Here is a 103860-nt window from a genome sequence, read left to right on the forward strand (position 1 = left end):
TTGATACAGTGACTGGCCAACAAGCTTATACTTAAACAAAATACCAAACAAAACACAATATTTGACTTAGTTTTGTACAGTTTATTATAATAAACAAATACAATTATTACAAAAATTAATTAAAAAAATAAATCAAACAAATTTAATTCATCTTTTTATATTTATAAACTGACCTGCATTTGTATGCTTTATAATTTAATTAGTTACAAAAAATCACACTTTTTGTTAATGAAAACAATGAAACATTGTTGAACTGTTGATCTAGCGTAACTTGGGTTTGCATGACCCGACCCCAACAAATGAGGTGTCAAATTGAATGTCTCCAAGAGACCTATCCAGCTATGAAAAAAATAATCTATAATCAGATGTTGTTTTAAAGTTAAGTGAATCTCCCCTTTTTGAGCTTTTTAAGTTTTTAATTTCATAATCAAATTATGTTTGAATGAACGAGAAACACATAATATAAACCTTTATCATTTTCTGATTGTCTAATTCTAGTATACACATTTTAATTTTAATTTTCTGGTCCAATACAGAACACTTCTTAGATGTTCATCTTACACGGAACAAAATTATCAGATGTTGTTTTAAAATTTAGTCTGTATGCTTTATAATCAAATTATGTTTGAACAAGAAACACTCAAAAGGACCTTCATCATTTCCTAGTTGTCTGAACATACACTTTTTAATTTTAATTTTTATCTGGTCCAATACAGAAAACTTCTTAGATGTTCATTTTACAAAATAACCACACCACCTTTTTACAAAAACAAAATACCGCCACGGTGATTTAAAGTGCGCCCTCTTCAACCTTGGCAGCCTGAAAAACTTTAATCAATGAGACACAAAATAAATAGTTTTCACTCTTCTAATACACCTTCTGCAAAGCATTTTTTGCAACTTCATTAACAAACATTATATGAGAATACGTACCTTGTCAAAATAAGTGCTGGTGGAAACAGATTAGGGTCCTCATAAAGTGAGTTTTAAGCACTTTTCCATGGCGTCATTTCTGCACTTCTCGAGTTTTTCTTTCGGCCATGCTGGAAATTATGACGTAGTGTCACATGACACCGAGGGCGCTGTTCACTCGAATAAAACACAATATTTTAAGATATTGAGACTTGGTGAGGCATATGTAAACTGAAAATTAATACAATACGGAGTATGTTTTTTTTAGTTGACCTTTCGTGTTACAAAAACTCTTGATTTCGAAGAGCTTTCAAAAGTAGCTGGAGTGCTGGACGCCCCCAAAGGAAAACCAAGAAACCCAAACACACACGCCCACTTCCCCTAGTAATGCAAACAGCGCCACCAATCGTCAGTCCATGAAACTAGACATGAAAATGAAAACATGGCTGACAGAGTAACTCAATTACAAGACGCTGTCAATCAGGTATTTCTTTGCTATTTTATAATACTTGGGAGAGATATTGTATTCATACACTAACATTAAATGGTTTCTTATATTGTGTTGACTTGTATTGCATTTCCCAGAGACCGTTTTCCCAAAACACCGGAGAAAATAAACGATAAAATTGTTGCCCAATTTTCGGACATTACTTTTTTGTATTTTTTTGTGTTTAATTTGTTGGCTGATGATTGACAACAACACTGCTGCCTGTAGTGTGGGGTGGTTCGATTGCAATCTAAATCAGTGCAAGTAATACAAAAAGCAAAGTTTGCAGGATTGGAGGAAAGATTTATGTATCTTTCCACCACTTTCCTACTAAATTCTACCGAATGGTATGTCTCGTTTTGATTAATTTGAATTTGATTAATTATAAATAATAAATTAATTTATTTCATGTATAACAAATCATTGAGGCCACACTCTAGTTCATACATGTAGCTGCCAAACTTCCTCGTTTGTAAATGGTATACAATTATTACAGTCATGAAATAAGGAAAGTAGTTCTTCATAAAAAATCATAAAGCATTCTAAACCATATTTCTAATTTCCTGTTCTTACCATGTTTATAGCTTGCAGAACACTTCTGTAACAGCATTGGTGTCCTTCAACAAAGCGCCACACCAGCCAAGTTTCCTGGCTTTGAGAAGCAAGGAGTAACACTTCAGCAGGAGCCTGGACATGGTCCGCAAGAGGACTACACCCAGCTGTTTGCTCAACTCATTGCTAGGACGGCCAAAGATATTGATGTTCTAATTGACTCGCTGCCGAGTGAAGAATCAACGGTTGAACTTCAGGTCAGAAAGAAATTTCAGAGTTTGATTTGGAATATTGACCATTTATTTCGACCCATATTTGATAAAGATGTAAGCTTTTAAAGGTGACAAGTGAAATATCAACTTTGTGCTGTATGTAGTTAACAACTTACCGGTAAAAACATCATGATTAGTTTACTTTTGATTCCTCTGCAGCAAATTTTGTTTAGATGTCAAGTACAAATACTGCAATGTTGTTTCCAATAACCCAAGCAACAGGGTTGCCTAAAATGACTTAATTCTTGAGGAAACAATAAGCTTGTTGTTAGTGTGCAATTGTGCTTGATCAGTTTTGTTTCAACTTGAAAGGTTCTGACATTGTTGATCAAGCATTATGAGATCATGTTAATTAGATAATGTATATGATACATGATTTTTTAATGCTGCTTACAATAACTGGACAATAATTGTTGCTTTCTTAACGCCACTTATCTTACAAAATAAAGTGTTACAGTTACATTATGCAGGATTTGTGGTGTTTGCGTTAATTGATATTTTAAGCATCAAATGATTGAACTTTGTGCCTTAACCATTTATTTGACTTTGTGCTTTTCTTCAATTACAGCAAGCATCCTTGAAGCACCTTGAGGTTGAGAATCAGGAGGCAGCCCATAAGCTCGGTGAGGTAGTACAGAGAGGCGAGGCACTCCTTGTGAGGATACAGGAGGCACTTGGTGATATCGCTGAGGCTCAACTCAGAACACAGAGTGCAAAGACGGCTAAACAGACACAAGAAGCAACAGCCATTAAGCAGGAAGAAGAAACGGTTGACACTGTACAAAGATGAAACGTAGCGAGTATAAAGAGATCATTCAGTGCTTTGAGACACAACAGTGTGATGGCACAACAGAATCTTTGGCAGAGGTCAATAAAGTGTTTCCGACAGTGTCCCACAACACACTAATCAGTATTTACTCTCAGTATGTCCAACTAAAGACCAAGAAGAACTATAGCGTCTACAGCTCCCCATACAAAGCGCAGAAGTATTATGCTCAGTACAAGCAGCGTAGCGCAGATTCCTCCAACACCCAAGGCATGATATTAGTGCAGTTTGCCAACGAGCTTGATCTGAGCCCTGCGCTTCTCGCACGTGTTATAGTGGAGAGATATCTCTTTCATCTTTCTGGCGGTGAGGCACCAGTCTCTAAGAACAGACTGACTAAAATGCTACGTGATCCTTGTCTGATAATGGACCCAGCACTCTCTCTTGAGGTACAACAGTGTTCATTAGTGGATTCCAGTTATGGACCAGTAGTGGACAGTATTAAGCATTCCATTGGAGAAGAACTGGAAGTCCACTTGAAAAAGACCCTCCAGGATCATCATCTGGCGTTTCTAGACGAAGACGATATGAGAAAGAAAGGTTATGACAAGACGCCGGATATTAAACTCCAAGTGCCAATAGCTGTTGGAGGAAGGATTGTAAATTGGATTGAAAGTAAAGCACTGTTTGGTGACGACCACAGTCATGAGAATTACATGAAAGACCAATTATGGAGCTATGTAAATCGTTTTGGCTCTGGTCTGGTCATTTATTGGTTTGGTTTTATTGAGGAGCTCGCAACAAGTTCGGAGCAAGGCATTATCATAGCTAATGACTTCCCCAAAACATTCTCAATATTGACTCCAGCATAATCTGAAACAGAACAACAAATTCTCATAAACAATTCTTCAAAGCAATGTCCTGTTGCAAGTTTCAAACAAATTTGGTTTTTGATTGGACTGGATAAGTTAAGTTTATTTCTTGGCCAACATGTTAAACAATGTAAGTTGTAGTCGATTGATGCAGACCTGGAACTTCGTTTGTCAGAGGGCAAGGGCCATTTTAATTTTGTAAAGGGCACTTCCATCAGAAAATCTTAGTCTGTGTGAAACTTTTGAAAGGGCATCAAGGACAAGACCAGGGCAACAGAGGTCGTGACCTCTGTGTAATTCCAGGCCTGTGATGATGGTTTAAGGTTTTAATTACTTGTAATAAAGACATTACCACACACATATTTCTTTCACCATTATATGTGCATTTTTTATTTAATACCTTGGTTGGTTTAAGAGTCTTCATAAAGACACTTGAAATTTAACACTTGAAAAAATAGAATCAATTTTCTTAATTACGTCATGTTTTTTCACATGAGAAAGTTAGCGAAAAATAGTTGTTTATAATCCTTCACCTGTATTTGATATATAAATTTTACATTTCTGTCCCTTTTTTGAGTTAAAAAAACATGTTTGCTTTCCTTTTCTGAATCATGCTTTAAACAAAAAACGCTGCCAGCAAAAAAAAAGTGTGGCAAATTTACAAAAAAGCTTGTCTCTACACTGCGTGGTTGAATAACCAAATTTACACTTGTTTTGCTTTACTTTTCTAAGCATAAACTAAACTCTCTTATTAAAGCCTAAACTGTCATGTGTATTGGATGTACATTTCCTATAACTGGTCAAAGGTAAATTTTCTGCAGTGAGATAAACTTGATGACACTGTACATTTTCTTTTGCAAATCCAAGACAATAAAATCCCTAGTTCATGCTGCTGTAAGGTCAACTGGTCAAAGGAAAAACGGATTTTTTTCGTAAAATATTTTCAAGTTTTCATTTTTAAATAAGAAAGATTTACTTGATATCTTTTGAATGTAAACACTTGGGATTTTAAGTAGGAACACAGTGGTATACATGTACATAAGCATTATTTCAGATTAATGCTTGATCAAATTTAAACATACATTGTTAATAACTACACACAAAACGAGATGAGCTTGAGAATTACTTTGTAGATATTAAACAGTGGACGTAACCTGTTGAGCATCAGTGCACAAATACATGGAAGGACTGTTCTGTTTCCTTAATAAAACAAATGTGTACAAAATTGCTTTACCCCCATTCTTATTATTCAGAAATGGATCTTTGGCTAGCGATTAATTTTAAAAACAAAACTAAATTTTGTCTTACATATGTTCAATTCTTCAGCACACATTTTTGGGGGCAGCTACATGCCAATTAATTGGCCTACTCACTTGGCTGTGACAAAAATGAGCTTAGATGTTGATCATACATTTTTTGTACATTGAGGTTTGCGACCAACATACACTTCAGTGTTCACATTCATGTAGCCACATGTTCCATCGTGCGGTTCTTTTTTTGAAACCGTTAGGAATAAATACATTCGTAGAAACACCTGCCTGAATAGAAAGCCCTGTGTTGCAGTCTCTGTTCTGTACACTAGGAAAATAGCACTGTGTGGTTGTATGTAAGTCCACACAATGTTTCAAGTCCTTATGTAGACTTCTTTTGTTCTCAGGTCCACACTTTGTAATGTAGTGTTACAACACAGTGTTCGAGTTCAGATAATGATCAGCAAATGTGTGTTGCAGGGAGAAATTACCCGGCAAAAAAATCCTACATGTGTTTCTACTCAAGCTAATAATTATTTGTTAAGTGTGTACAGTTATAAATAATTTAAATAAAAGCAGCTCTATTGTCCCTCTTCATTTCTTCACAGACCACAAAATTCACTTCTGTCTCAAAAATATCAGGTACACAGTTATCATTAGCACTTATGAATTATTGCAACTTGTCAGGTTTTGTTACTTTTACATACAATATGACAGTTTTCTTCCAATAAAACACTTCAAGGACATAATAAAATTGCTTCCCCTTAATAAAGTAAATGTAATACTTCATATAGAAACTCAGAACAGACTGGACAACGGCCTTAAAACCGATATGATATAGAAACACCCTAGAAGTCATATTCCTTTAAACACTTTTGTTTTCAATAAATCTGTTGAAATTACTGAAAAATAAAACTTCCTTTTTTACAAAGAACAATTTTGGTCGGAGCACACTTCCAGCATTGGCTTATGCTTCATCAGCCATTCAGAAAACGTCATGCTTAGAGTAAACAGTAATGATGTGGCTACTGGAAAAAAATAGCCAGAGCCAGGTTATAACAAAATCTTCACGTTCCAACTAAGAATTCGAATTTCAAAGTAGTAGTTTCTTTACGCTAACCAGTTGGGAATCCATCCCAATTAAGAAATTTTGAGCACTTGATGAGATGATATTAATTATTTCACAGTTCAATATAAATATAACATTATTTACATATGTACTTTCATGGTTGACCCGGACAATAGAGTAAAAAAAAACAATATTTTGGTCCAAAGCTTGGTATGTCCAACATTTTACATGAAGGTTAATATATAGGAGGCTATTAAAATAATTTATATACCACACACAGATTCTTGTCATTTGATTCATGGAATACATGTGTAGCATCATGTTCCATTTTTTGTATACATATTTTTTTGCCATGTTTACTGCCACGAGTCCTATATGGATAATTATTGTACAGCACCCATTAATCCACACAACCCAGGGTTGTGTCATGGTAAACAAGGTTGGTGTCTAGATGGAGACGTCCCCGTTGTTTGGAATATATTTTTTTTTTTTGGCCAAATAGAGCCAACAGATTGTGGGATGTGGAGAAATCTCCATGCCTATTTCTGTGTTTCTTGAAAAAAAAAAATATCACATGACAAAGATCTCTATGTGAGTTATATAAAACAAATACTGATACCATTTCATTCATGCATTGTTCCAGAATACAATCACTTTTTAAATCTAGTTTTTCTATTTCACTCGGGTTCACCCTGTAAAAAGGAATAGCTCTGATTCGCCTCATTTATATTCTGTGACAAGGCATCGTGCAATGAATATTTGACGATGGCTTCAGTGGAAAGACTGTGGCTCTACCATCACAGCTTACTGTTAAACCTTAAATTGGCAACAGAATTGTTACTTGATCATGGCCATACATACATCAACAATCATAACATAAAATAATCCTGATAAAGGTAATTGATACAAGTAACCCAATAGTGAAGAAATTATATTGTTGCAATCCATCTGGATTTTGGAACCGATATTTGCATTCCCAGCAGAACAGATCCTCCAAATAGGTAAAAATGAATCTCTACGAATCAACATATAAAACAAAACAGAACGTATTTTGTGATTTGTTTTTGTTCCCCTGGCACATAAACTCATCCAGAAAACGTATATGAAGGTCTTCGTAAAATATTGATGTTTTTTAATGGCCATTTAAAGGGTAAGTGAACAAAGGTAAGGTATGGCAGAAAAAGTGGTAAAAATTGATGAGCATAATATGAAGTGTTTTGTCTCATTTTTAGTTAAATCAAGATATTTAATAGACACACGACCACTGAGCTGAGTTAACATTGCCATATCAAATCAATACCATTGATAACCCAAAGAAGATAGTTATGACATAAGATTTTCCATTCCACACCTATTGAAAATAAAATTAAAAATAATATTCTAAGGAAAACTAACAATTTCTAAATGAACACTTATTAAAGAATTTGCAATAAATTAAACAAGCATGCCTGAATTGCCACATCATATTTATCACGCTTTCTTTTGTTCTATGCAATAATAACAATTACAATGCCAGCATCAATTAAAACCTGCAGCAATTTTGTAGTATTAATAAAAATCAGCGGATCACTGAAAAGGAAAAAGCTTCCAACTATGGGAGGAGATATCCTTGTATTAAAAATTTAGCCCGGCTCCGACTGCTCTCTCAAATGATACATAGATTGCAAGATGTTAGTACACGTTGCCTTGGAGTTGGTCTTTAAAAGGAACACATGCCTTGGAGTTGGTCTTTAAAAAGCATTTGTAACCGTTTGTTATAAAATGCATATGATTGGAAAGATGTTTTAAAAGTAGAATATAATAATCCACACAAATTAGCCTCGAAATTGCATGGTTTTCCTTTTGCTTTGCGAACTAACACGGTCGGCCATTTATGGAAGTCAAAAATTTAAGTCCCATGAGTGGCCGAGCATGCTAGTTGACGATGTAAAAGAAAAATCTTGCTTTTTCGAGACATGTATGTGTGGATCATTGTATTCTACTTTTACAACGTCTTCCTACCCATATGCATTTTATAACAAACGCTTTTTATAGACCAACACGACCGATTCAAACCAACTTGTTCCTTAAACAGACATGGCTGTACAAAGCTTAAGTCTCGTTCTTTTATTTAATTTTGCTTGTCTTTCTTCTCTGGTTGCCTTGCCAGTACTTTAGACTCTTTACATATGTATAGGTAGGGTTAGAGATGTATATCAATAGCTCTCCATTGCTTGTTACCAAGTAAGTTTTTATGCTAACAATTATCTTGAGTACACTGTAATAACCAAAAGTTTCCAATGCCTTTAACGTAGGTTGTAAATGTACTTCAATTTCCACCTTATCTTTCTGATGGGCAATTCCATGGCAACTCATGTTACTTTCAGTGTCCAAAGCTCTTTCGCAAAAAACACATTTTCATTTACTTTTAAGTAAAACTGAACAATGCACTGGGTGCAATTTCAACAAGGTAAGAGTAGCACTTGCTACTCCTTTGTAGGACCACAAATCTCCATGTTGCTACAACATATCGCTGCCTCAGTGCTATAAGGTCTTACTTGCAATTTCATACTCATAATGGTCAATAAATGAAAATGAAAATTTATGTTTCCTTTTGCGTAACAAATACTCTTAAGACCACTCTTGATCAATAAACTTCATTAAGCTCAAAAAGCTCCAAAATATGTAAAAGCAAATTTATGAAATCATGTAAATTACAAATGGCCTTATGGTCCTGAACATACGTATGTAAATAAGTTTTCCAACTTGATGTCTGATGTACATTGCTTTAACCAGAAACTCATACATCCAAGGAAATGCAAGTATTTTAAGGAATGTTTAAGACCATTCATGTTGGTTTAAAAGAGTACCTACCGAGAAAATCTCTCAGTAATTCTGGACCCAAAACATTGAGAGTTCATGTTTAGTATCAAAATCTGTACAAAGACCTCAACAGTTTGATCCAAAGAACATATTTTTTGTAGAAATCCCTCAGAGAAAGCATTATCTTCTTGTGTATAAAAATGAGCGATCCGCACTCATAAACATCAAGTAACAAAACAAAATACTTTTAAAATTCAATATCTTTTAAGATTGCAAGGAAAATCAAATTAATATTTGGTATCGCAGTGTTTCTGTTCTTCATTTACAGCAACAACAAAATAGGAATGTCACATCTAAAGATTCTTTTTGTTACCTTCCACACTCCAATTCTTTTTCTACGTATACTACATGTAACATCTCCATTAATTACAAAATGTAACTGATATACATCTTCCCATCAAAAAAGGAACAGGCACTTAATTGGGTGGGGCGTAATGGCCCATGGTGGGACACCATAATATCATTTTTAAACAGCATTATGATGCAACATGCCTTTTTTACATGAGCTGTCCATTCTTCTGCTGTTCCTCCCACTGATTTCGTTTGTAATTGGTCAAGTCTACTATGGTTGGGCGTTTTGGTCAAACAGAAATTTGATTTTTATGTTCTGAATAGACAGGACCCAGACAAGATTAATAGGTGTAAACAAAAAGCTTGAAATGTAAGGCTTGTATGAACGTACATTCATTCACTGTATGGTACATGTACATGTACATGTACTTGATGTCAGGAGTTACGTTGATGGAAAGCTCCTTTAAAGAACTTTTGAGATTGGCCACAATAATTCAGAAAGTATACATCCTTTTAAAAGAGTGGGTGTGCTGACATTAAATTACTTTGGCCATTAAACTTAATGGATGAACAGTGAATCTGCCTTGGGCAGTCAGCAGCCCAACTGGTTTGTGTATGATCTGAATCAGTCCACTGTTTGGAACATGAATTACATGGAGATAACAGGTGTAAGTCGTCAGATAAAAAAGGATGTTTCACTTTAGCCTCTTTCTTTAATGGAGCTTTTCCATAATGATTTAATCCAACTTCAAAGTACCTGATTAGGTCTGAGCAACACTGGGTACCGGTGACATAATTTGGTCAGGGTATGAACAAGCGATTCTATAAAACAGAATCATAATCGAGAAAAAAAGAGGTTACAATCCTTTAATGTAACCAAACTGCTAATGGCGCAACAAGCTGATGATGGAATTTAAATCTCACGGCTTGACCTTTATCATGGTACGGCCATCTTGCTTTTCTTCTGTTTGACTCAATGTAACCAAACTGAGGCTTGAAGGAAAAGATAGTCTGGTTCCTTTCATGGTGTGAGAATAGAACTGCCACTATTGTATGCAGGGTTCATGACACAAGAGATTACAGCATGATAACGGTCTTTACTATGCAAAGATACTAGCCAAGTTTAATCCGATGCACCTGGAAAACGCTTATTGTTGATCAACATTTATTACACCAGGAATTCCCCCAAGAGGGCGCTCTTTCAACCTGAGATGCATTATCAAACTGCTGTCAAGTTTGCACATCAATTGCTTGAAAAAACCACATGGCTAGGCTGAAGTCAATGCACACTCCAGACGCAGTTCAGCTGCAAGGCCTGCATAGCTCATTTTACAGAAACCAAAGAGACTGGAACTAATGAGCTCCCTTCTACAGTGGCATTCAGATCATTGGCGAATCTCCAACCTCCCATGACCATGATGACAATCATGGTAGATCTGTCGATGAATGCCTGCAACAACGAGAAGAAATACACACAAAAAATTGTTTCAGACCCAGGGTTATTTTTCATATCTAACTCACTATGAAGCTTTGCTTAAGGAAAAAACATGTACACTGTAAATGTAGATAACTTGAATACACATGGACCATTTCGAGACTTCAGATTTAGAATTTGAGGTCTCGAAATCTGAAAGCAATACAACATCTGAAAGCACACAACTTCGTGTGACCATGGTGCGACAATGGTGTGTTTTCTTCATTAATATCGCACAACTTCGACGACTGATTGAGCTAAAAAATTGTATAGGTTTGTTATTTTATGCATATGTTGAGATAAACAAGATTGTGAAGACTAGACTTTGAGATTGAGATTGTGAAGACTAGACTTTGACAATTACCAATAGTGTCCAGTGGCTTTAAAGGTTACAGGGGCCATGACTTCCAAGCAACTCCAAACTTGTTTTCGTCTCAAACTCACCTCGATAAACTAGAAGCCTTAACTTGGCTGTCGATTGGCTCCAATAAGACTCGCCCTGTTTTTGCGCTGCTGTGTCTTGATCTACTCTTGTAGGGGTTGGCGAAAGACTTGGTCTTCAACATATTTTTGACTAATATCTGAAACAAAATGAAATACATAACAAAATGAAATACTCAATCAATACATAATCAACTTAGATGATTGGTTCGATTTAAAATGTTAAATGATGGAGATCCAAACAGGTAAGATTTAAAGCAACACCATGAACATGAAATCTCTTTCTATGAAGATGATGAAGACAACCATAGCGTACTGATCGAAATGTCAAGTTGTTACATCACTGGCTCTTTACAGAACCACCACAACTTCATGGGCCAAGTCACACAAGGCGAACTACAGGCAATCAGTTCCCAGCAATCTCCAAGAAAAAAATGCATTCACATTTCATTGTTCACATTTTTTTTCAAGGCGCAAGACATTGTTCAGTAACTACTCAGGTGCTACCAAAGTGAAGCTTGCACTGCGGTTGGTTGCCTCCAAGTTGTCTGTAAAAATTGCATCAAGTTACAAGGCCTGCGAAGAGAGATTTTCATTTACAGTGTGCATTAGACGATGTTACAAGAATTCAGATGATTGAAAATAGCTCCTTGATAAATATATGTGTGAACCAGTGATGATATGTACTCACAAGTGTCCTAAGCTTAGGCAGAGTTGTGACACATGTATCCACTTCATCCTGGGATACTTCAACCAGGGTGCAGTTCTCCTCCTCTGTCAGTAGAGGCTCCTCTCCATGTCTGGTCACCCATGGGTGTACCTGAGGGGTAAACAGGGGTTAACGGGCGTTGGTTTAAATGGGTACAAGTAAAGCATCTTGAAGAAATGTGTCGTATGCTTAGGTGTCTAGGACACAGCCCCTCCCAAGACTTAGTTTAGTTTAGTTTATGTACACGTAGGTCTGTAATTATACAGCCTTCATTGCCCAGGGGTCATTTTCACAAAGAGTTAAGACTAGTCTTATCTCGAGTTAGGGCGAGTTACTCGTCCTAATATCTCCTAGGACTAGCCCCAAGTTAGGACTAGTATTGTATTGTATGTATTAGGACTAGTCCTAACTCTTTGTGACATCGACCCCTGGTCTTGGCCTTGGTGCCCCTCATAAGATGCTCATATACTTGCGGATTTTCCAATGGAAGTTCCCTTTTAAAAATGAAACTCCTGGCCTGTTTAGCTTAGTTTAACTTATTACCTTTACAAATGTATTATACAGAATACCATGTACGACGAGTGGTGCAAAGGAAAACTGGACAGGCACATACATGTAGGCAAACAGACACAGCCCCATTAAATGACAACCCCTTGTTCAAACATGTTAAAAAAGAGGACTCACTCACAGGACTTGGGAAAGTACTGAGTATACAGTGCTTTTACACACATGGGTGCAAGTGTAAAACCAAATACAATACTCTTTAGCCCCAATGCAAATTTTAACAGCTTACAAACATACATACTGTTCAAGTGTGAAGCAAACACATTCAGGATTTTGTTTTACAAAATGTCAATAATTTTATCAAATTTGAAGTGCCAAAGTTAAGTAAGTGGCACATTACAAATTTACTAACAAACAAATGAAATAAACAAAAATGAAAATCTTGCTACGTCTCTCTACATGAGTGCCCTTAGACAACAAACTTGGGAAACCATTTAAATTTCAAAATGCTTTCGAAAAAAGGTCAAGAGTTTTTCCCGCAGTTCTTGGAGCCCTGTTTTGAATATAAATCTCTGCCAGGCTGCTACTTTATTCAGTCTGCATTCATTGCAACGGAAAGTTCCATTATTTAGTTTCTTTTTTCGGCCACATGAACATGAAGGAAGAAACGTGCATAGCGTAAGCACAGAGACACTGTGGTCCAAGACAGGGAATACTGATCAGCAGACGCTTTAATAAAGTAGTTGCCAATCATACTACATTTCAATATTCAGAGATAGCAATGACAATTACGACTGAGAAAAAAAGGCAGTACATTCTTCCATTTCAAAAGAGATTATCTTTAACCTGAAAAGGTTGTATTCAACACATGATACTCGGTACTTGATGGAGTAATCCCTTTACAGCTGGTAAGAGCTAACACTAAGGGGCCATTCAGAAAAGTCAATGTTCAAAATCATTGATGTTGTTTTCTACACAAAAATCTGGTCCAGAAAACAATTTGAGATTTCAGTCTTGTAGTCTTGCGGGCCCCCCCCCCAAAAAAAAAAATAAATAAAAAAATATTTGATCCTGCATACAAAATAAATTATAACTAATTCTGAAAATGGGACAAAATAACATACATGCAGTGCACAGAAAAACAAAAGAAAATATTTGGAAGTACATTTGAAAATGTTCTAGTAGAAATTGATATTTCTCCCATTGATGTGCCATTCATTAAGGAAACAATTACTTTTACAACACAAGGCCAAAGTATCAGGCCAAAGCAGGCATGATATTTGATCCTCGGAAAAAAAGTAGGAAATTTTCTTGAGCACCAGGGCTGACCTACTTGTGAAGGGTTAGGTAGACAAAACTAGGGCAAACTAATTAGAAATCAGAGGAATATCATCATGATCATGCCTAACTATTAATATGACCTGGAAAAGATCTTGACCATTTACCTTTATCTCAGGAAGTTTAATTCTCTTATCTGGATCCTTCTCCAGCATTTTTAAAATGAGATCCTTTATGCCATCTGGAATCGGTTTACTGCAATGAAAAAAATATCAACGATATATAATTAGAAATGAAATGCATAGCGTTAACGAACGGCGTTTACAGATGGTTTCAAATGATAACCCACATAGGAAGTGTGCATTAAAGCTTCCCTGAAGACCAATAAGTACAAGGCAAAAGGGGAAACACACACAGCTACATTCAAGTCATTTATGTTCATGCCCAGAGTGTTTACGCTTCATAGTTAATATACATGTACTAGTAATAATGTATACGTATGGGAATACTATCTGTTAACACAATCATGCCACCATATTATTTGGAACTGTTGAAAAGCTCTGTCATTATTTCGTTACTTCATGGCACTGAACGTAATTGAAAACTTTCCAAGTACGGTACATACATGTACATGTATCATACTCAAAACTGAGCAGGAATTTTGTCACTCTGAATCAAACATTGCTATCTGAGATACTAAATGTAGCAAATGAGAAATATTACATTCATTTTTGTCAAGTAATAAACCACAAGGGAGATGTATTTGGCAGATTAAAAGTCCAGATGTCTATTCTGTTTTATGAAAATGGAGGATTGAAAGGAATTTAGTGCTCCGAAAAGTTTCAACTTAAAGGACGAGTTGGTCAAAACAAAAGCGTTTGTAACCGTTTTTTATAAAATGCATATGGTTGGAAAGATGTTTTAAAAGTAGAATACAATGATCCACACAAGTTTGCCTCGAAACTGCGTGGTTTTCCTTCTACTGTGCGAACTAACATGGTCGGCCATTTATGGGAGTCACCACGCATTTTCGAGGCATGTTTGTGTGGATCATTGTATTCTACTTTTACAACATCTTTCTACCCATATGCATTTGATAAAAAAACGGTTACAAACGCTTTTCAAAGACCAGCTCGACCGATCCAAGGCAACGTGTTCCTTTAAGGTGACTGAAAACATGATAATATCTACCGGTACAACATTATAATCTTCATCCAGGAAAAAAAAATCCATGGAAACAAAAATTAAACACAAGAGAAAAAAAATTCCTGATGTCTATTCTTTTTGGTCGTTGAATAATGAAGGCCAAAGTAAATATCAAGTACTCGCTAATTCCTCGTGACATTTAGGCTGGTATTTGCCCGAGGCAAACGCAAAAGCACATTCCGTCAACATGTTGCTGGTCATGTGACCCAAGGGTTTGCAGTGAAAAGGAAGTATTTGCAGGACTCAAATAACACATCACTAGAGTCAAATAATTTCCTGGGACAATGAACAAATAAGTTTTTTTTTTTTTTGTACAGTACAAACGTTTTAAACTTTCAAATTGTGGAAACATGGATGCTGTCACTACTGGTATTCCAGCACTACACATTGGTTTATCATGTCGTTGATCGTTGGTCATGTGACCCAAGGGTTAGCAGAGAATAGGAAGTCTTTGTGGAACTTCGTACTACTCGAAAAACACATGTGTTTTTTATTTTATTTTTTTACTTTGGAAACAAGAGATGCTTCCAACATTGTTTTTTGAAATCATTTACATAATTGAGTCAAAATTTCGTTGATCATGTGACCCAAGGGTTAGCAGCACAAAGGAAGTCTTTGTGGGACTTTGTGCTACTCGAAAAACACACCACTACAGAAAGTGCAAATAATTTCCTGGCACAATGAACAAATAAATTGTTTTTTTTTCTTCTTGCACAGTACAGCGCTCGGATAACTGATTTAGACTTTTAAATTGTGAAACACGAGATACGTCCGCTATTGGTATTCTAGCACTACATAATTGACTCAATTTACCACTGGCAGGCTTATTGAGCGTCTACATACACCTTGTCTTTGCTGATATTAACCGTGTTGTACTGTTCATCCCAAGTTAATCCTTCAAAATCCAGCCTTTGATTTTGATTGATCGCTGCAAATCTGAACAACGATGCATGGTATGTGTACTAATCCAGGCCTTAAACCTTTTTTTTAAAGAAAGACGCAGGATTTTTGTTCATGGTTGATGGGCACTTCTTTTAAGGCAGTGGACACTATTGGACTTGGTAATTACTCAAGATAATTATTCGCATAAAACCTTACTTGGTAACAAGTAATGGGGAGGTGTTGATAGTATAAAACATTATGAGAAACGTCTCCCTCTGAAGTAGCGTAGTCTTTGAGTAAGAAGTAATTTTCCACAAACTTGATTTCGAGACCTCAGAATTAGATTTTCGGGTCTAGATATCAAGCATCTGAACGCACACAACTTCATGTGACAAGGGTGTTTTCATTATTGTTTCGCAACCTCTACGACCAATTGAGCTAAAAAAAAATCACAGGTTTGTTATTTTATGTATATGTTGAGACACACCAAGTGAGAAGACTGGTCTTTGATAATTACCAATGGTGTCCAGTGTCTTTAAAGCAAATGTAAGTTGTATAAAAATTATTATTTGGATTGTGTAAGCACCAAGTGTATACTTGCTGGGTTGATTATGTTCTTTTGAGAGCTTCTTGCCGGTTATTCTACTACCACAGAATAAATAGATTAGATACATGTATGAATAGATTTTCGAACACAGCAGACTATATTACTGAACTCTTGGGTTGTAAAGAAGTCTCCAGAACTCCGCGATAGTAGAATTATAAAACATAACCTTCCCAGCAAGTAGATATACATGTACACATGGTGTCACCGCAAACCAAATATACATTGATACCTCACAATGCAATGACTCAAATCCCATAATGCTAATTTTTCAATTAAACTTTACCAGGACATGGGCATCCATGGTATTTGCCATCCCCCCAGTCTGTGTTTTTCAAATCTGTTGCACGGTTCACCTTATTTCAATCCGTTTTCTGAGTTCCAGTCAGCTTTTTAACATTCAGTACAGACAGCCTGAGTTTGTTTGCTTTGTACTTCAAAGCGCTGGGAAAATGACCCAATGGTGAACTGTCAACAAGTCTGGAAACTGCTTTCAGCAAAATATAAAGGAGCAGTGCAACTTCGAAAAAGTCTACAGACAAAAATATGTTTTAGCGGACTCTACAAAGGAACAACAATTGTAGCAACAACAAAGAAGTATTTGTTTATGCTCATATGTTGTGATGAGTCGTGTTCTCTGATTCATTTCAGCGCAATAATTTTAAAAATATAACTTTTTTTACAACTTGTGGAATACAAATGGCACTTATTATACACATTTATTAATACTAAACAGTACATTATAAACATTAAAACAATTCCTCTTCGATAGACATAGTATGATTAAAGAGCAAAGTCTTCAGTTCTACATGTATATTGAAAGTCTCTAGATAAACAATGTTCTAGATCGAATTGAGTAGTTTACTCCAGAGTATATGACCAATGTGTGAGAAGGCCCGGTCACCACAATGAACTGTCCTGGGTCAATTTCATTAAAGAGTCTTAGAAGTTTACTCGCCTTAACTCAAGATAATAATAATATAATAATATCGAAGTCTTATATAGCACACGTATCTACCAAACAAGGTACTCAAGGCGCTTAGTATATATACAAACTTTCAGAAAGATAGGTTATTGCAGTGATGAATTCTGAGACCCAATTAAGTAGCACCTAAGGGTCTACAAGGTGCTACGGCGCATTTAGTAGCCACAGCCAGGAGCACCGGGGCGAACCCCTTGCGTTACATTGGACCAACAACTTTACGTCCCATCAGAGATAAGACTCTGAACTCCTTGTTAATCCACCCCTGGGTCAAGGAACAACTAGGATGGGCAAGGAGCCGGTGTGAAGGGAGTAGGTGTACATGGTGTATGAGGAGATGGGAGAGGGGGAGAAAGAGGTAGACAATTGGGAGGGTACTTACTTTTCTGGGAAAGGCAGCGGTAGGTTCCTGATCTTGCTATGAAGACCCAGTATAAAATCATCTTGGAATGGTACCTTGATTGGAAAAATGAAAGAGATTTTGTTGACTACGTATGAGCAAGGATTCTGCTAAATCACTCAAGGGAATAAGAGTATACAGATGTCACTAAATTAAACTAAGCACAACCAACACGCTGTGAAATTTGTAATATAATCAGTAGACAAAAAATCATGAATAGCTCCTTCATTACCAATGGTGCGATGTCTTTAATTGAGTAATCTTTCACCATCCTTTACAATATCAGAAAAGATTAGCGAGTGATTCCCGTCTAACAAAAACATGTCATTTGCTGTGTCCTTCTGTGTCCAGCTTTTTCTTTGCCACGGAACTACCTGAAGTAATTGGCTGAGGAGTTTTTGCACTATTATGCCGAGGGCACACGCTGTATGAAGATTGCGTTAAAGTTTTCTGTGCGAAAAGGGAGCCCCCTGAGCCAGCCTTGGTGTCAAGAAATCATGAGATTACACCTGCCTAATGCCGCACAGGTGTGACTTTCATCGACGTGCATTTTACCGGGTCACATTTAAATTATGTCTGCTACATTAATTCAGTGTAGCTGGTCTACATACATGTACATGTAGGTTGGGCATCTCAGCAGAAACTCAAGTCTACACTTTGATTCTTTATAATAATAACAATTGACTCATTGTGCTTTAATTATTGTTATCTCTGGTCACTGTGCCATGTATTCTATTCCTTTAAATGTAAAGTATACCTTGATTTTTGGAAATGTTTGGTTCTTAAAGGCAGTGGACACTATTGGTAACTACTCAAAAAAATGATTAGCATATAACCTTACTTTGTAACCAGTTACAGGGAGAGGTTGATAGTATAACACACTGTGAGAAACAGCTCCCTCTGAAGTGACGTAGTTTTCGAGAAAGAAGCAAATCCACGACTTTGATTTCAAGACCTCAGGTTTAGAATTTGAGGTCTCGTTATCAAGCATCTGAAAGCACACAACTTCGTGTGACAAGGGTGTTTTTTATTTTGTTATTATCTGGCAACTTTGACGACTAATTGAATTCAAATGTTCACAGGTTTGTTATTTTATGCATATGTTGAGATACACCAAGTTGGAAGACTGGTCTTTGACAATTACCAATAGTGTCCAGTGTCTTTAATCCAAATGGTAGATACATACAATGAAACTCGTATGTGGAATTTTCATTTCAAAAGGTGGTAGTGTTTTTGGAGATGATGCAGAAAATCTGTCCACGCACGATGAATAATCCATAATTGGACTACACAATCTGAGAAAAGTAAAATGCAGAAATAGAATACATGTACATGTACATGTGTAGGTCCATAGAATACATGCTTTACAGGGCACCGTACACGCAAAATACGTTGGCATCCACCGCCATGAAATTGCTAAGCAGGAAATATTGTGTAACAAATTTGCCAACCAAGAATTTGCCATGAGCATACACATTGCATGGTATTTTGGTTAATAATCCAGTTGTGCTCAGTAAGTTTTCCCGTGCTTAGCATTATTTAAAAGCTTATATGAAAAGGTCTAGATTTAAGGTTTCTCACCTGACCAAACATGAAACAGTAGAGTGTTATCCCGATTGCCCAGACGTCTAAAGCTCGGCCGCCATATTTATTAGAATCCTCATGTAGCGTCTCAGGAGCCATGAATGCTGGCGTGCCAACTGTATCAGACAGAAGGGCGTCTATCCCTTCAAACCGGTCACTCACACCAAAATCTGCAATCTGAAGAGAGAAAAAATGGGGGGAAAAAAGAGTCTGAGACATTGTACAGTTCAAGGCAGTGGACACTATTGGGAAGGGAAATAGTTAATTTTGAATCGAAGAAAGGCTTCAGGCATCAAAGAAAATACCTAAAAATAAAAATGATAATGTATATATATTTTTCAATCAAATGTTGGAGTGGGTGGATAACAAAATAAGTGTATAGATAATAATAATAATAAAATAAATTGATCCAAAGTAATAAACAACGGGGGAAACTGACAGGTTAATGTAAATCAATTCTGAGCAGAATGAAAAAAAAAAATTTAAAGAATGAAAAGAAATATAAAAAAAAAATAATAGTAATAATAATAATAATAATAATATTCTTTATCCCGGATGCAAATTTAACATCTCTTATACAAAATGAAAGCATTTACTACAGCAGGATTTAGATGAGACAAATTAAACATGCTTGAATGAATATTCTTTTTTTCTATGTAAGTATTAAATTATACAATCTTCCAGTACGAGCTAATCCACCAATCAGATGCTTAAAGAGGGGGGATAACCTATATACTACTTCCTCTGTTTCTATTGCACAGTGCGTATTGTGAATGTCAATGCGTCATGCTACGTATACGGACAGTGCAAAAATTACATTCTAATTTTTGTGCGCTTCGTCGCGGAACAATGTTCTGAAATCTTTAACTTTGTGCGTTGACGTGAAACTGGAAGATAAAGTCGTTATAACACGCCTTCGGCCTCGTTGGATATGGGACGCAGAAGTGCTATACTTTTCCGTAATCCACTCGCGCTTGTGTAATAACTTATTATATTGGCAAGGGATTTATGGGAGAAAATTAAATGCATACCTTGACATGATTGTCTTCACCAAGAAGTAGATTGGATGGTTTAATATCACGATGAACAATCTTCTGGTAGTGTACTGTTAAAAAAACAAAAAAACAGAAAGACGATATCATGAATTAAACAGCTACCTGAGTGGAATGTTTTTAACGGAAATTGTATTTTAACTTGTTTATAATGCACTTGTTCACCATTTTAATGTAATTTTGATATGTGTACACTTCTGAATTTTTCATAATTATCGATTAAAAAATCAGGCCCCAACCTAAAGGTTTTGAAAAACTAAAAACACGTTGACGACGTGCGTCAGAGGACAATGTCGCTAACGTCATTTGTGGGAGTTTGCTTTGTTATACCTCCACGCTGCAACAAAGCGGCTTTACAAATTGGAGCTCCCAACTATGACGTTTTGAAAGTGATTACGTAATGGAGCTTATTGCAAATCTCTCAGAAAAGCGCTTGAGAAGGGTATTCGAAATGATTGTTTTTTTACACAATTAAAATCTATTTATAATCATACGACTCGATTTCCTTATTTATTGAAAACATTTTGAATGAAATTCAGCAAAGTTCACGACTTGACATTTTCGTTCAAGTAGGTCTTTAACGATCATAAAATGAGGTCAGCAATGTACAGCCTGGTTCATAATTTTTTGCGAATGCAGTATGAATTTTGACCTCACACAAATTCGCAACTATGAATTCACAACAGTTGAAATGTGCTCAACTCCTGCGAAACATTCGGTGCGAAAACAGCAATGTGACGCCAAAATTTGTATCGCATTCGCAGGAAGTATGACTTGGGCTCGAGTGTGCAAAAAAAACATGAGCAAAAATTAAAGGGAAGGTATCTGTTTGGTAATCAATCTTACAATTAATGGTAAAACGCTTGCTTAGAAGCCTACAGCAGCTTTCGATAAGAAAGCATTTAAAGAAACATTTAAAGGAACACGTTGCCTTGGATCGGACGAGTTGGTCTATTAAAAGTGTTGAAACCGTTTGTTATGAAATGCATATGGTTAGAAAGATGTTTTAAAAGTAGAATATAATGATCCACACAAGTATCACTCGAAATTGCGCGGTTTTCCTTTTACAACGCGAACTATCACGGTCGGCCATTTATGGGAGTCAAAATTTTGACTCCCATAAATGGCCGACCGTGTTAGTCGACAGGGTAAAAGGAAAACCGTGCAATTTCGAGGCATGTTTGTGTGGATCATTGTATTCTACTTTTACAACATCTTTCTACCCATATGCATTTTACAATAAACGGTTAAAAACGCTTGTCAAAGACCAACTCGACCGATCCAAGGCAACGTGTTCCTTTAACTTCGAAGTAATGTGGTTTTGTGAGAAAAGAAAAATTAAGTTTTTATACCCCAAATTTTGAATCTGAGACAGATTGTACAATGTATATTCCCATTGTATCTGTATTCATCATTTTGCCTGTAAATGACCATTATGTTGACAAAAACTATTCTTCTTTGTGAAATGGAAAAGCCAGATTTCACCAAGTTATCTAATTCTGCAAAATGCACAATTGAAATGCATTCAATACTTGATTTGTATAACTCACACAAAGCTTTTTGTCATTAAAATTCACAAACACGACACAGAAATGGAAACTCATCCACCCTAACAATCATTTAAAAAAAAACCTTTGAGAAGCGAACAGGTAATGATCATTAGGGAAAAGATGATGTAAAGTTTCCTAAAAAAAAACTACTATCAATATAGGACTCCTATATTAAATTTTGGAGTATCATGGCAGTAAAAATGCAAAATAATGGATGAAACATGATGCATGCTCCACCAATCAAATTACAAGAATCTCTGTGTACGGTAATTAATGATTCTCATCTGAAATTGAAAATATCATTCCAGCTAGGAAACGTAAAAAAGGAAAAATTTGATTAAAAAAATACAAATACTATCTTTTTGATAGATGTTCTTATGTGATAACACTCAGACAATGGACTGTGGACCCTTATGGTCCGAACTATTTAGCAAACAAGCTACACTGTAGTAGTGTAGGCTTTGGATGGTTCAATATCTCATGTTGAGTGGAATAGCTGGTTTGACATTTAAAAATTTTAAGGGTTAAATGGGGAAAAATTGTGTGTTGGTTAATAGTACTGGCTTCTTATACATTTGCATAGCGCCCAATCGCCCTCGCAGGTACCCATTTATGACCCTGGGTGAAGAGAAGCAATTAAAGAAACACGTTGCCTTGGATCGGTCGAGTTGGTCTTTGAAAAGCGTTTGTAATTGTTTTTTATAAAATGCATACATGTATGGTTGGAAAGATGTTGTAAAAGTAGAATACAATGATCCACACAAACATGCCTCGAAATTGCACGGTTTTCCTTTTACCTCGTCGACTAACACGGTCGGCCATTTATGGGAGTCAAATTTTTGACTCCCATAAATGGCCGACCGTTTTAGTTCGCACAGTAAAAGGAAAACCACGCAATTTCGAGGCAAACTTGTGTGGATCATTGTGTTCTACTTTTAAAACATCTTTCCAACCATATGCATTTTATAAAAAACAGTTACAAATGCTTTAAATAGACCAACTCGTCCGATCCAAGGCAACGTGTTCCTTTAAAGTAATGCATCTTGCTCAAGGACACAGGTGTCATGGCTGGGATTCGAACCCACTCTGATGGCTTAAACAGCTTTCTTGAAATTTGATTGCAATGTGCCTGTTATACATGTACAATGGCTCAATTTAAAAAATATTGCCTAAACAATAGTCTGCTAAGCAGAAATACGCAGATACCTGTCACAATTTGTAGACGTGACATGGAACATGTAGATTGGATGGTAACGCCATTCTGGTGAGCATTATTTTGTTGTGCTGAAATAAGCAGCTCTATGAAACTGTGCCCAATTCTTTAGTGTATTATTTGTGGTACATTGGAGTTGTAAGATAACACTCCCTTTAAAATTAAATGAGCTCCCTTGGCAACCTAAGTTGTCTTATAGTCTGCGTCTTAACTACGGGCAAGTAACAGCAAGGCCATAATGGCCAGTTAGTTTGCTTATAGCAGTATAGTGAGATATTCAGTTTGGCAAATGGGGCATTAATGACAAAGTGTGACTGCTCTAGATACATATAACCCGTCATGCACCGTTTGTAAAGCCGTTCACATAATGTTCTTGCCAGGGGCATTGAATGAAACATCCTACATTTGTGTCGAGTGGGCTTAGTGCACAGACTGGGAATTTAATGTCAGAGTTCCATCCTGTTTTTGCATTACATTGTTTATCAAATCTTGCAGTGGAAATATCATTGTAAGAAATGGTACATTGATTTTGCTGTCGGTCAAATTCAAGTACAATGGTTAACTAATATGTACAGATAGGCTTTGGAAACTTTTCAGTCTACTGTATTTATAATCACAATGGTTTTGAACTGATTTTTCAAAGCGTCAACCAATCAGAAATGAAGACTAAAGTAGGAAAAATATTATGCCTCATTTCGTAAGCAATTTATCTTAGCAAGATCTTATCAAACAATTAGTATATTTATTGTTTTCCTCAAAATTTTCCTAAAGGTTCTATAAAAAACAAGTAAGTTTGTATTCAATTAATTCTCCTCATTTAATGAGAACACAGTTCATTGAAAACTTAGCAACATCCAAAGACCAACTCACACCGTGGGCGATCTTTTGTTGAAAATGCAAACCATAAAAATAGCTATAATGCACAGCTACAGTCATCTGTACACATTATTTTGTTCCCATTTTATGAACAACAAATTGAAAACCACTGATGCAGCAGTTAACTCAATATTATAATCTCAATTAACAATTGCCGGGTAAAATAAAATATGCTTGAGTTCGTTGAATACAACATCTGCAAAAAATTACTCAATACTAATCTGATGTTCATTTGGTGTCTCGTAGGCATTAAGCACAGAACACAAACCAGTCCTCGAAAGAAAATAACCTGGTTTGACCCTAGAGTCTGTATCTACTCACAGTATTCAATGCCAAGAATGATGTCTCGGAAGTAAGTCCAGGCTAGCTCTTCATTCAATGCACAATCAGTAGGCACTTCCATTACGGCACTGAAAAGAGACAAACATACATGTACATGTAGCGTACACTATAGATAGTTCCCACATGACGTAAATCGGCCATCTTTACGGGCAATTTGGAACACATAGCTATATGTTTTGCGCGAGAACGGCGTGCAGCACGCGCAGAATTCACAAAACTCGTTGCCTGATTAGTTAGTAAACAGCGTGGTTGCGTTAATAAACTGAGCGCTTGACGCGCCTGCAAGCTTAAATGCAATTTGCCCGTAAAGATGGCATCTATTGCAACTTATCTATAAAAAAAACATCGTTTCTAGGGTAGACATCCATTAACAAAAGCTTATCTTCACACTAAACAAAAGCCGTCTCAAACATGTCTGGTTTAAAGGAACGTTACAGAATTGGTAAAAAAAAGTCATGAAGATCACAGATGTACATTAACTTACAAGGTCTAATCATGATGATAGTATAAAAAAACATCCCTTGAAGTATTTCTCTCTGAAATATCATATTTGATGAGAAATAAATAAAACTACTTTTCCGTTTGGAGTTAATCGCTATGTGATTGTTTATTCTTTTTTCTTTTTGCATTGATGTCATGCAAAATGTGTAATCGTTTTTTTACTATTTTCTTGTGACCCAGATGGCCGATCAAGTTCAAACTTCTGCAGACTTGTCAGCTTATGTATGGTGGATTACACTGCCCGCAATTGTTTTGTTTTTAGCAAAAACCAATTCTGTAAAATTCCTTTAGCCTAAAATTTAAAGCATTTCCCTGGGAGAATGTACCTTAATTTGTGCTTTTTATACTCTTTGCAATCTGGCTTCGGCATCTCTCCTGCGCAAGGAGTGTCTTTTAGACAGACATGGCGCATTATAAATTGCCACTATTATTATTATTATTATTTATTTATTAATCAAGTTACAGCTAACCTGACCTACATTTATTTCTCTAATTTGAGATGTCATTAATCTTCCCTTTGTTTTCATTGTTCTTAAAGTTTCCAATAATTGTCTGTTTGATCTTGTTCTTAAATACCTGCAGAAATGTCAGTACATGTATATCTCAAATACAAGGATATATCAAATTATAAGATTAAAGAACAAGTATATGTAAAATGATATTAAATTTTATGTTTAATATAGCATGATGGTCATGTTTATTAAAGTCATTACATATGCTGGTACTACCTATGTTGGCATGTGTTCACACTACTACACATAGTATAACGTGTACAATATGGAAGAATTTCTGTCTAGACCATTGGCCGCCATATTGGACGTAAAACAATTGAAATGCGCCCGCGTGTATACGCTACGCAAGACTCTCGGCCAATAATAGCTCTTCATTGACCTCAGTCAGGGGACTGTTGTTTGTCTATTGCTTACAAGTGCACATGCGTACAGTATTCCACATTACTGTGTGTGTTTTGTCTTAAGTCCAGTCCTCTGTTTGTGTTTGTTTTTTTGTTTTGTTTCAGTGTTTACTAATTATTCTTTGTAAACATGCATATGCATTGAGACCTGCTGTTATATTTTGTTCATTGGTGGCTCAACTCGACCACGGACCTCTACGGTTCACTTGATATTATTTATAATCTCAATGCATATGCATGTCATTAGGGACCATTGCCTACAAGCTTTGCTTCTTAAATGGATCCCTCCGCAGTGTCAACATTGTTATGCATCTATTTCTTCAAACCTATGTTGTTAAACAATTATTTTTCATTGTTGTAATAATTTCTTGTGACTGCTGTTTGATATTGTTTTTTTGTTTTTTTGTCTTTTGATACTGTGGAAATAAAATGAACCTTGAACCTTGAACCTTGAACTAAGCATTCTTAACTTACACAGCTACTGGAGAAATTTGGCGCTTGTACAATAGGTGGAGAATGATGATCATAAGCGCAGAATTCGGCAGTAAGCAGAGCCATGAAACTGGGCCCCACATGGATATTAATAAGTAACAGCTAAAATGTGATAACCTACCCTTTTTCTACAAGTTCAAACACCATGTAAAGGTTATCTTCTGCTGGGTCATTCAGAACCTGTGATTTAATAAAGATAACCAAACAGAGTTATTAATAACCGTATTTAAAATATAATTTATAAAGAGCAGTTATGAAGAGGTTCTGCTTTAAAAGAGTATTTTCTTAAGTTCCCAATCACATTTTCGACATTGTTTTTTGTTTCCGTTATAAAGAGCGGACCCTTTATTTTATACGTTGGTGATTGCATTCTTTCTTTCTCAGAATCAGAAAGTTACAGGCACAACGTTTACAGAAAATCCTAAAATCTGTTAACAAAATCCAGCAAAATGCACACCTTTGCTGCTCGAAATCTCTTCCAACAGTAACAAAAAGAGCATACGTAAATAATACATTGTAGATAGATGTACTGTCTTCATGTACTATGTACAATGTATTGTACATTAATAGGATGGATAAATGGAGCACTGGCTGTGTAAACCGTTTAAGACCAGGATGAGCCCCGACTCATCCGTGAGTCTAACAGGCTAAGCTCTTTTATGTGTAGGCCCACTGTTTCCTATTAGAATGTAAGACTGAAACAAAACTGCAAGGTGTACAAACATCCCAGTACAACGGACTAACACAAGATAACTTCAAGTTGGCTGCTTTACTACTGTACTTAAGCAAATTTTGTACCTGTACCAGTGGACACTATTGGTAATTACTCAAAATAATTATCAGCAAAAAACCTCACTTGGTAATGAGTAATGGGGATAGGTTGATAGTATAACACATTGTGAGAAACAGCTCCCTCTGAAGTGACGTAGTTTTCGAGAAAGAAGAAATTTTCCACAAATTTGATTTCAAGACCTCAAGTTCAGAATTTGAGGTCTCGAAATCAAGCATCTGAAAGCACACAACTTTGTGTGACAAGGGTGTTTTTTTTTCTTTCATTAATATCTCCGATGACCAATTGAGTTCAAATTTTCATAGGTTTGTTATTTTATGCATATGTTGAGATACACTAAGTGAGCAGACTGGTCTTTGACATTAACCATATTAACTTTTGCACAAAAATCACACTGTATCCCGGCTTGGTGGAATGTTTGGCCACTTAAAACTAAAGTTCTTACCCTATGTGTACATATACCCGCATGATGTAATTTCAAATATTCATCAGGTAGGCCTACATACTAAACAATGCATTACCTAAATTGCTGGTCCAAAAACTACATTAAGAAAAGACATTCTCCCAAGGCAAGTGATTATCATAATAGATATCAGGTACACTATGCCGCAATGGATCTATTTGCAATGGATGTTTGTCTTCAGGTCTTGATTGTAAAGTAGTGGCTTAATTATTTAATGGATGCCCCCATAGTGCACTCAGGTAGTAATTGTAATACGTGCTGTATACAATACATTAAAGGCACTTAACACATTATTGTCAAAGACCAGTATTCTCACTTGGTGTATCTCAACATACAATGTATGCATAAAATAACAAACCTGTGAAAATTTTGACTCAATTGGTCATTGAAGTTGCAAGAAAATAATAAAAGAAAAACCCTTGTTGCACAAATTTGTGTGCTTTCAGATGCCTAAAAAGGTTTCAGGCCTTAAGTCTCATATTATTTAAGTTAGAAATTACATCTTTCTCAAAACTATGTTACCTCAGAGGAAGCCGTTTAACAATGTTTTATACTATCAAGAGCTCTCCATTGCTCATTACCTAGTAAGTTTTTATCCTAATAATTATTGGGAGTAATTATTTTGAGTGTTTATTGCCTTTAAATGGAGAAAGGGAGTTGTTCTCACAATGTCCATTGGGTTACAGTCACAATTGCCTGGACAACCATTTTGGTCATAATCCCAGAGTCCAATAGCAATTATGAATAGTGATCTGCCATTGATAGGGACCTGGCTATTCTTCTGGCTGTGGGCTGGGCCTAATTTCATAGCGCTGCTAAGCACAAAAATTTGCTTAGTATGAAATTTCTTCCTTGATGAAACGGTATTACCAACCGAATTTCCACGTGATTTTCAGGATAAGCAAACAACAGCTGAATACCAGTAACAAGCAGTATGCAACAAATGGAAATTCGGTCAGTAATCCTGTTTTTATCAAAGAAGAAATTTTATGCTAAGCAAATTTGTCTGCTTAGCAGCTCTATAAAATTGGGCCCTATTGGCTAAGCCATTGCTCCTTTCCTATTATCATTGTACACTAGACAGCATTGCAATTGAAGACATCAGTAATGCATATGTAGCAATAGCAGAATACATACGTACATGTACAATGTATGACTTTAACTAAGTTCTGTCTACCTCCTTAGTTATATTATTTTGAATTTTGAAGGTAAAACATACTAAGGTCAGACCTGATACTTCACAGAGGCAACGAAGGCGTTTGCCTCCATGCCCCCAGGTCATTGCCCCAGTGCCCTTGAAATGCACAGTAGAAATTTACAATATCCTCATACTACTAGGGTGCCCTTTACCAAGGAGAAATGCCTTGGTGCCCATGCCCTATTAAAAACGAAGCACACAGGCCTGAAATGCCTAATACAGGTTGCCACTGTCAGCGACTCCTGCCATTACAAAAATACTACGTACAAAAAAAAAAATTGGATATTATGAGTGCATTATTGCGGAACATAATCAGGAGGTGAAATCTGGACTATTCCATTTCACGCTGAGGCGAAGCCGCGTGAAATGCAAAAGCCAGATTTCTCCGAGAGCATACAGTGTGGTTATATTCTGAACTTGTCTATATATGTGGATGTTCAAATGGAACTTTTTTTGCAAAGTATTAATTTTTTACCAAAAGGGCTTTGAGTCTTTGCAAAAGGGTGTTGAGTCTTTGCAACCTATGCAAATCGAGAGCCTTACAGTTTCTTTTGGAAACCATCTTTATCCTTTTTTTTACTGCGCAAACAAAACAGCACTAGACAGTTTTGCACTTTTTTGACGTCACAGGGCTATTTTCGCAGTGAATGTTTCGCAGCAGTTGAACACATCTCAATTGTGTGGTCCAAATTCTTATTGAATCACATTCGCAGGAAGTATAAACCGGGATAAAGTCCTTAATGTTGCCAGATCAAAAGGAACTCTTCTCGCAAAATGTTATATTTTTAAAGAGACAAGCGTCAAGTCTTTGCAGCTCATGTAAATTTCAAGTCTATAGCATGTATAGAGGCTTCGATTTAAAAAAAAAAATAAATAAATAAAATAAAAACATCTTGATATCGCACACAAAATGGCACCAGACAGTTTCACATTCAAGTCCTTACTGTTGCCAGGAAAGGAGCTCTACTCGCAAAACGTAAAATAATAATGAGAAAGGCAATGGCTCTTAGCAACTCATGTAAAATGCAAGTCTGAAAATCCTTTAAAATAAAATTAAATTCGAAAAAAAAAACACACATCTTTTAATTTTGTTTTATCTCGCACACACAAAATGGCACTATAGTTTTGCATTTATGAGTCCTTATTATTGCCAGATCATCCTTGACAAAAGTGCTTTATTTTATGACAATCATCCAGTAGAGAAAATAAACGATGGACAACAAAATTCCCGTTAAATAATCCCCAGACAACAGGTACTTCATACATAAAGCATTTCACCCTCGAGTCTTCATGAAACGTGGGAAGACAATATACATGTATATAATATATGCAGAACTGTTTAAAGGGAAGGTACACGTTTGGTAATTACTCAAAACAAATATTAACTTAAAAACTGACTTGGTAACGAGCATTGAAGAGCTGTTGATAGTATAAAACATTTTTTGAAACGACTCCCTCTGAAGTAACGTGGTTTTTGAGAAAGAGGTAATTTCTCACTAAAATAATAAAAGACTTCTAGCTAGAAGTCTTTTATTCCAAGTACATGTAGATTCATCATGCTTTATTGACATTGGATCAAGATCAATTTTATAGAGCTCTACAACAGAGCTGCCAACACTTGCATCTTGCAGTCAGGAAGATTCCGTACACAAATCAGGGAGATATTTAGAATTATATTCAACATATAAGGGAACAATTTTCCATAGTCAGGGAGATTGTCAAATTTGTTCATCAGAACATGGAAAGATTAATTTATTTTTCAGGGAACTTTCTGCAGAATCAAGGAGAGATGCAGCTCTGTTACAACAGTACAAGAATAAGGTTACCAACCAATAAGGTTACTGTCACAAGCACTAAATGTGACTGGCATTCTGCTTATAAATTGCTTCCCCTGGTTTGCCGCTTCACAGGTTGTATCATAACCCAGGCCTGTACACATGTACACGTATGCTTCGTTTTTTAAAAAGGCAAGGGCACTAGGACACCCTTTTTTATGACCATATAACTCATGCATGCATTGTACAAATACCTCTAAATTAAATAACAAATTTCCAAAAGGCATTGACCATGTTGACTCCTCCACAATAAATTCCTGATGAATTAATTAAAGGCTAGTCATGAAGACTTGTCCGTCAAGGAAAAGCTTGTCACATAAATCGGTAACCCTCAGTGAAGAAACCACAGCAGCCAGAGTGTCAGTGAAATTAATTACTGGATGACATTCAGTGTCTAATGCTGTCTGGGATGTCCTCCAGTCTATTGTTGGATAATTAAATGTCGGCACGGGAGATGGACATCATGCCGGGAACGCCATTTTTTCCCTGTAGTATAGAATTGCCATCCTTAAATACATTTCTGATTTTTTTTAAAGGAACATTACAGGATTGGTTTTTGTCAAAGCCCAGTCTTCTCAAGGTGTTTTTTCAACATATGCATAAAATAACAAACCTATGAAAATTTGAGCTCAATTGGACGTCGAAGTTGCGAGATAATAAAGAAAGAAAAAAAAAAACCTTGTCACACAAAGTTGTGTGCATTCAGGTGCTTGATTTCGAGACCTCAAATTCTAAGTCTGAGGTCTCGAGGTAATTTTTATGTTAATCTGTCACCTTCAAACATTTTTTTCTTACCAAATCTGTAAAGTTCCTTTGAAGGTTCCCTTTGTTGATTCAAGTTGTGTAAAATAAAAAAAATGCCCCAATGAAAAGCACTAATTTTGATGTACAGAAAAAAATTCTGTTCAAGACTAACAAGGACAAGAGGGAGGGGGGGGGGAGATGGAGGAGGCCTGATGACAAATGACATTGATGAAATTCCACGTCGTCTCTTTTTGTTTTCATGTTTTCAAATCATTGATCATCACTCCCTGGTCGACATGATTGATGACAGAGTATGATTTATATCAGGGTTTTTTTCCCTCGCAGCTAAATAAAGCGACTGAAGTCTCGTCGCCGTTTTTTTTTTTTCAGGACATGTATATATGTAGGATATCGTACGGAGTGCAGTTTAGAGGCTCTGTGTATTCTGTATACCTTTAGGACCATTTTCCATGAACCAAATATTAACTGGTATCTAGGAAAACACTCTCCTGATGATGACTAGAGCAAGCTAGTCCAAACGTTGAGACCAATTTAAGCACTGACTCCGCGGTAGTACAGTTAATCATGATCCTATAAGCTAAGTAGTAGTCCCAGCCTATTTTCTATACCATCCACACGAGTATTAGTTAAAAAAGCAGGACAGTTCTTTTCAGAACTGAGAAGTCTCCCGAACCCCCAAACATCTATTCTGCGAGGGTTTTAGGGTATTTCTAGTGAAGAATTTAAGACAGGAAGCCAGTGTTTCCAATTCAAGGGACAGCTTAAATGCCAAGTCTGAACTTGAAAGTTTATCTAAACATTGTGTCCTCTATGTTTATCAAATCATTTCACGGCAGTGTTATGACTAATATCAGTCTGTTTTGATAACTTTTTCACAAACCCTGGACGACCGCAAGGGTTTCTCGGAGAGAGAATGTTAACTCTCTCTCATTCCGACTGTGAAATCATAGTGATATGATTTCCATATCCCTGGACTGACCACAGGCAATTGAGCATGTGAACGTCTGTGACAACACGCAAATATTAAAATTGGTAGTTCAGGTGCATAACCTCATTCGCAATACACTTTTGTGGAGTTGTCAATTTACTTACGTACTCCATGCTTTCTGATGTTATATGTTTGATATTGTTATTTATAGTTTGTTCACCCTTACATTGAAGAATTGTATACTCAGTACTTTCCAGAGTTCTGTTTCAAATTGAGATGAGAAAGTTACACATCTCTTACCCACAAGAGATTGACACAGTTGTAAAGCTACTCAATTCTTATTCCTTACAACATGGAAAGCTTAAAAATCTTACTCACATACATTTTATTTGTACATTAATATTAAGCATTAATAGTAAGCACAAAACAATGCTCCGAAACGTATTATTGAGTACTGAGTAAAAAAAATAAAAAATTGGACTCTCACATACCTCAACGAGTTTGACGATGTTTGGGTGGTCCAGTTTCTTAAGGATGGCAATCTCTTGGTAGACTCTATCTAGGGGCGTCTTGGGGCCCTGCCCTGGTTTCCCTCCCCTTGGAGGAGGTCTCTCTGTTAGGTAAGAAAAGGAAACATCGTTAGTTTACAAGAAGAACAAGTTTCTTGTAAGAACTTCAAGGTCATTAGTGCAAAGGAATGGGTTTCATAAAATTGCTACACAAATTGTGGAGTTCCTAGTAAATGTAAGTGGTGTTCAAAGTATTTGTTTGGCAAAAAGCACAAATCAATGTTCCTTAAAGCCATTGGACACATTTGTAAACAGTATTGTCCAAAGGCCCACACTTCGTGTATCACAACTTATATAACATGTATAAAATAACAAACCTGTGAAAATTTAGGCTAAATCGGTCATCAGAGTCGGGAGAAAATAACGGGAAAACCTACCCTTGTTTCCGCACGTTTCGCCATGTCATGACATGTGTTTAAAACAAATACATAATTCTCGCTATCGAGAATTGATAATAGTTGTAATGTTTTCTCAAAAAGTAAAGCATTTCATGGAATAATATTTCAAGAGAAGTCTTTCACCATTACCTTCTGTAAACCCTGTAAGTTATTTGTAAATCTGTGAACCTTTTTTTTTCTTTCTGTTCTGAAAGTGTAGAATGGCTCTAACAGAAACAGGTTACCAGCCAAAATACCAAGATCACCTTATAACATACACAACTGGTTTCCTGCTTACTTTTGCTTCCAACTTGCAAGCAAATTGTTTAGTTTAGAAACTCCATGAAATTGTAATATATGGATAGAAAAATACATTGTAGCCTCACTTATAAAATGTACTTTTAAAAACATCAACTCCTCTTTTACTCCACAGTGGTTTATACAATTGTTACTTACTTGCGAATCCTCCCCTTCGTATAAGTTTCTTCTTTGACAGAATCTTCATTGCCTGAAAATAAAAAATAATAAATAAATGTAAAAGGTTTATCTGTAAATATCTTGTTTAAACAAACAGTGAGACTTGGTCTGGGATTGGCTGCATGCCAGTAAAAACAATCACGGACGGACAGCCATTAAATTTAGTTTGCATTTCACACATGTAGCGATGCCACACAATATGGGGGTGTGTACATGTACATGTAGTTCATTAATACAATACATTCACATTGAAGGCTTAGTGCTTTCTATGGAAACAACCTTCTGACCAAAATGACAAGTTTGAAAAATCTGTTCTCTATGATTGTTCAAATCAAAAAGTTTATGTTAAACTGTTTAAAATATTTCCACATTTGATCTCAAGTGGTGTTGGAAAATAACTCTGGTCCAGTACAAATGTTTAGCTCAATGCCCTGTGGTCTTGTGGGTTTTGCCTTTAAATTCAGGCCCTAAGGCAAGCCTGAGATTTGAGAGGGCAAAGCAATTTTCATTTTGTAAAGGGCACTTCCATTGGACAATCTCAAAGTCTATGGAATCTTTTGAAGGGGCACCAAGGCCAAGACCAGGGCAACAGAGGGCTGTGTGGCCTCTGTGTTATTCCAGGCCTGAGGCCTGAGGGACACTTTCTATGGGAAACATTTAAGTTTGCATTGGAACTTTGCAAAGGGCATCACTGTGGAAGTGTCGTGGCCGAGCGGTTAGGAGCACCGTATTCAAACTCTGGTGTTTCTGATCAACAGAGTGTGGGTTTGAATCCCCAGCCGTGACACTTGTGTCCTTAAGCAAGACACTTAACCATTGCTTCGTCCTTTGGATGGGAGGTAAAGCCGTTGTCCCATGTGTTGTGTAACGCATGTAAAAGAACCCAGTGCACTTATCAAAAAGAGAAGGGGTTCGCCCCGGTGTTCCTGGCTGTGGCTGCTGTATGCGCCGTAGCACCTTGTAAACCCTTAGAAGGTGCTAAATAATTCGGTCTCAGAATTCATCACTGCAGTAACCTATCTTTCTGAAAGTTTGTATAATACTCAGCGCCTTGAGTATACGTGCGCTATATAAGACTTCGATATTATTATTATTATTATTATTGTTAATAATTGCTGTGGGTGCCATGGGTTATTTTGAGGCCAGATGCTGTAGGATTTTGATGGGTTGCCGGACTACCCGTTTTTCAGTCTGCAACTTACATAGTGAACGTCATCTTCCTCATTGTAGGCTAGTTTGACCACTCCGTAGGAGCCTTTTCCGATCTCGTCCGATAGATGATACTGATTTAAATGAACGTAATCCTGCATCAAAACAGAAAGAAATCACATCAGGAATCGATTTAATAACATCAAAGCCAAGTTGCTATCAATTGAAAGATTTCAAACTTGATAAGTAACCTCTTGAGATCTAGTTTCGGTTTTGTTTTGATCAATAAAGTGTTTGTGTAAATATTATGTTTATTTTTCCAGGCTCAGCCTTCGTACTTAGCCTGGCGAACATTGTATGATAAAAACTACTGTGGGCTACAAAACTAAGCACCACTCAACTTGCCCACTATTACATGTATTAGAGGGTTACTAAAAACCGTTTTACCAAATTTACCCAGTCAGTTTCCCTTGTGGTTTATTTGACATCTGAAATGAAAAGTTGCATCCCCTTTTCAAAATAAAAATGAACAAACTTTAATATTTTATTTTTTAAACACCTCAACCCAAATACATTGTACACATCATACCACACATCCAAGACTATTTATTACATGTACATCAAGTTTTAAATTGAAGGCTACAAAGTACTTGTAGGCTAGGCTAATTCACATACAATAGAATATGAAATTAACATTTTCATGAAGTGAACACGTGTTCACAGTCACCCACAACCAATTCCAACGCCATACTTTATCATCATCTCATCAGCCAAGTTCAGTTCACTCAAAACTCTCACAACACAACAAATTATTAGCAAGCGTCTGACTGACACAAATAATACAATTCCTGCCCAACGTTCCGTGAAAAAAGAGAGCAACTCTTTTTTTTTTTTTTTAACAAAAGACCAGACACAATACATCTGACCTAATTTCCCTTTTTCCTCAGTCCCATGATTGATTGTATACAAAGTCATGTAATGAAGCGACAGTTTCAATATACAGTTGGTAACCATGGATTTTTCAATGATATTTAAAGAGTAGAGGCCTGTAATTGCTTTTTCTGTTTTTCAATGGCAGTATTACAGTATACAACACACTGTCATCAGTAGTTTAACAGCCAATTACATGTAGTTTCAATGTACTGTGTATGAATTCCCCATGACTGACCGGAGCAATACAACATGTACAGTACAATGTATGAAGCAATGCCCAGTAAACTGTATTATGAAAAGCTCTTCCCAGAGCCAATGCTACTCAATTAAGATCTTAAAGGCAGTGGACACTATTGGTAGTTTCTCAAAATAATTGTTAGCATAAAAACTTACTTGGTAATGAGTAATGGGGAGAGGTTCATAGTATAAAACATTGTGAGAAACGGCTCCCTCTAAAGTAAAGTAGATTTCAAGAAAAAGTAATTTTCCACGAATTTAATTTTGAGACCTCAGACTTAAATTTTGAGGTCTCGAAATCAAGCATCTGAAAGCACACAACCAACTTTGTGTGACAAGGGTGTTTTTTTTTCTTCATTATTAACTTTGACGCCCAATTGAGCTCAAGTTTTCACAGGTTTGTTATTTTATGCAAATGTTGCGTCAAGATACACAAAGAGAGAAGACTGGTCTTTGACAATTACCAAAAGTGTCCAGGGTCTTTAACCACATACATGTAGGCCCAATTTCATACAGGCTGCTAGAAATACATTTCAGGCCTGTATGCTTCTTTTTGGAAAGGGCTAGGGCACCAATGCATTTGCTCCTTGGTACATGTGGTAAAGCTATGAAGAAATTGTTAAGTTTTTACTGGAGCATTTCAAGGGCACGAAGGCAATTACCAGGGGGCGTTGGTTGGGTAAAAATCCAGAGTGGTTGTCCACCTATGAAGAATAATTCGTAATAAGAATACACAATCTGAGAAACGTTTCATGGAAAAACGTTTCTCAGTTTCAATTACATGTATTTGTGATGTTGTGTTTTCCAAGTTCCTCAGGCAATTTTTTTATTAAAACAGCTTCACTCAGAAATTCGACACCTCCACAGTAAGCAGAGAAGGATGGTGATCACAATGTGCAGAATACTGCGAAAAAGCAGTGACACAAAATTGGGTCCTGATGTTTCTACACGTATGTTTAATTTGAAAAAGAACTCAAATACGCTGTACATCCAGCAGGCAGACTAAAATTAGTGAGATATTGGATGCACAATGTTTGAATATTGATCATAACGGCGGCTTGTTTTGTTATTGTACCCTGCTGGTCCAGACACACAACATGTGGACAAATTCAACCTGTGTTCAATGTTTAAGTACAGTTTGCTGAGTCCTTTGATTTTTTTTTAGCGCAGGGTAAAATAAAATTTGACTTTGAAATGAAGCATTTGAGATGCACACTTGCTGTTTCACCCCAGACTTTGTTTTCAATCGGCACACATCTGCACATCCGGTCGGTATTCTACTATCATTTAAAAGTACAAGTAAACTAAATTTTTAGAATGAGGACGTTCATTGCATAGTTACAGAACACTACGATTTGTACATGTTGTATGTGTGCTTTTTGTTTGCATTGTTTGCACTATTGAAAAAAGTCTCAGCGATCTTGATTTTAAAATCCTTTATAAAAGTACATATCGATAGCAAGCTGCCTGTACCAAAGTGCCTGTAACGGCTGCAAGATTTGACCTACTTTTGCTCAAACAAGAGGGTATTTAGTACATGTACATATGTACTGTAAGGAATCAAATTGAATTAACATTTTTCAATATTTTCCATATTTAATACCATAGACTGTATAATTATAAATCAAAATAATATCTGTTTCTTAAGTTTCCCAGATTTTTTTCACGAAAGGGGCAAGAAATCAACAATCTTTGAGCTGTCTTGTGATAATTATAATACAGAAACGAATGGACTTTGTGGGTTTTAAATATACCGAGCGCCGACATGTCATGCACAAATAATGCAGTAGTGTGATGTGAATGTGTCCAACATGTACACACACATACAGTACATATTGTATGCAATATACATGTACCATAATAAATTTGCCAACAATTTTAATTTTGAATTTATAATACATGTAACTACATGTAGTTGATTTTGTAGATTGCCTATGAAAACATCTCGCCCATCTACATGTATTATAGTATTAACTCCAGCACCTCAGAACAGAATATAGAGTGTCAACATGTTACCGTACATAAAATAATGTAGAAGCACATCATGTTCAATGTACATAAGTATGGATGTGATCACAGTACATGTACAGACTGTGTATAGTACACAATGCTGCACGTGTACGTATTTTGCAAATTTTGAAGTCGACTTCGTATGTTGTAAACTGCCTTCGAAAACATCACACCCATGAATTCTAACACCTCTGGCGCAGCTAAAATACGTATTCATGAGAATACATCTAAGGGTCGAAGGGGTCCCACCATGGTTCCCTCACAGCAAATGCCCAAAGACGAAGCAAACTATTCACATATATTGGCACCTACATGTCCATGCGAGATCCAGCTTCATAACTGATGAGTGAAGTGAGTCTAGTTTGACACTTCTTACTGCTTGGACAGCGTTTTCAGACACCATGACTGTGATACGATTGGAGCATTCAATCATTCAGGTCATTCAACATAAAAACAGTATACAAGTCACAATTGGACAACATTTCTATTTCATTGCTCTGCTTCCCGCAGAATATGTTCATCATTCTCTGCTTACTGCAACCGCCGAATTTCAAAAGTAGCTGTGTCGGCAAAGAATGCCTAGTAATGCAGAGTCTACACGCACACAAGCAAAAATTCCCTGTTACGCTTGTCGTAAGCATGGAATTATAATGTTTTTATGCACTGTTGTTTTATTTACTAAGTAATACATGTGTGTATGTACAGGAGAATTGACTGCAAATCTCCATGAGAAATGGATTGTTGTGATAGTTAATAGGGACTGCTTTAACCTCGCAATGTTCATAAGAAATTATGAGACCACTTTTCAGGTTGCAATAAGGTGAGGTCTGAGGAACATCTGGCAGGACCCGGCCAGGGACTCAAGGTTTATATTAGTTTACCATGCAAAGTAAAAACTGCCTTTACTAGAAATAAAAAAGGAACATGGAATGTGGCGTCCTACTTTTGTACCAACCTGTTCGGCCGATATTGATATACGGGACGACTCCTTCGTGGGGGGTCTCCGTAACCTAGGTGACCCAACAGGTGATCCAATCGGTGATGCATAGGGGGAACAGGACAACGACGGAAAGATGCGTCTATGCAACGGCACATCCAGGCGGGCGGAGACCGGGCGGGGCTTAGGTACGTCCCTCCTCTCATCCATACTCTGCGACACCGGGCGGTACCCACCGCCGCCTAGTCGCCCCCCACTACGGGGCGAGGCAGAAATCTCTATAGGAGGGAGATCATCCTCCAAGGCACTAAGGACTCCGTTTATAGTCACTGGAGTCCTTTCTCTATTTAACATGTTCTCGTTGAACGAGTGAGATCGTCGACGCCCGTATTGATCAACGAGTAAAAGGTGCGGGTGGGCGATGGGCTCGGTCGGTAATGTCACTATCTCTTCCTCCTCGACGTCATCGCCACTCCCCGCGACAATCACAATCCGGGAGTTTACAATAGGCCCCATGGAGTCCACTATTGTCGAGCCCCGCCCGGAGTCTACTGTTCCATCAGGAACCAGACCCAGTGTCTCCTTATCGAATGACATGTCCATTGGAAAGGTGAATGGTTCGGATTCATTTTCCTCCATGACCACGGATGGAGCCCCGCCATTCTTGGACTCAAACTTGGCAATACTGGAGGTTTGTTGATGGGGAAGGCCGATGCTTATTTCTCCTTGTGAAATATCCGGACTTTCCATTCTATGGCAATGGGGAAAAAATGTTAAAAATTGTCATTCTGTTGTTTGTCATATATGTTCATTGTTTGTTTATACTAGGAACCCACAAACAATATATTAACAAAATAGGGAGACCGATAATCCAGGGGTCATTGGTTCAAATTCCACTCAAGTCAAGTTTTCTTTGTTCAATATTAAAGTGACACGTTGCCTTGGATCAAACGAGTTGGTCTATAAAAATCGTTCATTATAAAATGCATGGTTAGAAAGATGTTGTAAAAGTAAAACCAACTCGTCCGATCCAAGGCAACGTGTCCCTTTACGAAGAGATAATGAAAATTAAAATGTAAGGACAATAATTTTTAATAATTTCTATAGTCACCTTGGATGTTGATTATTTTGGCCTGCATGGTCCTGGCCTTCTGTGCCAGCCTTGTTATTACGAAACTTATCACAAATCGTGCTGTTACCTGTAAACAAATAAATTAGTTCGTTAGAGACTGACTTAAGTTTCTTTTTGATGGTGAAAACAGGATAGCTAAGGTCTAACTTTTTTTTAAAATCTGTCTTAAACTAAAACAAAAATGCCAGAGCAGACGCAAATGGCCGCAACATTTGACCAAATTTTGCTTGAACAAGAGTCACAAATGTAGACTGATACATTGCAAGACTCTAACTGCAAAGATAGGGACTACATGTACATGTATGAATGTGTTTAAAAACAAAAATTATGCAATTTTCTAAAGCTACATGTAGTAAAAAATTATATTCTACAAGTTAATATTTTTTTAACTTTCTGTTTTAACTGTGACAAGTGTGCACATGCTCAAGTTGTTGTTGACATATTTTGTGTTCCAAAGGCCAAAGTTATTTTATCAAAAAAGATAAGAATATTGTTTTTAACAGAAAAGTTTACTAAATAGCACACGGCAGACAGTAGAGAACAGTTGTTATGTCATTGTCAGTGTAAATTAATGTTGTATTGGTTTGTAATCTTTTGTACATATGTAGTTGTTGAACAAAGATATGGACAAAATAAGGAGACTGGCAATGATAGCTCAGTTGGTAGAGTGCTGATATGTTAATCTGAAGGTCGCATGTTCCAAGTCATAAAGGGTGAAAGTCGAAGTTCCATTTTTTCTGTGTTTAACCCATAGAGTTATATATACATGTAAGAACTAGAGAGCGCACTTGCCTATATACGCGCCCCGGTATGCGAGCAGGACGGCCATTTTCTAAGTTGACAAAACAGCTATCTCACAGCGTGTGTTTGTGCGGCCATTTTGTAAGTTGAACAAACAGCATCGCATGAGCGTTCAATAAAAAAAACCTCAAACGTGTATTTCATATTCAACGTGCGTGCAGAATGACGCGCTTGTCATCTTGCGGTCCGTGGCGTTTGTGCACGAAGCATCACTCGTGCGCCCTCTAGTTCTTATATATAACTCTATGGTTTAACCCAAAATTATTTTGAAAATTTACCCACTTTTCCTTGTGGTTTATTTCTAAATATAAGTTGGTATGGAGATTTGGATACAAAAATAAATGTAAGTATGCGACCTTGAATTTCATTCTTGAGGGGGCACAGCAACTTTCCTCTGGTAAGGGGCCCGCTATGAGGAAAATGTTAACTTGTGCTAGAACATTGCAAAGGGCAACACAGCATAAGCACAGGGCACCAAGGCAATAGACCGATCCATTAGGCTCCGCCCACAACGCACGTGTGAGCAAGAACACGTGAGCCTCTCCAATGCCTTTCTGCACAACTCTGCCGCACGCATGCATGTCGGACCTTATTTGTCGGACCTTCGTTGCGTTGTGATTGGTCAATACGCAATGGGGCGGAGCTTAATGGATTGGTCTACGTATGCAGGCCTTGAATTTGGTTCTTTGAGGGGCACAGCAAATTTCCTCTGGTAAGGGTCACTTTTATGAGGAAAATGTTTTGTGCTCGAACATTGCAGAGGGCACCACAGCACAAAGCACAGGGCACCAAGACAATTGCTGTGGGTGCTGTGAGTCTTCAAGGCTGGAAAACATACGTACGGTATGTAGAATTTGATTTTTTTTTTCTTGAAGGGGCATAGCAATTATTGGAACTTTGCAAAGGGGACCAAAGCAAAACAAAGGGCACCAATGCAATTGCTGTGGATGCCTGCTGTACATGTATGTTATTTTGTGGCCTGTGTAGGTACATATGTACAAAGTTAAAAAGTCAACACAGACATTAAAGCCAGCATGAGTCTTAACTCCCTACATATCTCCCTAGCACTGCCCTCAGGGCATGCAGGGTTAGTTAGAAATCTCCCCCAACCAGATTACGCCAAATTTGCTCTCCGAGAAAACATGTCAAAGCTAATAACAATCTGTACGCTACATTTCCATGTACTTCAAGCGCTGGTAAAATGTGGCCACGCACCTAAAGGGTGACTCCAATGCATGAGCAATCAAATGTACATTATTTGGATGACTTTCAGGAACCTGGCTTAATTTATTAAATATCTGTTCTCCCGTAAATATTTACGGAAAGGACGCTGTTGTTTTTGCTCGGTGCAGTAAAGGCTGTGAAGTTGGTCTTTCAAGGTGATAGAATCTTTGGGGCAAGTTGAATCAATCCCTCATCATTTATACACATATTAGACTGGAATAGACTGCCTCGACATCAAGTCAGGCTTAAAGTGAAAATGAATAAACAATTAATGTGTCCATGATCAATTTATCACCATCATATATGGTGCATGAATGATGAAAGAGTTCAATTTTTAACAAACAAGTTTATTTTAAAAAAAATGATCAAAGAATTAAGAAAATTACATTAAAAGTTGATAACTTTCAAGAAAAAAACTGTTTGACAGCTATTAAGATGATCCTTGTACATATATTAAAAAAGCAAGTTATTTAAAATACACAGAAACAAAAACCTAAGTAAAAATCGAAACCACCGAGACTGCCGACTCCTAAATATTGACACAGTTTTTGTTCAATAGAATGTTTGTGATGATGTCATAGAAACTGTACAATGGTAGTAGAATGTACTACTGTGGAAAAGAACAATGTGATGGGAATTAAGAACTGCATGTTGTGTTACGTGAGAAGATCAATTGAATAATTTAATTTAATCAATCAGCAAACAATTATTTTTCTTTTGTGTAAAATGTGTACACACATAGAAGTAATAATTAAAGGGAGGGTAGAATTTTGGTAATTACTCCAAAGATTATGGTCCATACTTAAAAGGACACATTGCCTTCTTATCTGCTGCTTTGGGCTATACTGTATAATAAATGTTTTTATTTAAAGCATTTGTTATGAAACAATTATGGATGAAAGAACCATTTTTTGACTCCACAAAATGGCGGATTGTGTCAGTTTAGAAAGTAACTGAAAGATCACATCGTTCTGAGGAATATTTGTATGAAACTGAATCATTATAATATTCTTCTTTCAAAACAAATTTCCAACCATAGTAATGCAGGCCTTGAACTTCACTCTTGAAGGGGCACAGTAATCGTCCACCGGTTAGGGGGCGCTTCTATGAGGAAAATGTCAATTTGTATTGGAACCGTGCAGAGGGCACCACAGCAAAAGCACCATTGCTGAGGATGCCCTGGGTTATTTTGATACCTGATAATTTCAGGCACCCCAAACAACGATATTGACAAAATAGGGACACCGCCAATATAGGGCTAGAAAGCTCAGTTGATAGAGCGCCGGCACGTTAATCCGGAGGTCGTTGGTTCGAATCCCACTCTAGACAATTCTTTGTTCAACCCCAAAAATCACATGATAATTTCATAACAAACATAGCACAAAACACCTAATCTGAAGGCATTTTGACCCTTGAATTTTTACTAATTCTACAATTTTTACTAATTCTACACAATGTGCTGTTTTTATGATAGGTAGTGAGTTTGACATTTCAGTAACATAGGGAAACACACCGCAAGACACAAGGAGGAGAGAAACATCTAAAACACACAGATTCTTACCTGCTCCCATTTTGCACTGTTTAGCTACCTTCACCATATCCTATAACATCAACACAGGGGTCGGCCACAACAGCTATGTGTAGTCACAGCCGTGGCAAGAGCACGTGCCCGGGGACGGCTATTCTCTTTAGTTGGTGTCGTCAAGCGAGGGGGGAATATAATGTAGTCACACCATTTGAGGCATTCTGCTATAGGTGTGTACATTTACACAGCTGGCCCGAACACAATTAACATTGCCAGGGGTTTGTGTTCAGCTAGCTAGAAATGTGTGCTGTTCTTGATGGTGCTATGTGTGTGTAAGTGTAAGGGGTAAAGCGTGTGTAATTGGTGCAAATCCAGATTCACAAGTGTGTGTATAGTGAGGAAGTGGTCATGAATCTGTGGTTTAAGACAGGGCAACATTTAGAGTTGAGCTGATGGACTGGAGCGATAGCATCAACACGCTGATTGCAGACGACGGGGTTGGCATTACAAGCAACTCACTAATAACGACTACACATGAAGTGCACTTGACGAATACACACTTTTGACTTCAGCCTATACACTGTACTACGCACACATTAACGATCCAACACTGACAGACCGCTGTATTACTAACACAGGAGAAGCCTTTGGTACACTGTACAATAATACCTCACGTGATGACTAGCAGTGGCACTACACAAGCAAGCAGTTCCAGGGTTGCAATGCACAACACTCCCAGGTGCCTAACTCCCCCGACGCTCACAATACACAATTGTCAATGGGTTGATAACCTACAATAACGGCAGAGCAACCAGATGCCAAAGTCTAGCCACAACTCCCCTACGGTGAGGTTCAAGGCTGGGCAAATGTTCCCAGGGCGAAGGCTCCAATGTTCCGATCATGGAGGACGGGGCGAACCACCTGACTTCAAAATCAGGATCAGAGTCTAAATACTTGAGAGTCTCTCTTCCTGGGGGTAAAGGGAGGTGACCTTGTTCTGGAAATGATGCTTAAACTTTGGAGTTTCTGGGACACAATGTATCTGTGTAGGAAGTAAACAAAAATGCGCAGTTATTAGACACTGTTTGCAAAACAAAAAATGGCCAAGGAAATGGCCAAGCACACAAAACTTTGTATAGTGTCTGTCAGTTTTTCAATGGCACTTTAGATTTCACAAATAAATCAGCTGGGCCCAAGATCATAGCTCTGCTTACCATGTGTAGAATGTGTGTTATAAAGGGGAAAAAGTATCACACTTCAAAACGTAGCTCAAAATAATATCAAAGTCTTGTATAGAGCAAACAAGGTACTCAAGGCGCTGAGTATATTATACAAACTTGCAGAAAGATGGGTTATTGCAGTGATAAATTCTGAGACCCATTTATTTAGGACCTTACTGGGGTTCTCAAGGTACTACAAGTAATGTAAAAGTACATGCACCTTGCAGGAAAAATACTGCGTTGGGAGTGCAATGAGCGATGGATTTGAATGCTATACACCAATTAAGTGATGATTCGGTTTCTACATGTATTTAGTTGCAAATTTTGTAGTCAGTGATCTTCATTAGTATATCATGATGTCCTATTAAGGACAATGTGATAGTCGTTGAGGAAAACATTTCATGTCCATGAAGAGTGAAAAGAAACATGATTTCCTCATGTCTTTGTGCACAAAACTAAGCACATGTACACCTCAGCAATGGCGCACGGTGCTCAACACTGCGTGCCTGAATTGGTGTATAAGAACCCACTATAAAAGTTTATGGCAAATCAATCCGTCTGCCCCCTTAACCAATTAAATCCCCAGGTTCAGGAGCCAAAATGCAAGGTTCATAATGACTGAACATAACGTGCAGCTTAAAGTTGCACAGGAACATCTGCCCAGGTCAACTTTTAGTGGTTAGTAAATTACTCATGACTTTATTTCCTAAGTGGAAGAAGTCATCACCAAAAGGGAAGAACACCATGTAGGGAACTCTCCCTAAAAAACAAGGTTACTCCCTCAGGGTAAATCCATGTGGTTTAACTTTATGAAGAGCAGTATACTGGGTGGGAAGCGAAGAGGGAGAGGCACTACCATATACTGTTTACTTCTTTGAATGCAGCAATAGGCAAGAATTTACAATATATATTTGGTTTGCAATACACCAGTGTTTATCTACCTGGCAAGTAGATACACACATGGTGTTGCAACAAACCAAATATATTGATACCTCACCATGCAATGCCTCAAATCCTAGGCCTACATGTATATAAGAATTTACAAATCACAAATTTGACATCGAAAAACTTATTGAAATGAACCTAAGCAAACACAGAATCTCAGAATGTACAAGGAATGTTGAATCAAACTGAACCATACACTGCAAAGCGTTTCCCTTAAATGTCCAGATTTTCCAATGGAAGTGCCCTTTACAAACTGTACATTAACCTTGCCCTCTCAAAGATGAAATCCAGACCTGCAAAACCATTCTCTCAAAGTGCACAGTGTCTCAAGGCAGAGTCGACAAATTGATGTGATAATGTACTCAGCTCTCAAATTCAATCAAGTTTTTTCATTCCTGCTACACTTTCAACCCACGAAAAGAAAACTTCCCCAGTTCAGTCCCTCCAGCATAAGCTTTCCCATCAGGACAACAGATTTTCGGTCGTCAAATAACATCCTATGGGTTCAAATCTTCCTTTCTTTATTTAAACCCACTGAGGCTACCCTAGGGATGGGACTTGGAAAGGTTATTGCAGGTGGCTAACACACAAGGTACAATTATATCAACATAAATCCATCAGTGTGCGGCCAATTAAGCTATCAATTTGTACACCTTTGGTTATTAACGGGGGGATGCACCAGGCATGATAAAACCATATAAAACTAACCTGTGAAAATTTTGTCGTGTTTTTGAGAAAGTCAGGGGCGATTATATCCATGCATGAAGAATAATCCGTAATTGGAACACTTGTGTACACTATCTAGATGTTATTGTCTTTTTATTCCCCAAAACTTGAATCTGAGAGTAATGCTTCTCAGATTCAAGTTTTGGGGAATAAAAAAATTATATTCTATTTTATAACCACATTACTCCAAAATGGAATGATTCTCAAAATGCATTATACTATCAAAAGCTGTTGTACTTTTATCCAAGTTTTTACTGCATTTTCATTGTAATTTTAAGAGTGATTACCTAACGTATTTCTATTTTTATAGAGCACACTGTACCGAAGACCTGAGGCCTCACTCCTCCCTTGCCAACCCTGCAAAGGATTGCTCCAGGTACCTGCAACCTCCCAGGTTCTGTTCCAACATGAGCATTGTACATACAAAACATGCTCTTTGTCAGAGTGTTTTAGTACGCTTAAAGGCACTGGGGTCGATTTCACAAAGAGTTAGGTTAGGACTAGTCCTAGGAGATATCAAAAACGTATGGCTAGTCCTAAGTTAGGCAAGTAACTCGTCCTAACTCGAGATAAGACTAGTCTTAACTCTTTGTGAAACCCACCCTAGGATACTATTGGTAATTACTCAAAATAATTGTTAGCATTAAACAAGCAATAGAGAGCTGTCGATATTATAAAACATTGTGAGAAACGGCTCCCTCTGAAGTAATGTTATTTTTTAGAAAGAAGTAGTTTTGATTGAATTTGATCTTGAGACCTCAGAATTAGATTTCGAGATCTCAAAATCAAGCATCTGAAAGCACACAATTTGTGCAACGAGGGTTGTTTTTCTTCTGTTATTCTCTCGCAACGCTGACAACCAAAGTTGTCATAGACCTAAGTATTCTCACTTGGTGTATCCCAACATGCATAAAATAACAAATCTGTTAACATTTGGGCTCAACTGGTCATCTAAGTAAAGAATGAAAGAAAAAACATCCTTGTAGCGCAAATCTGTGTGCTTCCAGATGCCTAACACGTCTTTCTCAGACTCAAATTATTCTACATTGAGAATTTACCTCTTTTTCAAAAAATTCTGTCACTTTAAAGGGAGCCGTTTCTCAGAATGTTTTTACAATCAACACTTCTTCATTGCTTGTACAAGTACATTTTTATACTAACAATTATTTTGAGTAACTATGTATTAACAGTGTCCAGTGCCTTTAAACTCTTTCAGCTGCCAGCTAAAAGAGACTACACCTTTGCATACAGGTGCTACTCTGTGAAACAGAAAACAGTTTACAATACAATTCTTTTCAGCAGGACGACAGCATTATGGCTTCGGAGCCACACTACAAGTGGATAGATTCTGGATTTCTTTCATGGGGTTATTTCAGATGACTGAGCACTGCAACTACTCAAGGGGTTTGAACTGACAGAGGAAAAACAGAACGACAGCGACGCTGCACTAATGTTTTTGTGAGTTCGTAACTGGGAAAAAGTAACAAGGGCAGGCCTTGCTTGTTCAAAGTGAAGGGCGTGTTTTGTTGAGCGAGAGTATAAACAAAATTTCTAAGTTGACAATAAAGTCGTTTAGAGAGAAAAACATGTTGAGGAATGATCTCCTTTTGGCTATTTTCTGTGAGAATGTACTAATATTATTTTTTTGCCATAACTGCTGTAGGCCTTTAACAAAATTGTTTAAGGAACCTTACAGAATAGGTTTTGCTAGCAAAAAATGTAATCTTTGCTAGATGTAATCCACCATCTACATGAACTGACAAACCTTTAGTTCGAGATCGATCGGCCGTCTGGGTCACGATAGAGTAGTGGAAAAACAATTACAAATTTTGCATTGCATCGATGCCAAAACAAAACTGAATAAAACGCTCACTGAGCGATAAACTCAAAATGCGAAATTACATTATTTTTTTTTCTCATCAAATATGAAATTTCAGTTAAAAAATATTTTAAGGGATGTTTTCAACTATCATCATCATTAGACTGTGCAAGTTTTATGTAAATCGGTGATCTTCACAATTTTTTTTTCTTACCAATTCTGTTATGTTCCTTTAATTGCCAATATTTAATTTTAAGAGTGATAACCAAACAAATACCCTCCCTTTAAACTGATCTGCGCGGTAACTACATGTATTATCCTGGCCACCTGTTCTGTTATCTACTTTAGATTCAAATTTCTAAATTGAAAGTCGGAGGAAACAAAAATTTAATTTGAGGCTGTAGCCAGAGAACCTGTGAATAGGGGTGAAAATTAACAATGTAAAATTCCTGTTCCATGACAACAAAGTTCTTTGTTGTTCAACCACCTCAGGAAGTGCGGTAATTTAAAACCCATTGTACAATGTATTTTTTTTGCGTTTCCATTTATCACGTTCACTGGCATGTTGTAACACTACCTGCTGCAAAAAGTATTTCTTAGTGATTAGTGCATTTTGTACGTGCCCTGTATCACAATGTAAAATGTAAGTGTTGTAACAACATGCAGTGCGTAACTCACATAAAATTGTTGGGTAAGAAAATTTTATAATTTTAAGTTTTATAAATAATTGTAGCCTTTGAACATGTGTACACTTACAGTGTTTTGTAGTTAGTTAAAACTATCAAACATTCTAGGCCCGATACTTAAACAGAGGCAATTGCCTCAATGTCTGTTGTCAATGTCATTGCAAGCTTGGTGCCTGTAAAAATGTTTCAATATTTACATGTTAGTCCAAATTTCACAGAGCGAACAGTGGATAAAATTGTCCTATATGACATGTACACAAGTACACATTACAGGTACTAATCAACAACCTCTAACCATTACTCATAACAAAGTAAGGTTTTATGCTAATAATTATTTTGAGTAATTACCAATAGTGTCCACTGCCTTTAAGTCATCTGGGCCTAATTTCATAAAGCTACATGTCTTTCAGCACAAAAAGTAACTCAGCATAAAAAGATGCGTACCAGAATGTCACATACCTGAGACTCCTTACTTGCTCATTTGCGCTAAGCACACGTACATTCATACAGGCCTGATACTTCACACCAAGGCATTTTCTCCTTGGTACCCTATGAGGAAATTTTAAATTTGCATATCTTTTCAATGGCACTAAGGCACTAAGGCGGGCATGGATGCAATCACCTAACCTGCATTGCCTCCGTGAAAGATCAGGCCTGGGTGCCCTTTACAAAGGAGAAAATGTCTTGGCGTCCTTGCCCTTTCAAAAGCGTAGCATACTCTCAACGTCCACAGTCCACACACCTTTCTAGATTAAAGTTGTAAATGTTCAGCCCTTAACTGTGTGTGTTCAAGTCTTCTATGGTTTTCCTAATCAGGTTAATGGCTGCCTTGGAGATACACACATGTATTCCCCAGAAGTCACTTTCAAATCTCAAGAGGATCGTTATCTTGCGGATATATTTCCAAGGAAAGGCGAGACTTTTGAAGACATGATGGAATGGAGGCCGTTAGAAATCAGGTTAATGGGGACAAACAGCAGACCATGAAAACAATCAAAAGAATGGCAACATTAAAATACATCTCTGTGTTAAAGGCACCTGATACTATTTGTGATCACACAAAAGTATAGAATAAAAACTTATTTGGTAATGAGCAACGAAGAGCTGATGACAGTATAAAACATTGTGAGAAACGGCTCCCTCTGAAATAACATAACTTGTGAGAAAGAGAAACAATTCCATTCAAAGAAATGTTGTTTGACAGAGAGGGTTTCAAAAAATTGAAATGTGAGAGACGTTTCTCGGGTTGTTAAATTCAAATTTCGGATTATTCTTCCTGCGTGGAAATAACCGCTACAGCAAAATGTGTATCAAAAACACAATAAACTTTTAGAAATGAAACTGTCACAGGTTAGATTGACTGAATAAAATAATTGAGGGGTTCCAAAAACCAAACAGCCTTTACAGGCAGTGGACACTATTTGTAATTACTCACAATAATTATTATCAAAAAACCTTTCTTGATATCGAGAAATGTGGAGAGGTTGACAGGTTGATAGTATAAAACAGTGTGAGAAACAGCTCCCTCTGAAGTGACATACATGTAGTTTTCGAGAAAGAAGTAACTTTCCACGAAGTTGATTTCAAGACCTCAGATTTAGAATTTGAGGTCTCGAAATCAAATTTCTAAAAGAACACAACTTCGTGTGACCATGGTGCGAGACAAGGGTGTTTTATTCTTTCATTAATATCTCGCAACTTCGACTACCAATTGAGCTCAAATTTTCACAGGTTTGTTATTTTATGCATATATGTTGAGATACACCAACTGTGAAGACTAGTCTTTGACAATTACCAACAGTGTCCAGTGTCTTTAAAGAGAAAGTAGCATTTTGTCATTACATGTACATGTATACTCATGACATACCATTATATGGAATATATTCAACAGACATTCCTGCGTTTGAGTCTTTCATACTCTTTTTGTGTCAATCTTTGAGTTGGTCGATTGTCAAACACAAGAAGTAAAAATTATATTGATTTTCCCACAAGATGGAAAACACCCCTCGTGTAACACCTACATGTACTATGTACATACATGTAACATGTATAAATATAGCTGCATGTAAACAGCAGTATTACGTAGAAATGTAGGTTAGGACACTGGTTAGGGCAGTGAGTTCAAGAATAATGTTTAAATCAATTCAACGCTTGATATTGCAGAGAAATAAATGCATTATTAATGCAAGTTGTATTTTTCAAAAATAGTTGTAGAAGTTGAATAAATAATTTGTTTTTACCCCTACCATGCTTACACCGATGTGTATTTTGGTGAAAGAAATCCATAAGCAAACCACTCATGTTGGATTTGAACCCACGACCTTTGTATTGCTATACTGAGCTAGCCCAATGGCTAGAGGCAGTTCGAATCAATGATGCACTTTTCCTTCAATAACAACTTCTCCAATTTGTATCAGGTTTGCCGATGTCAAAATTATAATAAATCTCTACTCGACGTCAAAAAAGGTCCAAACGATTACACAAACCGGACATACAAGATTGGGAACTAACAATGTGGAATTTGAAACTTAAAAAACATCCGTACCCAAACACACGACGTACACAAACTAATATCGTGGTTTTTTATCAATTTACTAAATTTCAATTATTTTACGAGGGGCTGGGGGGGGGGGGGGGTGTTCAATGAAACTCACCTGAATTTCAGGTGAGTTTCGTTGAAGCACCCTCAGGAATAACGGAATAAAGGAACAGGGGTCGATTTCACAAAGAGTTAGGACTAGGCCTAACTTAGGACTAGTCCTAGGAGATATTAAAAACGTATGGCTAGTCCTAAGTTAGGATGAGTAACTGGTCCTAACTCGAGATAAGACTAGTCCTAACTCTTTGTGAAATCCACCCCCGCTCTCCTTTGCACCCGGTAACTGGGGATTCTTTTCAAGTGGAAAATGAATGACACTAGACTGAGAATGATCAATACAATATCCAAAGTTCAAAGCTAGCTCAGCGATACACAATGAGTGACACTAGATACAGATTACTGAACGTAGTATTTCTCCTACCTGAACACAATACGCACACATGTTTTTCCATCACACTGTTTTGAGATAAATCCGTAGAGTATAACATTTATGAGTTTCCGGAACGTTCTTGAGTACGGGAAATCATGAAATAGGATGATACAGGAAGGAAAACATCAGCACTGAATAGGACAGGGGAGTGACTGAAACCAAAACAACTCACATATTGATCCTGTGATTGACTCTGAGCATGACACTACTGATGATGACTGACCCTGTGCAGCCAAGGCCTAACGATCCTGAGTGCAACCTCTAATGTGCCCACATCATACACTAAACAATACACTACTGATATGCAAAGTAATAGGATTTCATGTGTCATAAGGCTCTGGTGTTCCTGATTGGTTACTGTGAATGATCGTGACTGGTGGAGTACTGACTGGAGAATGTGGCCTTGTAATTGGCTGATCAATGAAAATGTTCCATTGATAAAGAGCAGGTGGGCGGGTCTTGCGTAGTAGCATCTGGAATGATCCCAAGGTCTGCTTTGAACATCATGTACCCAGTGCAGATAAATGAACATGAACATTGTACAATGTAATCATGGGAATAGGGAACTAGAATGGTTCCGAGGTCTTCTTTGAACATACATGTACCCAGTGCAGATTCATGAACATGGTTGTTAATTGTAAACATGGGAAAAGGGAACTAGGATGGTTCCAAGGTCTCCTTTGAACATACACAGTTGTGGTGCAGATTCGTGAATAAGTAAATGTGCATTGTACAAGTTTACTACATTGTACACTGTAAACATAATAAAAGGGAACTAGAATGGTCTTCTTTAAACATACCCAAGTTTTACATTGTAAACATGAAAAAGGGAACGTACAGTGGCCCAAGACCTTCTATGAACATAGCCAGTAGACATGGTATAAGTGCCGAGTCATTCACATTGTACATAAATGAGAACTACACAAATTAGAATGGTCCTCTTGAACAGTGCAGATTGTACAGTACTGTACATTGTAAACTTTGAAAAGGGAACTACATGTACGTGTAGACTGGCCCCAAGGTCTTCTTTGAACATAGCATAGAGTAAGGACAGTCCTTACTCTATGAACATAGCCAGTAGACATGGTACATTGTAGAAGTGCAGAGTCATTCACATTAACATTGCACATTGTAAACATGGTAAAGGGAACTAGTGGCCTTGATCAGGATTAGAGCATCACAGAGGTGGGAAGAAAGGAACCCAGACAAACACTCCAGTTGTGAAAGAAAGATTTCAATCGTATGACGAGGTGCAAACAATCCATTAGTGTAAATAGAACAGCATTACACCAATCCTATTTGTTCTTATGGTTCGATGGGTTTTGAGTATTCACACAAACCATGAACCAATACACAGTTGTGTTTACTGTTTATCATGTAAACACCATTCTCTGTCCCAGACAGAACTGCAGGTGTACGTGGCAGAACTAACGGCTCAGATATAAGGGGCCACTAAGAATTGTCAATGTCAAAATTGTGGGTGTGTGGATCCACTGGTCCTTGCTCTATGGTGGATCACAAGAAACAAGTGAAAATAATATCAGGTTCAAAGTTGAAACAAATGTACACACGTAGAATCCAAAAAGTCTGCCATTTCAGTGTTGCAGTCAACTTGTTGTACAAAAGTACAGACATGAAATGTACAATTATGTAGAAATCAATTTTAATTAGACCCACCCAGGGGCAGCAGACATTAACACTAGTTCTGTGCTCTCTATTTCTCTCTCCAAATTTAATTACAATCTTTTCTTGGTTTAAACTAATCAATGCTAATTTCCTTCCTTTTTAGAAGTATGAATGCTGAAAAAATGTAATGTATTAATGACAGGACGCCAAAAAACCTGTCCCACATCCTTGTCAAATATTTCCTTATCGAATCTTTTAAGAAATTGAGTTGAGATTGTGGTACTGCAGTCCATGCCAACTGGTACCTCCATGTAGGCTTTATTTTACAAAGCACCAAGATTCATCGAAAGACAAGTTGTTTAAAACCTTTTTTTAACCAAACCGACAACAAATGATCTTTGCTGAAAATCATTTAAAATGTTTTCAATTAAGGAAACTAAGTTCACTTGAAACTATTGTGCAAAAAAAACAATCATTTTGAATAACCTTGTCAGGTGATTTTAAAATGATTTGCGAAAAAACCCATACATGTAGTATTTAAAGTGAGAGCTCCTTCTTGTAGCCACTTTGTTGCAACATGGAGGCGACAAATTTGAGCGAGGTATAAGAAGCCATCATTATATGCTCTTTAATTCTTTCAACAGCATGCTTTGCTTTCTTCCAATAGATTCAACTAAAATGCATATAATCTTAGCTTTGTATAATCAGATGTTCAATTTTGACTTAATTATGTACACAATTTTTCATAAGTGAAAACTTGTCTAACGAACTCTGTGGTCATACTGAAAACAGAGTGTCCTCTCTGTACGCTGCTTAATGTTAAAGCCTCTTCCAATCTAGGAGTTGAGCCTTCACCCAGAGGGCATCTATGGGGAAAGTCACCCTAATCCACCCACTGTGTACAATGCAGTTCTTCATCATGCCAACGTGTCGAACACTGCTAGCGACAAGTGTATTGCTTCAAGAAAATCTATGATCTGTTTTATCATGGAGATCTGTTTTATCATGGAGAGTTATTAGTACAGTCCTCGCAATAACCCAGTTGCTGTGTGCCCTGTGCTTTTGTTGTGGTGCCCTTTTCAAAGTTCAAAATACAAATTAAAATTGTCCTCATACATGTCGAAGTGCCCCTTACTGGAGAGAAATTGTTGTGCCCCTTCAAGAGCGAAGTTGGGGCATGCACATGTTACGATTTACCTTCTTGGTTTTACAATACACACCAATAATTTATCATACAATAAAAAGTTTATGTATGAACAGACAAGCATGAAATTTCATCTTCAAGAGGGCAGGGCCATTTTCATTCTGCAAATGGCAAAGGGCTCTTTCATTAGAAAATCTTGGAAAACTGTCAGAAGAGGCACCGAGGCCAAGACCAGGGCAACAGTGGCATCCGTGGAGCTTTCCTAAACTCAAGTCTGAAAAAAGAGGGGGCGGGTTCAGCTTGTTTAAAAACACTGGACACGTTTTGTTCGTCAAAGACCAGTCTTCTCACTTGGTGTATCTCAACATATGCAACAAACTTGTGACAATTTGAGCTCAGTTGGTCGTCGAAGATGCAAGATAATAGTGAAAGAAAAAAACACCCTTGTATAACACAAAGTTGTTTGCTTTCAGATGCTTGATTTAGAGACCTGAAAATCTAATTCTGAGGTCTAAATTACTTCTTTCTCGAAAACTATGCCACTTAAGAGGGGAGCCTTTTCTCACAAGTTTTATGCTATGAACCTCTCCCCATTACTTGTTACCAAGTAAGGTTTTATGCTAATAATTATTTTGGGTAATTATCAATAGTGTCCACTGCCTTTAAAGGAACACGTTGCCTTGGATCGGACGAGTTGGTCAAAACAAAAGCGTTTGTAACCGTTTTTTATAAAATGCATATGGTTGGAAAGATGTTTTAAAAGTAGAATACAATGATCCACACAAGTTTGCCTCCAAATTGCGTGGTTTTCCTTCTACTGTGCGAACTAACATGGTCGGCCATTTATGGGAGTCAAAATTTTGACCCCCATAAATGGCCGACGTATTAGTCGACGAGGTAAAAGGAAAACCACGCAATTTCGAGGTATGTTTGTGTGGATCATTGTATTCTACTTATACAACATCTTTCTACCAATATGCATTTTATAAAAAACGGTTACAAACGCTTTTCAAAGACCAACTCGACCGATCCAAGGCAACGTGTTCCTTTAAGGTAAATGACCTCAACAGCCATAAAATTCATCCTCCTTGAACAAGCTTCCTTACCCATGGAGTTTTGATCATTCAACAGAGCCATTTATGACTACTAAGTATCTGCATTGGATGCTCCCATCAGGAGATAGTGCTTAATGAGAGGTTCATGGGGATCAGGTTTGTTATTAGAAGAAACACTCGGCATTAGATTCAGGGGACATTGCGCAGCGTCCGTGACTACGCCAAGGGAATCACAGGCCTGTGCTTCGCTTTTTTGAAAGGGAACTAAGACATTTTCTCCTTGCATCCCTACTTTTTGATACCCTTATATTCCGACACCTTGTTTCTTGTTTTTTTTTTTTTATCGCATTCCAATTCTTAACCATACTCCTAACTCGTCTATTATCTTAACGCTATAACCCAAACCAAACTCTAACTCTAACAATAATCTTGTCACTGACTCAAACCCTACATTGTATCTGTACTCGATCCCTGACCCGGCTCTAACTCTAACTCTTACCCAAACCTAGCCCTTACCCAAACCTAACCCTTATATGCTCTAAGTAAGCTTGGGCGATATAAATTTATTTTATTCACGATATATCGCCGACAATATCGCGATATTCCATATAATCACGATTAGTTAAATTTGACATCATCAGTCTTCAAACTCCCAGTGAAAGTTGTAGAAGAGACAGCCAAAGCATAAGAGAGGTGTTCTAATGACCTATTCTTCTGGTTTTACTCCAAATCTATGGGGTGCTTACATGATGTCTCAGCTAGAAAATACATCCTGACATTGCGATATTTAATTGATATCGCAATATATCGCGATATATCGCGATATATCTATATTTCGATGAAAATCGTTTCCAAGTTAGTATCACGATATTCGATAGTATCGTGATATCGCCCAAGCTTAGCCCTAAGTTCCCCTAACCAACCCTATCCCTAACCCTAACTCTATCCCTACATGCCCTTACCATGCATGAATCATTGAGGCATTTTCAGAAATGTTGTCCGATTATAGAGCAGTCACCGCGGAGTCTGAAAGCAACCCCATACATAATGTATCATGCACACATTTATAAACTATTTATTTTCAGAAAGTATGTTTTTTCGATGAAAAAAAAAACTTGAATTAGTGAAATGAAAAGGTAATTGGCCTTGCTGAACAAACCCTGATAAGGAAAATGTGTTTAGCAACAGGCTGGATGTAACTCAACTACAATAGGTTTACACTGATTTCCTACGGTACATTAGAAGAGAAAAACAAATTATTCCTCAGGACTGCTCCGTGCACACACAGCAGTTGGCTTCAGAGAATTTCCCCGCAGTCAGGATTTCATCAAATTTACCCTCATTGGCAAAAAAAAAAGCACTTCACTTTCTGGACAAAATTAAACAACGCAGGACACACTGCAAGGCCAAATGTCTTCAAATTGGTAATAAACATCGGCAAAGGAAGGTTTTATTCGGGTACACGGTGGCTAATACAATTGACTCTGTCATCTAATTGTGTGCACAAGACGCTTTAAATAGCTGGGCAATTCCACGCAAGTGTGACACGAGGGTTAAAATTTCATCATGCTTTTTTTCTCAAACATCTTTTGCAAAATTGATACTACCTTTGCTGGAGAGGAGCGGGGGAACAACAACAAAATGTCAACTTCAATGGTTTCATACAGTGACAACCAAAATCAAGTTTTAATTTTAATTTATATTAAATCACAAGTAGATTTGTAGTTGCCAACAAATCTAAATGTATTTTTTTTTTTTCAAATGAGGCAATGACCCAACATCTACATGTAGGCCTTTACCTTGTGAAATTTGTTTAGGGTTTGGGACCTTTTTGTACGAAATAAAACACAATCGTCCACAAATTTACATTTTAACTTACACGGTTTAAAGATCTTGATGGTAGAATGTTCCCCTTTAAAGACACTGGACACTATTGGTAATTGTCAAAGACCAATGTTCTCGCTTGGTGTATCTAAACATTGCATGAAATAACAAACCTGTGAAAATTTGAGCTCAATTGGTCGTCGAAGTTCTGAGATAACTGTGAAAGAAAAAAACACCCTTGTCACACAAAGTTGTGTGCTTCAGATGCTTGATTTCAAGACCTCAAATTCTAAACTTGAGATCTCGAAATCAAATTTGTGGATAACTACTTCTTTCTCGACAACTACATCACTTCAGAGGGAGCCGTTTCTCACAATGTTTTATATCATCAACCCTTCCCCATTACTCGTCACCAAGTAAGGTTTTATGCTAATAAATATTTTGAGTAATTACCAGAAGAGTCCACTGTCTTTAAATATTACTTGTGGACCTTCAGGAACGAAATTCAAGGTGTTTTTTTTGCACACATTGTACCTGTAGGTAAAACCACTTTTCATTTATAAAACATAAATTTAACTACGGCACAAGTGCTACTGCAGCAGATTTTAAATTAAGAAAGGCTAGTTGCCGGACAGTGGACGGCACAACAAATCACACACACGGTCTACATAGCATGTAGCCGCCGGCTGAACAGAGGAAAAAGCTATCAAAAACACGTACACGTGTGCTATGCACACATCAAGCCGGCCTGTAATTAAGGTAATGAAAAAATGTGACTGCCACACATCTTATTATGAATTTTATTAAAATGTTGAGTGTTGACGACGGGGGACAAATTGCTGAACGCAGGAGGGGCTGACGTTAAATTGCAGCTTTTTTAAATGGACTTTCATCTTTAAACCAAAGACTGTGCTGTGCTGTGTCCGATGCTTTATCTAACAGGACCCCATTCACAAAGTGTAGTGTGAAGCCAAGCTTTAAAACTTGCATACGATACGATACGTGTAGTGCAGGCATACATGTACACGTACAGTGTATGTAGTGCATGCATGTATACACAGGACAGAAGTAACCATTTATGTTCGGTAGATGTACAGACTTTACTCAGTCTCCTGACGATGACTAGAGAAAGCTAGTCGAAACATTGAGACCAATTCAAGAACTGACTCTGCACTAGTGCAGTTTATTATGATCCTATGAGCTAAGGTCCCACCAATTTTCTATTACCTTCCGCCCAGGTAGTACATGTAGTTAAAAAGCAGAAGTCTCAAGAAATCCAATAAATCTACTGAACGGAAGTAGTACCCGTACACACATCGTGTTATCGCAAACCAATAGGTGTACAATGAAGATTGTACATGTACAATGGTGGAAGGGTACTGCATGGAGGAAAATACATGTTGTAACTCCATGATGATACGTGGCACCATAGAGCTGGTGGCACGTACTGTAGTTGAAGAAGGGGGGGTGGGGGAAATGCAGCATATGATGTGAATCTAAATATCCGTGGCAGTGCCAGAGTGCATCCAATCAATTAAAAATGTAGCAACACAACAGTTTTTTACTCAAGTTGACATATTATGCACTTTCTGGAAGAATGGCTTGTTGCCATTTGCACAGACTAAGCTCCTGCGATGCATAACAAATGTTGACATGACAAAACGATAAAAGCAAATGCTATTGTAAAAATAATATGATGTCATCTGCACAGGCTTGTCATGAGGTGTTGACATCATCAAGTCATCTGTCTATTGACAAGTAAATGTATTTCAGCAGAGAACAATACTGACACATAGACACAAAATATTGTCGGCAATCAATTTGTTTTTGTATCACACCCTTTTAAAAATATTAAGGGCCGAATTTCATGGAGCTGGTTTTAAAAGCACAACATTTTTGCTTAAAATACAATCAGGCCATTTTCAAACTTTTATTTTTTGATGGCTTATGTCTCTCCCAGTCTCTCTAGAGGAATTCCCTGATTCCAGTAGTACATTTATTTGCTTTCAATACAGTAATTGGGCCCTGGTCACCTGAAAAGTTGCATACAGGGCTTGACAAAATTCTGCTGCAGTAAAAAATCTGAGAGGTCTACAAATTACATGTACACCTGTACAAGCCCTGACAGTCTGGTGGATTCCACCCACAATTTGGAACCCTGGAAGAGATGGCTTGACAACTCGTATCTCTCTAGAGGAGACAGGACAGAGCCTTGAAAGGTCTAATGACAAGCTCATCCAGGAGTATGGTCTTCTAGAGTGAGTTAATTAGGATGTGACAAAGCAATGCCAATCATCGCCCCCACACACTGTCAGTGCAGACAGCAACAAATCCCTCGTACATGGAGTACAAATTTGTCCTTACTAAGAAACAACTTTCAGAAAATATGAAGAACTTGTCAGCCAAACAATTTTCTAGAAGATGGTCAACTTCACATTGGGAAAACAAATTAATTGGGGCATGCCTGCTGTCTACTGTACATGTACATCTGTAAAGTTTTCAGAAAATCTTTTCAGTCCTCTTATTGTGTAAGAATATGTACCAACATGCCTCAATCTGTCTACAATAAAACTAGACTTACTGCATTTCCAGGAAATGCAACAATGCAGATTTAAGCAGGTCTTGTTTACCCACTGTGGTTACATGTAGGTGCACTGCACTGAAGTTCATTGACAAGACACTGGGTAACAATAACAGAGAGATCTCAAAGAGTTATCAAGAATGAGTCATGGAGTTTCAAGTTTGTGATTGGATGTGGTGGGTGTAAACATGTTGGTAACAGATTAGTAAACAAATTTTGCACATACACGTACATGTATCCACGCAAGAGTGCTGTTATACTTCTTGAGTAAATTTGCACGTAATACAGTCACCTAAATCTTGCAATAAAGCCAGAATATTGTTACAGAACGTACACACAAAGTACATGGTCTGATAGTGATACTTCATGGCGGCAACGAAAGTGATTGCCTCCATGCCCCCTGGTGATTGCCTTGGTGCCCTTAAAATGCTCCAGTAAAGATTTACAATTTCCTCATAGGGTGCCCTTTACCACAGAGAAAATGCCTTGCGTGGTGCCCTTGCCCTTTCACAAACGAAGCATAACTGCCTGCAAGTATAATGTTATAGCCGGACACAGTCTGGACACATTGTACACCATGTTACATCAGTTGTAATGACATGTAGGGCCTACATTTCTCACTTCCAAAACTCCCTTAAAACACATCTTTTCAGACTGGTCTTTGAACACATCTGAGATTTCTTCTAATGACCTGGACCGCTTTGAATGTGTATCATACAGAGAAAGTGTGCCTTACAAATGCTGTGTTCTACATGTATTTATTATTATTATAGACCAACATGCCTGCCCCTCCCACCACCCTAATTAATTACTACAATACACCATACAAAGAGCGGTGGATTGGTAACTGGGTTGGTCAGAACCATTTCAAAATTTTTAACACATTGAATATTCTGAAAGGCCCCCAAGATGCAGTTTGTCTGTTGTGTAAACAAACCTTACTACACAATTGATCTGCACTAACATGAATGACCCAGGCTAGCATGGATCAATAAGAGCCCATTGACCATTACTGAAATTGCCTTCCCTAGTCATAGGAAGTTGTTTTCATGTCAATAGACACTCTCCTATGCTCTAAACGATGTCAACATTTCTCCGAAAATGCATGATCTAGACCATTTAAAGGCATCGGGTCACTATAAAAATTGTTAGCATAAAAACTTACTTGGTAACGTTTAATGGAGCTGTTGATACATGTATACGGTATAAAACAATCAACTGTGAGAAACAGCTCCCTCTAAAGCAAACAAGTTTATGAGAAAGAAGTAATTTCTCACTCCAAGATTAAAAGACTAGTATTAGCCTGTTCAAAGCCTTTTATTACTATAAGGCATCTGAAAGTGAAAGCACACAAATAATTTTGTGCAACAAGGGTGTTTTTCTTTCATTATTCTCTTGCAACTTCAATGACCAATTGAGTCCAAATTTTCTCAGATTTATTATTCTATGAATAATGTACATGTTGGGATACACCAAGTGAGAATTTACTGAACTTTGACGATTAGAGCCTACCAAAGGTGCCCAGCGCCTTTAAGGGAAACCCAGTCACTTGTAAACATGTTTTTCAACAGTCTACTTGATTGTGGCATCGGGGCATACATCGAGACATAATCTAAACTGCTCCAGAAATCAGGTCAAAGAAAACAAGTAATGAGCACAGGCCTGAATATTAATTACAAGTCATCTGGAGGGGGAAGTCATTGTTTTGTTTGATTGATTCTCGATAAACACAGCAAGCGCAAGGAAACATGGGCAGACTTGACATGAGCTGTGTTAATGCACTCTCTTTTCAACTTATCTATCCTGTGGTCCGACTCAGACTTAGTTTCATATTGGGGCACATGAAATTAAGGCCAATGCAATTTGGAACTGGATACATTTTATAAGTAGTGGCTGTCCAAATACGCAACTATTTAGGAGGGAAGATCAAGTACGGTACTATTTACACACAAGTCAGGCGAAGTAAAATAAAGGTGATTTGTTCTATACATAGTACAGAAAAGGTTTATTTACAGGTGTACTTTTTTAAACAGGTCAATTGTGAAAAAAAATTGTTTTTTAACTGCTTTCTTAGTGCAGATAAGTAGGCCTATTGTCACACAATACCTGGAATCTTCTGCAAACATTTGATATTTTTAAAGTACTGTAGTCTGTGAACAGTGCCAGTTGAATGTAAGATTACAGTAGGCCTGATACTTCATGATGACAACAAAGGCGATTGCCTCCATGCCCCTGGCCTTGGTGCCCTTGAAGTGCTCAAATTTTACTATTTCCTCTATAGGATGCCCTTTACCACGGAGAAGTGCATTGATGCCCTTGCCCTTTCAAAACAAAGCATACGGTAGGGCTAGCATACGGAGTCCCTAACCTTTTACAATTAATTACATAGCCACACAACACTAACATGTAAAGCCTCACCCTTCTGAGAAAATGTTTAAAAGATAGGCTTTTGAAAAACACCTTTTGAATAAGATCTATTTACATAAAGTAGCACTTTGTATCAGGATTTACAATACTAACAAGGTGATGCAATCAGCAATGAGTCATGTCTCTTTTACATGCCTTACTCAATGATGGCCTTCCATCTAAATACACACAATTTTTGTGTCTTGCTTTTGCAAGGAAACAAGGGAAATAGTAGTCCCACACTTCACTGCTGGGCACCACTGTAAGACAAAAAATGTACGGATGTTGTCCCTGTGCACAGACACCAGCATGAACTCAAGTTGCAGACAAACTAAAGCACTCTTCATTTGAGATGTTAAATTTGCATCGAGATAAAGAATATTACTTTATTTTATTTTATTTTTATTTATTTATTTTTTATTTATTTTTATTTATTTTTTTTTTTTTTTTGGGGGGGGGGAGTTTTTACCCATACACCGATGTGTGTTAGCACTGTATACTCAGTACTTTCCCCCGAGTCCTGTGAAAAAAATATCACAGGCATGTTACTCGAGTGGGAGCCGAACCCACGACCCTTGCAATTCTAGAGCAGTGTCTTACCAACTAGACTACTGAGGTTGCCCGGGAGCTAGAGGCAGTTCGAATCCTATGTTTTGGCATCTTTATTCATCAATGACACAGCAATTGTTAGCTGATAAATATAACTGCTATGTATACATTGTTCATCAGTGGTTTCAAACTATTGTTCAAAAAATGGACACAATAAAAACAAATTATTGAGGCTGTGCACTTCTTGGTTTGTTGTTAACAAACTTTGTTACATTATTTCAGTTCCAACACTTTAATTTTGAAGTTCTGTTTTCGCCTCCACATCAACCATGCCAACCACAAGCAACAGCAGGCCCATCTCTTTGAAAGAAGGTCATCAACAAACAAACCAATGAACCCCAGAGTGGCCTTGACCTACTGATTGCTAAATCTATTACCATGGAGGTTGAATTGGAGTGTAGTTATGTGTTGTTGTGAGCCTGACCCAACAACTGAGGTCAAATTTCTGTCAAAAACCCAACAGTCAATGGAACATGTCATCACCCTGACCTTAATCAGTTCACAGTTGGTCAATTTGTTTTGTTACTGGCTGCTTGACTGGACAGTTTCTGGGAAAATGGTCCTAGATTTCCTGTGAGTTGGAGACTAGCTGACGTCAGTGAGAATTGTCAGAATTATTATCCCCTGATAATAAGGACACCGGGTCATGTTTTATTGTTAGGTCGGATCATGTCTACGTGGTGTACGTGCTGCCTTCCACCTAAGGGACTGGATGAATCACTGTGGTGTGATGTGTGTACATGATTGTTCACACAAAATAAAGTCACTAAAAAGCCCTTTTCACACCACAGCAAAAGCCAGGCTCACTTGCTTAATTTTATCATGGTTGCGAAATTACACCTGGTGTGAAAGGAAAATATTTGTATACTGTTGAAGCCCCAGGCCTGAATTGATCATTATGGTACAGCTACAGCCCCTTTAAACCGCTGACACTAGACAGCGACATCTGAGTACAGTGCTCATATTAGTCACAAGGATGTGGCACAACGGGATTTGGCATGACTATAAGATATCTGGGCCAAATAATTAAAGTGCAGTTGCATTAAATGTTTCAGTTGCACAATGTTTTGAAAATTGCATTTTTAGCACAGAATAAGTTACTGAAATGATGAGCAAGCGGATCTACTGGCAATGCAAAGAAGTTGGTTACTTTTAATATTATTAAAATTATTTATTACATGTATTTTAAGCAGTTGTTTTGTTCTTCTTACCAAGACTCCAGGGTTTAGCAATAACAGCAAAAAGTATGATGCAATATTCTCATGGGTCTTTTTTTGCACAGCCACAAGCATTGATGGTGGGAATTTACTTTGAAAACAATAATTTGAAAATGAAATGATGTTTTGTTAGTGGCCTTTTTTAGAGTAGTGTAGATTAGTAGTACGTAGTGTTGACCAGACTGACAACAATTTATTGTTCGTTGTTGTAAAACTATCTAGTTATGCTATTCATTCTAGAAATAGAATGACAAAATAGTTTACTTTCAAGTTTTATTACTCTTTAATTTAGGATAGGTAGGATGGTATTTAAAACTTTAATGAAAGCTAACAATTTACACGATTAGGCAACTGATGGATGGTTTAGTTAAAACATGGAGGTAGCTCCATCATGGTTAAAACATGGAGGAACATGGTCATGGTAGTAAATGTTAAAATACTTTACCATTTACCCCATCCAAGATCCAGAGTAGACCACACACACATCATGCAGCACCCCCTGCAGTTTCGATCCGTGGATTTTAACATTTAACATGTATTCCCAATGAGCTAATTGTGTTTCTGCATACAGCGTGTGCATTGCAAAGAAATGGGCGCCATTCATTCATAAACACTCAGTTGTCACTTTCTGCCTCAACGACGCGAGAGAAATAGCAGAGGAAGATACAACATTGAGGAAAACGGTACGAGTTGTTTGTTGACAATGACAATTTTGATTTTCAACACTCCCTCTCGTTTTTATTTGTAAACATGTTGCTTTCTTCTTCTTAATTTTAAATTAAAAACGAGGTATAAAGAATAAACAAGACTTACCAACACTGAAAAGCATTCCAAGTGGACTTGAGTAACCTCTGGAATAAACTCTGTTTTTACAGCAAAACTGAAGCGAAAGTGTGACCAAAACGAAGCTGTGATTACGGGACAAAATTCATGTATACAAAACTACAGTGTCCCACCCACAGTATAGTACGTGTTTATCTTCATGCATTACGATGCGCATGTACAACGTTGTTCACTCATGCAGAAAATGATGACATCAACACGTGAATTTTACAGCGCCCTCTAGTGAAATAAAACATTCAACGCATTTTAGCACTTTTTGAATAATAGCTAAAGTGTACTCTTTCATTATTTTTATGTATGGAGGCATAAGAAATGTCCTAAAGCCCCCTCATGACCTGTTCCAACAATTAATTCACACTAAATCATCTTCCGTTCCATTGAGAATTCTCAATGGTAGTCATCATAATTCTAGAATTATGATGACTATAACCATTCCTCCATGATGCTATAACCCCCCCTCTAAATAAAACACTGCCGCCCCCTCAAAGATCCCCAAAAAAGTTGAAAAAAGGCTGCTCCCCTGACACAAACCCACACAAAAATTAAAAATACCATCTCCCCCCCCCCCCCCCACCCTCAAAAAAATGGTTTAAACTAAACTGTCCTTGGCATAAAGCTATTATGGCTCTATCTGGGCGGCCAAACAATAACTCTGGAACAGAGAGAGACGTAGTTTGTTCCTGCTCTTCAATTCCTTGTATAACAGTTTTAGGGCTGTTTCGGTACTTCTTCATACCAGAATGACAAGTAGCCGAGGACTCAGTTTTATTTAGGGGGAACTGAAACTGCCCAATTCACATTCAAGGGATCTGTCCTAAGTAGGATTCGAACCGGGGTCCACATAAACAAATAAGAGCATCACCCGGATCTGGCCTTCACTCTTCTGCTTTGTGAAACCATCGAGGAAGTTGAACCTTCTGGCTCACTTTTTGATTTTTGTTTAAATTTTTTTCGAATGAAATACATGCAGTGTCTGAGGTATACGACGGCGAGCAAGAGGGAGTGGACATTTAAAATTGCGCCACCTGTTGAAATAAACAAAACCTTTTTACGTGCGTGGGGACTGTATACGAGTACTACATACTACGTTTAGTTTGCTTACGTGGTGTGTGTGTGGGCCGGACGTGTGTGTGTGTATGCAGCTCAGTTAGCATTTCAGCATTAACAACAGTCAAACAAATTCGGGGACAATGCAGGTAGTCAGCCCGTGTGTAAAACACCAACGATGAAGTTTAAATCGTCGAGTAAAATGTGTGGTTTGTGCTGTCCTTTCTCCTTGGAATGACCGACAAGTATTCCAGAATGGAAAGGGGCCAAAACTGGCTGAATTTCAGAGTAATCATGTCGTTCATTTGTATAGCGACATGCAACACTGCAAACCAGGTACGTATACAAATGTACAAATCAATGGAGTTCAATTTATCGATGTCAAATCAGTGAAATCAAATGGATGAGAAAGTAGCAAGTACTAAAGTAGCGTTTCTTTATGAATTCAAGTTGATGTGCTGGCTAGACACGTACTAGGACATGTAGGAAGGGTTATCTTTACAATAATTTAGTTAATATACAATAAAGTGTAACAATAATCCCACCCGAGTTGGACCCAGTAACTCATAACTGAACTGGGGCGGTGTACTATTTTTTTTTAAGTTGTCATTATCGGTCGTATTTTTTCAAAATGTTGTACTTAGTATGACTGGTATTGCAGTAATGACAACAATTTTGGAAAATTTTCTGTATGGCCCCACCACTTTTTCATTCAATATGAAATAATTATAGTATCTAATTTACCTTAATGAGATATCCCTTTTTGTAAAAATGAGTGAAAAAGTGGTGGCGCCAAATGGAAAGTTATCCAAATTTTCGTATATACAGCACTCCAGTTACTGGGTCTACACATGAGTAAGTGTGTCTGTGTTTTTTTTCTCTTTCACAGAACTCTGGACAGTACTGAGGACAGTGCTGACACACATCGGTGTATGTAAAAACCAAAATTAAATACCCCAATGAAAATTTAAAATCTATTAAATGATTATCTTTTTTCTTTTCTAGATGGAACATGATGCATCTGGATTTGCCGTGGTGTCTTCCCAATCTCTGGTCGCGACACTCGACCATAGTTCGGATAATTCGGATTCTACAGACTCTCAACACATCCCTGACACTAACATGAAACCGTCTCCTTTGGAGATTGGACCAGTGTATTCCAACTCCCAAGAGGCGGCTGAACACAAACCGTCCTTCACAAGATCTTACTCTCAAAACAGTGAGCACAACTTAAAGACTTCCATTGAAGAAAACTTCCTTAAAAACTATTGGATTAAAACCCGTCAGCTGAGTGAAACAATCAAATCCAAAGTGCCTGTTATTCGTTTTTTATTACACAGTCGGAGTGAAGATGATAGTTTTAGGAATAATTTGCAATCGCGGAAAATTCGGATAGGACAGAAGAGACTAAGACTTAGGAGAGAAATCCCTCCTGCAGAAAATTCCATTGGTATTTCTGTTACCAAATCAGGACGAACTACAACTGAGTCGCATACAGAAAAGTCAACTACATCAGAACGGGCTGCTACAAGTACTAGTTCTAATGACTTACAAGTCACTGGTAAAACCGATAAAGTGTTAAATCGCGAAGTTCCAAAGTTAGTCGATACAAAATTGAAATCAACTGTTCCCGTATCCGGTCAAAACCCTGAGGTACCTGAAAAAATATTGGAGCTAGAGGATCCAAATAACATGACAACACTTATGAATAGCTCCGTCCAAGTTACAACAGTATCACCGGTGAGACAGGGTACCAGTCAGTCTGGTACCAAGGCTTTAACCACATCGAGTGTTGAGGTCACATCAGAAAGTCAAGTCGACATAGATGGTAACCAGAATTTGGCCGAAGACCAAGAGGTTGTACCACAGACTTCCATATCGCCAAAGCATACCTCATCAAAGCAAGAGCCAAACGAACCAAGAACCACCCAACCTCCTCAAACGAAACCCCCTCCTATATTAACAACTTCCACTGTTCCAAAGTCTTCCAAAACGACAGTTCCCATGACAACAAACAACATTCTACTGCTGATCACAAACGACACATCCATAGGTTCACAAGTTGAAGATATTCATGAACGAATGTCGGACAATGAACTTGATTCAGCCCTCTTGCAGACGAATGATGCATACTGGGCATTGGGAAGCCTTACAACAGTCTTGCTGTTGCTCACTGCTGCAGTGTTGTTCACTGGTCTCTGGAAAAAACGCAATCACATGTCTAATCCTATCTCTGACGTGACCTGCCACCCTAGTCCAGAACGGAAAAGGAAGAAGACCGATCTTAAAGGTACATTATCAAGGACAAACAAAAACTGCCAGTAAAACTGTATTCATTTTCAGTTTAACAGTAAACTTACTAATAAAGCAAAATGAGATTAATCATCTCTTTGTGCTTGTCAAAAAAACAAAAGTTTATAAACTTGTAGCAGTTTTTCTCTAATTTTGGTTTTGTAAAGGCATTCCTCGTCCAGTCAAAATGGAGAGCCAAAAAGAGTTGGTGGCTATGTTCCCCAGGTGACAGTGGATCTGTTCCTTGCTCCATAGTTTGAGAGCCCGAATCAGTAAAGTGTGGCTCTCACCTATGTACATGTAACTTGAAGTGGCCGTCCAGCCTAAGGATGTTTAAAAAAAAAATGTTAAAAAAAACATAAAAATAGGTTGAGTGTTTTTTTGCGTTACATAAATAATGTTTATCATTTGTATAATGTTTTTATTTTTGGTTTCTGTTTTTGTATTGACTAGATTTTCTAAAGAAGAAGTTGCGGCACATCAAGACTTTAAACTTAAAGGACTCGCCTCTGACAGGAAGCATGGAAATGAAGAAGTACTACAACGGCAGACGCAATGGGAAGAGTAATGGTGCATACTCCCATAGATACGACACTGTTCCACTGTTAGTGGGGCCAGATGATGAGGAAGAAGATGAGTTTATTGAATGGGAACAATGTGAGAAGGATCACTCGGTGTGACTCCAGGCCTGATACTTCACAGAGGCATTGCCTCCATATGCCCCCTGCTCATTGCCGTGGTGCCCTTCAAATGCTGCAGTAGATACAACACTATTCCACTGTTAGTGGGGCCAGGAGTCGTTGTGGAAGATGAGATTGTTGAATGGGAACAATGTGAGAAGGATCACTCGGTGTGACTCCAGGCCTGACGCTTCACGGATGCATTGCACTAGTTCATATTTCAACTGAAATGGGATGCTTTTCAACACTGAACTAGTCAGCCGGAACACATGGCATTTGTCCAGCGCAAAACTGTTAAAGACAGTGGACACTATTGGTAATATTGTCAAAGACTAGCCTTCACAAATGGTGTATCTCAACATATGCATAAAATAACAAACCTGTGAAAATTTGAGCTCAATTGGTTATCAAACTTGTGAGATAATGAAAGAAAGAAACACCCTTGTCACACAAAGTTGTATGCATTAAGATGGTTGAGACCTCAAGTACTAAACTTGAGGTTTTGAAATCAAATTCGTGGAAAATTTCTTCTTTCTCGAAAACTATGGCACTTTAGAGGGAGCCGTTTCTCACAATGTTTTATACCATCAACCTCTCCCCATTACTCGTCACCAAGAAAGGTTTTATGCCAAACATTTATTTGAGTAATTACCAATAGTGTCCACTGCCTTTAAGGAAGAATGCTGAGTTGTAACACAAAGCGTATGCTGGTCTTTGATACATGATACCAATGGGTTGTCCTGTGCTTTCGAAACTTTCTAACAGAACCCGAGATGCTTAATTTTTTAGTCAATATTCTTGTTGCACATTCCTTCCATAGGGCTAAATGCAAAACAAACAAAATTGTTTGCTTTTTGGATGATTGATCCAGTGCAAGGATATTGACAATAACAACATCTCAACATTTGCATAATTGTACTTATTAATACATTAGATTACACATGTGTACATTGTGTGTTTGCTAATGTTTAAGGTATTATACAGGACCGGTAAGGACACAAACATTGTTTAATTCGAGTCTGAACGCTTTACTGAAAAAGTTCACACTAGAACCATTTGAGCTGTTTCTGATGGTCAGGCATGATGTTTCTGATGGTTCGAATTACCAATCGCTGACCAGGGCCTGACTTCATAGAGTTGCTTTAGTAGAAAATATTGCTTGAAATTTTTCTGCTTAGCAGGAACGAGCAAGAACCAGTCACAAATTATTCTTGTGACATTGTGGTTTGGCTGGTAACCTTATCCTGTTAAGGGTAATTTTACTAACCTGCTTAGCTTCTTTAAGCAGCTCTGAAATTGGGCCCAGAGTGGAGTAATGTTGGCATTCGTTCAGTAACGGGCAATGACAGTATTATAAACAAGTCTTTTTCAAGTGATTTTTCAATACACATAATTCTCAATCAATTTCAATCTGCGTAAACAATCATGCTACATGTACATGTATGTCACTTTAACCATGGAGGTAGAAATAGATCTACCTCCATGCTTTAATCATAGAGCAAGGACAGACTTCAACTTCCTAAAATTATGAAGCTGTTGTGTAAAGATAATAATAATACTCAGGATGATTGGTGTGTATTGCCAGTGGCAAAATTATTCTAAGTAGATTATATATCATCAGCTTAGTGTTTGATAATGCAGTCTTTCATTTTAGAGGGGCGCCGAGGTCAAATTCTTTGATGCAATCATTTTGGGGGATTAAATATCGGGGAAATAAAGGCATAGGGCCTAGTTTACACTGTAAAAATTGTACAGATGCATCAATATGAAATGTGATGCCATTGGATGGTTTTGACGTTAAAAGAAATTGTACTGGAAAGGTATCAATTCGGCATTTGACACAACATTAACATAAAGTAAGGTTTGCGCAGTGGTATCTTTCCTCCTTACCTTTCAACTCTATGTGGATTGGGTTTTCAGTCCCAACCAGACTGCGTGGGTTTTTCCTGGAATAATTCTCCGGGGTTTTCCTCCCTCGTTAAAACTGAAACATCCTTTCTTGTCTTCTTTCCACTGTTCTTAAGTTCGCTTTTCTGAGAGTCCTTGGCTTCACAACCAGAATAATTTAATTGAATTAAGGTTAGAGATTGATAAAACGGTTTCATAAGGAATGTACATGTATGTCAATTAGAAATGAGTGCATCACAAAACTGAAATTGACCTTGGAGTCCCTTCTTTAAAGACATTGGACACTATTGGTAATTATCTAAGACTAGTCTTCTTACTTGGTGTATCTCAACATATGCATAAAATAACAACCTGTGAAAATTTGAGCTCAATCAGTCGTCAAAGTTGCGAGATAATAATGAAAGAAAAAACACACGAAGTTGTGTGCTTTCAGATGCTTGATTTCGAGACCTCAAATTCTGAGGTCTCGAAGTCAAATTCGAAAAACTGCGTTACTTCATGCTATCAACAGCTCCCCATTACTTGTTACCAATTAAGGTTTTATGCTTATTAATTATTCTGAGAAATTACCAATAATGTCCACTGCCTTTAACACAAATCGGCACAAAGATGAGCAAACTTGTAACTCAAATATGTGTGTACCTATTTTTTCTATCAAATTGAGCAGGTAAAACAAATGTTTTTGAAAAGATAATTTTTTAAAGTATGTGTGTGCAATTCTTAAGACTTACAGTAGGGTCATAAATTGGTATGGTACATGTAAATACTCCAAAAATTAGTGTCCGTTAAAACTTACTTGGTGACGGGCAATGCAGCTGTTGATGTATTTAAACTATTTTGAGAAAGGATTACCTTTGGATGAAAATATGGTTTGGATAATTTTTCACCCAAAAACATTTGAATCTGAGAAAACATTCATGTAGGAATTATTTTTTTTAGCTTTCAGTGGGTTATTGTGTTTGCGCATTCTGCGCCTAGAGATGCGGTCGGTACCCGCTGTCTACACGCTAATTGTGGACAAATCCGAAGTTTGTGTGAATAGTACATTAAGTGTAACAGCTTTTTGGTGTTTTATCAGCAGGTAGAAACTTTGACATTCACATGCGACTTCTAATTAAAGATTTCTTTATATTGTTTTGCCTATAAATCAGCATTAAATTGACAAACACAAATCTATGACCCTACCTCTAAGTGTACATGGTTTTGAGTGATAGATACACAATGCAAGCATGCAATATACAATATAGGGATTGCATGCATTGTGCTTCAATTATTTTTGGGCACCAATTCATTAATCAGAGTAAATATATTTTATGGTTTGAAAAGGTAATACAGTTCTGATGACTTATTTTTGTGGGCTGAAATTTTCTACAGTAAAAAACTTCAAAGGAGGACTGTTGTCATGATCATTGCAGGTCTGTAGCTAGCTGTTCATGAACTCAGTTACAGTGTGAGTGCTTGCTGTCCTATTAACAGTTTGTGGTGTGCAACTACGTACATGTACATGTAGTGCACAAGCACCCAGTAACTGGGCCAGAGTTCATAATGGACCCTTTTCATGAAACGCTAATTACACTCGCGCATATGTACAGACCCTATTGGTTGGCAAACGTCATAGAGTTGTGCACTAAGCAGACATTTTTGCCAACCAAAATGTAAGTGCGCACGCGCTTTGTGCAATTTCCATTTCATGAAAAGGGTCCATTCCAGGAAGTGACATGCCTGCCATGATCATGATGGTAGTCACCATTCAAGTACCTTTTGTATATTTATCATTGTCTTCCATGCTCATTAAAATCTTTCTAAAAAAAGGAAAACCTTTGTGTTCAAGAGTTCTTTTTGTTTTGCCCCCCCCCCCCCCAATCCTCCATCAAAGGATGTGTACATGTAGGCCAGTCATTTCAGGAATCAATTCCTTGTAAATAAATTGGTCTTAATGTTTCAAACATAGCTCTGCATACCTTGTAGGAATAACGAGCGCTTTCGGATTTCCTGACTAGTGATCTGGATATGCTCTAATTTGAGACAAACAAGAAGAGAATTTCAGTTTTAGACATGATATTATAAAACAAAACAAAAAATCCCTTAAGTATAAGGTCAATCAGTGCAAGCCGGTCAATATTGTGTCTATATTTATTAATAGATGCGAGGACAATCGTTCGTACGTAACATTGTATTTTGCTTACTAATGACTAAAACCCAAAACAAAATCAGGTTTCTAAATCAAGGTAATACTAAAACTGATTATTAAATTCAGAAAAAAATCTCTTTGTGCAGCGGTTTATATTGAACCATGATACACACAGGGCTGTATACTTCGTTTTTGAAAGGGCAAGGGCACCAAGGCATTATTTTCTCGGCAAAGGGCACCCTATGAGGAAATTGTAAATATCTACTGGAGCATTTGAAGGGCACCAAGGCAATAACAAGGGGCAATGGAGGCAATCGCCTCCGCTGCCTCCGTGAAGTATCAGGCCTGCATACATGTAGTTTTGCCATGTGGTTTAAACACATGCTAGTTTTGCAGACTGCACCAACTACGTGTACATGTACATACAAGTAGCACCACCAGTTACTACTGTTGCAGAGGAAAACTCTTGCACACACACGTAAAATTAGTGCAAAATGTTGCAGATTACTCACAAATGTGGTTCACTAGTGCGACTGATAATTGAACATACAAATAAAGTAAAAGAAAAGCCCCTAAACAGGACATGAGAAATACCAGCAGAAGTACTGCAATAGTAAATGAGACATGCTGGCTCCCTCAATCATTAAAAATAATAGTCTTTTGCCTGTAAATATGCAAATAATTTACCGCAGTTTCGCATCATTGATTTTTCAATTCAGTAACTGGTAATCCTTTTTTTGTCAGAGCCATTTCCGGTATTAAGCATTTGAAATATTGAATGACGTGTAGAGAGCGATTCTAAAAATAGTTTAATTGGTGAGGAATATTTCAACAGATGTTTTTTCTTGTTATTTTGTTTTTAAGGGAAAGATTGAATCAACCATGTTGTAAGTGCAACAGTTGGCTTTATTGTTGATTCACAAAATATCAATTGTGCTTTTGTAACAGTTAATGTACTTTATTGAGTTAAAATGTGTTGTTTGGAAATAATAGACTAGTTGGTTAAGTTAAAGCCATTATACACTTTCGGTACAGAAAAAAAATAAAAGTTCACAGATTTACAAATAACTTACAGGGTTTACAGAAGGTAATGGTAAAAGACTTCTCTTGAAATATTATCCCATGAAATGCTTTACTTTTTGAGAAAACATTAAAACAATTATCAATTCTTGTTAACGAGAATTACGGATTTTAGTAAACACATGTCACGACACGGCGAAACGTGTGGAAACAAAGGTGGGTTTTCCCGTTATTTTCTCCCAACTCCGATGACCGATTGAGCCTAAATTTTCACAGGTTTGTTATTTTATATATAAGTTGTGATACACGAAGTGTGGGCCTTTGGACAATACTGTTTACCGAAAGTGTCCAATGGCTTTAATAATACTCAATTTGCATTGGGAAAACTGTTAAATATGTTTTTTTTAATTCTATTAGAACTTACACTTAGTCTTGTTTGCTATTTACATAAATGAACGACACATGAAATATTTGTTTTGTACTTTTCTGATAACAGTATTAATTCAAACTCACAAAATAGTATCCTCCATTAAAAAATGATTACAATATTAAACCTAAAAGTTTGTACATAAAATGTTACAAAAATGGCTTTAATCCTACAGAGACCATTATTTTAAACACAAGGAAGTCTAATAATATGTTTTTTTCCAACTGCCCTTCTCTAAAATTGTCTAAAAAATATTTTTGGTTTGTTTTGCTCAAAAAATTATCAATAGTATGTGAACTTGGGGAAACATTGCAAATTGTACCACTTGCAGCACGCAGCTGCTATCGGCTTGTGGCCACTATGGGCTTTTTAGTACAATCGGCTTATGGTGGCTATTAGCATTTTGTACAAGAGGCTTGTGGCAACTATAGGCCTTTTAGTACAATCATCTTGTGGTGGCTATAAACATTTTGTACAAGAGGCTTGTGGCCACTGTGGGCCTTTCACCTTGTGGTGGCTACTGGCATTTTGTACAAGAGGCTTGTGGCAACTATAGGCCTTTTAGTATAATCGGCTTGTGGTGGCTATAGACATTTTAGTACAAGAGGCTTGTGGCAACTATGGGCCTTTTTAGTAACTCCACTCATGGGCACTAAGGGCATTGTGGTGAAAATGGCTTGTGACCACTAATCCTGGTCCCAGCACTTGTGGCCACAGCATGTTGGTACAGGCGGCTTGTGACCACCACAGGTTGGTACAGGCGGCTTGTGGCCACAGCATGTTGGTACAAGCGACTTGTGGCCACAGCATGTTGGTACAAGCGGCTTGTGGCCACAGCATGTTGGTACAAGCAGCTTGTGACCACCGCATGTTGGTACAAGGGGCTTGTGGCCACAGCATGTTGGTACAGGCGGCTTGTGACCACCACAGGTTGGTACAGGCGGCTTGTGGCCACAGCATGTTGGTACAAGCGGCTTGTGGCCACAGCATGTTGGTACAAGCAGCTTGTGACCACCGCATGTTGGTACAAGTGGCTTGTGGCCACTAGCCTTCCGATACAAGCCGCTTGTGACCCCTATAGTCTTTGGAAGCTAAATGAAAACGACACTTGTTTGAGAGTTGTGCGAGTGGCTTCTAACCTGATTACGGTGGTAGAGCTGCATGTATGGCAGACATAGAATCTATGAAGTCTGTAATGATGGATTCCCCTTCACTCTGACTCTGATTCCAATGCCTTAAGGAATCAAGAACTTGCTGCTGACAGGAGCTCCCGATATTCTCAAACTGAATTTAGAGAGAAAACAAAAAATAAAAAATGAGGTGGTTTCGGCACTAGCTGCAGTCGGATCTCCACATTAACATACATTAAAGGTAAAATAATAGAATTCAATTAAATTCAAGTCAATACAATTTAATTATTTATTCATCATGCCAGTACAGTATGAAAATCATTACCTCGGTTTGCACATAAAAATATACTACTGACTACACGTATTATATTTAAATAGTAATTCTATTATATTTAAATAGTATTTCTTTTGCAAACTTAATATAAAAATGGTTGGATTTAAATTCACTTGAATACAAAAGTAGATAATCAACAAGATTGAACTGTACACATTTTAAAAACTTGAACAAAGAAACCAGGCAGGGCAAAAAGCAATAGCAGATGATACATTCTAAACAACTAAAAGATTATGCAAAATGCATAGGATGCCCTAGGCAACACCCTATAAGCAGTGAAATAGACAAAACATTATGTCCATTATTTGATTAAACTTTGAGGGTAATTTTGACAATTTTATGCTGAACAACAAGTACAGACAGATTAAACAGGACAATACCTGTTTATTAGTGCTGTTTTGACTTTCCTGTACCGGTGGTAGTTTTAAAATGTCTTCCTTCTCACCCTGCAGTAGTGGATGAAGCTGAAGAGATCAATATGTACAGAATTAATTACTACTTATCATCCAAACAAGATCGTAAAGTTCAATCATCCTTCTTGCAAAACAAGTTTTTCATAAATAAATTTGCAACGAATAGTTCGCATCAGTCGACTTGTGCTCAATTTCTGCGAAACATCCGCTGCGAAAACAGGCCTGAAACGTAAAAATTCACTTAGCATTCGCTTTTGCAGGAAGTATGAACCGGGCTTAATGCTTGATTTTCTCATTCAGGCAAACAAATCTTATCAGTTTCTTATCTCTGAAATTGGTCAGCGATGAAACAAGCGACTAAGCGATTAAGGGTTAGAGTTAGGATTAGGGTTGGGAAATCAAACAGTTGCTTGGTCTATGGAACTAGGCTCGTTAAAGGTAAGGGTTAAATTTAGCGTTAGGGTTCTGGCTGGTTACAAATAAGGGTAAAAGAAGTCAGGGTTACTGAAGCCAATGTGCTTTTACCTTTTTGGTAAATTCTTTTCGGTTATTATCACTGCTTGTCTGGGCAGCTTCCAATTTCTCTACCTCTTCTTCCTGCAGTTCCATCGATCTATAATTATAAAAACAACAGTATCTGCCATTTAAAAGAGGATTGGATCTAATCATGACCCAACAGTGGTCAGCCTGGCATTATTTGAATTACAATCTGATTTCTCAACTGTAATAAGTGTGGGAACAACAAAAAGCAAGTAAATAGGCCCACATCTCTCCCACTTCAGTCTCCTGACTAAAGCAAGCTAGTCGAAATGTTGAGACCAATTTAAGAACTCACTCAGCGGTAGTGAAGTTTATGACGATCCACTTGATCTACTAAAGCTAAAGCAGTACTCCTGGCCGATTTTCTAACCCCCACCCAGGTAGTAGTTAATAAGCAGGACAGTTCTAATCAGAACTGAGCAGTCTCACGAACTCCAAAAATCTACTCCACGGTAGTAGAACATAATAATAGCAAGACATGTTCTCAAAAGGACATAATCTATCTGGCAAGTAGAGACAAACATGATGTTACTACAAGCCAAGTATCTATTAAAGACAGTGGACACTATTGGTAATTGTCAAAGACCAGTCTTCTCACTTGGTGTATCTCAACATATGCATGAAATAACAAACCTGTGAAAACTTGAGCTCAATTGGTCGCCAAAGTTGCGAGATAATAATGAAAGAAAAAAAACACCCTTGTCACAAGAAGTTGTGTGCGTTTAGATGGTTGATTTCGAGACCTCAAGTTCTAAAACTTGAGGTCTCGAAATCAAATTCGTGGAAAATTACTTCTTTCTCTGTTTTATACTATCAACCTCTCCCCATTACTCGTTACCAAGTGAGGTTGTATGCTGATAATTATTTTGAGTATATACCAAAAGTGTCCACTGCCTTTAAAAAACAAGTTATTTGAGACTTACTCTTCTTGTAATTGCACTTCTTTGTCCAGACACTCAACTCGGTTACTAGTATCCACAAGAGCTGCTTCTAATGTACGCTGTAGTAAAGAATAAAATACAGTGTTAAAGACACTGGACACTATTGACGTCAAGAATTGCTTCGCTTTCGCAGGAAGTATGAACCAGGTTTTACTTTTAAAGACACTAGATACTATTGGTAATTGTCAAAGACCAGTCTTCTCACTTGGTGTATCTCAACATATGCATAAAATAACAAACTTGTGGAAATTTGAGCTCAATCGGTCATCGAAGGTGCGAGATAATAATGAAAGAAAAAACACCCTTGTCACACGAAGTTGTGTGCTTTCAGATGCTTGATTTCGAGACCTCAAATTGTAAATCTGAGGTCTTGAAATCAAATTCATGGAAAATTACTTTTTTCTCAAAAACTACGTTACTTCAGAGGGAGCCGTTTCTCACAATGTTTTATACTATCAACCTCTCCCCATTACTCGTTATCAAGTAAGGTTTTATGCTGATAATTATTTAGAGTAATTACTAATAGTGTCCACTGCCTTTAAGTCTGTTATTAGAAAGGATACATTGGATGCGTAAATGTCAACACTTAGTGTGTTTAAGTGACGTGTAACAGCGGTGTCCATGTTTTAAATGGCATTAACAACATTAACAACTGAAGCACTCAGTCAACATAGCGGAATGGAATGGTAGGCCAAAAAAAGGGAAAGTTTGATGAAGCCGAGAAGTTATACTTACTGTATGTTCTTCCATATCCTTGTAGTTTGGTTGTCTCTTGGTGGGCACTTTTAAGGACGCACAACTTGTCATTAATCTGGGTAAAGATGAATATATGGTGTTAACAAACATGCAAAGTTATGAAGAATAACTATGACATATTCATGCAGGTAAGCACAAAATAATAGTAGTAGTAGTTAGTAGTATTGAAATGTTATATATAGCGCACGTATCTACCAACAAGGTTCTGATGGCGCCGAGTACACAGTATATACAAACTTTCAGAAACAATATAGGTTATTGAAGTGATTAATTCTGAGACCCAATTATGTATCACCTTTTTTAAGGGTTTATACAAAGTGCTACAGTGCATACAGCAGCCACAGCCAGGAACACCTGTGCGAACCCCTTCTCTTTTCCGTAAAGTGCATTCCACTGGGTTCTTTTACATGCGTTACACAACACAGGGGACCAACGGCTTGATGTCCCACTCGAAGGACGAAATAACACTCAATCATTAAACAAATTCTATAACTACAATGAATAATAAATCGATCAACATGATGCATCTAATAACAGATGAATCAACTTTCCCTTGAAAGAAAGAAAAAGATATATAAATCAAAAAAAGTATTCAAAATATCAACTCATTTGCATGTTTAGCTATCCATAGAGCAATCAAACATTGTTATCAGTCAACAAGTAACAAATCAACATTGATTCTACAAAGTTAAAGCAATTGGACACTTTCTAAACAGAACAAAAATTAAAAAATCACAGATTTATAAATAACTTACAGGGTTTAGAGAAGGTTATGGTGAAAGACTTCCCCTGAAATATTATTCCATGATTTCCAACAATTGACTGGTCAATAATTCAAAAGATCAATTTATCAAATTATCAAACAAACCTGTAAACCAAACAATCAATCATCAAAACTGGAATGCATGTTATTTTTCTGCCATCTTTAATTAACCAGACATAGACAAGAGGTTCTCTAGAACTTTTTATTTGTTTGTGTCCGCTCGGTTACAATACCAAATAATAACAGTAATAATATTTATTATTTAAAAAAAAAAAACTTCCATGTCACAGAGATATCACAAAGAGCTGTACATAAAACATTATTAAGTTATTAAGAATTGATGCCAATAACAGCAACAATAATCAAGGCAGTGGACACTATTGGTAATTACTCAAAATAACTGTTAGCATAAAAACTTACTTGGTATTACTTGGTGTCAATTGTTCCAAATCTTTTATTTCATCACCTTACCTTTTTTTCAAGTTGTTAAGATGGTTTTGAACTTCATTGTGACTTGAGCTACTCGTCTCGTTCAGAACAATCCTAGTGAACAAAAAAATTGAAATCAATCAAACAACTGGTACATAACAACAGTCTTCAAGGAACGTTGGATTCTCTTAGCAATAAGTATACTAAGATTGTTTTTGTATAAACAAAAAGCAGTGAATGATCGCAATGGGGATCACTACCGGGGCCACAAAATGCAATAACAGGATGGTGGCCCCCGCAGCACAAGAAAACAACAGTCCTCCCCCACCTTGACTGCTTGGCCATGACACAGGATAACGAGAATAATCTTGAATCATTTTTATTAGGAACCACAATCAGGTTGGATTCGCTATAAACTACATCAACAATTACAAAAGACATCACATAAACTTTACACGTTAATAGAGAGACTTGTCTCTACTTACAAGATGGCACTTTCAGCAATCTGGTTTAAGAACTCTTGACTCGTCTTGGTCATTGTTTGCCACCTGGAGACACTCTGCGCTGATAATTGACGCTCCTGGAAGTCATCATCGTCAAAATGTTCTCTAGGACCTGCGACACATAAAAATAGTAGTAAAGTTTGTCTCGAGCCAATATGGCTCATCAACATCCTCATAGAGTTTCACAAATTTCAAGAGTAAAATGACCATGCCCTCTCAACGATGAAATTCCGGGCCTCAACTTATCAGACGAGAACTTGAATACCGTAAAGCGCAAGCTTGGCCTACATGTATAACCAGGCCCCAACTCCACCAGGCGCCAAGCTGAGCCTATAAAATTAGGTGCCAACTTCAGAGACTGGCATTCTGTATCCATTGGTGCTAAATGTCACCATTTTTCACTTACAGGATTAGTACCAATTTTTAAGCAAAATATTCTACTTTATACTTACCCGAAGAATGTGTACGTTTGCTTGGTGAAGTTTGTCTGGAGGAAGTTTCCTGAAGAGAGTAAAATATCATGAAGGGTAGGGTCATACTTTGGTAGTAACACCACAACAAAAGGGCTAGGAAGATAGCATAAACAGATACTTACTTACATTTGTATTACATAACACGTTACTGACAAAAATCAGAAGTCTTGGATTTGAATCCCACATGACTAGCCTGTGGATTTTCTTTGGCAGGACTCAGAAAAAATATAGAGTGTAGGGAGATGCCCTTTACCAAAGGAAAACTGCCTTAAGCCCAGTTCATACTTCTTCTGAATGCTACGTGAGAAGCAAGTTTTCTTGCGACACAAATTAGTAAAACAGCGCAGGCTGATTATTGCGTCACCAAAATTTGCTTTGTATTCCCAAGAAGTACACATTAACCAGGATTTACCCAATACACCAACAAAGTATCAGGCCTGAATATTGAATGTGTGAAGCATCCAACTGGTTGTATAATTTCAGAATGAAGTTAATAACAGTACTAGTTTAATTACCTTGCTTCTTCTTTTGGTTCCTTTACCCTTCTCAGCTTTTCCACTCTTCCCCCTGTCTAACGGGGCACCTGCACTCCATTTATCCTCAGCTGAGCCACCTCTCCTACCCCTACCCCTGCCTCGGACAGCGGTTTGTGGTCTCCCGCTAGTCGGATCACTTGCTCTGTCTCTGGAAGCACTTCCTTTTCCTCCCTGCCGCTTCCCAGTCTGTTCATCTGATGAGCTATGACGAGAGGCATCACCTGATGAGGGGTTACGCCTTGAGCTCAGATTCTGTAATAGTTCACCGACATCAGCAGATGATTTCTTTGTCTTCTTTTTAGTTGACGTACCTATTATTGAAGCGAAGGTATACAGTTGTTAATCACTCTTGAAATTATTGGCAATAAAAGTTTTGATTAGAAGCTTACACAGCAGCTTCCAATATTATTAAGCATCTTAAAAAATGTTCCAGTTTGAAGTAATGTGTTTAAATGTAAAAAGCTATCAGTTTTTATGCCCCAAAAATATGAATCTGAGAAGCGTTACATATTCACTCCTGGTTTTCAGCGATATCTCACAAACCCGCCCACCTTTGAAAAAAAATATATATATACAATCATGTTTTTGTATACATCTATCTATAATATACAGGGTTAATAAAACGATCAAATACTTGCTTGATGTACCTTTCTGCGTTGATGTTTTTGCTGCTGCAGTAGTGGTTTTCTTGCTTTGCCGAGGCATAACTGAGCTTCTTAGCTAAGTGTTACTCCTCTTGATGTTTGGTAATATCCCTATACTATAGGCGATAGGCTAGGCCTAAATTCACTGTCGTTCGATGATGGTTTGGGAGATACGAACTTGGGCTGCAGAGAAACAATTTCAATTTAGAGAGAATCATAAATATAGTTTGGTTGAATCACTTCCTGTATTATAAGTTATAACTTATAAGTTATAATATAAGTTATAATATAAGAATAAGATCTATAAAATAGTTGCGATAACGTAACCCTCCTCCTGAAGCGGCGAGAGGAGGGTAATGTTATCGCAACTATGAGAATATTGCAAATATTAGTTGATTTCCCACAAATCCCACAATGGTCGAAAGGCACTGTGGTTGGGAAGGAAAAGAAAGAGAACATAGTTGCGATAACGTAGCCTTCGGGAGGAGGGTTATGTTATCACAACTAAAAAAGTAAAACTATAGGGGAACAATTACACTGCTGCTCATGTCATGCTGCTTGCTTAGCCCACCTTGTTGAGCTGTTAATCATTAATGGCTCCGCTTTTACTATCGGTCTCATCACTGTCGCCACTACAATGGTGACACTGACAGTGATGAGACCGATGTTAAAAGCGGAGCCATTAACAGCTCAACAAGGTGGGCTAGCTGCTTGCTCAGCTGGCACCTTTCCTGTCCACCACCACAGCACCACCACAGCACAGCCAGACAGCAGTGCCTTTCGACAATCATTGCGCAAAATCAACAAGGGAGTATTTTTGCAACCGAACCAATTACAATAATACTACTAGTAATAATATAAATTTAAAAAAGACCTTTCTTTTGATTAAAAATGTTCCTTCTTCATTGTCAAAGTTCAAAAGTAAAATACAGTTCAACCACTCAAGTTTAACAGTAATAACAACATACATCCGTAAGCCCTATTTATAAAAAATAAATTAACTCAACAACAATATTTTCAACCGTCCATTGAGTTGACACTGTCAACGTACCAGTACCACCCTCAAGTTACTGAAGAAGATGTAAATAAAACAAAAGTTAAATAAAGTACACGACCAATAAAGTGACAAACTACCTTAAAAACTGAAGGTCGGATAGTGCATTTCCCCCAAAGATAAGCACGAAGTTAGGAGCTGGTTTTAGACTCGGCCCTCGGAAGCTTCTTGGTAGAGATGTTGTCTGCTCACGTTTGTTGTTAAACCTCGAGCTCAAATTGCTTTCTCGATCCATCCCAGTACCAAATTCGATATGAGTGAAGCGCGCTATTGTGTAAACACCTGAGGGTAAGGATACACAGCCACCAAAGACGAAGTCAACACAGTTTCTATTGGTTTAAAAAGTTAGATTTTCATCAGTTTATCCAATCAGAGAGGTTGTTGTAGTTCGACTACCTTTGACCCATGCGTGGCGCGAAGTTGACTTTGGGAAATTTTGTTCACTTTTCATGTCGTCTGTTCGTTTTGCCGTCACGCCACACGGATAAATTCTAATTCATATTTTTCTTCTCAGACAATTTACATTGTTAAGTTGCTGAAACTTTATGAATTGTTCAACTCTTGAGTCTGCTTAGGAAGAGTTTGTAAAAATTTAACTGAAATGTCGAGCAAGAATCCAGAAATAATGGAGGTAGACGAGTCCACAAGTGCAGCAGCAAAACCAGGCAAATCTACCAAGTACGAGCTCCCATGGTAAGTAAAGTAGGCCTAACGTTTTGTCACTGTCAGAGTCACTGTGATGTGTCAGTCGAATTAATAACAGTTAAATGAAATGGTACTGATATCCCTGGTATGCCTGGAGATCATGTAAACAACGTGTACCATGGTCTTGTTAAGTAGGGAGTGGAAAAAGACCGACAAAAAGGCTGCGTAAACATGGCTCGGTTTTGGAGAAAAAAAAATCCAGACTGACAAAGAAGTGACAGTGACAATGACACGTGACCATGACCATGGTGACAGCAGCAGGGTTCGTTTGGGATAACTTTCCGTATGGCGCCACCACTTTTTCACTCATTTTTATAAAAAGGGATATCTCATTGAGCTAAGGTAAATGAGATACTATTTTATTGGGTAATTTTCCGCACGTCGCCACCAATTTATGCGCCCTTAATTAACTCCAAAACCACTGAATTGTTTTCTTACCTTAGAAGAAGGGTTACCGCATATATACATCCAGAATTCTTGGCGTGATATCCCATCATGGGACTTTGCTGAGTAGCGAAGTAGAAGTAGAAGTAGAAGAAAAAAAATGGCCAGAAGTTGGTGGAGAGGTCGTAAAATTGTTCCATTTATTTCATATCGAATGAAAAAGTGGTGGCGCCACGGCCATGCGGAAACTTTTTGTTTGTTGTTGTTTTGTACCAATTCCCAGGGAGGTCCATGTCTACCTCCACACTTGAACTTGCTAAACATGTTCACTAGACCAGAATTTCTTTTGCAAGACCTGAAACAAAATGTCAATCTTAAATTGAAAATACTAAATACCAAATAGGCCATAGACTAGGCCAGGAAAAAGTTTCCGGATGTATGGCCATATGGCCCATCCCCCCATGTTGTTGGATGGCACCATCACCATGACCACTTTTTCATTCAATAACCTCAACAATGAGATTGAGATAGGCCTATCCCTTTTTGTATAAAAAAAGTGAGTGAAAAAGTGGTGGCCCCACACGGAAAGTTATCCTTTAGAATATTTGTATTAAAAGATGATAGGCCTACACAGTGAAGTTAGACATGTTAGACCCAGTTACTGGGCTGGGGCGCTGCACCGATTTCTTTAATATTGTTTAATATCAATGATAAATCATACTAACGACCGATAGTGACCAGATGACCAATCCCGATAATGACAATTTTAAAAAAAGGGAGTACTGGGCCCAAGTAACTGGGTCTACATACGTTAAAGTATGATTACATTTCAGCTGAAAAATACTAGACTGCTGCAGTGTTGGACTTAACTGGTCATAGTTTAGTGTCCCACGACTGCTGTTAAAATCAGCAGTGTTAATTTTAAGCCCAGGTCCGAACTCAAATGCCAACTGTTTTCATCTTCATGTTACAATCATACATACAATCAGTATAATCTTTTATCCCACCAATCTCTATTTCATGCCTTTAAATTATTTTCAACTATCATGACAGACTGAAATATTATTTAAAATATTGACATTAACTAATCTAGTGATTTAAACAACAGGGTGGAGAAGTACAGACCAACCCTTTTGAGTGATGTCGTTGGTAATGAAGAGACGATCAGTCGACTGGAAGTTTTCTCCAAAGAGGGAAATGTACCTAACGTCATCATAGCTGTAAGTTTGGCAAAGTACACTGATTGCCAATTGAAGATTTTAAAGATGCAGTACGAACGTTTTGAAGCAGACTTATCAAAAATACCAAGTAAAATAATAAAGTTTTCTTGAATATTATACCAGGCCAAAATCTATTTCGGTAGTGCTAGTGGTATGGCTGCTTCTCCCAATATCTCAAAGTCTCCCATCGTTGAAAACAAGTTTGAAGTAAATGTCAGTATTTGGAAACACTGGAAATTTAATAAAATGTTATGTTATTTCTTTCTTTCTGTCGTAGGGTCCCCCTGGAACTGGCAAAACCACCAGTATATTGTGTCTTTGCCGAGCCTTGCTAGGCCCAGACTACAAGGAAGCTGTTCTAGAAATGAATGCCTCAAATGACAGGTACAGTTTGTTTGGTCTAATCAGGCTTTTTTGTGGCGTTTTGTAGCCAAGAGGTCTAGTTCACCGGACCCAAGCTCTGGTGTTGTCAGCAGTAGAGTTTGGGTTCAGTTTTCGGGAATGAACAGAAAATTGTTGTGCCCTTATAAGCAAGGCACTTAACCATAATTGCTTTTTAAAAAGTTGGGAAGGTATTACATTCTGCTCCACCAACCTGGCTCCTGTAGTGGACTGGATGATACCCATACCTACATCCTTGTGGACTGTGAAAGGTAACCCTGTTTCAGCCATATGAGTCAGGAGCCAGTTTAACGATGATGAATTTGTGTACTTTTTTCCAGGGGAATCGACGTAGTCAGAAACAAGATAAAGACATTTGCTCAGAAGAAGGTTACGTTGCCTAAAGGGCGTCATAAGGTCATCATTCTGGATGAAGCAGATAGGTAAACAACATGGCCTAATTTCCTTAAGCCCAACATTTTGATTAAGGGAACTATATTAACCATGAGCCAATGAGTAATGAGCAGGGGCAATGGAGGCAATGGCCTCAGTGAAGTATTCGGCCTGGTTAGCCTTGGTACCGTGAATGGTATACATTCGTGGTGGCTCTGAAAAGAACTAGTGGTGTGACAGCTCAACATTTTGATCAATACTCTTTGGTTATATATTTTTCATTTGAAGATGACCACTAGCCAATAAAATCTCCCAGTTAATAAAATATATAGTTCCATAATGTTATAGCAACTCTTCCATTTCTACAATCACTGCCAAACTGCTTGGGCCATGTGAAACTAAATATGCCATGCCCCGTCTCCCGTTATGCCAGGGATTGTAGACTGTTCTCTGCCAAGTTTCAAATCCTATTTAAAATGTCTGGACTCCTCCCTTGCAGTATGACAAGTGGAGCCCAGCAGGCTATGCGTCGAACCATGGAAATCTACTCCAAGACAACACGGTTTGCTCTCGCCTGTAACACATCCGACAAGATCATTGAGCCGATTCAATCACGGTGTGCAGTCTTGAGGTACTCCCGCCTGACGGACAAACAGCTCCTCCACCGGCTGATTGAGGTTGGAGAGAAGGAAGGAATAGAATGCACGGATGATGGACTGGAGGCAATCATCTATACAGCACAGGGGGACATGAGACAGGTAAGCTCAATCTTCAGTGAACGGCCAAATTACTGAGATTAACAAATTTCTGCTGTGAAAAAAGAAGTGGGGAAACCAGTTCCGTGTTTTGCAAGTTTTGCGCTAAAGACAAAGTGCACAGTTGGTAGTGACAAGAAAAAAAGTGTTCCTACCAGCACGTTATTATTCCAGATCTTATGGGTGAATCTTGTCAAAGTAAAGGAAGTACCATTGAAAGAACCCTGATTTCACTCTTGTTTATTTCGATTGTGGCAATCAAAATAAGTGTAACGATCATGAACATGCACAACATCACGTTTTTTCATTGTTTTCTCTCAGATGTGACCAAGCAGCCTTAGTTTTTGTAACTTTGTTTCCATTTATATTTCCAGGCTATAAATAATATGCAGTCAACACATTCTGGTTTTGGTCTTGTGAACAGCGAAAACGTCTTCAAAGTAAGTCTATCCAAAGAGTGTTTTTCTTTCTATAGTGAACCAATTAAGTATGGTTCCCAATACACCTTACTTTGGAAGAGAAATGCTGAAAAAGACTCACAGACATTGCTCCTTTAACAAGTATGGTGCATTGCTGGAATCATAATTCATAGAACTGTTTTTTATATTTGAAAGACTAGAAATGATTGCCTTGAGAAGTATTTGTGTCTGAAATACTAAATATCATTTGAAATTGGTTGATATTGCAATTCTTTTGATGCTATTGATGAATTGTATTATGAAATACTATTTGATATTGCATTTTTGTATATGTGCTATTTTACCGATTGCATTATGTACTTTATAATTGCAAATGATTTATTGTGCTATTCTTGACAGTTCATCACTTTATGACACTTGATACCTGTTCTTGCTATTATGTTTTCTTCAAATCAGTGCATTATTTTCCCCCCACAGGTTGTGTATTATTTGATTGTGTTTCATATTTAATTGAATACTATTCTGTATTATTGATATTGTTCTCTTTTTCTGATTATCTATTTTACTCGTGTCCACTCAAGGCCTTGCCTTCCTCTCTTAACTTGTCCCGTCCCCTCACTCTCTTTTACTTCCACTTAAATTTGTGACTGAGCTATTTTCCAAACTACTTTGTGTATTATGATTTGACATTTTGCAAATGACTGTGGTTTTGATGTCTATTTGATGCTATTTGACTGTTTGCATTTGCGGTACACATGTACTTCATAAGTGCAAATGATTTCTTGCCCTACTTTACATATGTGATCATTATATTGCATGTATTGATTCTTGCTGATGACCTGATTCTTGCTATTTCGTTTTTTTTAAATCAGTGCATTATTTTGTCCCCACAGGTTGTGCATTACTTGATTGTGTTTCATATAAATTGAAATATATTCTGTGTTATTGATATTGTCCTCTCCTGATTATCTGCTTTACTGTTTGTCCACTCAATGCCTTGCCTTCTGCCTTTCTTACAATTTCCCTTCCTCACTTTCTCATTTACTTCAATTCAAATTTGTGATTGAGCCTTTTCCCAAACTACTTTTTGTTGTACGATTTGAAATTGTGCAAATGACTGTTTTTTATATGTCTTTTTGATGTTAGAAAGATATTTTAATAATCAAGTTTTATATAAACATTTTATGAATTGATTTTGAAATGTATTTGATATTGAAATGCATTGTTTAACTTTTGATCATCCATATTTCCGTTTCTGATACCATTCCTGATACCATACTTCTGTTTTCAATGCTAGAAAGATATATGCATTTTATAAACTAAGAGCCACATTATCATTTGCGAACTGTTATTGAAATGTTTTTCAACTTTTTATTCATCCATACTTACATTTTTGCCCATTTTCAACCACTGTATCATGATTTGTCTGTTTATAAATTGTTTTATATGTTGTTGGAGCTTGAGAAACATTTAATTTACACAAAAGTCAAACATTTTAATTGATTAATATATTGATCTGTATACTTACACAATATTGATCTGTATACTTGCAATTGATATTACGTCTTGATATTTGCAACTTTTTTTCATATCATGATTTGCCTTGTGTTTAATATGATGTTTATGTGTACTGTATTTCTGTATCAACATAAGTATTTTCGTAATCGAGTTACCATAAGTCACACAAACAGTTTGTGAATTGACCATGTACTAAAAGCATTATCAAAATCAATTTTTAAAGAATAATTAGTTTGAAACTTAAATAAATGTGTTATCCTCTTTCGATACATGCACATAGGCCTAGTCTGCATTTTAATTTAACAAGCATTGATGACAAAATGGAAATAACATGAACATCTTTTTTGCCGTTTCTTAAAGGTTTGTGATGAGCCCCATCCTATCCTTATTAAGGATATGTTTACTAAATGTGTTGAGGGGAATATTGACAAAGCCTATGAGGTGATGGAACATATGTGGAGTATGGGGTACGCCCCCGAGGACATCATCTCAAATATGTTCAGGGTTTGTAAGACGTTTGACATGGCAGAATATCTTAAACTGGAGTTTATCAAGGTGAGTTGGCTTCTATTGGTTTAGGTTTGTGAACTAGCTTGAACTAGTTTGAGCTGGTCTAGTCAAGTTTGTAATCACTAGGAATCATTGGTCTAGTTGTATAGCAATGAAGCTACATTGCAGTCTATTCCAGTTCAAATTGGTATTGTCAAGTTGCTAATAAGCCTTTTTCAAAAATGGTGGTCACTATGGGTTTGCACTGTTTTGTTTGGGTGGATATGATCAGATTTACCCAAACCTAATGCGTTATGGCGTTGTGTCCATCAACCCTCAAAATGGCTGATTGAGTCAATAATCTAGTTTCATAACAATGAGGCTAGAAAGTCTAGTCTATTCCAGTTCACATTGTAGCAGTGCTCGTGTTCTCCATTTAATATCTGACCTATTCCTTATTTCTGGTCTGGAACTGCCATGTTCTGTCATGTAAAACGTTCTTGATTCTTTGACTTCGTTTTTTGAACAGATTTTACAAGTTTTAATACAAGATATTTTTTGCAGTTAACATTTTTGTAATTTATCATCTTATTCAGTCTAATTTTAACTGTTGCATTGTGCTGTACTTTCTGTTTCAGGAAATTGGGTTCACGCATATGAAAATAGCAGAGGGAGTAGGTTCACTGCTGCAACTCAGTGGTTTGCTCGCCAGGATGTGCCAGAAAGGGATGTTGCCCCCTGAGGAATCATGATCGAGCCAAGATGAACATTGACTTTAGAGAACCCCCTGCACCGATGTCTCCCAACGGTATGTCTTTTTGAGAGTACATTTCCTTGTAAAGGTATGTTGTACCAGTGTCGCCAAAAATGGAAACTGCCAAGTGATACTCAGGGAAATTTACATCCAAAATAGAACAAAGTAAGATCTATTTTGAGTCATGACATCATTCAAGTGAATATTGAAACAGCTATGTGCCGGGAACCAGGACACCTTTCTGACTAAGCCGTTTCTGTACATGACAGTACTGATTGGTTCCTTTCATCTAGTTTAACATGCTAAAAGCAATTACAAGTGTATTCTTGATTCAAGACCCTCCTGTTATTGATATATCATATGATCCATTACTGAGGGTAACAGTGTCCACTTTATCGGCGAGGGAAGTAAACAGGAGCATCTTGAACCAAGACTACTATGAGTGAAAACAAAATTCTTTTCTATGGATCATTGCTATGTAAAAAGCGCAGAACAGACTTTTGAGGCCAGTGTTTGATTTCATCTGGACAATACAAGAAGCAGACTGACAAGAAGGTCTAACAGTGTACTCGTTTTCAAATGTACTTTGCAGTAATTTTGTAACATTTGAAAGCTTGGTGGAGACTGATAATCATTTTTTAATTGCTATTGCAAGAAAATTTTTAATTCATTTGAGAAATTAGAGGATGTTAGCTTATTGAAAATTCTTAGAAATGACACAATTTCAACTAGCGAACAGTAAGGAATCTTGTTTCCATTTCGACATGCATTTAACAACACACCAACAAGGTAATTTCAAAAGATGAATATGCAGCTGCCTTAAAGTACATATATAAATATTTAAAACATAAAGACAGCGCAGTAAAAATCCGCAATGGTGGCTAGTTTGTCGAGGTAAACACATGTGGCTAGCTGTAATGCATCTTTTTTTAAACTATTTACTTTAGTTTTCTTTGAATTTGTCCTTTATTTCTAAGTATATTAGATTACTTATACACAAGTTGATCTTTTATTTCTATCTCTACTCCTGTGTCTCATGATGATTCAGTCATCAAATTTGGGCAGTTTGTAAAACCTATATTTGTAGCATACTTGGTAAGTTTTGTGGACAGTATTACAAATAAAAACACAGTTTACAACTTCCTTTGCTAAAATTGTATATTTTTAATGTATTGAGCTTTCTATGCAAAAGAAACATTAACCAGATATTGCTTAATATTACCTTTGGGTTATTGGGAACAATCAGTACAGTTGTTCATTGAAAAATTTGATACATAAAAATGCTTTATGAACAGGTACATAATAACCCAATGGTGTTGTCAGACTGTTGTGGTCTGGGTTCCAACTACCAGCATGTGTGTGTGTGTCCTGGAGAAGAACTTTGTTACTATAATTGGAAACTTTTGATATGTTGGCGGCAGCAGACATAACAGTCCCTTTTTGCGGCTCTGAGCAAGCGCAGCTGCTCAGTCCACGCGTAGGTCGGAGCATGCGCACTTCTGGTGATGAATGTTACAAATAATATTCCAAAAGTTTCTGCATTACTTTGTACTTCGGACGGGACGTTAAGCGTTAGGTCACGTGTGTTGCGTGCGATCAAACGCCAAACCTATCTCTTTCTACCAGGGCCCAATTTCATAGAGCTGCTAAGCACAAAAATTTGCTAAGCATGAAATTTCTTCCTTGATAAAAACAGGATTACCAACCAAATTTCCACTTGATTTTCAGGATAGGCAAGCAACAGCTGAATACCAACAACAAGCAATAGGCAATAAATAGAAATTTGGTTGGCAATCCTGTTTTTATCAATAAGGAAATCTCATGCTAAGCAAATTTTTGTGCTTAGCAGCTCTATGAAATTGGGCCCAGGTGTTTATGGCACGGTTTTTGGCAGAGTACGCTTCATCACAACATAAATTTATCCTTGCAATAATGGTATGAGAATGAGTCTCCTAACTCAAATTTTGAACGCATCTGTCTTTAAAAAAGTAAGCAATTGAAAACGCCCGAAAACCATGAAGCAATATCTAAGTAATACTATTTAAAGTACATTAATAAGGAAGAATATGAAAAAATTAATCAACTTTTGATGAAGAAATAATGGTAGGGGGTACACAATCTCACATAGTGTTTAGGCCTATAGGTGACGTATGGTTCCATGATATATCTGTGAAAATTTGGATTCAATTGGTCATCGAAGTCTCAAGAGAACAATGAAAGAACAAATGCCCTTGTTGCCCAAATTTGTGTGTTTTCAGATGCATAATACAAGGATTCAGGCCTGTTCAAGTTCTTTTATTATTTGAGTGAGAAATTACCTTTTTCTAAAAAACTAGGTTACCATGCATAAGAGTTTCTCACAAGGTTTTGTACTATCAACAGCTCCCCATTGCTCGTTACCAAGTAAGCTTTTATGCGTTTTGAGTAATAACCAATAGTGTCATATGACTTTAGAGAAAATCCCATGGCGCACTGAGATTTTCCCATATTGACTGGACGTGGGTCTAGCGGTCGCAGCGACCCCAACCGTTGACCAACCTGCTGAGAGCACTACCTGGGCAGGCAGTTCTCGAGAAACTACTATGTCCACACGCATGGTAATCCCTCTTCACCTTTCCCAAATCGACCCCACACTGCCTCAGGTTGTTCAAGGCATTCATCATACCAGAACTCGGCTAAATCATGGGGGAAATAATAAATAAATGGAAATTAATAATACAAAAAATACTTTAAAATGGACAGGCCATGAACATTAAAATACCATTGGCTGGTGAAGCAGTTCGCAACAGCTAGTTCTATTTAGGTAAATAAATAATAAAATTTTAATAAGATACATAATAGTCAAATAAATACCGTTATGAAAAAATACCATAGCATTTATTCTTAACGGTATTTTTAAATAGATGTGAACTTGTAAAGAAATAATTTTCATACGCTGTTTTGAAGCATGGTTGAGTGAAAAGGCGTGTATCATCAGAGTAAAACAAAAATGGGGGCGCTTTGTGGGAAATCTTAGGGCCTACAAAAAAATTGTCAACAAATATTAAGGCTTCTGTTGAAATATCTGTACGTGGTGTAGTTTACTACATTGGCTGTTTTATGTGGCATTCATTGGAATAATTCGTTTGTGTCTTTTTTGTTCTCATGCGGCAGGACTTGTAGTTAAGAATCTTCACTGGACTGGGATTTATTATTTACAAGACCTGAATCAAGTGAGAAGAGACTAGAATCAAAATGAAAACACGGTTTGACAATCTCAACAATTTAAATTGAACAAAACACACAGAGAAGATTGATCTCTTCTGTTGAAAGGAACAGGTTGCCTTGGATCGGGCGAGTTGGTCTATAAAAAGCGTTTGAAACCGTTTGTTATGAAATGTATATGGTTGGAAAGATGTTCTAAAAGTAGAATATAATGATCCACACAAGTATCACTCGAAATTGCGTGGTTTTCCTTTAACCTCGTCGACTAACACGGTCGGCCATTTATGGGAGTAAAATTTTTGACTCCCATAAATGGCCGACCGTGTTAGTTCGCACAGTAAAAGGAAAACCACACAATTTCGAGGCAAATTTGTGCGGATCATTGTATTCTACTTTTACAACATCTTTCTAACCATAATGCATTTTATAACAAACGGTTAAAAACGCTTTTCAAAGACCAACTCGACAGATCCCAGGCAACGTGTTCCTTTAATGGGTGATAGGGCCTACTCTGCAGAATTAAAATGTATTTGTGAGACTCGGACTCAACATTGAGCATCATTTTGTTGATTCAAAGATGTTGAATTGAAAGAAACAAACAGACCACTGGACTTGTCTTGTCTTGTCTTGTCTTGAGTTTACTGGCCCAACATTGAAATCACTGGCCTCAGGCCGGTGGTCCAGTGTAAAATTGAAGCCCTGCTTTATTATCTACATATAAAAAATAGGCCTCTTGTCCTTCCTTCCAGAAAATGCAGTCTCACATAATGTGAGGATAAGATGCACTGGGTGTTGCGCTTGCGTCCAATAACATGCTGTCGAGTGCGGAAACATGTACAGATATTATGTATGTATACATGTATATTGTTTCAATAATATTGAGTATTGTACCTGTCCGCTCACGTAGTTCCCGATCATAGCGATGCCGATGGACCTACTGTTGAATGATGTAGTATGTGCTCCTTGGTTGTTCCAACCACGTCCTACGTAAACTTTGTTATCGCTACCGATCAGAAAGTTGTATCCAATGTCATCCCAACCTATATAGAAAACAAACAATGACAATGATTCGGCTTCCGTGTTCAAGGATTTTCTAAGTTAATAGATGCGTAATCGTGTGTGTGCGATATAATTTACTTCAAAATGCCTGTCTAATTCTCACTGTACATTGTATGTGCATAGATGTTGCATTTTGTTCTGCTCTGCTCTGCACTTGATACACAACTCTGGTGGTGGCTGCTTCGGTCACCCGAACGACGAGTGCCCTTTAGTAAGCCCTTTGTAACAACATGGATTCTTGGCAGAAGAGAAACTTAAGATTTTATCTGACCGTATACTTTATGATCTGGTAACAAAACAAAATACTGACGTATTCCTCTTTGTTTCTGTTTGTTCTATGTCTCTGATATGAGGACTGTATTCCAAAGCTCTTGGCCTGTAGTTATTGGTCAGCAAAAGGTGGAAATGCCATCATGTTCAACACTTGCCTTTTTCATAAGATCTTAGACCGTATGATCCAAGTTTCAGATATTTTTGTTTAGCATGACCCTGCCACGGCTAGCTTCTACGTTTCACATTCAGTTTAAGTTTTACACATTGTCGTTTGTCTCTATTTTCTTCATCCATGGTATATGTGAGAATAAACGGTAAACTTGCGGGTACAACCATGTTCTCTTATGTGAGGGAGTGTGTTGGCTCTTTCAGAGCCGGCCAGTTTTGGTCTCGACGTTTCGAATACTCTGCTCGACTTCAGGCGCCTGTTACGAGTTAATGTTGGTTATAATTATTACGTGCATTTACCTTTAGTATTCTTGTGGTAGTTTTGGATACCTCGGACCCTTCTTGAACATGCACTTTGCGAGTAACATGACCCTCCGTCAGTGTGGTGGATAATGTAGTAGTCCAGGTTCCCGGCCAAGCTTGTCGTACTCCGTGGAGATGAGGCTCCCCAACTGGATCTCTCGACGAAGTTTACATCCGAGCATCCACCTGTATGGATAGAGTGTGAGGGATTCAATTTAGAGTCTCGCCCATCACAGACCCACATGTAGTCTTGCTTGGTTGGTTGGTTCCAAGACTTTCGCATGGATCATTTTCCAGCCTGGTATACCGCGCCGAATCGCAGACAGTCGTCAACCGAAATGAATTCAAGAAGATAATATGCCTTCTGTCGGGTCACCACGTTTATGTTACGTTACGTTGTTACGGTTATGTTACGAATATAGAGTAGGTCTATCTCGGAACAAGACTAACCCGCAGGCGTCGGCTGAAACCCTTGTTTTGCTATGTATCTTGTAGCCCTATAATAAACTGAATAAAATGTGCAAAAACTGCTATTTTCATCAATAAATTTCAAAACAAGGGTGAAATCGTTTAACATAATCATTTTGGCTTAGAATAGGCCCCAAATTCTGCTTTGCAAATAGGGGATACACATACGTTTTTAAGTTCCTAAACTTTCCATCAAAAACTATAGCCTACGACAATAGCAACAAAGCTCTTGTTGTCAGACAAAACGTGCTTGTTGTGGTGAAAACGCTTCATGTAATCCCCACTTACTTGAATTAGCTCGTCCTGTTTGGAGAAGCATCATGCAGCAGACAAACACTATAAGTCGGATCACGTCCATTTTCAGCATGTTGAAGGCGTTTATGGTCAATCTTCGCACAAGAACTGCGTATGATGAACACTCAATATCAGATTGATAAGAGTCGATAGTGCCACGGGTTTAAATACTGCAGTTGCAAAAACAATCCACCACGAAAACAATAAAAATAAATAAAGTACAAACAAACAAACAAAAACAATTCAGTGTGGGAAAAAGTTATGCTGACGTTTGCAATATTTACATGATTTTTGTACTGTACTTTGTTACTTTTGCAGTCAAGTTATTAACCCCGAGTTGAAACTGGGATTGTATGGAGATTTTCGGGAAAGTCCCCATGACGTAATGTCTCATTTGATTTAGCCTGTAGACGAAAACAAATCGAGGGGAAAAAAATCGGAGAAAAACCGGACCCCATGCCGTAATTTTTTAAAGCCCCTACCCTATTGTTTTCTGGCTACAACTTTGCTTGCAAAATACGATTATCGCCCCCCACCCGAGCTGGCTTGGGTCTTTTTGAACTGGAAGGATCCGGGTTGGACGATTACCAATAACTCGTCAGCAGTTTCACGTAGTGCCACTTCAAACACTAAAACAAATCGGAAGGAAAATGCACGATTTCACAATTAAGTGGGGGAAAAAGTTATGCTGATTTGATTTAGCCTGTTGGACGGTTTCCAATAACTCGTCAGCAGTTTCACGAAGTGCCACTTCAAACACTAAAACAAATCGGAAGGAAAATGCACGATTTCAACTATTTGGGTAAATTCGTTGAACGCTATATCTAACGAACGAAGTTACGGGTCTCAAATCGTATAGGCTCTGAATAATGTTAAGTTAGTGAAAGGCTCGCCTCCCAAGAACAATGAAACCATTAAAAACCATAGCGTTTTATGACAGAAGAGCCAAAAATAGTTTTGTTATATCGCTTATACGCGACTGCTTTGATGGCACAGTGTGGCTCCAGTGTGGCAAGAAATTCTGTGTATAGCTGGTAATTGGCGAACTAAGTTGTGTCAACTTCTTCTGATAGCGCCCTCTTTTGAATCAATCTCCTCTACTCCATGCCAATTTACCATTTATATTGGGGACAGAATCTCCGGGACAGAGTTCCCTTGGGACACCCGCGGCTTTGGCATTTTCACGAATTAAAGACAGTGGACACTATTGGTAATTGACAAAGAACAGTCTTCTCACTTGGTGTATCCCAACATATGCATAAAATAACAAACCTGTGGAAATTTGAGCTCGATTGGTCTTCGGAGTTGCGAGATAACTATGAAACAAACAAAAACACCCTTGTCACACTAGGTTTCGTGTAGTTTGTCAGGTTTTATGCCGTTAGCCAATTTACGCGATCTAAAATCATTTCCCCTTCATCCCCCCAAACACTTTTCATAATGGCCAAAACTTAGCTTCGTATATTTTTTATTTTTCTTCCTTTCGTGCCGAGTATGTACAATGTCTAGATCTTACATAACTAGTCGTCACACTCATTCTATGCACACTAAGAACAGTGATACTCTTTTTCTCAACGGTTTGTGTCTTTGAGGTTTAGTATACCGTGAGGTATACATAGGGCAGTTAGACTTAAGGTCTTACTTATCAAAATCAAAATCCGTAATGGTGGCTAGTTTGTCGAGGTAAACACATGTGGCTAGCTGTAATGCATCTTTTTAAAACTATTTACTTTAGTTAGCTGTTCCGACCTTCCGTCGGAACAGGTTTTGTTTTCGTCTAGATTTTTATTGTTTTTATTATTAGCTGTTCCGACCTACCGTCGGAACAGGTATTGTTTCTGTCGAGATTTTTATTGTTTTTCTTATTCTTTGTTTCTGCCTAAAACCCATAGCTTTTGTACACGTTTTTTTCTTTAAGCCTAATCTCCCAAACCATAATACGAAAGAGTGAGTTTATTATACCAAATTGTAGCTTAGAACATAAGCTTTACTCTAAATGTTAAAAAAAATTTTGTTTTAATTAATTAACCACGTAATCTTCATTTGAATATAACTGGATGCAGTCGCTCCATGTTATTGTTAAATATTAAGTATATTAAGTATGTACCTATCATGAGTTGTGACTTCTTGAGAGGAGTCTACTCTTTGTCACCTTGTTTGCGCCGGGGACCATTTGCCTAAACTAATTCAAGTATTTCGCTTTCTTTTCGGAAACTATACCATGACATACAAAATCCTTTGGCAGGAATACAAAAGCAGCGATTTTATTATGCTGACGTTTCTCTGGTGGTTGAGTGTCTCAGTTTTATAGAGCTGCTTATAATAAACAGGCAAAACATTTTGCTTTACAAAATTGCAGAAATTGAGCAGAACACCTGTATTCACAACTTGAACATGAGGCATGGTTAAGCTGCTTTTTGTGTTTAAAAAGCTATTATGTAGTTTTGTCCTGGGCCAATGGCTTTTAAAGGAAAGAATCGCGCTTACGTAATCAGGGAACTGAACTGTGCTTACGCTAAGCGTATTTTACAGCTTAGCAGGGAATGTGTTCTTCACGTCAAATTCGCATCAAAAAATTTGCTACAGTTGACTAATTGTGCTCAACTCCTGCGAAACTTTCACTGCGAAAACAGTGACTTAAAAATTTGATTCACATTCGCAGGAAAAACCGTGCTTTACTTGTGACAAAAGTAGGCCGGGGAGACTAGTGTGCCCGGGGCGACTAGTGTGAGAATCCGTATTTTATCTCGACAAGTGTCGTAGTTAGGTTCGAGTAGTAAATTTCACTAGTAGTCACCCATTCGCAACATAAATAATATTTCCTTTGCGTCACATAGCGGCACAAATCTTGAGAATCTGTATTTTATCTCGACGAGTCACAAATCCTGAGAATCTGTATTTTATCTCGACAAGCGTCGTAGTTAGGTTTGACGTGCGACTAGTCGAGTAGTAAATTTTACTAGTCGCCCATTCGCAACATAATTAGTATTGCCTTTGCGGCACATAGCGGCACAAATCTTGAGAATCCGTATTTTATCTCGACAAGTGTCATAGTTGGGTTTGAGGTGCGACTAGTCGAGTCATGATGGGAACTTGCTTAATGAAAAAGATTCAATGCTTTATTAGCAGAAGCAGTGAATTCTGCGCTTACGTCAAGCGAAATAGACTGCTTAGCAGGGATTCCTTTTGTTTGTGTGCTTCCAAGCTCGCACATTTTATTCGGCGCTTGCACAGTAAGCGGAATATGGTGATCGTAAGCGCAGACTTTGGTGGTCATGAGAACCATGAAATTTTGCCCTTTAAGTAGGTTTGGTAAGGCCTACACTTCAAACATGTAAAGTCAAAAAAGATTGTTAGTACATGAGGGGAAATCTTGTGAGACTGGTCCAATTTGACTCTGCTTCACTGCGTAAGCAAAGAATTGACACTTCAGAAGCGTGGATATTATCGCTTACGTAAAGCATATTTCACAGCTTAGCAGGGATATTTTTGCTTGTGCGCGGGGAAACATATCATATGTTATCTTTGCTTTGAACTTGCACAGTCAGCGCTTGCAAAGTAAGCGGAGAATGGTGGTTGTATAATAAATGGGCAGAGTTTGGTTGAAGCATGCAGACAGAGCCATAAAACTGGGCCGTGTTCTATAGGGGAAGTTATAGCTTGACATTTTATGACAGTTTTGGTCTGTGCGATGTACACATACAAATACAGAGTCAGATACATACATTACGGTGTAGAAATCGTGCGATTGAAATGTCTCATAAGAGCGCCCCCTATCGGCAGGAGTAGGAAAATAAAGGAGTATCCTACAAATTAATTATGTGTTTTTAAAGACGTAAAAAAATATCAAAATGGAAGCTTTAGGATTTTTAGCTTAATTCCTATCATAAAACATATTAAAGTTCTTCATTAATTAACCACGTGACCCTCGTTTGCATAATAATTAGGAAATCTTTGCCGCATCATATCTCAAGAACTTCACGGCCGACTTTTCAACTGTTTGTTGTTAAGGACTCCTTGGGGGTTGGAGATTAATTTGAAAAAACTGTAACCTCAAGTTGACCTCTACTTCCGCGTCAACCGGAAGTGGGACCATATCTCAAGAACTATACAGCAGATTTTCAAACTCTTTTCACTTATAAGCTCCTTAGGCATAAAATATTAACTTTGAAAAACCGTGACCTCAAGTTGACCCCTACTTCCTGGTCAACCGGAAGTGGGACCATATCTCAAGAACTATACAGCAGATTTTAAAACTCTTTTCAGTTATAAACTCCTTAAGCATAAAATTTTAACTTGAAAAACGGTGACCTCAGGTTGACCCCTACTTCCTGGTCAACCGGAAGTGGGACCATCTCAAGAACTACACAACCGATTATCAAACTTTTTTCAGTTATAGACTCCTTGGGCATTCAAGATTAATTTGCAACAACTTTGACCCCATGTTGACCTTTACTTCCGGGTCATTGCAGATAGTCTTTGGTAGCTGTGAGCCCATGTTGACCTTTACTTACAGGTCAACCGGGAAGTGTGACCTTATATCAAGAGCTACATTGTACACAACTTTTTTGAAACCATTTTTTCGGTTATAGATTCCTTGGGCAGTGAAGCACATAATCCAAGCAAAACAACACGGAACAGCTTGGTGTTTGTTCACAAACACGTAATGTCTAGTTATTCTTTGTTTCCGCCTAAAACCCCATTGCATTTGTACACGTTTTTTGTTTATTCCTAATCTCCTAAACCATAATACGAAAGAGTGAGTTTATTACACCAAATTGTAGCTTAGAACATAGGCTTTACTCTAAATGTTAAAAAAAATTAAAATTTTAATTAATTAACCACGTAATCTTCATTTGAGTATAACTGGATGCAGTCGCTTCCATGTTATTATTAAATTTTCTCTTTGGTAAATGCCATACAGTATGTACCTATCATGAGTTGTGACTTCTTGAGATGAGTCTACGCGTTTGAACATAACTGGATGCAGTCGCTTCCATGTTATTGTTAAACGTTCCCTGTGGTAAATGCGATTCCGTATGTACCTATCATTAGTTGTGGCTTCTTGAGAGGAGTCTACTCAAGTTTCTTTTTCTTGTTTTTTTACATACTTTCTGGACCACAGCGCAGTGTCTGTTTTTTCGTTTCCTAACCGAGTTCTGGACGTACACGAAGGCATAGGGTTTTCGTTGAACGAACGCGCGTATATAAATAGGGGTACGTTTTTGACGACGACGACATACCATGGTGTCCACAGAATTACACTAAACTTAAACAGTTTGAAGATGATGACAGTTGAAAGCTTCCTTTAAAATATTACTTGCTGAGGTGTTGTAGTTTTCGAGAAATTAGTGAAAAACTGTCAGCGTATGACTGGGACCGAGTTGGTTTGGGACCGAGTTGACCGGGTTCGTTTCAGGCGACGAGCGTGGAGGACGAAAATAGAACGCCTGGGGTTTTGACTCATTAACGGGTGAAGTCACCTTGTTTGCGCCGGGGACCATTTGCCTAAACTAATTCAAGTATTTCGCTTTCTTTTCGGAAACTATACCATGACATACAAAAACTCTTTGGCAGGAATACAAAAGCAGCGATTTTATCATGCTGACGTTTCTCTTGTGGTTGATGATGGGGTCATTCGTATATAGAGCTGCTTATAAAAAATAGGCAAAACATTTCGCTTTATAAAAATGCAGAAATTGAGCAGAATACCTGGATTCAAGACTTGTACAAAGTGAGGAATGGTATTTGCTGTGTTTAGCTGCTTTTTGTGCTTTAAAAGCTATATGCTGTTTGGTCTGGTCCTGTGCCAATGACTTTTTAACCGAAGAAACGCAGCGCTTACAGAATCAGGGAACTGTGCTTACGCTAAGCGTAATTAACAGCTTAGCAGGGAATGTGTTGTTGAGCGTCACAATTCGCAACAACAAAATTACTACAGTTGACTAATTGCTCAATTCCTGTAAAACTGTCACTACAAAAACAGTGACTTAAAAATTTTGATTTGCATTCACAGGATCGACAACCGTGCTTTATAATTAGTTGTGCAAAAGTAGGCCGGGGCGACTATAGTGTGCTTAAGTGTTAAAGTCGCGACTACAAATTATTAAAGGGGTTTCGCAAGCGTGCGGATACAGATACGGATTTGATAACGGTTACCGTTCACATCAGCCATGTGTTGAATTTTGTTTCGCAAACTATAGGTATGTTTCACTTGAGTGCGCTCGGATTCATCGTGAGTGTATTTCTGACATACGTATGACCGATTAGAGACCCCATGTTTTATACACTACATTTTCTCATCTTTTTGCTTGCAAATGACTAAACAAATTATATCTATATCAAGCACGATTTCCGTTGGAAATATTTTTGGAAATATAAGCTCCCGTATCCTGTACGAACGTATATGCAAAATACGATAGTCGTGGATACGCGTCACTTGAACACACAAAGTGTCGACGTATCGGTATCTGTTTGTTTATCTGTACACTCGCGAAACTTCTCTATTATTTGAGTCGCGACTACTGTATTTCTCTACTCCATTATAATCATGCCCACACGTTGACTACAAAACTAGTCCTGACTACCTGTTTGGTGAAACAGTTGTGTTGCTTACTGCTAATCGCAACATAATTTATGTTGCGCTTGCAGCACATTGCGGCACAAATCTTGAGAATCCCTTATTTATCTCGACAAGTGTCGTAGTTGGGTTTGAGGTGCGACTAGTTGAGTAGTAAATTTCACTAGTCACCTAGGCCTATCATGATGGGAACTTGCATACTGAAAAATCGTGTGCGAATGGGCCCATTATGCTCTGCTCTGGAAGCAAATATTCAGTGCTAAGCAGAAGCAGTGTTTTTTGCGCTTACGTCAAGTGAAATAGACTACTAAGCAGGGATTAATTTTGTTTGTGTGCCTCCAAGCTCGCACTTTGTATTCCGTGCTTGCACAGTAAGCGCAGAGTTTGGTGGCCGTTAAGAAACCAACAAATCAAACAATCCTGAGTCAAATATTAGTTTAATTTACATTTATTAAACTTTTTAATTGAACTTTGAGATAAACATTTCAACTGAATATTTTGACTAGTAATAACCAGGAGATGTTGATAGTCTAGTACAGACCACTCATCTTACATACCGCCCTCTATTGACGGTAAAAAAATATATATAATGGAAGACAACTATAGCATTAATAATTTTTTAAACGCTTTTAAAGCGCAGAGTTTGGTGGCCGTTAAGAAACCAACAAATCAAACAATCCTGAGTCAAATATTAGTTTAATTTACATGTATTAAACTTTTTAACTGAACTTTGAGATAAACATTTCAACTGAACATTTTGACTAGTAATAACCAGGAGATGTTGATAGTCTAGTACAGACCACTCATCTTACATACCGCCCTCTATTGACGGTAAAAATATTTAATGGAGGACTCTAAACGCTTTTTGTTTCAGCCTATTCTCCTAAACCATAACTTGAAAAGAGTTATATCAAATATCAAAATTAAAGACTAGGACCTAAGCTTAATTCCTAATGTATTTTTGTTTTTAAATTTTTGATTAATTAACCACGTGACCCTCATTTGCATATTTAATTGGAAAATCTTTGTAACACCATATCTCAAGAATTACCGGGC

General features: G+C 37.6%; 7 protein-coding genes across 11 annotated transcripts; 4 read left to right on the top strand and 3 right to left on the bottom strand.

The window, feature by feature from the left end:
• The first annotated feature begins 1340 nt into the window (after positions 1–1340).
• Positions 1341–3013, top strand: LOC139937988 (mediator of RNA polymerase II transcription subunit 21-like). The gene is made up of 3 exons (XM_071933308.1): positions 1341–1396; positions 1984–2208; positions 2792–3013. The coding sequence occupies exons 1-3, from the start codon at positions 1355–1357 to the stop codon at positions 3011–3013; spliced, it is 489 nt and encodes a 162-aa protein (XP_071789409.1). The 5' UTR covers positions 1341–1354.
• Positions 3010–6673, top strand: LOC139937987 (CDAN1-interacting nuclease 1-like). Its single transcript, XM_071933307.1, has one exon. The coding sequence runs from the start codon at positions 3010–3012 to the stop codon at positions 3859–3861; it is 852 nt and encodes a 283-aa protein (XP_071789408.1). The 3' UTR covers positions 3862–6673.
• Positions 6674–6814: 141 nt separating this feature from the next.
• LOC139937986 (calcium/calmodulin-dependent protein kinase kinase 1-like) lies at positions 6815–65519 on the bottom strand. Of its 4 annotated transcripts, none has more exons than XM_071933306.1 (16): positions 65387–65519; positions 44356–44728; positions 40116–40203; positions 39023–39755; positions 34941–35042; positions 33718–33769; positions 32807–32928; positions 26458–26516; positions 24410–24498; positions 20429–20502; positions 19395–19574; positions 17796–17869; positions 13907–13994; positions 11940–12068; positions 11252–11388; positions 6815–10783 (listed from the first exon to the last, which is right to left on the bottom strand). In XM_071933306.1, exons 4-16 carry the CDS (start codon positions 39752–39754, stop codon positions 10759–10761), a joined length of 1863 nt encoding a protein of 620 aa, XP_071789407.1. In that variant the 5' UTR covers position 39755; positions 40116–40203; positions 44356–44728; positions 65387–65519; the 3' UTR covers positions 6815–10758. The 4 variants fall into 4 exon arrangements, with proteins under 4 accessions (XP_071789407.1, XP_071789404.1, XP_071789406.1 ...); XM_071933303.1 differs by having other exon boundaries at positions 43723–44728; XM_071933305.1 differs by lacking the exon at positions 65387–65519 and adding an exon at positions 52284–52346 and having other exon boundaries at positions 43723–44728.
• Positions 65520–66476: 957 nt separating this feature from the next.
• On the top strand, positions 66477–69923 carry LOC139938405 (uncharacterized). The gene is made up of 3 exons (XM_071933910.1): positions 66477–66799; positions 67469–68753; positions 69209–69923. The coding sequence occupies exons 1-3, from the start codon at positions 66698–66700 to the stop codon at positions 69433–69435; spliced, it is 1614 nt and encodes a 537-aa protein (XP_071790011.1). The 5' UTR covers positions 66477–66697; the 3' UTR covers positions 69436–69923.
• Positions 69924–70086: 163 nt separating this feature from the next.
• On the bottom strand, positions 70087–83694 carry LOC139938406 (uncharacterized). Of its 2 annotated transcripts, XR_011786150.1 has the most exons (13): positions 83518–83694; positions 82387–82566; positions 81719–82050; positions 81183–81231; positions 80713–80842; positions 80270–80341; positions 79015–79090; positions 78262–78338; positions 77324–77411; positions 76766–76849; positions 76061–76205; positions 73305–73358; positions 70087–71482 (listed from the first exon to the last, which is right to left on the bottom strand). XR_011786150.1 is itself a non-coding variant. In XM_071933911.1 (11 exons), exons 2-11 carry the CDS (start codon positions 82442–82444, stop codon positions 76065–76067), a joined length of 1107 nt encoding a protein of 368 aa, XP_071790012.1. In that variant the 5' UTR covers positions 82445–82566; positions 83518–83694; the 3' UTR covers positions 74360–76064. The 2 variants fall into 2 exon arrangements, 1 of the variants encoding a protein (XP_071790012.1); XM_071933911.1 differs by lacking the exons at positions 70087–71482; positions 73305–73358 and having other exon boundaries at positions 74360–76205.
• A 168-nt stretch (positions 83695–83862) lies between these two features.
• LOC139938567 (replication factor C subunit 2-like) lies at positions 83863–91594 on the top strand. Its single transcript, XM_071934144.1, has 8 exons — positions 83863–84130; positions 85635–85746; positions 86024–86130; positions 86469–86570; positions 87020–87278; positions 87650–87715; positions 89573–89767; positions 90340–91594. Exons 1-8 carry the CDS (start codon positions 84039–84041, stop codon positions 90451–90453), a joined length of 1047 nt encoding a protein of 348 aa, XP_071790245.1. The 5' UTR covers positions 83863–84038; the 3' UTR covers positions 90454–91594.
• A 5-nt stretch (positions 91595–91599) lies between these two features.
• LOC139938568 (peptidoglycan-recognition protein SC2-like) lies at positions 91600–96383 on the bottom strand. Its single transcript, XM_071934145.1, has 4 exons — positions 96219–96383; positions 95460–95648; positions 94551–94699; positions 91600–93130 (listed from the first exon to the last, which is right to left on the bottom strand). Exons 1-4 carry the CDS (start codon positions 96295–96297, stop codon positions 92960–92962), a joined length of 588 nt encoding a protein of 195 aa, XP_071790246.1. The 5' UTR covers positions 96298–96383; the 3' UTR covers positions 91600–92959.
• Between the last annotated feature and the right edge of the window lie 7477 nt (positions 96384–103860).

Source organism: Asterias amurensis, chromosome 6 (genome assembly GCF_032118995.1).
Source record: "Asterias amurensis chromosome 6, ASM3211899v1".
Lineage (NCBI taxonomy): Eukaryota > Metazoa > Echinodermata > Asteroidea > Forcipulatida > Asteriidae > Asterias > Asterias amurensis.

Excerpts from the sequence above, each read along its gene's own strand:
- LOC139937988 (XM_071933308.1), top strand. The coding sequence starts at position 1,355 with ATGGCTGACAGAGTAACTCAATTACAAGACGCTGTCAATCAG. Across the intron at positions 1,397-1,983 it reads TACAAGACGCTGTCAATCAG|CTTGCAGAACACTTCTGTAA; the intron begins GTATTTCTTTGC and ends CCATGTTTATAG. Across the intron at positions 2,209-2,791 it reads AATCAACGGTTGAACTTCAG|CAAGCATCCTTGAAGCACCT; the intron begins GTCAGAAAGAAA and ends CTTCAATTACAG.
- LOC139937987 (XM_071933307.1), top strand. The coding sequence starts at position 3,010 with ATGAAACGTAGCGAGTATAAAGAGATCATTCAGTGCTTTGAGACACAA.
- LOC139937986 (XM_071933303.1), bottom strand. The coding sequence starts at position 43,759 with ATGGTGAAGGTAGCTAAACAGTGCAAAATGGGAGCAG. Across the intron at positions 39,756-40,115 it reads CAAAATAATCAACATCCAAG|AATGGAAAGTCCGGATATTT; the intron begins GTGACTATAGAA and ends CCATTGCCATAG. Across the intron at positions 13,995-17,795 it reads CCGCTGCCTTTCCCAGAAAA|TAAACCGATTCCAGATGGCA; the intron begins GTAAGTACCCTC and ends TTTTCATTGCAG.
- LOC139938405 (XM_071933910.1), top strand. The coding sequence starts at position 66,698 with ATGACCGACAAGTATTCCAGAATGGAAAGGGGCCAAAACTGGCTGAAT. Across the intron at positions 66,800-67,468 it reads CATGCAACACTGCAAACCAG|ATGGAACATGATGCATCTGG; the intron begins GTACGTATACAA and ends TTTCTTTTCTAG. Across the intron at positions 68,754-69,208 it reads GAAGAAGACCGATCTTAAAG|ATTTTCTAAAGAAGAAGTTG; the intron begins GTACATTATCAA and ends TGTATTGACTAG.
- LOC139938406 (XM_071933911.1), bottom strand. The coding sequence starts at position 82,444 with ATGCCTCGGCAAAGCAAGAAAACCACTACTGCAGCAGCAAAAACATCA. Across the intron at positions 77,412-78,261 it reads GAAGTGCAATTACAAGAAGA|ATCGATGGAACTGCAGGAAG; the intron begins GTAAGTCTCAAA and ends TTATAATTATAG. Across the intron at positions 76,206-76,765 it reads AAAACAGCACTAATAAACAG|TTTGAGAATATCGGGAGCTC; the intron begins GTATTGTCCTGT and ends CTCTAAATTCAG.
- LOC139938567 (XM_071934144.1), top strand. The coding sequence starts at position 84,039 with ATGTCGAGCAAGAATCCAGAAATAATGGAGGTAGACGAGTCCACAAGT. Across the intron at positions 87,279-87,649 it reads CACAGGGGGACATGAGACAG|GCTATAAATAATATGCAGTC; the intron begins GTAAGCTCAATC and ends TTATATTTCCAG. Across the intron at positions 87,716-89,572 it reads ACAGCGAAAACGTCTTCAAA|GTTTGTGATGAGCCCCATCC; the intron begins GTAAGTCTATCC and ends CGTTTCTTAAAG.
- LOC139938568 (XM_071934145.1), bottom strand. The coding sequence starts at position 96,297 with ATGCTGAAAATGGACGTGATCCGACTTATAGTGTTTGTCTGCTGCATG. Across the intron at positions 95,649-96,218 it reads AACAGGACGAGCTAATTCAA|GTGGATGCTCGGATGTAAAC; the intron begins GTAAGTGGGGAT and ends CTATCCATACAG. Across the intron at positions 93,131-94,550 it reads GGAACTACGTGAGCGGACAG|CCGAGTTCTGGTATGATGAA; the intron begins GTACAATACTCA and ends CCCATGATTTAG.